Source organism: Melopsittacus undulatus, chromosome 4 (assembly GCF_012275295.1).
Source record: "Melopsittacus undulatus isolate bMelUnd1 chromosome 4, bMelUnd1.mat.Z, whole genome shotgun sequence".
NCBI classification, from domain to species: Eukaryota; Metazoa; Chordata; class Aves; order Psittaciformes; family Psittaculidae; genus Melopsittacus; species Melopsittacus undulatus.
Genome location: NC_047530.1, coordinates 68695427 through 68839605, shown reverse-complemented (window position 1 = coordinate 68839605; position 144179 = coordinate 68695427). Strand labels below are relative to the sequence as shown.

Here is a 144179-nt window from a genome sequence, read left to right as displayed (position 1 = left end):
TTGCATCTTTTTTCTTTTCTTTTTTTCCTCACTTTAGCTTCTTAAGGCCAAACTGCATCCAAGATTAGAGGACTGAATTCATTTTCGTTATCGCCTTATAAGAGAAGTGGTGACATAATGCCATTTTACTTTTAGCAAATTATCTTCTAAAAATCCACTTAACTGTCATGCTGCTTTAGCTTCTGTTACTTAAAAGTACTGTTTGCTCCAGGTTGTTGTGGATGCTGTTTACAGGATTTAAGATGAAGCAGCCAAGCTGAGTAGAAGAGATATCAACAACTATTACAAAATACAGAGAAGCTTCTTTAGACTTTACTCAAGAGTCAGAAAGCTCAAAATGGTTGGACATATGGGGAAGGTATGGGAGAGAGGAGAGAGGAGGGAAAGCATTTTTAGACTTTTTCTTACCCTCTTCCTGAGGTGTTCAGCTCTGATCACTGTAAGAGAAAGGATCTTATGACTTGATCTGGTCCTACTTAGTTGTCCCACATTGTGTTATCTATCATGGAGGTATCACATGTTTGGGAGAGTGAGGTGAAATCTGTTTCCATCTAGGCAATTGTTAATTAAGCCCCAGCTGCAGCTGTTTCTTTGGATTGTACACAGAACAGAAAAAGAGCAACAAAGTAGGAAATTAAAGTTCAGTCACATTTTCAGATAATTATATACATGTATCTTGCTTAATTGAGGAAGTGACTTGCTTATACTCTTGCTATAGAGAGCAGTGTTGCAAAGGTAGGTCTCTGGTCAAATAGGTGAACAGAAACTCTTTCTCTTGAAATTCCTCTGCCAAAAATATCTCACATAAGCTGTGCTGATGTACATACTATATACTGATGCATACTGGAACTGCATAGGTTAGATGTGCAAGTCTCACTACTGCAACGTGGCCAGACAACTTCACAAAAGAGACCTATACAAGCTACACAGCACTGAGACACGAACACACTGCCACTCCAGACCACCCTTGACTAACTTGTGTATTTGACATTCATTTATTATCTTTTGCTCCTGACTGCCTCTGAAAGAATATATTATATATACTAATGAAGATAAGCATGAGATTTCTCCTTTGATTCTAAGCACCCATGAAAAGTAAACGTCTCTCAAATCCCTGCCCATCAGCCTTGTCACAACCCTGCTAATGAAACCTCAACTCTTTGGAAGAGTGAAACGAGGAAGATTCTGCAGCACACTTGCAAGGAAGGAGCTGCAGGCTACTAAAACCTTTGCTGAGATGGTGTGCACTCAATTCTGAAGAATCTGACAGTAAGATATTTAAAGATAATATTGATTTTTTAACATATACAATATTTACAGATGTTAGTAATATAGAAAGGTCAACACCTACACTACTTGTAATGTGTGCCATGAGACATACAGAGAAAACAGCTAGAAATCTGATAGCCAAAATCAGTGACCAGAATCATATCCAGACACATTAGGATGGGCACTAGTGCCTGCCAAAACTACATTCATAATTTTGTGAACTATAGAGCATGCACAGGTACAAGAGGAAGCCAACAGGAAAGATTTACATGTATCTTGATGTATAAACCTCAGTTCTAGAGAGACCATTGCAGAACCAGGATAAACTCATCTTAGGCTCAGGCAGAAACTGAACTGCCTCAGATAAATCCCATTACTCTTCAAAAATCAGTCTTCTCTGAATCTTGCAACTGCAAATCCAGAGAGTGGTTTGGTCAATTTGGTTTTATTAATGTGGCAAGAGCACTTGCCCAGGAGCTGCTTACATTCTTTTCACTCTCTTTCTTTCCTTCAAGTGCATCAATATGAAGCATAAATACAAACTTTAGGAAGTATTTGGGGAAAAAGCACATTAAAAGGGTAAAATACCACCACCATGGACCTTCCGCAGTGCCAGTATTTGTCACACTGCCTAAATAAAAAATGGGAAACAGAAAATGGTTGATAATTTTGCACCTAGTTTCAGATCTCTGAATAGGCAATAAATAAGCTGAAAGAAAATTCAGCCTCTGAAATGAAGAAAATAAACCACAGGCTATAAATTAGGGGAGAAGAGGAGGGAGGAGCATGAGACATGATTTATGCTCATCTATAATAAATGTGCATTTATTATTATAATATGTATTATATATATTATATGCAAAATAATGTATGCACAATTATAATTAAAAAAGCACATTTACAAGCAGGAAGAATGGAGGGTAAGTAATCTTTCCCAAACTCCTATTCATATCTAGCACTTCAAAATGTTTTACGCATGTAAATTGAGACTAAAAGACTACTATTGAATCCAGTGTTTATTGTTTGTTTCTAACACATTGCAATGATCTGTTAAGAAAACTCATATTTCCCAGGAAAATCTCATTAAAGTTACTCCATCTACCCCATTTATTTGCAAGATAAATCAAGTAACATCAGGGATAGTTTTTAAGTGGACAAGGTTGATACGCTGTTAGCACCAAGGATATGCAGATTTGTTTGGGTATAAAAATGCTGACTTAAATACAAAAAAAGGAAGTTTGTATTTATGTTGTGCTTGATAGGCACCAAACTGATAGTAGGTATGTACTGGATATGCTAGGGTTTTTTAAGTGACAACAATTTGATCCTCCGTGCTCTAGCTCAGCTATGCAGAGCAGCTGGGAATGGTGGAAAGCCACTGACACTTCCAAGGGTTGTTTTCTGTGATCCATCCAATCACATTAAAATAATGACTAAGCTAAAAAATCTCATTTTTATACAGGCCTCCAAGCAGCCATCAGATAGTTACAAGATGCATTCAAGCACTAATGACCTCACATCATAAAAATTTCAGTTGCAATTCCAACAAGCAAGTTACTGCAGTCAGAAATTGCTCATTCCCTGGTGCTCTGAACTTGACAAGTCATTCCGCTGAGAAAGGATATTCAGAGCCAGGAGGAAAAAAAAAACACAACAGAATAAACACCACACCAAGCAAAGATTCCTAGAAGGAAATGTAGTTTTTTTAGAAAATAATACCTGGAATTTCAAATGCCTCTAAAGACAGAAGCTGGCTAAATATTTAGTTTCAGAAAATTCTTACTAAGTGTATATTTTATATATATTCCCAAAGACAACACATATAAAGTAAAATGCAAGTCAGTTTTCACAAACACACACTTTGGGCTATCAAATTTACTTTTAATTAGTATTTTGTTTTCTTCTACCTGTAGTAACTGGAAAAAAAGTTTCCTTTCATTTCCAATTATCAACTATTTAAATTATGCATGAAAGATCAGAAGACCATAATTACTGTTAACTAATACTGTATGTCTAATCAAGTTCATGTCCTACCTGCTGCTGTATGTAGGGTTATTACAGATTCTGTGACTTTTCAGCTCATGTCCCAGTGGCTCTAGAACAAATAAGATTTGATGAATGCAATAAAATCTTTCACCTTCCACATATGGCTAAAACTGTTTTCAGTAGTACTGTAGCAGGAAGGCAGCTGAGCCCCAGGACTGACACACAAGTACATAGAGCAAAAATTCCCAACATAACTAATAGCTGTTGGAAGAGAAGACACAAAAGGATAAACACATTTTCAACCAACTGGAAAATACTATGAAGACCTAGAAATTTCACCAAGGAATACTGTTCAATAGCAATATGCTCCATGGGGCTGCTCATTGAATATAACTGCCCTGCCTCTTTTGAATACTTTAAAAGAGCCTGAAAAATTCCACCATTCCCAAAATGCAAGCTTGTGACTCCAGAAAGGTTTGAGAATTAAGACCAGTAAGAGTATTTGTAAGTTGGCAGTATTTGTAAGTTGGCAGGAAAATAAAGCCACAGATTCTTAGGATAAAATAAGGCAGTTATATTGTGTCAGTCTTCAAGGGCACTTTTTGAGATGACTATATGCATGTTCCTATAATGACAGGGACAACATACTTTGAATTGAAACTGGAAAGCTCCTAGACCTCTGTTATTTGCCGTATCATTGTTTTTTTCAGACACTAACTTCCTGGTAAGTAGTAACATCATCAGGTATTAGGTGGCAGGTTTTTCCAAGTAAGCTCATTTTTCCTGAATCCTGTGTCTCTATAAGGTGTTATCAAGTAGAGGCAACAATTGCATACTCAAAACATGAACTGATATGCATCTTATGGTTACACACTTTTTCTTTTTTCACCACACTTCAACATGAATAAAGATCATCAGGATTTAACTACACAAGGTGTTTCATTAATGGCTTCTCAAAGAATAACACAGAGGTTTTCTTCAGTGCAGAAAGTCAGCAATAAACTTTCAACACTGTGACAACTTTAACTGCTGGTTTATACAGTTTATGCCAGGTCCTTATCATACAAAGCCAGACGCAATCAGGCCAAAAAATTAAAATTGCACAACTTAAAAGGCTTAACATTCTGCGTTGGAGAGCTTCTAAGGAGCCACGGGTTTTGGAGTAGCTCATTTGGCATTATTGGCATATTAATTGCAATAAGGCAGGGATGGTTCTGAGACATTTGTCTGTAGGAATCATTTCAAAAGCCACTTGTTCTAGAGTAGACCCAAAAGGGATTTTTTTAATAAGCAGCATGACTGATTAATAGCCACAAAACCAAAGAATGATATTCAAACCTACTACCATCTGTTTACTTTGTGTTCCCTCAATTTCTAGCATTGTCATGGTAAAAAGAAGAAAAGAAAAAGAATTAAACAAGGTTTAAATCTTCAGCCATTGCCTGCTTCTGCACTGGTTAAAATCCACAGCATCCATACTCAGATCAGCCACACACATATAAACAAGATTAATAACGGATGCTTTCAGATGGTTTCAATACTGTCCTGGGTGGGTAGAGGGTTTCATTTGCATAATATTTTCTTTTTTAGCCCTGGAACAATGAATGCAACCACAAACAAAGTGGTGATTTACATGAAAATGAATTCAAAGCTTTTGCCATGTAATCAAAGATAATAAAGGTCTAATTACAATTTAACAGGCTTTGTGACAATCAAGATACGTCACGTTTTAGCTACAGTACTTGCAGAGAAGAGTCATTAAAATGCACTACCAGTTGCACTTTCCATTTAGGATTCTAAAAATAAATCAGGGATGCCATAATAAGGAAAAAATTTAGTGTGTTTTCATTAAATCTAAAAGGCATTTGAAATTACATTTGGTCTCAACACATGCATGCAATTTTATTATTTATTCATAATTACTTAGTGGATCCTGAAAGATCTCATCAGATTCATATTTCTAGGGTTTAGTTTTTTTTGTTATTTATTTTTAAGACTTGTTCCTTATGTAACAGGTTTGACATGCATGTGCTCCCCAGTTGAACTGAAGATTTATTGCTGATATACCAAGTCCCTGCCCTCAGGAGATTTAGAGACTTGCACCTTGGCTCAAGATAGTCTGCTTCTAAGCAGTTATATGCTGTAGATTACACATTATACTTAAATACAATGTTTTCCCCACTGAAGTTAATGAAAGCAAGTCATGCTTTTTTTGTTGATTTCATTCAAGTTTTAAATTGATTCTAATAGCTTTTATGATAGTAAAGAATAATATACAAAAAAAGCCAAAAGAAAGAAGCCAGTCAGAGCACCCAGATACCACACAATATTCTATCCCCAAAGTACACTTTGCAGTGGCTATGTAACTCCAGTGCTGTCAAATAATCACCATAGTTACTTTTTAATATCTGCAGAGCACACCCCTTCACATAAGCTTCCAGAAGGCTGGTCTTGGGAAACCACAGGATTTTCACCTCTATAAATGTAAGCCTGCAGTGGATGCTCTCAACCACATATAACTACTTCACCACACAGACCTGCAATCCTATGCAGCAGTTTCAACACAAAAATCCAGAGAGTTTGGGAGAAGATACTCATTCACTACACAGAACATATTAAACAAGCCATGGAGACTATACAAGGATTTAGGTGGCATGTTTTGCTTCAGCAAAGCTTCTTATTTATTCTATATCCATCTGAACTAAACCATTCAGCCTTGAGCTTCTTTACATAGCCGAGAACATATTTATTCTTACATAGTGGATAGAGTTATTAATCTGTTCACTGTGTGAACTCTTACTTATGCCAGGAGGAAATAACAGCATCCAAGCATTACAAGTCATTTTAGCTAGCAGTTTAATTATTTCACACATTGCAGTAATAATTTCAGAAATTAGTTACTAAAATCTGTGGCTGCCACACCCCCAGAAGAATATGGTAGTTTACCTGGCATGAACATGAGGGTAAAACAAAAGATATTATTTCCCTAGAAGTGCAATAATTAAGGAAAGAAACCAAATTATAATATTGAAGCGCATTAAGCTTATACCTTTCAAGTTATCTCCTTAACCTTCTTGCTTCTGTTAAAAGGGCCCTCCCTTCTTCACCTCTTTTCCAACAAGCTAAAGGGAAAGGCATGAAAATAAGCAGCTACATGGCTTCTTCCTCCTGTTTGAAGTCAGCCAGATCATTACTGTGAAGACAGGGAAATCCTGGCTGCATGGAGATCAGGACAGCTGCATAATCTCCATGCAGACAGGATTTCCCCGTCTTCACAGTAGTGATTTACCCCATCTCCTGTAAACACAGGGGATAGGTAGTTTCATATTAGCAAAAGCAAAAATACAGTTAAAATAAAACAGGCATGAGAATTCAGTGTTACAGTTAACTTTTCAGGATACACACTTCAATCGGAGATTAAAGTCTTCCACATATTAAACACCACTCATATCTCAACAATTTAATATTAAGGCTTCCTCTCTCTTAACATACTAAATAAAGCTGTTTCAATGAAGTGGAAAGATCATTAAAAAACAAACACAATGTATTTTCATCTTCCAAAAATTAATAAACTCTTTATCAACAGTTTACTGATGTTAAACTTTACTGATGTTAAAACAAGTTCAATGACTAATATGCAGGAATATGAACCTGAGATTAATCTTTTCAGTTACATTCATTAACTCAGTCTCCTGATTCTGTCTTCTTGTCAGCTTAGCAAGAACGTGAACTTCTCGAAGTAAAGTCCTAATAAATCTAATTTTGACAATGCATATAATTGCTTCATCTTTCATTTCTGTTCACTTTTAACCTCACAATTCCCAGATTTATAACACTGATGAAATTCTGCCTGTTGCAGCAGGACTCATACAAGCAGGGCTTTGAGGTCTGGTCTGCCATCTCCCAGCACCTTTACTCCACAAACCCTTTTGGGCTTACTTCCCAGTCCCATTTGTCCAACCAGCCAGTATCTGCCCCTGTGGGCTCCTGAGCTGCATGTAATTTTCAACAGCTGGCTAATTCTCCTAGAGAAGTGAGGTTGGACTGTTCTGAGGGTTTTTTTTTTCTACAGAAGAAGCCAGTAGCCAAGAACACGGTCAGGGCTGCAGCCTAGGCTTAAAAATGCGTCTCCACATCATTAGAACAATCCGACTGCCAAAAACAGCAGTTATGTAGAAGAATTTGAAGCCTGAAAGTCATGACCAGTAACAAAAAAAATGCTGTAAACAGTTCTCACAGTTTCATCAGTCTTAATGCTGATCTTAAGGACTCATCACCATTTTCTCCTGAGCATGTGATCGAAGATTCCATTCATATTTTCCCTCTTCCAGAGGCAGGGAACAATGACTCCACCCTGGTTTGACATAAGGTGAAAAATAGCTAAAAGGGAACAGGATTTTCCTACACAATGAAAGAATTTAAAGTTATAAGGAAGAAGTTTCCAAATGTATCACACAAATTAGCTCAGCACAATCCCCACTATGATCTGCAGCTTCTCCACAAAGAGCAAGGCAAGTGTCAGGAGACCTGCCCAAAGAAGGTGCATGGGAGGAAACACTGTCTGTTTCCAGTGTGAGAAAACTGACACTGCCATACTTGTATCACTGCAAAGATCCAGAAATCTCAGACACTTTACCATTATCAGGAAGCCATTGAGGTGGAAGAGGGGCTCATAGCTTAAATGGAGGGAAAACATTCACACGATGCAGCAAATATCAAGTCTGCTGAAGAGGTTGAAGTGTATTTACTTCTTCAGCAGGCTGAATAAAACTTACTGGTGTTGACTGAGTGGTTCTGGGCAGAGGGGTGGGGGAAAGAAGTTTGAACAAAACCATGCGTGGTGTTTAATATGAAGGTGCAATTTTAGTTGGAAAGAACAACGTTGGAACTGCAGCTTCAAGTACCATGCTGCTACAGCCCAGCATTACTTCAACCTCTAGAAGATATTTAATTAGAACAGATTCAGGAGTGAAATCAGTCTTGATGGCAAAGTACTGAGAGAAGACTGCAAATGAAGGTAGAAGAGTGAGAGCTAAGCAAGCAGAGACAGGACAGCCATGGCATGTCATATCCCCATGAAGAAGCCTGCACAGTTAAAGTAGCTTGTAAAGACTGAGACAAGTTGCTTGGAAATATATAAAATGGGAGAGAACACCAAGAGAAAAGTGCAATAGGCTGGAAAAATAAGGACCAACCCAGCTGCTTTTGCAGGTGCAATCCACTCCTGGAATCCCCCAAAGCTTTGAGGGACACAGGTAATTTTCACCCTGAGGACCAGAGGCAAACTGCTGGGAGAGGTGGCAGTACACTAGTATAAAAAACGTGTCAATTACATACATGAAAATATAGAATCGTAGAATAGTTAGGATTGGAAAGGACCTTAAGATAACCAAGTTCCAAACTGCCTGCCATGGGCAGGGACACCTCACACTAAACCATGTTACACAAGGCTCTGTCCAACCCAGTCTTGAACACTGCCAGGGATAGAGCATTCCAGTGCATCACCACCCACATAGTAAAAAAAAACTTCTTTCTTATACTCAATCTGAACTTCCCCTGCTTAAGTTTTAACCTGTTACCCCTTCTCCTATCACTGCAGTCACTGATGACTAGTCCCTCTCCAGCAGCCCTATAGGCCCCCTTCAGATACTGGAAGGCTGCTATGAGGTCTCCACGCAGCCTTCTCTTCTCCAGGATGAACAGCCCCAACTTTCTCAGCCTGTCTTCATACGGGAGGTGCTCCAGTCCCCTGATCATCCTTGTGGCCTCCTCTGGACTTATTCTAACAGTTCCATGTCCTTTTTATGTTGAGGACACCAGAACTGCACACAATACTCCAAGTGAGGTCTCACAAGAGCAGAGTAGAGGGGCAGGATCACCTCCTTTGACCTGCTGGTCACGCTCCTTTTGATGCAGCCCAGGATACGGTTGGCTTTCTGAGCTGTGAGCACACACTGCAGCTGGCTCATGTTCATTTTCTCATTGACCAACACCCCCAAGTCCTTCTCCACAGGGCTGCTCTGAATCTCTTCTCTGCTCAACCTGTAGCTGTGCCTGAGATTGCTCCAACCCAGCTGTAGGACCTTGCACTTGTCATAGTTAAGCTTCATAAAGTTGGCATCAGCCCACCTCACAAGCGTGTCAAGGTCCCTCTGGATGGCATTCCTTCCTTCCAGCATATCAACCAAACATCCGTTTTCCCCTTCTTAAAAATGGGGGTTATATTATCCTTTTTCCAGTCATCAAATATGAGAACCATGCCTTGAAAAATCAGTAAGGACTGAATTCTGCTCCTCTTCTGGATTTTCCATGTGCAAACACCAAGACAAAGAAACTTGAAAAGGTAGTAACAAAGGCACATTCTGTAAAATTATTTTACTTAAAAAAAAAAAAACCCACAAAAAACAACAAGAAGCATAGACTCATGAAGAAGTAATCCTGCCAGATAATATTTTACTTAATAGAGTTATAAAACTAAAGGCTGAGTGGAAAGAAGTTACTATCTAATTTAGCTACATTGGGTAGTCTTGAGAACTCATACTTGATAATTAGTTGAAGTTGATGGGAGTGAAACACAAGCATTATAGTCTAAAAGCTACACGAAAAACTACAAGTAACATGCTATAATACATTAAAAGTGCAGGGAAAAGGAAATATTAAAGCTAAAGAGTTTTACAGTCCTCCTTAATTGCCCAAAAGAGAAGTAACGGGACTTGATGCAAAACTGCTAAGCACAACTAACTGCAAGTTCAGATAAGGAATGGAGAAAGAGACCTAACAATAGAAACATTGCTCAAATAAATCCATCATTGGAAAGATGCAGAAATACTGTTTCTGAAATCAACATAAATTTTGCCAGAATCAGGACTATGTAAGTACAGAGTAGATAATAATCTATTGTGACTTTGCCGTGTTGCTTACTTTAGAGATGAAATTAAGCTAATCAAATTCAGGCTGCATCTGCACAGGCACTAAGGAACACTGAAAAGAGATACTAGACTGTCACAGTGCCTTGATAAAGGCAAACCAAGTCTATCTTTAATTCTGAGCACTATTTCCAGAATAACAAGAGCAGAATACAGAGAGCTGCAACATAACCAATACAGCAGAGCTTATGGTAGGAAACATTTCAGAGAGCTCACTTCAGTTTGACACTGTTCTGCAAGGCAATGATTGTGCAGCAGAGGCTATAGCATCTACTAAAGCTTGACAGATTTTGTTGCTTCTTGGCGTACTAATATCATCTTAGGGGCCATCAAATGAAGACAACACAAGAAACGTTTTGGACTCCAGGGAAAGCGTTGTGATTGTATCATTTATCAGGCACCAGGAAAGTCTCATGAGAAAAAGCTGTTGAAATCCCAATGCTTACATTTTCTGTCCCGATCATTTCAAATGCTGCAAGAAAGGCCAATATATTCTCATTTTTCTTCGAGGCTTGTTGGCCTAAGTATACTCCAGTGCCCTTCTACATCTTTAATTTGCACAATTCTTCAAGAAGAGGCAGAGTGAGATGCAGGGAGAAGACAGCTGGGAGACACCACAGGAAGGAAGAGCACGGGGGAGCAAGGATAGGGAAGAACCAACGAAATTCAGGGAAAAAAGAAAAAAAAAAAAAGAAAGAAAATTGAAAGACTTGTTCAAAGCCAGATCTCCATCTATCCTACACCAACAGCACTGCAATTCTCAGCACAACTGAATTAAGCCTTGCTTAATATCTACAGACTTTTTCTGCACAACTATACTTTTGAGATATTTTCAAGAGCTCCCTTGAGAATTTGTTATGCAGTCAACAGTCCAAATCTGTGGGGTGAAAGTTAGGGGACAGAAATGGGTCTTACCCCAGTGTTACAAAACAGATCTGCTTTTCTGGAGAATAAACAGTTTCCAGTTTAAAGTGCCATTTTCAGATTTGCAGATAAGACCTTACAGAAACAAACAGATAAATGCTGAAACTGCAGTGTTTTTCATGACTGCAGTGATGACAACTGATTTCTTTTTTCACTGTCTTGAGCACCTCAGAATAAAAGAACTTGCATAGAAGTATGCAGGTAAATTTCACAGCAATTTATAAAACCTAATTTTACTAATTTTAATATACAGATATTCTACCTTAAAGTGGAAAGATCATTAAATGTTCTTTACCATTAATTATTTCATTGCTAGAGTCCCCTTAAAGCCTGTACAACTGGAAAGCCACTCAGCTCATAAGAAAAGTGTGCAGGACAACATCTACCTCCAGATTTTTGTGCTGGAGAATGCATTGATGAGTAGAATGAATGCACCTTACTATCTAGATATGCCTCTCCCAAGGCAAAATTCCAAGCTCCTATCAAACGTAATATACACTTCTTGGCTGAGAGACCTATCCCATTGAGCTTCCCAGTCTAACAAATATCTTTAAATTATGAAGCTGAAAGGAAACATCATGATATTTCTATCTGACATGCTGCACACTGGATTTCCCAGAGTTAAATCCTGTTCACATTATGATCATACCTCGTCGAAAAAACAGGACAATTGCCTCCTAAACTAACCAGTGCCAAAAAATCCTCTACAGTGAAAAACAAGTTGCTCCAAATCTTAATTATTCACCCAGTAGGAAAAAAGCCAAGTCTTATCTGCTGAGTGGTCTAATATCTGTTCCCTTAAGAGGCAGCTGTAGACTATCATCAAGTCACCCTTTAAATTCTTCTTTATTAAACCAAGATTGAGCTGCTTGAGGTTTTTAAGGTAGTTAATGCCAGTTTTCCAAGCAACTTTTGTGACTCTGCTCAGAGCTCTCTCCAATTTCCAGCTTCCCTCCCAAGTCAGCAGAGTGCAGGGCAGGCTTACAAGCACTGTGCTGGGTGACACGCAGGTCAGCAACGCCTTCCCATGGCCCATCAATGGATTGCAGCTGTTCATCTTTTCCTCATTTTACATTTAATTCTATTAGAAGGCATATTATACCAAATTTACCAACCAAACAACCCAGATTACACTGAACCAAAGATCTCACCTTCTCAGATGTATCACTCCAATGTCCCCAGATAAGCTCAATAAGATAGTGGTTATTTGTGCCATCTGAAAAATTTTGTTGCTAGTGATCCTACCAGGATTTTATTTCCTCCTCAAATCACTAATTTAACAACAAAATAAGCATGGAGACAAGGCACAAATTGTGTGAGGAAAACCACTCCAAATCTACACGTGGATGGTGATTGTATTTAATCATGACCTCTACAGTCCCACCTGTTAGATGGCTTTTGGCTTAGCTGGCATTTTCTATTGGATGGTTAGTTTCTTAATCAAAATATCATGAGAGCCGAACTTGAAACTCCCAGAAAACATTATTAGTTTTATCCTCTGTGATATTAACAGTTTTACAAGACATATTTTCCACACCTTTGTTCTGTATGAGTTCAATTACTTTCTGATCTTGTATTCAGTCATTCAAAACCTCTATCAGTATTTCACAGCCATAAACAAGATCAGGATAAACACCATCAGCAACTTAAATCACCTTCTCTCTCTGTTCAGCTATATTCACAACAGGAACATTCAGCCTTTTACATTTCTCCCACATTTCAATAAACAAGCAGAATTAAAGTCAATTCAAGCCAAAAGTGCCTTCACCCACTCTCATATAATGGAGGTCACCAGTTTATAAATGATTACATTACTTAGAGTCCTTCTGGTATCTAGCTATACAATGAAAGACAGAGGTAAGCTACTGCGTGAAGTTCAGGTAATCAGCTAATCAGCTCAAACACCTCAACCCCTCCTGATCTATGTGAGGTGATTTACTTGAAACAAAACACTAGCCAAATACAGAAAATCAGCAGTGGCTCATGTCATCCACCCTCACCTGAGGTCAGCTCCCAGTAATTCATCGATGAGCCCATAATACTGGAATACCCCCAGACTGGAAAGGGGTTAATAACCACCTTTACTTGACATGACCACATCACCTAGCAGTTTCCCAAATACAGTTCAGAAGTGTTAATTAAGCACACATTTCTGCATATAACTGCCAAAAGTAGTCATTGCTACCTAATAATACAACAAGCAGATTTGTTGGTTATATTTTTCTCTAAATTTACACTTAAATATTTATTATATTCAGTGCTGACAACTATAGTTCCCTCTTGTATCCTTTTTCTTTCTTGACCAGTGTCTGCTCTTAGTATCTAATAGAGACCTCTCACTACCTATTTCCCCTTGCTGCCTTGAATATTTGGGATTTTATTATCAGAGTGTGCTTTATATTAGATTCAGATGTAGCAATAAATTTGCTTTACAAGTAGATCCTTTTCCTCTTAACTATGGCCTTCAGGGTATACATTGAGATACTCCTGGCAGTTCTAAAATGCCATTTATTTTTTCCATTTAGAGATCATCTTCCTACCTGCTTGGCTAATAATCTTTGGAGATTTTAGAATGGGCATTTTAAAGCACTAAAATGTAACTGGTTAGAATTTATTCTATGCACATCATACATACAGTCAAATTATGATCACTGTATCTAACCTAGCCTCAATTTTCAATTCCATGTTTCATTTTCAACCTACCAAAGCAAGGTCTAATGTAGGTTTTGCCCTTGTAAGGCACAGGAGAACACTTTACAGCTCAAAATATAATGTAAGGTTTTTATTTTAAAAAGGCTGCTGCCTTGCACAGGGAAAGCCATCACCAAAGACTTCATGAGAGCTGGACACCAAAGCCCCTGTCCTCCCACCCAGGGATCAGTTCCCCAAAGCAGTTCAGCCTCTTCCTCACCAAATAGTCTCCTAACTTCTTCTGGGGTCTTGCCATAAGGGGAAAGGAAAAGAGTCTAAAGCACACTTGTGAAATGATGCTGGGTGCTCTGTAGTTACACAAACCAACAGCTTACTTTTGAACAGAGCTTCAGATGCAGCGTTGCTTTTCCTGACAGTGCCACTCATATTCCCCTATCTCATTCAGACTTTGCAAAACAGGCCAGGCCCAGTTCTGGTATAACCATGTAAAATATGCCATCAGGTTTCAGCAATGCAGTGAAGTCACAACTATGCTCAGAAATAAACTGTTCTAGGCCCTCCTACCTATTTTTCCAGGTTCATAGTACTGACATGGAGATAATTGCAAATTTTCTTCTCTATATATCATTTTGTCTCATCTAATTTTGTTCATAACATCTTAACTTTACACTAAAATACTCATTTGTTCTCTTATTCACCCTTTCTCTCTATGCAAGTTTAACACTCCCTTGTCCCTTTTCTTCCTTAACTGCTAAAATTTGCTTTCTGACAGAAGCCAGAGGCCAAACTCACCATCCTCTTCCCTGGTGATTCCCTTTATGCTTGTGATCACAGAACAAAAATCCCTCTGAAGAGTAACCTGCTCCTTGTCATGATGCATTTCCAGATGTGTTTTACCTGAACTGCTGATACATCTCCAATGTTTAAATATCTTCCACAACATTCAGAGCAGCTCCTCAGTAACTGTCCTCAAGAACAAAAGTGAAACCATGAGCTTCACTAGTTTATGTAGCTTTTGAGCTGCATAAAAGACTTTTCACGTATTTATACCCACAAGAGCCCAGACACAAGTTTGCCAGTATTAGATTCAACATTCGACATTTTTTTCTTATTCAGTGCAAACTAAGGAAAAATTGAGCATTTGCCCAGAGCCATCTTCCCTTAGATGAAACCCTTCCAGACTCTATGAAAGTAACCCCTGCACTGAGCACATTGATTCATCATCTACTTGAGACCAGATGATTTTCTTTTGAAGTTACGACTGATCTTCCATAAAAGTAACATTTGTGTGAACTGTCAATCCAAGTTTCAAAACAGATATGATCTTTTCTAAATATAGAAAAATTTTAGATATAGAAAACTGAAAACTGTTTTGTAATTTGCTATGAAAGAATCCAAAATAGTTGAGGAGTCCTCTATGAGGCTGCATTCTCATTAGCATTTAACTTTCAGATCTGCAACATTAAGCCACAATACAGCTAGGGAAAGGTCACTGAAGTGTTTCTGCAAAGCACACTTTCTAAGTGTTCTTATGTAGATGAGCCTTATTCCTAAACTACATTGCTTAGAAAAGCAAAAACTTAACTTTGATGATGAATGTTGAATTAGAAGATGAAAACAGTAAAGGCAGCCAGCATTTTGCCACAGGATCTGTCCCAGGGCGAGACATGGGGTGGCCATGCCTCTGCACTATTATTCCTGTGCTAATCGCTTTGAGTCAAAAGCCACAGATCTCATAAACATACCTGGGGGTTCCAATTTCACATGTGTCTTAATAGACAGTGGGGAAATTTGACAAGAAAAACACAGAATTTGATCTAAGCAATTGATGGACAAATGTCTCAATGGGCCCTGGGGTAATGGTGCAGCTTTCATGAAGCCCAAAGGAAGAATAGGGACCCCCAGCACCTGTCTCCCCTTCTATCAGACAAGGGCTATAAATACCCCATGCTGCTAGAAGCTTTCCAGCTCTGTTCAAAGAGATATATTGTCCAACAGAGCCTTAATGCAAACTGAAAAACTGGAAAATGATGATTTCGTCATCAAAGTTTGATTTAACTTACTTCCAGGAGAAAACCTGTCCAAGCCATTCATATCTTAACATAGAAATAAAGGACTGGGGCTACCCCAGTATCACAGTGATGGGGAGGGAATAATAAAAATACAGCAAGCATCCTGGCTAAGTATAAGCTGTAAATCTTGACAATGAACCTTTGATGTCTAAATAGACCTACATTCACATTCTGCATTTATATTTAGACTAAAAATTTACCAGGGTATTCAGGTGACCTTGTTTGTCTTCAACATATAGATATGGGAGAATAAAAAGCTAATGAAGCCTTCAGAGAGATAACCCACAAGCAGTAACAGTATGGAAATAAACAGCAATCTTGTCTCAGAACTGAACATATATAGGCTGAAAATAAGTTAAAGGGCTCTGGTAAATGTGGCAGCCTATAGTTGAGTAAAAATAAAACAGGGATGGAAAGAAAGAAAACAGGATTTACAACATATAAAGAACTATACTGTTATTTCTTTACCACAATATACCGAAGGAGGAAGATGAACTACATATGAAGACACACAGGCATATTTCTGATGTTACTGAGAGTGCAATAGAAGATGAATAGTCTCAGCAAAGATGACAGCAACAACAAAAAAAAAATAGTAACACAAAAAAAACCAACCAAAAGCTGTCTTTAGGCATTGATAGCAGCTGCCACTGCATAAAACATATAGGAACATGCAGATGAAAAAATTAAACCAACTGCTGAAGTTTAGTCCCCCTCCTTCCATGCTCCAATACACTCTGAGCCACCAGAGACTGGCAGACTCCCCCATCTCCTGGAATTAAAGGCAGGTTTCATGAAAAGCCTGAGCATTGTTAGTAGCTGCCACCGAGACTGATTACTTCTTGGGTTGCTGAACTTAAAACAGGAGCAGCTGGAGATGCTGGTCTTGCTGAGCTGCCTCTCACAAGCTGCTATGTTTTATGCAGAGTAGGAGGACAAAGCCAGTCTTGCTCACTGAGGTATCCCACTATGCTAATTAGAAAGCACAATGAAAATTAAATTGCTTGTACGTAACACCACTATGCAAGCCTGGGAAGGAGATCTTTCATTTGAGAAAAGGAGGGAAGAGGGAAAATTAAGTTATTTTTTTCTTTATTTGTGTTTAAACATTCTACCAGTATGAATTAATAATGCATATGTAAATCAGGCTTCATGATTTCTTATTGCATTAAGCTGCCAGTGTGTTGCTGGTAATAGATTCAGAGCATTGATTTGTTTTGCACTGAACTTCATTACTGGCATTGTAAGGGAATATCCATTTTTATCAGGAAGAAAGCTAGCATATTGTTCAGCAGAAGAGCAAAATTTATTTTAATCTCTTTGCATGAGAAATATTGGAACAGGCTGAATTTATTTCTTGGAGTATATAAAAATCCCATATGGATTTCAGATCCTATTTACAGCAGCACAGATTTAGGGCCCAATCCCTGCAAAGCTTTACTCCACATGGACCAACCATCTTCTGAATCTCAATTGCAAGATGAAGATCCGGTAACACCCAAACAGTTTTGACAGCACAAAATACTTCCAAGGAAAAAAAAATAGCTTTTGAAAAACTTTAGCAGTAATGTTTCAGGTGACTGTTAACCCCTACCACTTCTGTTGTCTACAGCAACATTTTGAAACCTTTCTAAGCCTAAGAGTCATCTAAAAGTTTTGACACTGGTATTACAATACTTCCTTGCAGCTTCATGATCTGCCTTTCCTGTGGATACTGCATGACTCATCAAGCTGAAGAGCAATTTAGATCACTGCATTAAACTGGGCATCCCTTCGTAATTTCAGTTAATTAGGATTTACTGAGCAATGAATCCTCACTTTTGCTGAGCAGTTTTCAGAAGTTTACATTACCCTTGAGATGATAGATAGAAGCTTCAAACCTTTTCCAGCCTAAACTTGATGGAAGTTTTAGTTTCTTTTAAAAAAATAAATTAAAAATAAATAAATATGGGTCAGAAAGCATAGGCTGGACAGAAAACTTTTAAGATGCTCCCGATCCTGGGGAAAAACCAAGCAGACAAAGGCCAAATACCAGGAACATCCTAAAACTCTATGAACGGTTATTCAGGACAATTCCCTACTCACAGTGGCTGAATGAAGTGCACCTCACATTACCATTTATATGATTTCCAGACAGATAACAGTTCAAACAAGGCCCCAAAGTGCCACAAACTTACAGATGTGCTCAACTTTATTGCCATGGGTAAAATATGAAATTAAACTTTATTTCTAAAAATTATTCCAAGTATTCACTTCACAATCCAGGGTCTTAACTGAAGTCAGCCCAAAAGTAGAAGGTGGGGACTTCCCACCTCCAGGTGATGACTGCTGATTTCCTTAGACTTAATTTAGTATATAGTGGATGCACTACTAAGATTCTTGAGGCCTACTTTAGACACTCATTAATTTGCTACCATGACACACAGCACTAACTTTCCAGCATTTCATTAAGTGTGCCATTTCATACACTGGGTTTTCCTCAGAATAAAGGAAAAAGGGCTATTACACTTTATGAATTATTTTTAAGTCTTTTTTGTGTTCTTAAACTGGCTGTTGGCTAGTCATTCACATTGTATACCAGCTTCTTTCACAGGTGGTACAAAGCAACACTCCAGCTCCTCTCCCTACACAGTATTTGTTCAGCTGTGCCTAGAGGATATGAGCTGAACCGTCTCTCAGGAACAGGAAATGTCCATCTTGATCTCCCTTGCTTGTAGAAAAAATTAAATAGACCCAGTGTATAACTCAAGTTGTGGTTTTGTTTTTTTTTAATCAGTTTCACAGCAATTAAAACTGACAGTTGCACTAAATCCATCCTTTCCCACTTCACTTAACACATTGCTGTCTGAAGTGACCTACCTCTGTACCCCAATTAATACCTGAGAAAGTCCATGACAATAAACCTCTTCAAAGCATTTATGCTATCTCTTTATTGCACAAAAAACAGATTTTTTTTCTTTTTAAACCACTGCTCTTCTCTACACCTTCCTTGGAAATAAATTAAAGATTTGGCTAAAAGCAGAGAAACCAATAGGGCAGCAGCAAAAGAGAAGGTGAGAGGCAAGTTCTTGCTGACAAAGGAATAAATACTCCTTCTGACTGGTTGGAGGAGAGAGGAGGGAAGAAGGGAGAAGGGTTCAGTTGATTGCTGACTTGATTGCCGTGTTTAAGTTTTAGCAGGGGGGTCTTTTCAGGGTCTAAGCATTAGGAAGAGGCAAAGGCTTTTTAGCTGACTGCATGACAGAAGCTTTGCTTTTAATCACTGCCAGATGACAGTCAACTGCCAAGCGTCATCACAAACCCAAGCTCAGCTAAAAGCTTTAAAAGCCCAAGGAACTGACCAACAAACATAGTGAGATTGGAAGACTACACTGGAGCCTTTAAATGATTGTTTGGGGGATTTACTCTTGGTCCTGGTACAAAACAGAAAATTAACTTTGAAGACACAGTGGAGGTCACTCAAAGAAGGGTAGAGGTAAAAAACAGCAATTCATGTTTTCAAACAGGTTTGTATTGCTTTCAAATGAATACTTCAGATTAATACCTGAAGAGCAGAGAGAAAGAGAAGCAGACAGAGTGCACCCTGGGGTGCCTGGAAAGTCAGAAGTGCAATGCAATTTCAAAACTTATCAAATACTAAAGGCAGTGAAAATCAGATAAAAAAGATGGGAATGGACAAAGTGCAGGAGGGTAAGACTGTAAGGAAAGGCAAAGTTACTGCTTATAAGGTGCTCATGGGTTAGTAGCAGTGGCATCTGTAGGCAGACACTGCCTAATCCTGTAGAGCCCCAGGATGGCACACAGGGAAGGCAAGGGCTAGTAAAATAGCTTATAGCTTCTCCACAACCTCCAAGTTGTAGTTTCTACTGCCAAGGTGTCTTTCAACAATGAAATTACATACGTTAAAGTTGGCACTAAAATACACAAGAAATGTTTTTCTAAATAAAACAGAAGGACCTTGTTCCTATTATACATGATTTCTAAGTATTAAGCCAGTCTTTCCATCACATTTTTTTTTCAAGACTGCATATGGACATGAAAACCAAAGTCCTACACCCTTTACAGATATCTCCAAGCATCTGCCAAGCCTCCATCAGCAATTTGGATACATGCAAGTTTGTCTGTCATCTTTCTTATTTCAAGGCATCAATTACAGGGCTCACATTTTTCAATCTAGCAATGAGTTCTATTTCACAGCTTCACTTCCAGCAAAGTATGCATGTTTTGTTTGCTACAACAAATTGGTTTGCATAGCAAGATCAATGACTGACAATATACAAGTAACACTGTTCCAACATCACTTCAAATGCCAACCAGAACCTTTGTTTTACTGTTTAACATCATATACAATACTTGGAGAAAATTAATACTTCCAAGCAATTGTTAGCTACCATGAGGCTAAGTAGAAATACAAAATAAATACAAGCATCATTCAAAATGGCAACTACTAGCTGGGGTTTTTTTTAAAGACTGCTTGATACTTGGTAGCTGCTTTTTTCTTACTTTTTTCAAAACAGGTATTTGCAGGGTTTCACGTACCATGAGTCAAATTACTGCCCACAATTTCATTGCAACTTGGACACCATCATTAAAACACAATAAAAATGTAAAATACTTTCACTTAAGAATTTAATTTCAGGTTAAAATTTCCAGCCACTGCAGATATGAGGAGTCTGGGTCACTGCCCTGCAACGCTTGGGCACACGTCTGGGCCACTTTACCTCAGACATACAAATCTGGGACCTGATTTCAGTTACCTGCTGAGAAAGCTTCCCATACCAGAGGATGATGACAGAAAAATTTGTTCTCCATAATGCAGTGCAGATGTCAGAGGACATGAAAACCCACTTTAATGCAGGAAATTTCAAAAACAAGTAGCCAAAGGTATGCGCATATCCCTAAATATTTGCAGTGGTACCCAGACTTCTTGCTAACACTCTCCAGATAGATGCTGCCTCACACAAGATTTTCCTTTATTCACCCTTACTATGATACTTAAAGATACCAAAAATGGAGCAGTATTCTGAAATTCCTTTCTAATCCACTATAGGTATCACAGAAACATTATCACAAACACAGAAAGGAAATTGCTGTAAGGACAGAACTTGCATTTCAACAAATAGCCAAAAGAACTAGCAAAGAAACTCAATAAAATCACACATTAACACCTGTTTCTGGCTGGCTACTCAGACTGTACTCCTGATACTGTGCTACTAGACAACCTAATACAGAATTGGCTGATCGCAATTAATACTATACATTTATCAAAACACACAAACTCTTGTGTTGATGAGCACTACAGACTACATTTAATATCCAGGTTGAACTTCTGTGAGCATCCTACAGAGCCAGTTGCACAGGGGGAGTTTGGATCCCTGTTTATGTTAACTCTTTGCTTAAAATCCTATATTGCATTGACACAGCTTAAGTAACAACTTCAATTCTGCAGATACTTCCATGATCACATAGGGAATACATACGCATGCCTTAGCAACAATAAGGCCTTCACCTTCTGGTGGACAAGTCAATAAGGAAAGAAGGAGAAATTTTGTACAGCCCTGAAAAAGTTCTTTTGCCTTTCTGTTCAAGAATCTCCAATGGACCAAGCTTCCTCTTTCTTTTCCCCTGGAAATCCCACTGAAATCTTTAAAAGGCTGAGCTGGCTTGTGGATTAAAGGAGAACACAAAACCTCAATTTTTGTTACTCCTATGATGCATGGTAGTATAATGGCACAGTATTTCCTATAACTGATATAACACAACAATGAATTTGGGCTCAACTACAGAGTATGTTAATAGATATTAGTTCTGCTAATCAAAAATTACAACATGAATCTCTAGAAACTCTCATGTTTTCTCATTAGTTCCTCACCTAACAAGCTGATCAATTGACCAAAATAAATAAATAAATAAAAAGGACTACACATCACTTCAAAACACCTGCTTGCTCTAACTGCAAGGACCTCTTCTGAATACTACTAAAAAATACTAAGTCTAGTATGACTTATCTTAGTATCTTTAACCTTGAATTACAAAGGCCCTCAAAACATTCTAGAGAATGTTTTATTACTGCAGGACAAATTATTACTACACAATATCCCAGTCACGGTTATAAATGAATAAAGTCTCATTACTTTTGAATGTTAACCTTTCTAAATGTATTTATAAGCAGCATTGGAATAGAGTGAAAATGAAGACACTGATAATAATGGTTTTGAAAAATGAGGTAGAAAAAAGCCTAAACTTATGGGGTTCCGCTTACTTCAAGTCATTTGAATAAAGCCATATCATGAAACTGCAAGAAACAATTCCATTTATGAAGGTAGAGTGAAATATTTCGTTATCAAAAAACTATCAAAGCCAGCATGAACCTAATTATGGATTATTCATGGAAGCAGCACTGGGAAACAGTCATGTGTGCAGCCACAGTCACAGGCGGTAGGAAGAGTAGGAGCTCCTCCGTGACACAGGGATGGAGGACTAAAGGCAGTGGAGACAAAGAACTATAAAATCATCTCCTTAAACACTTTCCCTGCATGTATTTGAGTTGTTTCTCTAACTGCAGTTCAAGCATTTTTTCCCCCCCTCGAAACCCTTAATCCAAACTACTCTAAAATTCATGGTGAGTTCCTACTCCTGCAGCAAAACAAGACAAAAATACTCTTTGGAATAACATTGCCCCTGTAACACCTGGGAGGTTTTGGGGTTGTTTTAATAGGCTAGTTTTTTAAAAAGCAATTTGTAATGCAGGATTAAGCAAGTATTGCAGAAGTGGCTAATGATTGTCCCAGTTTTTTGGGCTACCTGATGGATAAGTGGATCTAATAACATCACCTAAGTCATAAGTTTCCATAATGGATTTTCCAAGTATCTCCTGCCCTTGAAGCTTCAAATCACATTCCAATTTGATGCTAAATAAAAACACCTACAAAGATGCTGAAGACGAATCTTCACTGCAAGTATAATTGACAAAATGCCACTATGTGGAGATCAGTTTATAGAGGTAAGTTTTTTTTAAATAAGCTATACATAAAATATTATTCAAACTATTTTAACTGAAATGTACTTTTTCCCTTTGGAGGTGTTTAAAAGATCGCATAGGAGTAGACATTGAATAATTTGGCATTGCTTAGCCCCAAGAAAAGAAGATGAAAGGAACAAAAGGACAGAATACAAAAAGGGCTGTTGCAGAAAGACAAGGAATAATCTGTTCCCTGTCCTTGTGGACAGAGATAACCCACTTCAACTGGGGCAAAGAAAGTCTAAGTCAGATAAGAAATGAAACTTTTATAAAGCAAGGACAGGGTAGTACAAGGTGAGGCTTCCTGAGCAGGCATTGAAATGTGTGCCATGGGAGGTGCTGAGGAAGCAGCAGGGCAAACATTAATCATTGAGGGACGCAAGTGCAGCTGGATCCTGGAAATGACACAAAAGTGTGGGGTTTGGGTTTTGGTGGTGTTTTTGCCTTTTTTTCCTCTTCTTTTTTTTTCCTGCTATGGATTTCCACAGCTGTCTTCATAACCAGCCATGCCAGCAGCATGAAGCAGCAGTCCCTCACCATCCATCACCCGAGTATAAGTTCCCAGCACACAATACAAATGAAACAATGCCTGGGAGAAAATCATCTATTTAAAGCTTTCTAGAAAAGTAGCAGCTACTAAAGAGACACATGACAAGAGTTTCTACACCTTAACCAGTCTACAAAAGCGCTGCAGGAGGGGTTTGACAGTGAAATTCAGAGGTGTGATTAACAGCACCAGCAAATCACACAGTTTTGCTTGAGAGTGAGAAGTAGAGAAACATGAGTTTTAGTGCATGCACAGGCTGAAAATCCAAGTACTCTCTGACTCGATAGCAAAAGCCCCCACTAACAGCAATCCCCAGGCTGGACAAATGAGCATCAGCTCAAAAACATCCTCTTCAACAGTTGTAACAAACCCAAACATTCATGGGGAATTAGAAAGTGACAAGTAAAACCAACAAGGCATGCAGACTCACCAGGCAAAGCAGGAGAAACGTCATCCTACACAGGTGATTGTTAAATGAAGAAAATAAAAAGCAGGGGGAGGGGAAGGAGAGGGCAGGAGATTTCTCCTAGAGTCCTACAGAGGAGGAAACTGCAAAAAGCAACCAATGGCAGAGGGTTTCCACACTTACTATTACCCAAGTAGGCTGAGAAAACCAGACAGCATGTCAATGCACATCAAGCTCTCACTATAGGATGGACTCCCTTCACCAACTGCCACTTACACCCAGCAATTATGACATTTTGCCCCCAATATATATTTTTAATAGCAGAAGGAGCAAAAGTTCTCCAGCAATTGCATCCCAGAGACACCTAACTTAAGGGACAGTCTCACTTCTGGAGGGTGCAGAACACATCATTTGCCTTTTGCTATCCAATTTTCCATTTGAGATTTTAATAATGTCACAGAGAAAGCTCTAGATGTGATTTCTTTTTACCATATCTATTATGACTCCTTTGTCAGTGGAACAATTCATATTTGTATCCTGGACTTAAAATGCAGGGGTGGACAAGAGCTGGCAAGAGCCAATCCAATATTCTTTGTTTCTTCCAAAATGGTTCTGCTCAGGTTTAAGAGCATAGTATCATACCACTTGTAGCTTACAGAGTTTAATTTTTTCACCTGATTCAAAAGCCTACCTTTCATAGTCAGTGCTTTAGAACTTGTTTTCTTAGAAAAAAGACACTGAAAGTCAGATTCATTTCCAGATTGGAATTTAAAGAAACTGAAACTTCAAATCTCTAAAGTCTAAATTTAATGGTCTGAGAAATAAAATTTCTATTCCTCCTCTCTTCTGCTTCCACTGACTTCAGTAAGTCCAAAACACTAAATCACATCTTCAATGTGATTGGATGTCCAATCACATGGACAAATTTTTTCTCCTCAATGCAAGTAAAAGGCTTCAACTGCATCATGACTTGTAATCTTAAGCCATAAATATTCTTGATTTACCAAATTTGACCTAGGTACCACACAGAAAATTCAAGTCTAATGAATATACCCAGGAAATTGCTTCAATTTTTATTCTTGAATGCAGGGTTTGTGCTCCTTCTAAATGTCTCAAAAAAAAAGTGAATGTTAAAATCACTGTAATAAAAGTGTAAAATGGGCTGTCTAAAATATACTGTCCCTGTAAGCTCCTGCTACAACTTACATTTGTTATCCTTGCTAATGAAAAATAACAGTGAAAAAAAATAACCTCTTGTCTTTCTAATGCAGACTACAGAGTGATTCTGACTATAACCTTGTTGAGTTTTTCTGTCAGAAAACTCACTTTTGTGTATTTGATTTATAGGAGAAAGCTGAACTCTGAAGAAATAAAGGACATTTTTTGAAATAGGAAGCAAGACAGAAGAGAATGTTATCTTCCATCAAAAATTTTATTAAACACATTATCTGACATTGAACTTGAAGGCAGTCACAATGCTTCTAAGGATAAAAATCAGACATTTATGTTGCATCTGTAATTTCAGGATTCATATTTAGCAGTGCTGAAGCAGACTATGTAATTTAACTTGAATAACATTATGTTATATAACAAAAGAATCTGAGCCACATAAGAAAGAGGTTGTGTCCCTGTCACTGCCTCCAAACTTGGAGGCACAGTAACTCCATCTAAAACTGGTGGCTAATACATGAGGGTTAAGGAACAGCCTGAAGGTGACAACTGGTGAAAATCAGCAGGGCTAAAACTAAACATAACCAAACTAACCAAAGCAGCTGCAGGCCCCAACCTGGCAAATTCGCAGGCAGTAATTTCAACATACCTATGAAAAGCCCCATTATCTTCAAGTCTCTGTGAGAGGCTGCAACTTAATGACCATCTACCTTCAAATTCTGCTTACCAAAGGCAAATCTTACCCCCTCTGTACTTAAGGTCAACACATCTAACCTCAGATGAGAGCCCAGAGTACAGTGGCCCAGACAGAAAACATCCAGGTGAGATTTTCCCAAATCAGAGTTGCAAAGTGTATCATCACTATTTTAGTTTAAAAAAATAAATGAAAATATATATAGATATAAAATATGTAGCTAATAAAATGCAATGTTGTATCAAATAACACAAACAGCAGCTGCTTTATTTAACATATCCAACCCCAAAAGTATGCAAAAACCTTTTCCTGACTGTGTTTCTAACAAAGAATATTCTGTCTAAGACCCTTTCAGAGGAAATGCAACTAGACAAGGCACAAATGCTCATCTGTTAACCTTTGTCTATGTATGGAGAAACTGAATTTAACTGTTGTGCATTCAAGCCTACTCCCTTGACTGTGTGCACACCTATTTAATCTGTGCACCAAATGTCTGGATTTGCACACATGTTCCTTTCTGCCAGATCCACTAACGGTACAGACGGATGAAATCCGGACTCGGATATGCGCATGTTACATCTTTCTGTTACAGTAACATTTTTCTTCCACAATTCACTGTCCTCTATTTTTCCCCTCACTGTACCTCTCCACAATTTTATTTTCCAAGCTGCTTTTAACAGTATTGCCTTCACACTTGAAGCAGGAAGAATTTCCATCTAAACTGTAACTATAGGCCCAACCAACATGTTCTAAAATTATGCTGGACTCATATTGCACATGCCAAACAACAGCAGTGTCTTCTGGTACCGTGCCATCATTCTCTCCTTCACTGAACTACAACAGGCCTCATAGAAAATTTAATGCACACAAATTGCTGGTGTTGCTATTTCTGCACTAATGTCACTTATTATATTTATCACCACCAGCTAATGATTCTCTGGCACCATTTACATGTTTATTTCTCTTTCAACAGACCTTCACTGAAGCCACAAAGGTTCCTCTTTTGTCTAGTAACAGAAATAATTGTCTCTTCTTTTCCATTACTCACAAAATTAATGAAATTTATTGCTAATAACTCACCATTATGCTAGAGTAAAATCAGAAAAAGAGTCTCTTATCTTTTTCCTTGTTCACAGAACAATGGGTACTTCTACTCTATTATGTTTTCCTTTTATTTGAGGCCACTGTTGCCCCTAGGGTACCTTCACAAATCAACCTCTTCTCTCCATTTGTAATAATTCTCCCTCTGAGCAACTTGTTTTGCACCATCTCTTGAAGTAGGTCATTACTTCAGTAGGCTACAGAGAGATTAACTGGGATCACAACTTACTCTTTTCCTCGCCATCTAGAAGGGCCTTCCCTGGCCCAGGCAGCCCTCCTGATGAGGGGTGCAGAAGAACAGGGATGCTTCTGTGGAGTGTTTTGATACTTATAAAAATGCTTCTTATGGAGAGCAATCTTGAAGGTCACAGCACAAACACACCAAACTCCATAGCAACATGAGACAAGAAAACCCCAACCAGAGCAGGGGCTTCCAGCACCCTGCACTTAAAAGGGGAGTGAAGGGACAGCAAGTTGGTTTAGTGCCATTAAAATAAACCCAAACATGCACATACTTTTTTTCTCCTTTTCATTTTCAAAGGGTATATGGGAAACAGAGAGAGAGAAAAGCAAGACACAGAAAGCCTGCTCACTATCAGCTTGCAGGGCACCATCTGCTCTTCAGGAGATATGATATATACACAGTAAATTGAGATTTACATTTCTGCCACAGTTAAAAGGAAAACAATGTCAACAGACACCTCTTTAGAGCACCTCTGGCACCAGCTTTCTAAACACTGGATTTCTTGGACCCAAAGAAGTTTTAAATCTGCCATAAATTTATATCAAAAAGGTTTCAAAACCAGACTTCCTAAAGCCTTTTATTTACTGTGCCACAACAAGAAGATAACAGCAGTAGCATCATTTGCTGTAATACAATCCATCTTTTGCTGATTAACAGCTTTGAGCAGCAGAGACACCGAGAGCCACACAGCAAGTCATTAATGTAAACTCACTATTAAGAGCCAACTGCAATGATGTGGTATGTGTGCTGGCCATGCTTTGGGAGTGACAGATCACACTGGAAATACACCCATCAGGGAGCAGCTGCCTGCTCCCTTTTCCCCCATTGCATTTAGAAGGAAAAATCAAAAACACTTGATACCTGCAATGAACAGTGGAAGCTGAGAGATGAGGACCACTGGCAAACACTCCAAAGCCATGTGTTATGTGCAATTAATATCAGAAATGGCAAGCTGGTCTTACTTCCTGACAGTCACTTCATGGCTGTATAATTATAGGCCACTAGCAGACAGCAATGCAGAAAAAGTTGCACAGACATGTGTAGGTTTTTCTTCACCCTTATTAAATGGTTCAGAACCGTACTAATTATACAAGGGGAGCTTTCCGAGGTGTAAAATCCCTAGTAAAGGCAGGATGCTGCATTTTTGGCCCATTTCCTCCTCTTCTGATGTCAGAAGGGGCTTCTCTGCATTACCTGACCCTGCTACCTTGGCCAACAGGAAAACAGACACCCCGTTTCCAGATTTATTATCACATGGGGTGAAGAATGCCTTCTTTTTACTAAGTTTGCTTTAAAATCACCTAAAGCTTGATCATCTTGTTGAGTTAGAGCTATACATTAAGAGAAACCTTTTTTTCAAAAACACCCAAACCAGACCACCTCCTTATAACTGTTTGTAGAAGATAGATCTGCTAAATAAAAGAAATAAGCCTGACTAAGGCTCAGACACTTTTCCCTCCCACATTATTTTCCCAGACAAGCTTTCTGCAAGCTTTTCCTGAGAGCACATTCATATCTCAAGTCTCCTTTCATACCTTGTGTTTCAGGCTGAAGCTCTTAACACTTCATTTTGGAACTAAAACCCCCAGACCTAGAGAGTCTGGACAGTTCTAATGACATGCATTTTATTACCTCTTATCCAGAAGAGCACCCAGCTTTCTTTGGAGACATACAGCTTCATCACCATTAAAACAGGGGCCACTCCAGTGCTTGTCTGCCTGACAGCAAGGGCAGTGCTCTGCCTTCATTTCAAGCCAAAATATCTTTGCTAAAGTTTTATGCTCTGTGTCTGCTTGTGCATTTGCAAGCACACTACACATCAGTAGCTGAGCACTACTGATGTGTTTGGCACATTACTGGTGTCAACATAAGGTCAGACACTGTGGTATTTAACCACTTCACAGTGGCAATGCTTTTAGGGTCGGGTGAACTCCCTTTCCCTCTCTCTTCTAAATAAAATCCTAATCACAAACTATTTAAGTGCTTAAAATGATCTCATAGGCTATTGTGTATATATTATTAACCACCTCCTATCATTTAAACAAGGACAAGAGGTAGGCTCCAATTTCAGTCCTTTTTTTCCTTCTTTTTGCACATTAGTATCCAAAAAACAGGTCAAGTTTAGTAGGTGCAATGAAGATTATATTAGATCACTCTTCATAGCACTGCAGAAAGACACTATCTTTAAAATATTAGAAGAGCACCTTTATTTTTATTCCATTTCAATATGTTATGTAAGACAAAGAAGCAGCACCTGGAACATTACCACAAGTTAAATGCCTTTGTCTTGCACAGATTGATACTGTGATATAATTTTGCAGTTTCATATACTCACACAATATGCCTGAACCTAGAGGCAGAACAGCTCCTGAGTAGGGGGATCCTCCTCCTTATAACCACAATACCACTAGCTGGTGCGACACTGAATCAGAGTCCTTTCATCCACTGCTTTCCATGCGAGTTTGAGGCACAGAGGTTAAATAGCCTATTGAACTGAAATGCTAGAGGCAATTTAGTTTACTTGCCCATTAACAAGAATTTAAGCACTTAGTTCATACTTTTTTCCAATTAAATTCCTAGTGACAGAAAGGATTAAATATCAAGTCTGCTTCCTTATGAAGAACTGCTGTAAAACATGCCATATTGTCCATCACTCACCTGTAAATTTGCTGTTAAAGATCTACAGGTTGCACATTATAGATTAACAATAATAGCAGTAAGAAGCTTTAAAGTAGTCCCTGTGCTTGTTCAGCAGTTTCTTTAAAAATTGTATACCTGCACTATTTAATATGAAGACTACAGCAAACACCTAAAAAAAAGCTGTGAATATCTATTATGCCATTCATCTGATTTAAACAGCTTTTTGCTTCCTGCATTCTCCACAATCAAACTGCAATCCTATAATGCAGAGATTTGAAAAGCAGCATGCATAACCTGAAGTGAACTATTTGCTGTGCAAAGCTTTACCGGTCCTAAAAAACTCCAACAAGAATCTAATTATTTCTATGAGCAAAACTGCAAGTATACAGTGATGATTTCACTGGAGGTTATAGTCACAATTCAGGTCACCTGAAGTGATAATGTACTTTGAGCAAGAGAGTTTTAACCTAATATTTACTGATAATTCAAGTAAAAAGTTTAGTTCAAAGATAAATCTAAATACCAAAGCTTTGCATAACTCACTTAGTCTTAAGGGCTATATTTAACCTCCTGTAGGGTTTGGACTGCATTTGGTAAAATAACTGTTTTCTAATAAGTCTGTTCCAGCCATTAAAACATCATTATAGCAGCAGTTTACACCATTAATTCTTCTCTTAAATGTAGAATTAATTTTACTACATAACCATTGAAACAAGTATCCCTGACACTGCTATTTGAGCTGTAAATGATTCATTATCATGCTCTTTTCAGAAACGATTTTCCAGTCATTTCTTCTGTTGGTTTTGGGGGGTATTCTTGGGTTTTTTTCCTATCTATGTGAAAGATAACAAACACTTTGTACTGTCCAGAGGTGGCAGAAATAATCACCACTGGTGCACTAATTAATTCACTTGGAATATTCAGGAGCTCTCCTTCCCTGAGGGTGGGAGAAGCTGGATTGCACACAATATCAAGATGACAAATGTTTAAAGAATTTCATCAATAATTGTGTAACAAGACACCAGACTAAATCCATCTTTAAACACAGCAAGATATTTGATCTGATGCTATTCACTGAGACAGATGAGCAAAATATTTTGATCAAATCCTACTGAAGCACTCATTTCAACTGAAATTATTCACAGAACAATTTTATTCTTTTACATTTAATTGAATTGTTTGGGAAAAGATCACGTGAGGTTTAAAGCTTGAAAATTAAAGAGTTCTTCCATCTCTAAAAATATTCAGTATCTGTGTTTGTTGAAACAAAAAGCTTACATTTCAAATCACTTCTCACCTCCAAATTCAAAATGCTAGTGCTTTTAAAGTAAAGTGGTTTTTATGCTTTTTCATTTAATTTTTACCTCAGCCTACAGTTTGTTCCCTTCCATTTTGCCAAACTCAACATATCACTTTATTCACAGCATCCTACTGAGACATCGCCCTTGCAACACTGCCTGGAGAGATTTCCATCCATGCCCTACAGCCACTTCTACTCTTTCCTGCATCCCCAGTGGAGATGCCAACCTCCATCACCCATCTTCAGAGGCCTGATCTTATCCCAGCTCATTTCAATAATGAACTTTCCACTTCAGCCTTCTGTAAGACATTTGATACTCTGTCTGCCCTCTCACCTCCCCGATTTCTTTCATTATCGGTGTCAGCAGTTTCCTGACCTTGGAATTTCTTAATCTTCTTCACTTACCAATACCTTTTTTTTTCCTATTATTTGCCACATGAGAGGCATCACAAGCAGCTGGTGCATGAAACAGTGCTGAGGGAAAGCCTGAAGTTTCAAACAAGAAACTCGATTTTTCATTATGCATTAAATTAGAACTTTTATATCTCCTCTGAAGATATCGCATCAAAGTCTCCAATGAGAATGGTTTCTTATTAGCCTCTAAGTAAAATTTTTATCCTGTATTATCACAGCAAGTGGCTGAAACCAAAGGAATTTAATAAGCACCTCCAAACTGTGGGTCAGGTCCCTCACTGAGCCCTTAATTGGAATGTAGCAGATCCCACAGATGAATAGGCTCTATACACCAAGGACACAAGCATTTTGTCACTTTTGCCATAACAGGGGTGAAACACATCAAACTATTTTCACTAAGTTTCAAATTTATTTGTTCCTGAATATCTGGAAGGCTTTTTCCAAAAACCAATACCTCGTTTCCACCCCAATTCATTTAAAACATCTCTCCACCTTGTTTAGGCCAATCTAGTGGAACTTACACAGGTGAAAGCAAATATATAGCAATGCCGTAAACACTTACGTCGGAACTTGTGCTGTGAATTCTCAACTATAGCCATCCACAAATTGCAGCATAATTAGCTTTCTGAAATACAAACTTGACACCAGGCTGTGTTGGAAACCAGCTGGCTGAGGAGGGATCAGCAACACAGCGGGCAATGAATGATTTTGTTCTGTCAGTCTTTTCCCCTTCAGGAGGGAGAAAGGCTTTTCCAGCTGCTGTAACACAGGAAAAGGCTCCAGGGACAGCCTTTCATGAAACAGCGTGGGGAGCAAAGAGCTTCTGACATTGCAGGGTTTTTTACATGCTTGAGTCATCCCTTGGAGGATCAAAATGTTTTTTAATAAATTTAGATAGTCAAAAATAGCAGTTCTGCTGTCCCACATTAAAAAAGAAAAAAATAAAAAACACCACACTTACTAAAACATGAAAGGCGGGGGGGGGGGGGGGGGGGGGGGGGAACATAATACAACTCAGCCATAACTCAACTCTGGCACTCAACCACCTAATCCAAAATCTTGTCAAAGAAATAAATAAATAAGCTAATATTGCAATGGTCTTTTCTAAATAGAAAAAGTCACAGAGAAAACATAAGCAATCCTAATTCTCCTTCAGATTCTCCTTCAGGGGAATTTTACAAGACCACAAGGAGACAGAGCAGAGACAGAGGAGCTCAGATGATGTGTTAGGTATTGGACTCCTCAAGTTTGGGTTTGTGGAGCCACAGTTAAAGGGGAAACCATGTTACCCATGCAAGGACAGGAGGAGCAAAGACCCCAGCTCCAGCCCAGGGAAGCCTGCGTCAGCAGTAGCCATGCCCACAGGTCCCGCTTTGGGCTCACATCTTATGTATTACCTGAACGCCCTGCAAGCAAGCATCAGGTGGGTTTTCCCCCACTGTGTAGAAAATAACTTGTACACCAACAGCATACACAGCACATTTTGATGACTAAACTTAAAGCTTAAAATCCTTTATCTGAAATACACCCCTAAGGAGACCATATGGCATCCTCTTCTCGAGTGTTCCCTCAAGTACTTCTCTGGAAAAAGTGCCTATAGCTTAGGATTGAAAAGAAAATATTGACAAAGTGTCTTTTCTGCATAGAATTAATAGCCAGGAAAAAAGAAAACAAATCACCTCCTGCAGGTTTGTAAGACTAGATTTGAATAATAGTGACTCTTCCCCTTTTATCACACATGCACATTATGAAAAGACAGATATGCTGCTGTCCTCATTTCACCCTGCACAACCAACTCAGAATAGCATGATGTCGGATTGTTGCAAGCAGCTTTGGGTATGCTGCAGTGGAGGAGCCTGAAGCACTCTTCTCACTCCACAGCCCCCTCTTCTCCTCCAATACCATTGCCAAAACCCTGCTTCCAGTGCAAGTGGACATTTGGGGATGCCCTTTTTTGCACTCTGGCCCCTCACAACAGTAACCTGTTATCTGTTTTGTTATCTTTTAAACCACATCCATCTGTAATTTGCCCTTTCAAAATAATTAGTAGCAAATGTACTAATATAGTACATTCTCTCTAGGTTGCCTTGCCAAGGGGGTGCTGTATTCAGTACTTATTTCTGTTGGCCCCATTCCTGCAGTATCTGGGCTTCATGCACCTAGCAATTTCTCACCTCATTTGGAGCACATGCAGATGTTCCTTATTATGGGATCTGGCCTGCTGAATTATTTCCAATGCATATAGCCCGAGTTTATTTTCCAAAGTCTGACAGCATGCAATGTTGGTTATTTGCTCTTTGCTCATGTGGCTGACTCACTTTTCATGCAGTGTCATACACTAAGTTTTTAATCCTCAGTTTTAAGGCCACAACAGGTAAGCAGCATAGAAGTCTGAATAAAGCCCACATAAGCACAGGGCTATGACTAGCTCAACTTTATGCAGCTTCTGAACCAAGCTCTTGCTTCAGTACTTAGCAACTCTTTCATCTTTATATCAGGCAGCAGCTCCAAGGCTTTACTTCTCAGACCTGGATTAGCTAGTCATTAGCATGGCAAAGTCCAAGTCGATCAGCACAAAGAAGTTCTTTTTATTTCATGTGTCAAACTGAGAAGAAATGACTTCTTACATTGAGGAGGTTCTTTTAAAACAGCAGCACTGAATAACCATTAAACCACAGCTAATAGAGGCTTTATAGAAAACATTTTTGTACATGAATACAACACTGAAGGGTAATGGACCTCCGCTGAGCTAGCAAATTCTGCTCAAGTAAGAGAGATGTTTTTCCAAGACACAAGAGCTGCCAGAACATTATTTTGAAAACAAAAACAACAGAAATAACCTCAGTAACACAGCACAGAGACTACACCATTGCAGGGATCCTTGATGTGAGCGAGAATAAAAAGGCAGATCCAGCTTCACAGTGCTGTTCCATTTGTGACACAACACAGGGGACATTCAGTCCCTGACGTGGTTTTCTTAAAGAGCTACATCACCAAGCGCCAACCTTGTCCCACTGATTGCCAGCTCCTCATGAAGACTGTAAAAGGCACCCAGTGATCTCTGCACAGCCACCAGACAGATAACTTTAACACTTTTGTATCAGTGAAGGCAATCAAGTTTTCCTCCCATACTTCTAGCCAAGCAGAGCTTTGCTGGCCCAAATGCTCCATGAAGGGATAACTCTTTGTAGTCAATAGACAGGCGGAAGAGGAAACTCCCACAGTCATGCTGTTAATGTCTGATGTTAATTATAGAGACAGTTTCAATAACATAGTATTTAACAGCATGAAACGAGCCATGCAAAATGGCTTTAAGTATTGAGGAGTCCAGAAAATACTACTTCTATGCATTCATCCTGATGCAATTTAGTAAGACGTTATTTTCAATTGCTGTTTCTGATTTTTACTACTCTGAATTTTATTATTCTAGGTAAAAATCACAATCTATCCAGTTTCTATTTAAGTATTTCAGAGAAATAACACAAAAAGAAGGGGTCGCATGAATGCTCTTAATGACTCAGTATTACAGGCTGAATAATACTTCATTTTTGGTTAAAAAAAATAGAAAAAAATAATCCATTAGTGGTCAACTTGGGTTTTTTTTCATTGTGCTCCCTCAGAAAAATGAGTTTTCACTTCCAAGGGTATGTCTTCAAAATAGCTTAAGTTTTACTCCTATGCCTGCCTTACCTTATTAACTCACTTCTGTGACCTTTCAGTGAGGAGGTGGCTTAACTTACCAATTTCCTCTGAGTACTCTTACTATCACTCGATGTTTTTTTCACTTTCTACAGATCATAATCTTTAGTATATTTTTTATTTGCAGTGGTTTAGTACATTTGCAGCTTTGTTACATTTTCTCCTTTATGATGCATCCTTCTCCTCAGCACCTGTCTCAACAAAAAAAAGAGATCTAAAGCTGGAGGGAAAAAAATATGTTGCAAAGGGTCCAAAGTGACTGAGGCTGCCTTGGAGGAAATTAAATCATTCTCTCTGCAACAATCAAAAATATTACGCTATTGATAGTTGCCCAATACAAGACAATTGGATTTTCCCTGCTGAGCAGCTGCTACTGCATTTGCTTTACTGCAGCCTTTGGTAGCTAGTACCTCTATGTGAGGAGCTGCACAAGAATTCATTACTGGCAGCATAAGGAGGGAGCACATGCTTAAGGAGAGCTACAAACCACTGTTTTTCATCTGATTTCAGCAGTACTGCACAGGGCATTAGCTACATCAAGCCCATGTAATACCATTAGATGAGTCTAGAAACTGGAACTTCACAGAAAGCTGCTGAAATTCCCCACAGAAACAAAGTGTTCACTACAAGAGTGAAGACAGTATCAATCAGCCATAAAAGCAGTAAGGATCATCCCCAGGCATCAAAAACATCAGCTATTTTCTCCATTGTAAGGTTGTTCTGTCAGTTTACTTTTCCAAATCTCCCGTAAAGATTCAGTCACACTGTGCTAACTGCTGTACAGAAACTGTATGGAAAACACAGTCCCTCTTCCAAAAAAGTCATAATATGGACTAAATACCATAAAAAATATTAGAGGAGTTAGCAACAAAAAGATTAGCATGTAGTGAGACTCAGTGGTTACCTGCACTACTTGCTCATGAGGTTGGATGGTTCCATACATACATATTAGTTAACACTAAAATATATAAAGTGTTGCCATAATTTTTATGAAACAAACAGCCTCAGGAAGTGAGAAGTCTTAGAATGACCCTGCAATTTTCTGGCTGTAAGTTGTTACCTGATGTCTGAGTTTTCAAGGATAAAATTATCATTCTACTACAGGCAGAAGACCAAGGAAAGGGGGAAAGACAAAACAAAACAAAACAAAAACCCAAAACCCAAAAACTCATAAAAAAATAGTAGGGAAAGTGAAATAATTTCCTATTCAAAATTCTTTTGCCTTTAGCAGTAAATTATGTTTTGCAGATATCTTCCTTCTTTTATGGAGCAAGTGACAGACCCACTCAATAATCTTTAAGACAATAAGAGACAGCAGCTGTCTCTTCTTTTAAAGCAGGCAAAACTGCAGTTGAGATGGACTGAATCTGCTGTTCTGACAGCACACACCTGCTTCTTGGAAGAAAGACACTACATACATTAAAAAAAAATCAAAAAAGCAAAAGCAAAAGGAAATGGAGTTTCTGCTTGAGGCAAGCTGCTTTCTTACATGCGGCCTCCTTTCCAGAGGACAGCAGGTACACTGCCTGGGCTTAAACCTTCTCTGAGATCTGAACAACTTGTACCAAACACGAGCATTTGGGGCACTGTTTTGAGCTGCTTTGTGGTCACAAGCTTATAGGAGCATTAAAGAAGGTGCCTGAAGGTTTTTGCAAGAAATCAAAGAGATGGACCAAAGGGAAAAAAGTAAGTTGAAGGATGAGGAGATAGACAGGAGTCACAGGATGAAGGGCAGCAGGTCTTAAGCAAAGTTCCCTGCTGCTGAGTAACCTTACAGAAACACAACCTTTCCAGCCTCATGGGGGGGAGAAGCTGGGGCAGATTACAAACGGTTTAAAGAAAGAGGAACAGGATTAAGGAACAGTTTATGTATCTACAGAGGACAAGAGGGAAGAACACAAGTGACCCGTGGCTTGCCAGCCTGATGGCAGGTAAGATGTGCCAGAGAATAAGAGGGGGGGTTCAGTCTTACCCATGTTAAACTTCATCTGACAGAGAAACATACAAGGAGAAGTGTCAGAGGCAGAAATGGATGAACTGGTGAAAGACAACAGAAAAGAAGTAGAGAGAAGCACAAAAAAAAACTTTCCCCAGAGGTCAGCTGACGCTGAACTGTATCTGTTCCACAATCCTTATCCTCAAAAATCTATTGCCAATACCTACCCTTATGGCTCTGTCCATAGCTCAAACCCATCACTTTTTTTTTTTTCCTCTTTTAAAGCTAGTGCCTATGCTTTATCCCCATGCTCCTCTCCTCCCACATACTTAGGAGGGGCTAGTCAGATCGGCACTCCAACTCCAGCTTTGCACTGACACATATGTATAAATTTTGTTTCAAAACTCCATGAAGAGTTTACAGTTGCTATACACAACAAGGCTAACACAGTCCTACAAACATCAGAACTCCTCTGTCACCATACAAATGTGGCCTTACTCCAATGTCAATTTCTCAGCAAGATGCTTTTTATTTTAAATGATAGCATAGTCTGTCTAGTTATATGAAATCACAGTTAATATACAGATTTGCACTGAAACCGTTATCCTATAATAGTGATTTTGCATTGTAATAACTTCATTAGCACAGCCTCCAAAGAATCACTCAAATACTTCCATATAATTTCAAGCTGTAATGATACTGGAATATGCTGTCCATATATTTGCATTGAAATTGGTTTGACATAATAGTCACCATTCATCAAGCCATTTACACTAAGTCTCTACAGACTTACACAGAAAATTTTGTCATTGAGCTCCAGCACCATACAGCTTTATAGCAATATTTTTCCTTCTGGACTCCTTTTTAAACCTATATTTATACCCTCACCATAATCCAGATGGAAATCTGGACAAGATTGCTCGAGACAGAAGTTATGGTTCCAGTTGCAAGGAAATACATATTGTAAAGTAATCATAACAAAGTTAGCATGTTTCTCACCTGCTCATTATCATTTCAGATTGTACATGGTATTCAATACCACTGAGTTCCTTCTTCAACCTATTGCACTTCTCAAGAAGTCTTCAACATTTCTTAGGTCACTTTTTATCAAACTGCTAAAGAAAAAGACTAGATCTATGAACATATTATGATATGGTTAGTTTAGTGAACTGTACAGTCCATTTATTGATAAAATGCTACATAAGCAAAGAAATTCTAAGCCACAGCAGCTGCAAAGTCCTGACCACTGCATTGCAAATATGCAACCTGCAGCTTTTCATAATAATGTACTAAGAGCAAGTGCATTAGTCTCCAAAATGTCTCTAGCAGATGGGAAGAGTCTTAAGGGCAGCAATTTAAGCAAAAAATTACTAAACAACTCTGTCGCCAGAAATTAGCTTCTGGAAAAATTAAGCTCATTTGTTTGAGGAATTTCCAGTTATGCAGCTACAGCTGAGGCTTGGTGGGTCCCAAACCATGTCACAGGACTTAGATGGCTGCAAGGCAGTGGGCTTGGATGTCGCCATATTTCAAAGCAGACAGCAGAAATAACCACCTTGAGATACCACTGCAGAACAGCAGCAAAGTTTGCTTCATCTCCTAATGACTTCAGTCAACTGCACTTACGAGACTGTTTAAATGCACCATTAGCCCCAAGCCAGAGAATATTATTTGGTTAGCATCACACATGCACAAGCTTACAGTTGCTGCTTCAAAATATGTAGTCTATATTAAAATTGGCTGCTAATTCAGTTTTCACTTTGGGGAATGTTATATTCCTTGTGCCCAATGCAGTCACTGACATAGAGAACAAGAATAAAGGTCCAGTCTCCACTGCACAGAGATAGATGGTAACCATTTTCCTTCCCACAGTTTGCTTTGCAATAGCATTTGCAAATCAACCCCTGCATTTTATTCCACAAAAAGCAAACTACAAGTACTTAAAAATATCAGTGTTGCCAAACCAGCTTTCCCCACATGATTCCCAAACTATGTGTTATTTTTCCAGTGGCATTAATTTGCTACCTGCCACCAGCTGCTTTTCCAGAGATTGGCATCCTTATTCTTCTGACAGATCAGAATGGAAATACCTTCACAGCAGAAGAAGCAGCTTGGGCATCTTCAGAGACCACAGAAGGTGGCACAGCCAAACACTGAGGGAGCCAAGGAGCAACTAAAAATCCTACACTGCCTCTCACACTCCACTCTGTGTTAATATGTGGTGGGTAACAACCTTCATTAATTAATCTAGTACTGTTACTAGCTGAGCCAGGTATCAGCCACCTACTTGGCAAGAGGGCTGTAATTGCAGATCATCCATGGCAGGAATCACAGCAATACCCAAAAGGTAAGAGGAGATTAGGGAAAGAAGCTCTAGCAAATAACTTGAGCTTTTTTCCATCCCAATCAGACAAGGAAAGGAAAAGTGATAGGAAGAGAAATTTGCTGTTTCAGAGAAAGGGAATGTAAGTTCCTGTCAGCAGGTGCTGCCATCTGCAAGCAGACTCCCTAAGACTCTGTGAATCACAGTAATTAAACTGGTGTCTATACCACTATATCCAGCTACTGCCTTCTACACTAAGAAACATGTGACATTCACATATTCAAACCTAGGTTAACACCTTTATTATCTAGATATTATTTAGAAATTATTTTCCTTAAACTTTAGTTTTAGCCTTCTGGTTCCAATTTTATTTACAAAACCTGCAGCCAAATGAATCCTTATCTAACAGACTAAAGAGGGAACTGCAAGCCAGCACTCCAGCACTCCTAGCCCTGTCACTGTGTCACTACATGACTTCCAGCAGTCAATAAATCTAACTGTTGTAATTTAATAATCTATAGAGTGGCTGTATTGCTCACTTAGCTTCACTGTCACCCAGTGAAATCAGTTAATATCAAAAAAAGTACTTTAAGATTCACAGATAATAGGATATACTTTGAGTGGTCTCACTTAAGTATTTAAACTGGAGTGCTACTAATATTTTCCAGAGTAACAAACTCTATCCTACCTGACCATGACTAAATCTGATGTAGATTAAAAAGCCTTAACCAATGCCAAAGGAATTAGCAAGAGTGACACAAGCACACACTGACACCCATACAGATACAAAGCATCACCTAGTGCCACACCGGACCCCCTCTGTCTCCCATTCCTGTGCCAATCCATAGCAGTATTACCATTCTCCTTTATTTGTATCATGGCAACAGCCAGAGAAGGAATAGGAAACCTTGCCATTTTGGATACTTCACCAACATGTAACTAATGTCTTCTTTGAACATAACTCAGTGATTAAAAATCTCTTCAAGGATAAATCTGCTAGATCTTGCACTGAATTATGGGTTTGACTCAAAATAGACAATAGTTACAGATTTCAAAGGAAGTTTTTTCTTGTTCTTCCTACATATACATGCACCACAAACACCAAAAAAGAAAACATAAAATGGTAGGGAAAAATTCTAGTGAAAGCTTCTACTACAACAGCACACCAGGGTAGCACGTTAGAAGTGAGGCACTAATACACCTTCAGCAGCTGCTGGAGGCCGTGTTGAAGAGCCAACACACCACATCCTGAAGGGACACCTCTGTCCAAAAGAGACGGTGGCAACTACAGCTTCTTCCCACAGCAGGAAAAATTAGTGCCCAGCCTGTCTGCACCAGGCACAATGTTTGTAACACATTGTTTCTGTGGTGATGTATTTACACCCATCCTTCGTAGAGGAAGGACAGATGCCCATCTCAACCTGATCCACACAAGCTAAGAGCAACAAGGGAAGGTTCCCTCCATCTTCCTCCAACTCCCTAAGAGAGTAACAGAGCGACACAAAAAAAAAAAATAAAAAAAAAAGATTAAAAAAAATCAAAGAAGGAAAATCTCAAGAAAGCGACTCAACAGCTGTTACAGATGTCTCACAGATGAGGTACCTGAAAAGTTTCAGCTGTCAGAAAAGGTTGTAAATTAGCAAGAAACAAGTAACCAGATTACAACACATACATACTTTTACAAGGTACTGTTTACTAGAGGAAACTTCAATCTAACAGAGAAAGGTTAAGAACCAGGACACAGATCTTGAAGTCACATTTAAAGTAAGGAAAATGCTTTTAAACAACTTTTTCTAAAATTTAACCAGCAAAGGGTAAAAAACAAAAACAAAAAAATACTCAAATACCCCACTGTCCCTGGGACATGTATATTCTCCATTTGTGTTTTCAAATTAAATCTAATTCTTTATAATATGCTTTCATCAAACTTCCACCCCTGAGGCTCAGTGCACAGAGTATGAGAGGTAAATACAGGAACTTGTCTCCTGGTAACATGCCTCATAAGTCTGCAGCCCAGAAACACTCTTGAAGCACACACTTTTCAGCCCTGGTGGCACTTGTGTTGAGCTAACAGCTCAGCATTGGAGGAAACAAGCTGAAACAGCAAGCTTCATGTCTTGAAAGAAAAATAGTTATATCTTGCTCAGTTGAAGCACAGTGCTAAACTCAGCATGTTGAATCTTAAAAGGATTTTCAATTGACATTTTGTATTATTTAATATGTTTGCATTGGTTCTTTCACACTGATCACAAAAATGTTAGTGTTCAGGATGAATCTTTACTTCCAGGAAGATCATACTTTCTCTTAATGGTTTTCACAAGAGGTTTTCATAAGAGGTAGCAAAATGAGAATAAGCATTATCAAAGGTCTGTCAACCCAACATCTCTGGCAGCCTTCTTGCACTAAGACAGATGCATGGAGCCCATTGGATGCAATTCAAATCTTTCAGCAAAGAGACTCTCAATTTATCATATTTGAGGCATCAAAATGGCTGTCCCTATCACTACAACCCCTTCATAGACTGCTTAATTTTTCTGCACATCATCACCTCAGTTAGGGGACACGGCTGCATGTCCCTGGGTATATGGAGCTCCACAGAGTCCTGAGCAGAACCTACAAAAGACAATCACAGAAAGCCAGAGCTCCAACAACATGCCCGACTTGACTACAGGCAATAAAATGAACCACCACACAAAAAAAATGCAGCACTGTTTTTCTGAGATTTGGGTCCATGAGTACTTCTTCAGCAGAGCTTTACATGCATGCAGGAGCATGTGTGCACACATCCACATGCAACATGCATCAGCATGACAAGAATGGACTTTTAGGGCTCATCCACCAAAAGAGTGTCAGGAAAGTGAGAAGCCTGCAAAAGGCAGTTTTCATTACGGAGCAGAAAGGCCTTCAGGTGCTGTAACCAAGACAACTAAATCCCATTACAACAGCTTTTTTTTCATCAGAACTGTTTGGTTAATTCAGCCATCATATGCAAATACCAGGATAGACAGTGGAGATAGAAGTATTAAAGGAAGTGGCATTTTCAATAGCCTGCATGCTTATGAAACGTTGTGCAAGTGGAAACATGGAGAATCAAGTAAGAGAGGGGCTGAGAATTCTCGTGCACATATGTATAGAGCTGTGAAAGCCCAGATGAGGATGAATCCACAGCACTTCGCATATGAGACCCTTTCTTCTACAGTTACCACAAGAAGGAGGTAGGAGTAGGACTCTGACATTTCCACCTGCAAAGCCATAATCACACAAATACACGCTTAAATAACCTTAATGAATGTACAGTCACTGAAAATAAAAATCCAGCAATTTGTGATGCATAACAGTGCTTCAGCCCCAAATTTTATAGTTTGTCACTTCAGCAGGCGAAATAGCTTCTAACACCAGGTCTGTTGTAAGCACAGGATCCTAAATTTAAGACATAATCTCCAGCAGGACTTGCTGACAACTGGTCATCCTACAAATGAAATCCCTCAGTCCTGCTTCTTCAACATCACATGAATATTTATTCCTCAATGTTAGATTATACATCAATAACAGAGAAAATAGTTAATGATTCCTGCTCCAGCCTCTATAAAACATTTGGCTCTTTGATCCCTTTTCTTTTTTTAACCCATCAAATGAATTATTGAATTTATGAGAGTTAGACTAAGCAAAAGCTAATGATCAGTGAAATGAAGTGCAACTGGGTATAGGCATGGCACTGCAGAGAAATCTAACAAAAGGCAGTATTGCTCAAAGGTTATAAAAGTCTGCTGTGACATTACCAAATGACATGCACTTGAATGCACCAAGTGCAGGGGTACAGCTATTTTGGGGGGGGGGGGAATAGATTTCTACAATACAGATTCTATGAAACAGGGCAAACTGGCACACAAAAAATATGGGTTTGTCAGGAACTTTAGGGCCTTTTTTAAAGCCTCATCCATGGAGTCATCTCTGCTTTAAAGACCTGATCTGAGAGACACTTCTGCCATTTTATTTTGTTACAATAAATGTTGCCAAGTACAGACAGCTGGTTTAATATTACAGTTTCACATAGATCACATACATACAGCACTGTAGGAATATGAAATCTGGACCCAGCTAGCTCAATACTGATTGGTATTTATATATTCACTACCTGTGTGGTAGGAAGGATGATTTTACTTGTTTTAAGGCAGATAAGCAGGAGCTAGTGTTTCAATAGATTGATAACTAGGCTGTGCATATTTCAGGCAAGGTGTGATGAAGACATAAGTGTGCATGGCACGTACATCAGTATCTTCCAAGCCACATGAAGCAAAGGCAAACCTTTGGCTCAGTAACAGCCTTTCCAGGGTGTTTTTCTAATATACAAACATGCAGAACACTCCATCAGCTGCCTGTATCAAACTACTGCACTGGAGAAGGGCACACATGCTACCCTGACAAAAACAATAGCATGCATCAGGGAGGATGCACCTCGAATGCATTCAGAAGCACCAAAGCCCACAAACATGAGACTTCAGGAGTGCCAAAGCCCTACTGCAGCAAGCAGAAGTACTCAAACCCCTTCTTCTAATAGCTATGCATGCATTTCAATCCTTATGCTACCTTAAAACAGCAAATTGTGACATGTAGGGGCTTCATTCCAAAGGCCACAACTTCTGGACTATCTGGTTTAGCTCACAGAAAAGCCTACTTGGTACTTACCAAGCAGCTCCCCTACTTGCATGAGCTTTAACTAATCCTTCCAATGTAATTTCACTTTTGGCCAATTTTAAAGCAGGTCTGAGTCTTCAGTGGGCATGCAGCTGCAGAGGACACACACTCCCTATTTTCAGAAGGCGAAGCAAGCCAACATAGCTACTCAAAAAGTGAAGAGCAAAAATGAACTTCAGAAAGCAAGAAGAAAAAGCCCACAGTTACTAGCCTTGCAACCTTAGGAAATCAGATGCTTTTTATTGCAGCCTGGAACAGACAAGAAATGTTGAAGGATTTTCAGTACTCCAGAAACACAAATCTTGGGTGTTAGCACAACCATAATATAAGAAGAAAATTCTGCCCTCCCAGAAAAGTACCTATAATAACATGGTAAAGTTTCTAAGGCATGCACAGAAGCTACACTGTATCAGTTTTCCACCTATAGTTTGCATGTGGAGCATTTTGATCTTCTCACATTAAAATAGAGTACTTGAGCATAGTAATACACCCAATACATTCTACCAGCACAATAACTGGGTAAAATCTTGCCATTACAGGGCAATGTTCTTTTAAACTTTAGTCTTTGGCACAAACACCAAGTGTCAGCCACAATCCCACCAGAATATCTGAAAATGTGATTGTGTCAAAAGTAAAAGTCTGCACTTCCAGCAAGCTCATACTGGGTCCCCCCTTGCACTGGTAACAGGCAAGTCACAAACTGCTTCAAAACACACTTTATCACCATGATTTGTTGCACTGTGACATTGGATTTACAGTTTCCAGTGATTTTTGAGTGTAGACACACAACAAAGCAAAAATAACCAATGCTCTATCCTAAAAGTGTGTGTTAGCAAAAAGCTAGCAAAATTATATGGAAACATGAGTAATGATACCCCAGAACTCAAGTTATTTGAGGAACAATAATACTGAGCCACCTGCTAAGAACTTTTCTGTCCACCTGGCTAAGGGATTAAAGATCTTCCCTGAAAGATGATGTGAAAAGCGTTTTCTTTGAGGTCTCTTCCATAGGCAGATGCATCACAAGATCCTTGCCAACTCTGAGCTCTAAGCTACTCCTTCAGAGCCACTGTGGTGGCTTGCCCAGCTGCAAAGCACAGCTGTGAATAAAAGCCTCTCCCCTTTGCAGGGAGGCTGCTGTAGCTCCTATTTAGAGAGATGAAAGTAATTTCTCAGGAGGTAATGTGGCAGGAGCATGTTGGCTATCAACTCCTTCAACCTCAGTCCTCAGTTGACAAAACACGGAGCTGGCAGACGGCTCTTAAAAGTGCACACTGTGCTATAGCATCATCCAGTGAAAGGTTAATGAAGATCCTTTCATTTCCCTTCGAATTTCCACAGGGAAGCAAAGCTTAATTGACAGATGAGTAATTAAGATAGATACCTCTTGAAGTGATATCAGCATGGATATCAGTATCTCCAAGTAACTAATTTGGACTTGTACCTTTCAAAGTGGTTTGGGGTTTTTTGCTTGTGTCACTTTACCAAAAGATAAAAACAAAATTCTCTTTCCATCTTAATAGCACTGCCTGCTCATTATTACAGGGCAGAGGAAAAAAAGGGGAACAAACATATGGTTTTGTCTCCAAAGTCCTACCATTGACATATAATTGATTTCCTAAAAAAATAAAAACCTCAGTGGGCAGTCTGGAGGGATGGCCATTTACAGTAGTGCACTTCAAGCACTTCACTTACCCTGGCATGGCCCAGCTTCCTAGCAACAGAAAAAGTTAAAACACTCATAGCAGAATAGGTCTTTAACAGCCCTGTTTTTTCTAACCACTTAGATTTCTTCGTGGTTCTTTGTGAGGCAAAGAACAATTCAAGGCAGATTCTGCTGACAGAAGTGATCCTGAGGTTACCTCCATCATCTACACAGAACCATAGATCTTTCCATTCCTATGAAAAAGATGCCTTCTGGTATGAAGTGTATCCTGCACTGCAAGCACCTACTCACAGGCTCAACATATTGGAGGGAGACTCCCCAGCCTCCACCCAAACTCAATGAGACTTTAGGACATGTATAAATAATGAAATACTAATGTAAAAAAAAAAAAAAAAAAAAGGGTGAAAACTGCTCAAATATAACCATGGTATGAAGAATAAAATCCACTCAAGCTCTCAATAAGAGGAGATGCATCTGTTGCTTATGGAATGCATTTATAAATCCTACCATCAGAAACTGAACTTTCAGAAAAATGTCCCTATATCATTGACATTCTGATAGCTTTTTTTTTTTTTTTAATCCATGTAGTTCTAGCAACTCCCTCCCAGGTTATGAGAGGATCTGTGCTCAAGATTATCTTATTCAAGATATTACAGCCACATTTTTCTTTACAAGGTTATCTGGTTTCTCATATCTAACCAAACACTGGACTGATTCCTAACTTCAAATACTTCACTATAGTTATTCTTCTTTCAGCAAGAAGTTCTGTGAGAGCAGCAAATACAGTTTCTCTGACTTCAATTTTTCTTTAGCTAACACGTGGGATGTACTAAGATACGGTCAACACTAGCACATATACCCAGAAGAAATACACTCCAGAAGCAGCTATATTGTGTATCCAAGTTTTAAGGAACAATATAAGATTGTCTGCAAGGTACCAACTTGTAATCCCTTTTCTCACAACAAGCAGTATTCCTTTAACACCTAAAGCCACAACAGCCATAAAAACTGCCACTTCACATCTGTTACTGCCCATGTTAAGAGCCAAATGACATCAAAGATCAGACCCACACTGCTGCACTCCAAGGATACTAAACCTTCAAAGCCAACAAGTCCCCAGAGACAGGCAAAGGCTGAGCACACCAGGTTGTAGACACTGCTTTTTCCTCAGCATAAGGGGAAACTTGGAGCTGTTATTCACAGGATCACAGTAACTCAGGGGGCTGAAGCACCCAAAGATGACCTATGCCCCAGAAAGTGGTCAGATTAAGTGCACTCATGCATAGTATAGAAGTGGCTGAGAAGCAGTTAATCTGGGCTGCGGTATCCAGAGAAGGAAAACTGATCTGTAACATCCTCCCTTCTCATATAAGGGCATAAGGTGAATCTGCCACCTAGTCATCCTTTCTACCTAGTAAGGGTTAGTAGATGATGCAGCCCTGAGGTGCTGTTCTGAAACACATATTCACCATCCCTTTTGCATTCCAACAGTGTTTTCCACACTTATTTTTGCTGGGGCAGTCTGTGGAAGAGATGTTCCAATATTTTCTACATCCAGCAGCTATAAATCACTGAAAAATCACAAGGATTTACCTGTGGAGTTTGGGGATTTTTTGTACCTAAACAGTTCCTAGGGCAATAAAATCTTGGTAAAACACAAAAGCATCTGAAGTATACGTGCACCTTCAGAGAAAACAGCCTCAGTCAGCTACCTCCACATATACAAAAAATAGCTTTAACTCACCACAGAAAAAAACCCAATTCTGACCGCAATCATCTTCACTGGCAGGCACAGACCCGTGTCAAAGGGAAGACTATTTTGCTCATAGTTTTGGAAGCAGATAGAGATTCATTCAGGCAATCACACAAACTGAATAACTATCCCAGGGTTGGGACTCAGATGTAATATAACATCTTCCATCAAGACACACAGCTAACACAATGCTGCTCGGGAAGTGCTTGGAGTACTTTGCTACTGCTGTTGAGAGACTCAGATTTATAATAAACTGGTTAGAGTGAACACCAATTTTGCTTCTCTCTAAAGGGCCACTCCATAATTTTGGAGTGAATCACCTCTCTGTGCTTTATGTACAAACAGGATCCAACATTAATACAGAGAACAACAGTCAATATGTGTGATGTCTCACTTGGAAAGAGTCAGAACACCAATTTAACTGGCTTTGATAACCAAGGAACTACATCTCTAGTTTACCAGCATGTCAGGTTGTTAAAAACTTTACCAAAATAAGACAGGAGCTTCTGATAAACATATTTTAGACTGTCACAGTCTGATTAATACCTTTCAGTTTGTACTTCACTAGATAACTCTGTGAAGCGATCTGCTGAATGCTTGGTGCAAATACGCCCTGACATCACCGTTTCTGAGCAGTCACCAAGTTGTACCTCTGAAATCTCTTTATCCTTCCACAATATCCTGTGTCTAACACATGCCAGTCCAGGATTTCATATTCTTTGGAACAAAATATCTTCCAGGGAGCCCTTCAAGGCTTAAGTTATTTTTTTCCCCTCCAAAGACAAAATGCTTACTTGTTATCATTAAAATGGTGAAAGATATTATTTCCTGTTAGCAGTGTTGCAATAAATGGATATGGGGTAGAGCTATAGCGGATATTACAAGGCCACACTCTCCTGTGCCAGCCAAAGACATCTCCAGGGACACTTGGCTTTGGCTGCAGATCCTTAACCTTGCAGGGTCTGTCAGTGACAACTTTTGCTTAAGAGCAGTCACACATGAAAACAGCCAGCACTCAAAAAAGAGTATACTTAACCCAGCTAATCCCAAACAATTCCTCCTGCAGAGAGGGACGCAGAGGATTATCAGAATAGGCTCAAGAGCAGACTTTTTTTTTTTGTTTTGCAGTAAGTAAAGGAAAGCACCTCTCCTATCCTGTTGCTGCTGCAAAACAGTTCCACCGAATTTGAAGCAGATGATGGCAATGGCTCACCCATCAAGTCAATAGGATTGGCAAAGGCAGCAGGAGCTGCAGAGACACATAAGAATTCAATGAACAAAAAGCAATGATCAATGGCACAGTACACCTACCAGGATGTAGGGCCAACAACTTGCTTTTGGGGACAATTCCAAGGACAAAAGTGACTGCTGTTGTTAAACCCTTTGCATTTATTCCTCTCTAAAAGGGACTCACTTTCTCAGGGTCTGTAGAACTTGCCATCTCCAGGGATCTGTAGAAAGGTAACAGTAACTTCCATCCTTGAAATAATGGCTTAAAAACCCTAGCACCTACCACTAAAATGAAAACCAGTTTGATTGAGGCAGTGAAGACATAATATTGATGAGAAGCTCAAGACACAAATCTTAAAATAGTTTCATTGCTTCAGGTTATAGTTTACTTACAGATTGCTGCCTACATTCACCTGTGGATTAAAAAAGACATACGGACAACAGGAAAAAAGCAAGACCACAAAAGGACATTGTGCATGGCCTTTCCTTAACATGCTCTGCCACACAGAGAGACTCAAAGCCTGCAAGGGCAAACAGAGCTGCACTTTTCTACTAATCAACCCCAGGTGCCCTAACAGCTCCAGCACAGTCCTTTCACAACTGTCAGACCCACTCATGGAAAGGTGGAAATGAGAAAAATCTGCATAGGAAGCAATTGCAAAAGTGATAGGGAAAAAAGCTTGTCTTCTGCTCACAGAGCTTCAAACATCCCTTCTCAACCCATCCTCTCAGGCAGGGTTACACTTCCACCCACTGCCATCCCCTGCACACCCTCTGTCAGGGTCTTCACAGTGGGATTTCCTTACTGCCATCCTCAGCAACTTCACTGCTGACACTCATTTCTCAGCTGTTCCTCACTTTCCAGCCTGACCACTTCCCAGCTTGAAAACCGGAGGCAGCTCCACCCCCTCTTCACTACTTCTCTGCTCCACTTTACCAGTTTTAGCTTTTTTTCAGTCTTCTCAGGTTCTCCCTGCTGACCTTTCTTACCCTTCTCTTACTCAACAGCACACATTTCAAGGCACAAAATCTGCCTAATGAACATGAGCAGAATTAAGAGCCAAAAATAGTATCTTTATTCTGGAAATAACAGTTACAAAAAAACTCCCAGAGTACTCCTACCCTCAGGCTATATTTCCTAGTGATGTTTCCTACAGTAGCTGTCAGAAAGGCTGCTCTATGCTTTATGGAGATCCTGTTCTGCTGTACAGAAAGACCCTAGCAGTAAAATTACTTTTAAATCTCAGGCTTCCAAAGCAGGAAAGGGCTGATAACAGCTAGCTGCTGGGTGAGCATCTTCTGTCATAGGACAAGAAGTTGCATTAGTTTTTCCAGACCCATTTTCTCTCCTTCAAGCTGGAGGGCAGGACAATACCACTTGCATCTTGGTATAATACGAATTTCAGAGGCTGGGGAATCACTGACATGCCCAAGTCACACAGCCCCTGCTAAAGCCACATCCTCTGCAAGTGCTGGTCCCAGGTAGAAGCTCCATTTGGACCCATTCACAACCACGACAAAAACATATGTCTGCCTGCAGGAAATGGCAGCACTAGGCTAGTCCTGTTCTCCCCTGTTCTTTTTCCAAAAAACAAAAAAAAAACATTCTTTTCAAGTTAATGTCTCTTTCAAAATCTCTGATTTTTCTTTTCTCAACAGCACATAAGCTTGCTTGGTTCCTTACCCACAGGTATCTTCTGCTTTTAAGTTCCAACAAGCCACCTTCTAAAACTTCTTTTCAAAAACCACTTCTGATGAGGTAGCTAGTTTTATCTATAACACAAAAGTCTCCAGGTTTAGTTATGTCAGTACATCACTATGGAGAGGTAGACTCTAATTTAACAGACACTCACATCTTCACTCATATCTGGCAATTAGAAGATATAAAACTGTTAAAACCAGCATCTTTTGTGATGCTTTTCTATAACTGCATTCATAGGCAGGATTCGGCAGCACAGCTGAGTTTAGTAACTATTAAACTCCCCTATTATCTGAGCCCCATAGCTCTGCTGGCTAATACCTGATTAGCCCTGGCTATAGGAACACTCAGACTGGTTAGCAATATTTTGCTAGATACCACACAATCAAGTGTCTTCCAAACCCCTGCTACTGCTGCTGCCCTCGATTCCCCTGCTGCATAGCAGGATAGCAGGCTGCTTTGCAAAAACACAAAACAAGAAAGAAAAATTCTTTATATGCAGGACACTGCTGCCAGCTTATCAAAAATGGCACCAAAGAGTGTCACCTCCATCTTACTCTCTACAGCTGCCCTGTGCATTCTAAAGACTATTTATTTCTATGACAAAAGTGTCCGCAGCCCCTGGCCAAGGTCTTGCATGAATGCACACTTTTCAGCAGGCTGGCCACAATACAAAGAAACACAGTCTAAATATACAAGGCAGAGGATGAAAGGAGCAAGAAATACAGAGGTACAAGGTCAACAGCAAAAGCAGGGACAAAGCCATCTCTCTCGAGTCATGCATAAGTGCCCTTATCAGCACAGCACTCCTTTGCCTTGTGAATCAAAAGCCCCCCTGGACTGCGCGTGTCCTACTGAGGGAATTTACTTATTTGTTTCTACAGTCTATTCTTCCACAATTTGTATATCACTAACTTCTTCTTACCCTTCACTTCAAAACAAGCACAGCTCTCACAGTACAAAAAAATCTCCTCCTCCCCAATCCACCCCATTTCTTCCTGCAAGGACAGTGACCTCTTGTCTCTGCCACTACTGCTAGATCATCCTCCTTCAGGAAGACTTGCATCTACTTAGCTTCTATTCCAGCAATTTTACTTTAATACTGCAGTTTATTAAATTCCATATTGAATATTGGAATACTTCATGGCCAAGTTAATAAAATGAATATTCACAATAAAATTTGTAAATACTATCTGAAGGCTAATGGAAGGTTTCAGATACTTTATTAATTTCTATGGATTTGAGAACCAGTATTTGCAAACAGTCTTACCCAAGACCAGTAACAGGAAAAGGAGCCTGAAACTCTTAGCCTCTTACCCCTAAAGCTCCTCCCACTTCAGGAAGAAGCACACGCTATGGTTTGTGCTGATACCATGCTTAGTCTTTCAGCAGCTCTAAATCTGACCAGACAACTATTTACCTCTTGGTGTGAAACTACCTCCTGCCTTTTGGAGTTCACTAGAGCCTTCTGGAGCAGGTTATGTATGCAAAAGGGTTATTTCTAGGACACCATTGGAAACACATCTCTGAAAATGCATACAGGAGATCACTGAAAAACCCACCACCTCCTGATGTCATGGTGAATTCCACCACTGGAAAAATCACCACCACAGTCTAATGAAAGATGCAAGCAGAAGAGATGATGGAGTTTTTTTATGGCCCTTCTTGAAAACTGTCCCAAGCAGAGGTAGCTGAAGGTCATATTACTTGAGCACCTGCTCTTATTTTTGGTGTGATTATAGGAAAGCCCACCAGAAACTGCACAAGGAGAGGACAAGCTGATATATAACACATCAGGAGGAATACGGTACAGGCAAGGGAGCTGTGACCAGAAATGCCAGGGGGCCCTAGGAATGACCCTGAAAAATCACTGCCTGCAGTGCCAGAACATACTTAAACACACCCAGGTAATATTTAACTTCACCAGCCCAGTCTTCTAAATCATACATAAATCTGGATCCAGGCTCATTTGTGATTCCAGAACAAACACAAGGGTTTCTTAACAAGCTTTCTTCTATTTCATTCTTGACCATCATTCATCACCACAACACATCTCATTACACCAATATGACAAAAAAACCCAAAAACAAACCACAAATTAGCAGTGGTAAATAATCCACCATGCTACCAGGTGAGATGGGATCTCAACACATGCCAACATCAGCAAGACCTCGGTCCTACTGACTGCACCTCTCTAGAATATGAGTTCACAGTGTCCAGACCTGCACATCGCAGGGTTAAACTTTACCATCATAGATCTGAAAAGGTTCTTGTATTAGCTACTTTTCTGACAAACACAAGTTGAGAAAAAACAAACTAGAATTAATCACAATTCATTAAGAGGTTTGAAATGAGAGCATTTAATCCTTTAGGATTCATAATCCTATTTTGGAGAACAGGATGAAGCTCAGCTTTCAGGGAAAAATTTAAGAAATTGTACAGCATCTTCACCTTAATTTTGTTTCAAAAATTCAGCTGTCCAGCTGTTTCAACTCAGGTCTGCTATTAACATATGGGGATACATTGAGAATAAAGTGAGAAGAATAAATTAATAATTTTACTGAAATCACTTTTAACTACATTAAATCCTTACTTACATAACTACACTTATAGAATCTACTTTGTTAGCATCAAGCAACCAGATACTCATGCCAGCTAACAGTATCTTACTGCAAGATATAATTTTGCATTACTAATTACAAAGGTGTTTGTACAGATAAGTATATGATAATTCCCTCATACCTGCAGTGCTTATCTGTCTTCACAAGCTTTTAACACCAATATCACCCACATTATCATTTCACAACACTTTCTACTGTTCTTAACTAGAAGTGCTACTATTAATTCTTGGGAGAGAATAGAGCCAGTCACCTTTGTCTATCTTCATTTCCATAGAAGAAAAGCAAAGCTGGGAAGCCTTTGCTTAACAGCAACACCGGACCCAGTTCCTAGTACTGGAAATAATCACAAAGGAAAAGCAAATTATACTTGTTTTCAAGAAAGTCTGTGTACACAGACTATCTACAGAGTTTGCACAGTTCTTTAAAGATTTATTTCCCTGGCCTTTAGCTGCAAAACTCAGTTCAGTTGATGCCACCCACCAAACAGAGCCACAGACCACACACAAGTTTTCATGAGGGAACCTTACAAAGCAATGCCAGTTTATACTGAAAACAGTGAGATACTCAAGAGGACACTCCTTTGCACAGATTCACATTTATACAGGCTTTTCTAACCTTTTCCTTTAGTTTTGGTTTGTCTCTGACAGTAGTTTGTAGGGCTGGACAGCAATGTTCCCTGTCAGGTAGACAGTAAGATCGCACAAGTGTTCCCATCAATTAAATACAGCAGTCTTTCAAAGTGACAACACATTTCTCCTCATGTAGTGATTAAGAGTGCCCACCTCTGCGGCTGGGCAGTAACAGAATACATCACTCCAGCTATTGCTTCCCTGGTAAACCTGAACTTTTGTCAGACTGATGACCACAGCTGTTCTCAGATTGAGTGACTGGGTAACAGCTGTCCCTCCTACCTACACCTATATAAATTGCAACAGATTGTGCATACAACACATAGAAACATACATATGCATTCTGTCACATGCATCTGTGTCACACAGACCTATCTAATGGGCAATAGGCCTCATATTTCACCTACTGTAATTTTGTTACTAGTTTGTTCCAGCTACCTTACACAATTTATACTTACTAGTTTGTTTGTCAGCTCTTCTCCACTACAAAAAAAAAAAATACTCCTCATATTGTTTGCATGATTAGTATGTCTACGTATAGACTCCTATAAGCCCAAGAAGTGTCCAGGTTCATAAGAACTGCATCCAACAACATCACAGGTTGCCTTGCTTGCCTCAAGAGAAACAGACTGACTTTTCATCACGGTTCAGCATGGAGAATGAAGCTAAAAGGGTCATATTCTAGATCACAGTTTGCTGGTCTTAAAAGCAACAGCAGGTACAAACAGCCCACTCAGCTGTCATTTCCAAGAGACACAAACCTGGGCCTGTGACTTAGACCGGACAAAGTCAGAGTCCCCCTTTTGGACTGACTGGTGTAAAGCACAGCAGAGCTGCTGTACAACTTCAGTGCAAGCAGCAGCAGCAGCAGCAAGATTTTGATGGTTTACAATATAATTTTGTGTAAGGCCTTGTAAGTCCCCCAACAGTGACACTCTGACGGGAATGAGATGGGACAGTCTAAGAAGCCACCACTCCACCACTCAGAGATACCAGCCAAAAAGGAGGGGGATAGTATACTCCCAAGTGCACACCTATCACAGTCTTTCACTCCTCTGCTCAACAGAGAGGGCAGGAATATTTTTTAAAGCCTGTCCTCTCTACCCTGTTAATTTCCTTTGGATTTTTCCTACCACATAACACAGCCTTTGCCAAGCTTCCCTAGGAAAGAAGTGTTCTTGTAGTTTCTCTGCCTGTCACCTTTACTTTCTAGACACACATCTGCATTCTTAATCTTTGCTTTAGTTCTCTGAGAGTTGCCTGCAAAGCAGAGGGAAGTCCCATGCTTGCAAAATTCAGTGTAAACCCATCTCCTGCAAAACAATACCAGATGAACACATTTTTATAACATTACTTGATGCAGCCACACTCATGAACCAATAGCCTAAAAGTAAATAATTAAGTAATTTCTGTTAGATTTTACTTATTTTGACTTGGAGCAATCAGAACTTCTGAATTTTGTCCACAGAAACTGTCACATACCCTAGTGACCAAGAAACAATAAAATATTTTATGGTCTGAAGTTGCTGAAAAAGTTAATCTGTTGCTAAGGGGCTTCTGCAGACATCTTACATCATGTTCACATGAATTATTTCTGTTCTTAAAGAAGTATTTCCCATGGACGCCTTAAGCTGCTTCATGAAGCAGAAACACCCATCCCTGGATGAATTACTCTTTAACCTGAGACTGCAGTGGAGAACACTATGCTCTCCTATAATACCACAAACATCCTAGTGGTTTTCCACAGGTCTTACCCTGCACAGAATATAACAGTGCCAACCCAAAATTAGCACAAAGAAATTAGCCTGCAAAGTCAGAAGACCAAAGCAAGCCTACTACACAGAAACACCATTTTAAAAAGAAATCTCAGAAACAGAATGGATTAAAAGGTCGTATTTTGATCACACATATTTCACAGAAGGAAACTTACTCTCTAGGCTTGCTGGGTTGGTGTGACAGCTGTACCTGATCATAAAAACACAGCTCCCAAAAGGAAGGCACAGGGATGCCACAAAAGCAAATATTACAACTCTTGTCTTCTATCTTTAAACTGATAGCGTAAGGAGTGTAGACAAGATGTGCATACCTACACTGCACAGCTGGGGAATATACAGTGATAACACTTCTTTAAAATGCAACATTCCCTTACATAGAACTGATTTTCTTCTTGATTTACGAATACTGTTAAAAATAGGAAGTTCCTCACGCAGGACAGCTTTCCCTGGAACTGTGTCCAAGGCTGCTGTTAAACAATACCAGACCCAATATTGACCCTTGGGGCACCACTAGTTACAGGTTTCCAACTAGACTGCACCACTGACCACAACCCTCTGAGACCTGCCATTCAGCCTGTTCTCATCCCATCTCACCATCATCCACTCATCCAGCCCACACTGCCTGAGCTTCCTGACGAGGATGTTATATGAGACAGTGCCGAAAGTCTTGCTGAAATCCACATAAACAATATTCAATGCCTCATCTATCCAGTCAGTCATCCCATTGTAGAAGGCAATCAGGTTGGTTAAGTAAGCATGACTTCCCTTTGGTGAACCTATGCTGACTATTCCTGATCACCTTCTTGCCTTCCACATGCTTAGAGATGGCCAGCAGGGTGAGTTGTTTCACCTTTCCAGGAGGGTCTGAGATAAGGCTCTCTGCCCTGTAGTTCCCAGGGTCCTCGTTATTGCCCTTTTTGAAGACTCAGGTGATATTTGCTTTATTCCAGTGCTCAGACACCTCTCCTGATTGCCATGACCTTTCAAAGATGATCGAGAGTGGTCTAGCAGTGATGTCCATCAGCTCCACCAGCACTTATGAGTGCATCAGTCAGGTCCCATGGACTTGTGGAAGTCAGGTTTGTCTAAATTATCTCTAACTCTTCCTCCTCAACCAAAGACTTCCTTTCTCCAGACTTTCTCCCTTGTCTCTTGGGTCAGGGATTACTGAGGACTGGCCTTGGCATTGAAGACTGAAGCGAAGAAAGCATTCAGTATCTCTGCTTTCTCTGTGTCCTCTATCACTGGGGTCCCTGCTCCATTCAGTAGTGGGCCCACATTTTCCATAGTTTTCCTCTTATTATTGATGTATCTGAAGAAGTCCTTGTCCTTGAAATCCACGGCCAGGTATCATTCCAAATGGGCCTTGGCTTTTCCTCATTACATTTCTGCATACTCTGACAACATCCTTATATTCATTCAAGCAGCCTTTCCTTGATTCCACTGCTGTACATCTTCTGCTTGTGTCTGGCTTTTGACAGGAATTCCCTGTTCATCCATGCCGGTCTCCCTCCCCCTTTGATTGATTTCTTACCCATGGGTATGCAGTGTTCTTGAGCTTGAAAAAAGTGATCCCTGAATATTAACCAACTGTCTTGGACCTCTCTTCTTTCTAGGGCCTGTTCCCATGGGATTCTTCCAAGGAGGCCCCTGAAGTGGCCAAAGTTAGCTTTCCTGAAGTCCGGGGTTGACATCTTATTTGTTCCCCTGCTTCATCCTTGGATGATGCTGAACTCCACTATTTCATGGTCACTGTAGCCCAGGCTGCCTCTTATCTTCACATCCCCAACCAGTCCTTCCTTGTTTGTTAGTATAAGGTCCAGCAGCACATCTGGCTTTGTTGGCTCCTCCATCATCCATGTCAGAAAGTTAACACCAATCTTTCCCAGAAACCTCCTGGATTGCTTGCTCCTTGCTGTGCTGTTCCTCCAGCAGATGTCAGAGTGGATTAATTCCCCCCTGACTTCTGCTGGAGGAACAACATAATAATATTTGCCAAGTTACAAACCCAGATGCAACTTTTATAGATTGACCACTAAGATCAAAAAAGCCTATGTATGACCTACTGAAATGTCAGAAAACATGTCCTTTTTGTGAGTTGGTGACCTAAGATGGTTATTCACCAAGGACAGCAAAGAGAAAAATGTATTTTTGAAGGACAGCGTATTTGTATGTGTTTATTCTGGAAAACATGGAACAAGGGGAGGGCATAATGTGCCAAAAGCCAGCAGCAAATAAAGCCTGTAAGGTCTGACACAGAAACTGGTGTAGCACTAGTGACATCTAGTGCTACACCACTGTTTATTATCATTAAACTGACAGGCTGCAGAAGCACCAACTTCTTTCTAAGTGAAAAAGAAAAAACTCAAAACTACATTTGAGATGACACTAAAATAAAGACTTAAGATTTTTAAGAAAAAAGGATCAGGGCTTTTCTTGTCCCATCTCGGTACAGACCTGAAGCACCATTTCATAGTCATTGCAGTACCCACCAGTATTTGGGAATCTTTGCTTCTGCAAGATGCTGTCTCACCTGATACTGTTTCAGAATGAAAGGCCATGAGGGCAGTAGCTCGCTCACAGTCCGAACCCTAATTTTACCTGTGCTTGACCTTCCCTAGTCTTCAGTGACAGATGATAGCCAGGAAGGAGCTGACAAAGTATGTGCCTGTACTTTGCCTGCAGACCAACACGAGGAACTGAGCCCTCACCTTACTGTCTACAGGATCATTCCCACTGCTGTCAGCCCCTGCCCGGGGCAGGGGCTGTGAGGCCGATACTGGCCACCGGGTGGCGCCCGCGGCCGGGTGGGCGGTGGCAGGACAAGGACCGGGACCCGATCGCTGTGCCCTGGTTTGGAAACAAAACCCGACCCCACAGTCTGCGTTTGGTTTAGTGGCAAACACAGCGCTACAGAGCCTCGAGCCGGTCGTTCAGCCGGGGCGGGGGGAGCCTGGGGCACAGCAAGAGGTCGGTAGTGCCCGTCAGCCGCTCGCTGGCTTCGCCGCTTCTCCAGCTGCAAACACCTTCCTCAAACGGGGATTCTGCTTCAGAATAAAGCTTCACCAGAATAAATAACACGTTTCTAACCACGAGGCACTCCTCACCTGCACCGGGACTCCTAAGCACAGTCCAGTGCATCACACAGGCTCAAGCGTGAGGAGCTACCTAAATTATTCCCTCACTCATGAGCAAATAAAAGCTTTACCGAACGGACAGAGCACCTTGGAAGAAACAGAGCCCCCAAAACCAACACAAAACAGGAGCTGCTGATCAGGCTGTTCTCACACTACACCTGAAATACCAACGGAGAGCATGGCTCAGCAGCTCCCACAGGTGAGGAAAACCACACAAACTCCAGGTCAGCCTCTGATAAGGCTTTTCTTTTAATGATTCCAACCCTACGTTTGAGGCTGGACAGCTTTGCTTCTCAGCAGTCTTTTGCCAGCAAAAAGGGTCCTGCCCATAGTTTATACTGCACAGCTAAGTGCTCTCTTTTGTCAGTTTTGGCTTTAAACACACATACATTTCAGGGTTTTATGTCTCAGTTTACCCATCCCCCTCTGTAACCACCATCTCAAAAAAGAGCAACACTCGAAAGCCATGAAAATTATCTGATTGGTTTGGTTTTTTTTAAACCCACACCTGCTGTCTATATATTGTAGTTTTATCCACGTTTTATCCACCTGTTTCTCTGTTGCAGAGCAAGTGGATGTCTAACACAGAACCCAGAACCTCACAACACTGATGAAAACTGCTCAAATTTGACCAGCAAAGGCACAGGTGAATAATGCTTGCAAACACTTAAGTAACTACAGTTGCAGCTTATGGAAACAGAGGTAACCAAACCAATTTCCTTTTGTATCACTCAAAAATAAATCCACATTCAAATGTCCAACACCAACACCACCTCTTTAAAACTCAGTTTTGGCTAAAAGGGAGGAGGGAGAGGAGCTGTGCTAACACACTGCACTAGAGCTCCCTCCAGTTGGAAACCCTGCTGCAAGCACTGGCAGAGCTGAAGCAGCTCCCTCAACTTTTCACCAGGAAACACGAGCTTTTCCCAGCAATTCCCAGCCCTACTGTTCGCTTACTCACTTTAGTCACAAATTGAATTCTTAAGGCGACAGCAGCCCCTTCAACTTCCCTCCTACAAGAAGCAGAGCAAGGACAAGCATTTCCTACACAAGGACCGACATCAGCTTTTCTCCAGTGCACCATCCAATTTTCTCAGACTTCCTCTGTATGGATTTTAAAGAGAAATCCCCCCTCTAACTACTTACATAAAAGTAATAAAATATAAAAACAAACCCAAAGCTCACCACCTTGTATGAATTAACCAGCCTGATGTTTCCATCTAGAAAAGCCAACAGGAAGTTGTATTTGTCACAAGATGAAAAATAAATAGCATGAAATAGTAAAGGAGTTATTTTGCTTTCTAGCTTCTCTTTTGTGTTTGACTGTTTTGCAACAAAAAAAAAAAAAAAACACAAGGAAGACTTTGATGAAGCAGATGGAGTTTGAAAGGGAGATGAACCGGATATGTGAAGATCTTACCTTTGCCAGACAGCACACATCCCTGATAGGGCACTTTCTTATTTGAGTACTGCAATTTGTGCCTCACGAAGCTGCTTTCCTGATAAACACTGAACTACATGCCCTCTACATAAGACTTGGTCAGAGAGGATGGCTGACCAGCAGAAGGGCATGCTCAGGCCCTGGTAAACCAATGTAAGGCACAAAAGGGAAAAAAAAAAGAAGTTACTCAATTCTTTTTAAAGAACAAACTTCCAGCAACTTCTACCCAAGAGACTAATAACTACTGAAGAGCCAAACTACCATACCTGCCTAGCTGTGGGCTCTGGGGCTTTTAAAGGAGGGGCATTGCTCCTGCTTACTGGATAGGCCATATGAGCTGGACCTGAAGCAGCTGTAGCCAATATTTCTGCCAAAATCAGCTGAATCACATTAATGCAGTTCACTCAGCCCAAAAGGAGCTGTCTCATAATCCTAGGTGGGAGAGCAGCTGGCATTGCATGCTCAATGAAGGCAGTTATGTCCTAACAGGTTATTCAGCTGCTTCCGGAATAATCCCATACATCAATGTATTTGCACACATAGAGCAGGAAAAGGCTCTCCTGTCATCAGGACCATGTTTCATGGCACCGACACAGTAGAATGCTCTGGAGTGTCTTTGACTTTCCTCTATTGAATAAAAGAGAGGTGTATATATATATTGAATAAAAAAGAGGCTATTTCAAGAGCAATCAGGAAGGAGTGGTGGGAGGGAAAATAAGAGAAGATCAGAAAAGGAAAGAAAGTCAGAATAACTTTGAACAGTCTTTTTTTTCTCACAAACGGTTGTTTTACTTTGCACCTTTCTTAATGATCCTTTGTCCTGTGAAACAGCCAGAAGGCCTGCAATTTCATTACTATTTTTCTTCCTTTTACAGCCTTTTGGATCTCCTTAAAATATAAGCCACTTTCCTTCCACAGTCAGGTGTTTCAGCAGCCTTGTGCCAATGTGAGGAGACATGAGCTAGAGATGAGCAGCCACAGAAAACTTCCTGGCACTTGCTTGGTGGTGAGAGCAGGAAGTTTTGTATCCGGAGTCTGAACTCATCTGAAGAGATCAAAAGAAACCCCGAGCAGCTTTATTTTAAGCTCTATGTACCTGCAGGTGAACTGGCTCAAAGCTCAGAGTGCCCAGCACAGAGGAGATGAGGATGGGCTCTTCTGGCCACCTTACCTCTGCTTGTACAGCACTTTGTTGCTGTGATTAATCACTTGTAGACCTTGGGGAGAAAAATGCCTTTGCCCCAAGTGGTGGTAGGGGTGGGAAGCTCCCTGTGAGCCCATCAGTTGCAGGGGATAGAGAGTGGGTCTCCAGTAAATGGGAAAAAGGCAGAAAGCCCCCCTATCCTCACTCTGTCTTTCAACCTTTGTCATTTCTCAGGAGCTCTCTTGTAGCCATACTTGGCCTTTGGTGATGCAAACCTACAGCATATTGCATTCTCCAAGATGGCCAGGCAAGAGCTGCATGCTGGAGCCCTTTAACATACATACACAGACGTTGCACTGGCTTTAGGGCAGCATCTTCAACTGAGAACGTGCAAAGAGCTACAAAAGTAATTATTTTGTGAAAGATGCTTTTCCTAACACAGAATGCAAACCATCTGCCAGGGGGTAAAATCCAGAGCAACTCCCTGAATGAGCTGTCATGAACAAGAAGTAAAATTATTCCAAAAGTGCTTCCAGAAGTGGCCATAACCCAGACCAGGCTGTTGTAAGGAAAGAAAATAATCAGTCCTGTTATTTCAACTCCAGTGTGACTATTACACTACTAAATAAATAGGGGCTTGGTGGGGGGAGGAAAGCACACCACACACACACCCCTCGCCCCCCCCCCCCCCCCCCCCCCCCCTCCAGCATTTTCCTCCTTTTTCCATAATTTAGCAGGTTAACTTGATGGTCTCAAGGCACTCCAGAAAGGTTTCTCATTGAAGTCACTCTGCATGGCCAGGCTGCCATGCTCACTGCTGGCAAAGATCATTGCCACTGTCCTTGAGGGCAAGAGAGACCATTGCAGAGAGCAGCTGGTGCCCCATCTCTTTTGAGCCTGTCAGAGCTGCTGGTTATAAGCTCATTTCTAACCTATTTTGGAGGGCAAATTTGTTGAGAAAACTGTGATTAAGGAAGTTTAACTACAGGGGTGAGGGGATGAAGGCTCAACCAGAGGTAAAAATTAGGACCTCCCATATCCTAGCTGCCAATCTTGTCCCCCTCTCTCACCATTATCCCTTCATTGCCTGACATCTCATGGGGTTGCACAGAAGAGTTTAGGGGTTCATTCCCGTCCATTTTTCCTTCAAAACCAGCAGCCTTTCTTCCCGTAGGAACTGGTATTTCCTGTATGAACACCTTTATCTTCCAGAGGGTCTCTTTTTTAGTTATGTCATTTTGCAGGGTAGCATAACCCTCACAAATTTTCATTTAAAAATATACACCTGTTACAACCATGCAGCTGAGGGAATCATCGACTGATGGCCTTAAACCCACGTTTTTCAAGAAAACACATCAACATTTGTCAGTAAGACATTGCAATAAGCATGTGTTACAGCTTCCCTTGGGAAAGTGCTCCCAATTATTATCAGTAATTAATAATTAGTTCTAAGACTATTTACCATAACTCCAGTGATAAAAGGGCTCTGTTACTTCTCCGTGTCTTGTGAAATAATCCTATTAATGTATAAAATGGCTTCTCTAATATACATTTATAAAGCCAAGAGATATGCAGCAGTAAAACTGCCTTGGTAGGGTTTAATGCACTGTCTCTAGCATTTTATTGGGGCAGAGCTGCTCACTTTATTGTCGGCAGTATCTCAGCTGCTACTGCCAAAGAAAATAGTTGTAGATCTCCAAGCAGGGGAGAGAAATTTAGGGGGGTTTTCAGCACATCCCCTCCCCCATCCTGACCTGCCTCTGGCACAAGACACAGACCATCTCTAGGGTCGGGGGAGCTCTGATCCTCTCACAACCGATAGCCCCAAATTTTGCATTATTTAACCAAATCTCCACTTTAACCCAAATGCCATGCACAGAAATGACAGGTGTTGTCACTCCCTTCCCAGGTAATTGGAACACTGATTTGGGGATGCCTCACTTGGCAATTAAAGATACTGCACAGCTGAAACACGAATACATAGCGTTTTCTGAAGGCTTTTAAAGTGTGCAGAGCCCAACTCATGCTGTCTACATCAGCAAAAAATAACAGAAAGCAATCATCACCAACAGATGATCCCAGTGTGGGACAAAAATCAAGTTTTATCAGCCTTTGATGATGAACAATGCCTTAAAATTATTATTAATTAAAATAATTGCAGGTCAAAAGCTGAAAGTCCCATGGGGAGTAGCCATCTCTGCCATGAATTTTGCAGGTCTCCATCCAGAACCATCCCAGGGTTTATCTTCCCATTCTGGTGTGATACCAATACCTCAAGTAAGAACAGAGTCACAGAACTGCCAGAAAGTACAAGGGGACCTGGGAGGCTCCAGGGCATCCCACTGTGACAGAGATCTGCAGCTAGGGAAAATGCAGCAGATGATACGTGCCAAAACCCACCGTCATTCTCCATGTGTGAGAAAGCTGCATGGGATGTTTGTTCTGCTTAGGATAGATGGTGGTGCACAGACCAGAATTACTGTCACATGCTCTGGAAAAAGAAGTGCCAATGTTGGAATTGAGCACTGTCTGTTAATAGTGGTTTTCAGCTTCTGCTAAAGGAAAGGCAGGCAAAAACTAAAAAACCCTGAAGCAAAGAGTTTCGTGAGGGTCACTAGGAACTCTGGAACCAGTTGAGCTGAGGGTCACGGTATCAAAATAGGACCAGGATTCAGGATACTCTCCACAAAGAGGATAGTCGTCAAGACACGCTGAAGAAATTTAACTAAAAGGACCAGCTCAGACAGGAACATTTCATGCAAAAGCCTACTGTGGCCTATGGAGGGCATCAGTGGCACTTGAGAAGATACCACCAGAACTAGGAGTGGGAACCCAGACGCGACTGCCAGTACAGGGTGCAGCAGTTCACTAACCTGCATTCTCTGTTCGCTCCCACCGTGATCACCCAGGGTCCCCATGCGGGAAACCCAAAGGGTCATTTCCCCTGGTCTGACACACTGCAACATTCTAATGGGAGGAAGGAGGAAGGCAGAGACTAAGTCAGCAGCATGTCCTCATGCCAAATGCCACTGTCCCTCCTGGGTACATCCCTAGGCAGCACCTAGCATCACCCAGAGAAACAGCTGTTGTAGAAGGGTGCTGCAGACCATTGTATCTACCTACAAACTCTCAGGATATTTAGCAGCACTCTGTAATCAGAGGGCAGTGTGCAACTGGAAATGGCACTGAACTCTATCAAAGGAGCCAAAGGGTCTTTTCTAAACATATTCCAAGAGGAAAGCTCCCACTGATGTCTCAGAGAAAAGCAGACCCAAACAGTCTTTGGACCCAAACAAAATGCAACAGCTTAGTATTTTCTGTACCAGATGATAGAGCTACTTAAAAGCAGAAATCTAACTCAGTTTTCAATTTTATCAAGAGTAACATAGCATACAGGCAGTAGCCCCCATAGGGAGAGACATCACTGAGATTTAAGGATAACATCAATGAGGTTAAAGGAGCCTTTCTGCAATTCTCAGTCTCTGTTTTAGTGTGAATAAATCAATGATTTCTATTACTAGCCCACTACACTGGTATGCTTTATGACAGCAAACTCACTTCTTTTTTTTTAACTTCTTTTATTTCAATGCACTTTTCTTGAGGGAAAAACTCCCAGTTCCCTGCAAATGCATTCCTCCTCTTCAGCCTGGTTCTCTCCCCCACTCCCTTCTTTAATTGGCTGTCTATTCTGTTTTATTTCTATACCCTGGGAGCTACTTTCATTTAGACAAAGCTAACATAATTGAGGACTAAAAGTGGCACCTTCCTTTCCTGCTGGCAAAAAAGTTTTGCATTATAAAGACCTTCTGATTCACTTCTCAGACTTCCCACTACAGCTGTCCCGCTGACTGCTCCTGGCTGTCGTGCTGACAGCTTCAACAAGCAGCACGGCTGCTTTTGTTTTGTCAAGTACCAGGTGAGATAGAAGCTTTGAAAATGAAAAAAAGGGTCAATAAAGAAGCATAAATCAAGGGAGTACTCAGGACTTCCATATCTGCTATTTTCCTAGAGGCACACCAGCTTTTGCGGATCAAGCAGTTCTCCATTTGCTTCTCCAGACAGAGGTTTAATAGTGTTAAAATACTAGTGCTCCTAGTCTCGTTCAAGCGGATGTGAAAACTGAGCTGTGACAGAGCATAGCTGGGTATCAGCATCCTCCCCAAGGCACCACCATGGTGAGGGAGAGACCTGGAGCTATCCATTGCTCCAGAAGCTGGGGTACCAATGTTGAAAATGAACCTGGAAAGCCACCAAGCAGGGTAAGTTGTCAATTCAAGCTGATTAAGGGCCAACATGTGGTTACAGTCAGTGGGCTGAATTCTGTAAAAGCTCTGACCAAGGAGGGATGCAGGGGAAGCACAGCACTGGAAACATGCTGCATTCTTCCACTCTTCTCCTTTTTTACAATCACCATTCCCTTGTACTGTTAATTTGAAAAAAGCCACTGACCCAAAAGTTGCCAGCCATGGAAAGGAGCATATTTTACATTCCCCGAGGGTACCTCTCCTTCGGTGGCTGTGTGAAGGTCTAACGAAAACAAGGGCTTACATTACTCTCAGCTGTGAGTAAGTAAATGTTAAACTTAGGTCAGACTCAGAAACTGCAATTAGCACTATAATTATTGATGTCAGATCCAGTCTTTCAGAGAGAGCTCAATGTAGGCTGCTGAAAACCTCCAGGTTGTTTCAGAAGCACCTCCTGCAAACCTGTGTGAGCTACTGGGCTTTAATTAGACCAAAAAATCCGGTTACATGCATTTTGATTAGCTTTAAGGATAACTGTAATTTCATGATAAGGATATGTCTTGGGCCATGATTTTAGTTTATTTTGTTAACAACACAAAGGAAAGAGAAGCACTTGTGCAAACCACCCTGCTCTCAACTCTCTTTATAATGCAGTACATTTTTCTGACTTGCAATGATGATTACAGACTCATAAACATACATCTGTTGACCCTGACAGATTGGAACTATTGCTTTGATGCTCAGATTGCTCTTTTTCCATTTTATTGCTTCTATTTTCCTCATACAGACCACAAGAACAGTTTAACTGATACAAGCAATTATGATATATCTCTTAGTTAATTTTAAAACTATGGATTTAATACTCAAGTTTAGTATATTTAATAGAGAAGAAGGGAGACAGGCTGAAGCCATGCTGTCTATTCACAAGAACATTCTCTTTCTTTACAAACAAGTTTGCACACCACAGGAGTAATAATTATTAGCTAGGACTATGGCAATGACTGTAGCTTAATGGGTTACTCTGGACTTTTACTACATACTAAGGGGACTAATGTACTGCTGGAAGAGGGCTCTGAGAACCACCACAGCTGCCTACGACCCAGAGCATCACATAGGTTAAAAATCACTTTTTTCTTCTCTTTTCCCCAGATGGATTTTAGCAGAAACCAAAAGAAACAGTGAAGAACTTGGAATGAAGCCTGGAAAGAAGATAGGGAGTCCCCAAATTTGGCAAAGGAGAAAGGAGGAAAATACTCTGACTGCTGGAGCAGAGACTGGGCCTGGGTGACCTGAGCATCATCCCAAGCTAAATGAGACCACAGTGACTTTAAATACAACCTAACAAAGGCCAGGTGATTCTGCACATAGCGCAGTTTTCCATCAATATTTTGAAAACCAGACAGTTTTCAAGCTATACATGTATATTTCAAGTAATACGTGTACTATTGCCTTTATGGACTTACACAGTAGCATAACACTGGTTTTTGTTTGGATCGAACAGAGATCCAATACAAAGTCCAATGGTTTTCGATTGCTACTGGACATGATGTTTTTCAGGAATTACCCCTCCTACCCACAAATTTACACAACCAGGTATTGGAGAAGCCTGAGGGCATATCCTAGAAAGGACATTACTCCAGTTCCAGACCCATTGTACTTAAGAATAAAAGGTTGATGTTGACCCAAGTGTACAAAGTCAGTATTTTCTTCGTAGTTTGTTCCTGGTTTGTTTCTGGCTTTTCTTTTAAAAAGTAATTTTGCAAAATTGGTACTTGGGCACAGTATCTGTTTGATAGCTTCCCATCTGCTTGCCCAATTTATATCCACTGAATTTGCTAACAAAATCAAGTTTTTATTGCTAGCCACATTGCAAAGCTTATATAGCTGTGGGAAAATGGGCTGCACTCAATTTCTCCTTATGCTCCATCAACCGAAGTTTGTGCTGACGCCAATCATTTACCGCCAGCAGTGGGCGCATGCAGCGCAGCACACTATGGGTTCCCTTTAGATGTGCTGCACAATACGTAGGTAGATTTCTTTGCACTGCTGAGGGTCAAAGGAAGCATAGAGATGACCAGAGGAAAACGTAGACTGGCTGCAGATATCTTACAATTCGTAATCTAGATAACATTTATCCACAAATCTTATGGTGACTTAATCCACAAACTACAGTAAGTTACACTTAGTGGAAATCTGTGTTTTGGGATGGCAAGAAAGATGAAAAATAAAAGCAAAGATAGCAGAGTAGCAACAGGAGATGAAGAGAAATGCCTGATATTAAAGATATACTTCCTTAATGGCACTCTAGTAATCCCATTCCGCTTCCACAGCCAGAATCTTTCACCACTTCCACTATGCCCAGAAGAGGCATATTTTTTTTCCCCAAATGAGCCAAATCAAGGAAGTCAGGACAGCAGAAAATTAGTAATTTATATGTCAGATTGGTTTCCAGTGAAACCCACTCACTGCAGAAAGCCTTGGCTGAGCTGGAGAGGGCACAGGAACAGATTGCCTAGGGCGAGACGAGAGCAAGACCGTACATGTCAGCCATTAGTCACGCTTTGCACAACAGAGAGAGAAGGGAAATAAACCCAATAGCTGTCCTAGGAAAGACTCCAGAGGTCTTTAGGGCACGTGGATTTAGTCTTCACACAGGGCTGTACCCCAACACATCCATCCTGGATGGCATTTCCAGGGGTGGGGATTTCCATGCAGCTCCCCTCTGCACCACCCTAAATGTAATTTTCTTTGTCCAAGTCAGTTTTCAGCCATGTCAGCTCCCTGACATGTTCCACTGCACAGCCCTTCCACCACTCAGGTGGGCCCAAGAAAGGAGACAGCAGAGAGACAGAGTAATCCCATATGGGCACTACACTACTGACAAGTAGGTTAAGGAGGAAACGAAGGAGCATGGTTCTCCCTTGACTTCATAACAAGAAGGAAATGGGGTTTTCTTTAGGGGATTCTCCCATGCATAGCTACTGTTCTGATATTTTTTTAATTTAAAAGCCAACAAAACCTAGATCCTCACAAACCTATGCTTCTTGCCACAGCTATAGTATTACCCCCCTTTCAGTGATTTCCTCAGTTCTGGAGCAGGAAGGCTGCGCAGACCCCCAGGACAATACTAAGACTACCGGACACATTTACAAAGCTTTTAGTGTACAAGACAACACATTTTCAAAACAAAACACACACACACACACCCTCCCCAAAACCAAACAGATCTACTGTGAAACTGGAGGGCTGTGTTTGCAGGCTTCCAGATTAGGGAACTGATTGCAAATGCAAAAGGCCTTGTAATCGACAACAGACACAGACTCCCATGGACCTTTTAAAGTGCTTTCCAGAATGATTTTAAAGGATTGTGGAAATTACAGATACAGATGTCCTGCATAAATGATTTAATTCATTTAGTTGAAGGTAGGGTGTAAAACAAGATCGCTATGCTCTATATTCCAAAATAACTGCAGGGACTGTCCCTTAGCTGAAAGCTTCTATTAATTGGTACCAACTGCTCCAGTATAATTACAACCATGATGCCCACCAGTTGATTAATTTAATTTAGTTTGCACATCTGCAAAGCAGTAACTTACTTAACACAGGCAGTAAACTCTTTCATACACAGCCCAGGGTATGTCCTGAGAACACCTCACAGTAGCCCACTTTACATCCCAGAGCACCAAAGCAATGTGTAGCTTTTCCACACTTTCATCTCTGCCTTCCTTTTACTATCCAACTACTCACCCTTTTCTGAAACAGCAAGGAGAAAAATCGAGTCAGTTTTGAGCCCCTTAAGCTGTGACTTTCATAGCTTTCAATCAAATACTAAAGGTAACCTTGAGGTTCAACATTTCTGAAGTAGCCATTTCCTAGTTGCTCATTAAGGCCTGAACTGTCCTGAAGTTAAGAAAAATCTTTATTGTTGTTGTGTCTCGATTGCAGGGATGACTTTGTCTTCTCCAATCCTTTTCCGATTCAGAGAAGCACTTCCTAGTAGGTAAAGTTTACAGAAAAAGATGGGTGCACTGCTATGGAAATCAAATGCAATGCTGTCCAGCTGTTCACATGAATGCAGCGAATCAAGGACTTTTGATAAAAAAACAATGTCTTTGTTTTTAAACAAAGAATGTTTGGCAATTTTTTGTATTTAAATAAAGAATGCTTGGTATGCTGATGTTTGGTATTTTTATTGTGTGTGGATTTGGATTATTCCCCCCCCCCCCATTTTATAGAGGTGACTCTTGTATACCAAGGCAGGCATTCCCAACAAACAATGGCAATGGATGCCCTGACAAAAAGTAAAGCAGAACTGGTAAATCTTATGTAAATACCCATTTTAGAGAGCACAGAAAAGAGCAGAAAGGATTCATTGGTACAGGTACAGCCAAGAAAACACTTTCTCAACAATCATCCTGTATTAAAAAGAAACCAACTATACTTGCAAGTCACTTGCAGAAAATTTTAATAATTTGCCAAATATACAGCTATTAGAATTACCCTAAATATCACTTATAATTAAGTTACAAAAGTTGGTAGATAGCATAGTACAATGGTCTATAAAATAAACACATGTAAAATTAACAATACCCCCTGCAGTCCAGTAACGGCAAAGAACAGCAAATGAAACCACAAACACATCCAAATCACAGGAGATTGAGCGACAGCTTTAGACACTGGAATCAAAGAGCTGAGACCAGACTAGACACAATCACCCATCAAACATCATTAACGTCAAATTCTTGAAAACAATTAAGACCACCACATCAGCTGCAATTTCACATGCTTTCTTTACCTTCCAGTATAGTTCCCAGAGTATTAAAGTGCCTTCGTGCACTCTAGTTCCATTTATAGTCGGGTGCAACACACATCACATTTGGATGCTACTTCATAGGTCACTTTTTAAAAAAATAACTATTTGAACCAATGTATGTGATTCAAACTCGGGTGGTTTTAAAGTACCTTTGTTCTGACTATTTGCTGTTGAACGTCATGTAACAAACTGCAAATACATGGGGCCCATCTTCACAAAACAGGAGCACAGCAACTGTTGTTTCTGAAGTGTGTTTTCTGCTGTACAGCCCTTAGCTTTCTCATTTCTTCCCCTTTCAGACACTGCTCAAATAGTTCTATGTGTCCTTCAGATGACAGTCTCCTCTGCAGGTTTCATTTAGATTGCTATGATGATAGAAAAGGGGTAGTATTGGCCTGTGGCTATGGAGGTGAATCTGCTCCCAGCTAACACCCTGCCATAATCTGTTGTACCTCAATGATCATGCTCAGTGTATTCTCCGTCAGATACTGTTAAGACTTGCAGCCTTTGGGTCTGATCTGTGGCTGTTAGCCACGCCGCAGACCTGACCAGCTGTCCTACTCAGGGCTCTGTATGAACTTTCACCACTTCCCACTATGTTACCTGCTTAAACACAACCCTCACTATTAATTGCAGAAAGACAAGGAAAACTTCACACAGTTTGGCTGTCACTCACCTTGCCCCCAAAATGCTCTCTTCAAAACACAAAGAAGTTTCATAAAGCCTACAACCCAGACTCCCATCCAAGCACGCTCTCCACTATCATTCTATTCCAACTCTTTCATGGGAGAGAGCACAAAAGGGAAGCTGCATTTCCCACAGTATTGGAAGCATTTTGATGGTGTTTTTCAATACCTTAAGAGCAGTTATGGGGCATGAGATTTTAGGAAATAAAAATTTTACTTTTACGCCATTCCACACATAAGGTTACTAGTGGCAAGGGATGACAAAGGCACTCAGGAGGACGGCTTACTTGGAGGGAAAAAAGGGAGGATGGACAACTGATCATAACTTTAAATAGCAGACGTGGATGTTTCTATCCTTCCGGTACTTGACAGTAAAATGATTTTAAGCTCAGCCTGTGAACACTCCCACCTGACATGGCCAGCACAGGCGATGCCTTCTTCCCTTCGTTGCTTTTACCTGTGAAAAGGCCCTTTTAAAATACTGTATGATCCAGACTGAGCTTGGCAGGAGCTCTCTGCAGGTGAGGAAATTTTACTGGGTCTCTAGGTTTATTACTATCTCTAGGTGTAGCAGTAACATTACTTTAAGTATCATGTACACCAAAGTATTTCAGGAATATATGCACTCTGTTAAACAAACTGAAGGGGATTAATGATTTCCTGATCTACAGAGTGCTTTTAAAATTCTCCATTGAACTGTATGGTTATGAAAAAGAGTGGTCTGACTATGCATTACAGCCGAGAAAAATAGAAAAACAGTACAAGTTTCATGTGAATCACATACAAATAAAGTCTCCAGTTCATAAAATTACTTGATTAAAATACTTTAAATGTTTCATAAGGGTACAATAATCTCCAATGTAACCTATGCAATAAATTCCACCCATATCCAAAAATACCATATATGTAAATGCTTTTTTATAAAACTTTAGATAATTCAAGCTTTCATTAGGTAAGCCTATACACAGTTCTCACAATCATCTAGGTAGAAAGTCTTCAGAGAAATATACTCTCAGAGAGTACATGAATAACAATACTTCCATGAATCTTCCCTTTTGACAACTGATTCTGCTAAATCAAAAACTCTTATTGCTTAAAATCAGACAGGCTTCATCAACAACATCAGCACTCAAATATACCACACCCAGGCTGGGGAAGGGACCTGCTTTCAGCTTTATGGGACAGAAATACCTGTAAGTCTTGTTACCATGTCTATAAAGATTTCCACTACAATGTCACCTGTCCTGTACACTCCACGCAGAGGACAAAAGAGGCATCACTGGAGGGAGACTGATGACAATGCATACGTTTAGTGCCTCCCTCTTCATCTTCTTACTAATTCTCTAATCTGTTTAATAATTTCTATGAATACATCTCCAACTATAACTGAAGACAATCTGCTCAAATACACTAGAAACACCAAGTCTAAAATGTGCAAGCATAATGTGAATATACCACCTTTGCAGGCTTAAATTCACAGCTGGCACTATGCCAAAACACCTCTAGGGCAAGCTTTATTTACACAATTTCCAATTAAAAATACTGTTATCTCTCAAACTACATTTTAAATTAACAGAAATACATCCATAATAACTACTGGTAAAAAAAAAAAAGATAAAATTATTTTGTTTTTTTTTATTCAAAATATTCTGACAGTTTAACAATATTCCAGGTGCATTACAAACACTGCCAAAGTCAACACAACAATCAATACTTAAAGAGCATTCAAACACTGAAGACATATCTTAAAGCAGAGACAGGAGAATGCGCTTATATTAAGAGCATACAGATCATTTTCCAATGACTGAATTAATTGAGGCAGATGTCTGGTTTCTCCGGCACAAAATGGATTAAAATCCAGAAGAGATGAATTACAGAGGACAAAGATTCAGATGTATAAATGTTTTCCCCTGTATTTTCTATAAAACATTGTAACTTTACCACACAAGGCCACTACCAGCTTAGACTATTCTAGTGTTGACCATTTACAGGATAGAACAACAAAATCTTAACAGAGAAACCAGCATCAAAGCAAACAAAACCACAAACTCTTTCCAGAATATGGCTTAAATTAGTTCATGGAGAGTAGGGAATATATTATAACTATGTGGCGCAATGAAAATGCCAGGTAGAAAAAACATACTTTCTCTTACTGGTATTTTCTCCTCAGCCTTGATTTGCATAAAGCTTTCAACAAAATGACACTGCCCCTCCTGCAACCATCTTTTCTCATGCTTCAAAAACATTATGTTCCTGACAAGACTGGTTTCATTCTTGAATGTATTGGCCGATATTAGCTCCAAAGTTTAAACCACGTAGTTATACACATAACACACCACTGCTTCCAACCAATCCAAGTTCTCAAATAGAGCTAAAATTTCAACTTTATTTAAAACAGTGTACTTGCTTGAAAAAGTACTTATCTCTTCTGATATAGAAAACAGATGTCAAATCAAGAACTTGCAAAGGCGAGTACACAAATGTGTGCACAGTGCAGAACATCATTAAGAGAGAGCAGCAAGGCCACAGTGTCACCTTAAGTCCACACATGAAAGATGTAAATTTCCAATGATAAAGTCCATTCTAAGAAGTTTCACTTCTGGGACTTGCTTAAAGCATTACAGTCGTGTTCTATGGATGGCAAGACTCCTTCATCCCAACTTTTTGTATAGCTGACTATACACACCTCGTAGCCACATACACAGCATACAGAAGAGACACCAAAAAAGCTTTGGATACATCATCCTGATCTCAAACATTCTGTATGAAAGCTTGATTTTTTTCCGGTGGAAAAGCAAGAAGTGGGACAGTTTTCAAATTACACAGCTTACCTGTGTGTCATTAAAAAATAATAATAAATAAATAAAAGAGCTGGCTTCCTTAGCCCAGGGTAAGAGAGCCACAACTCCACTGCAAACACAGAGGTACATCTGCTTGCTCCAGGGCTGAACTGGATCTTTGCAGTAAACAGTCCTTCACCTGTATTGCTCCTCATTTCCAGTCAGGGCTCTCCAGCAATGGAAATGTGAAACACTTGTTGCAAAAAATGCAAGCAGCAAAGGGCTAGAGGAAATCTCCATATGCTTACTCAAAACACTTTTGTTTCCCCTTTCAATTAGTTTGCTTTTAAAACTAATGTTTTCAGAGAAGGGCCATCTGAACAAAAGAGTGAGGCATTTTTTCTTAGTTGCAACATAAGAGATTGACTTAACCTCCTAAACCAAATTAATTCCTAGAACATTCCCCATTCACATTCTTTTACTCTTTCTTAGGAACAAACAGTTTCTCTAGCAGTTGTGCAGTTTAAGCCTGTTAGGATATTTTACTCCAGCATTTTCTTAGCACCTCAACACAAATTATGTTGTAGCTTGTCTGTGGTGAACGTCCATTACAGACAACCAAGAGGGGAACTGCCCACAGCAATACTGTCCAGTGACATTGAAAAGCACTTCTTGATACACTGGCTTCCAGGTTAGACTACTGACTCAATGGGATTGCTCTCAAAGCGGGGTTAACTCCAGTTACTCGAACACAGTAAACACAAGAGAGCAGTATTGAGGACATCAATCCTGCACATTAGTTTTCAGTCCATTTTCTAAAAACCTGTTAATGGAGGTACGGCTCAGTGTCAATGCTAAGTGGGCAAATGTTATCTATGCTAATGTCGTAAAAACTATCATAACCCTTGCTTATTGTACAGCTGTACTCCTTGGATTTAAGCCAACCATACACATTTCATTCTAATTTACCTATCCTGCTTAATCTTAAGTATCTTCATCCCTTCACACTCCCTAATTAACTATCAATTATTTTCCTGAGTGAGATTATAAAAAGTTAAACCCTTCTACCAAAAGTACAAAGACAAATAAAATATAGAACAATAGAAACCCAGTTATACAGCATTACAAGTGCAGAAATTCTTCATGTTGTTACTCTTCTTTATCATTGGCCCCCAGTAAAAAACATAGCAAAGAATTTAGTTATCCAAAATATTTTGAAGTACTGTGATTAAATTCTTCAGACCATAAATGTAGCCCTCATCCTTTGTGTTGCTAGGGAACACATGAGCAAAATCTATCATTCGGACTTCTACGTTTGCACTTTCCTTGATGTCGGCTGGCATGTGACAAAAAACTTTTTCCAGTTGGGGTATAACATTTCCGTTCAGGTGCTCCTGTGTAATGCACGTGCTGCTTTTCCACACGTTGTCTTGCTCCAAGTTTTCAACTTTTAGTGAGAGTTGACTGTGATGCCTCTTTGAGTATGCCTTTTTGTGAAGTGCATAAAATTTGGACAAGCCTTTACCTACAGAGGCCTCAATTTTTCCATTCTCTGTAGAATTTATTACGTGAATATTATTATTATACTCCAGTACATCTCCACTTGATAACAGTCCTTTGGGCACTCCTCCCTTCTCTGCCAAGGTGACATCACCCAAACGCATGGTTGGTGGCTGACAAAAACCTTCATAAACAAACAGCAATGAGCTTGCATAAAAGTTAAGTTGCTTCTGGCCTTCAAACCACTCCAGGATCTTTTCAACCTTCTGAATGCTGGCAGCAATCACATCTTTTCTCAAGCAGTACCCACTGTGGAAAAACTTTGAAATGCCTGCAAAAAAACAGACACATTTTGGGATTATTTTTACCTCTGAAAACAGACTTTATTTCTTTTGGGATGAGAATAGGTCTTGATGAGACAGCACTCACATAATAACTGACTGAAAAGAAACTACATCAGAAGTGAACCGCAGAACTCTGATATCTTCAGTTGCCACATCTGTGTAAGGCTTGCTGTGTAATACTACAGATTGGGTTTGGATCGTAAGTAAAGTAACTTATCAATGTATAAATCAGTCGACAAACGTGGTTCCTGCTCCCCAAGTCATTTCAGCAAATATCTGGACTGGGCAAGTTTTGGGCTGGGATCCACTGAACACTTCAGGGACAAACAAGCTCAAGCAGCTCTTTGTCATGAAAGACAGCTGACAAGATAGTGCCAGCTTTGTAGAGGGGTGTGTCCTTTCGTCCCTTAGTGGGGGACAGATTAATAGATATCAGTCAATACTTTGAAATCATTACCACCAAACAGCTATAATGGCAGCATTTTTGTTTATTGTTACTTTAGAGCAACACCTGGATTGACTTCAATCAAGAAGGTCCCTTAAAAAAAAGATGCCTTTATAGTAGCTTTCTAATTTAAAAGACAGGACATCTTCACAGAAGACAACTAGAGATAAAAATATACATCTTATAAAAACATTAAATACTACTAAAGGATTTCTACTTCATTATACTTCAAGGCTGCAAAGAAATTTATTTCTACCACTATCACCCCCTTAGTAGTAGTAAAAGACTGTACTAACGTAGAAGTACTAAAGTAGTACTACTTCAAAAAGTAGTACTACTTTAGTAGACTGCTACTAAAGAGTAGTAGTGATGAGGACATTCTGATAGTTTACACCACTGTGACAGCCAATTAGAAACTTAATTAGGATCAACAGGTAGTTCACATGATAAAGGAAATAGCCAAAGACCCACCTGGCAAGAGGAAGGAAAAAAAAAGATTTTTAAAATGGCAACACACAGACTACTTTTACCATACAGTTCTATAAATAAGCAAATAAATGAAAATTATCCAAGAGCACTAAATTCTGACACACAAACTCCCTTACCATCCTTTACTGTTTCCTTTGTCAAACTCCTTCCATAGTGCTGGTTTTGTGTCTCATAGCTGTCAGAAGAGACATGGTAAACCTGCAAGAAAGAAGGGGGGAACTCTGTACTTATTTGGAACCACCAATATTCCTGCAGAGCTAAGAGACACCTTGCAGACAAGCTACAAAACCCCTGGCACCGTTTAGCGCCCGCGTACTTTTACTTGCAAAGGTCAGCACTGCCCTCTAGTGCTCTGATCTGCAAAACCTCCCCCTGACACCTTGGGGTCTAAGCTACATCTTTCCTTCATTCGAAAGACACCACGTTGGCAAAAAACAACATACCCATTTCGTAAAACATTGTGTATAGCACCTGCTTTGCAAACCAATGCTACGACTTGAAACTATCATACTCCTACCCACGTCACTATGAATATTAAATCAGTAAGACATAAGACGATAAAAACCACAATGCAATTAGTCTGCAGTTCTTAGGACTGTAAAAATAATTAGTACAACAGCAAAACTGTAAGAAATAGTATGATGTGGCCAGGAAGACCCAGCTCCATGAGATCCATCAGAAACTATAACTGTTAACACAAATGAAGTTATATGAAATAAACGCCAGCAGCCGAGTGAAAAGCTTGTTTCCAGCCTCGATAGCAGAACATCAGTTCTCGCCTGAAAAGGAGGCAACTCATTCGGGTACAGTTTTTTCCATATCAGGAATTGTACAAGCTTAACAACTAAATTAAAAAATGTTTTACAGAGAGACACATTTTCTCTCTAACTGAAATAATTTCCATAGTAGAATCATGACAGCCAGCCAGGCCCAAGTATAATTTGTTTATGAGAGTGTAGACAATTCTTATTTGCAGAAATAATGGTGTTACCAAGCAGGCAGTTGTCTCTGGCAGAAATTTTTGTGCTTGGCACTTGTTCAGACCACCCAACCCTGCAGCACCCATGTGGGCTGCAATGCTCTGCCCCTCCTTCACCTGCCATAAAAAGAGAGGATTCCACAGGAAGCAAGTCAGGGCACACCAGTGAGGCGCCTGCCCCCCATGCTCTCCTTTGGGGGCTTTGTCTTGTAGCCTACAGAAAATCCAGGACAATGAAACATCGGTGCATAAAAGGAGTGGTATGTAAGCAATAACCACAAATAAAACTACTCCCTGTTTTCACTGTAGCCCCCCAAAATCTCTCTTCCCTATCCAAACCACCACAAGCACAGTATGAAAACACAAGCCTGTAACTTCTGCTTTGCAAAGTAGCTGGGAAGAGAAGTCTCAAACAGCTCTTATTTTGACAAAAAAACCTAAAAGTAATCAAATTCAGGGTCCCCAAGAAAGTTAGACCATAATGGGCAGAAACTGACTTAAGTCATGTATCATGAGCTGAAGGGACAGTAAATAATTCTGGTTATTCTAAAGCAATAATAGTTGTAAGCCTGAATGTTTAAACTCACTTGATAACAGAGACACTTCCCACTGTTAACATTCCTATTTCCACTGTTATGATACTTAGAGAAACTGAGGCCCTGACGTCTACAAATTACAGAAATGCATGGCAGAGCTAAGTTCTAAACCAGCATCTGACAAGGGTGAGTTTGGTGTCACAAAAGCAACCATTTTTCACCACTTTTTTTTTTTTTCCTCTCTCAAAGCCCATAAGAGAGGTACAGCACAGAACGTATGAACCCAAAGATTATTTATGTAAATACTCCAGGCACCAAAATTATTTTCAAAAACACACAAAAAGTTTCAAGAACTTTTTAAATTTAAAAGCACCACAAGCCAAAGAAAATTAAATAAAGCAAAAATAAAATAAAAACAAATAGGAGAGGATCAGGACTCTGACGACTACACCTAGGCTTTCACTGTGTCATCACTTAAATAATATTGAACGTTCTCATTTAGTTGGTCTAGGGGCAGCTTCCACCACACACCAGCACCGCAGCACACTCCCAAACGAATAATCTTGTTTCCCAGAACCTTATCTCTTCCCCATAGGGGCTAGCATTTTGTGTGACATGGGCACTTGCTCAAAAATGCTGATTAAGATCTGCAAGCTCATTCTGTTTTCCAGAGAAACGCTGGAGCAGCATATCAGACCCTGTGCTTCTGAGCTAGGTTTGCTGTGAAGCCACCCTACTTCTAGTAATTTGTGCAAAACCATTCCCCCAAAGGGCTTTTTCATATAGGTTAAAAATACCCAAGCAGATGTGCATAATCTGCGTTAGCAGTGAGGTTTTAACTATACAAAATGGTCAATGCCAAACTAAGTCCCACACACATACCAGAAGGGTAACAGATATATATTTAACTATCTTGTGAACAAGCAAAGACTCGAAACTCCCTTTGTTAGCCAATGGCCTTGGCTGCAGACAGTAGCATTGAAGGACAATATACACAGGTAATGATGAAAGTGCTCTCCATGTTAGCCAGAGAATTGTCTCATAATACCACTTCAAGCCTTCTCTCAACTGCAAGAAAGTGACTACTTCAACGATTCCTGGAAAACCTCAACCAAATACAAACAAACTAAGACCCATTCTGAAAACAGAAGAACAGAAACCCAAGCTCTAACAGAACTTAGCTTTCACAAGTTCTTGCTTCACCCTCACCTACCCACCCCCTCCAAGACCACAGGGATGGCTGAGCTGAACAGCAGAAGACTAAAATTAACTTCCCAGTCTACAGACCACGCTTTTGTTCATGCCATCACTGCTACTTATCTGCTGCTAACTCTTCCCAAAAGCATATTTGCCTTTGAAACAACCTTCTTCTGTATCCCTCTTGTTGTAGCTGTCTGTACTAGCCCACTTCTGTCAAAGCAATGACAGGATGAAGAAGCCAGACCTGTAACCTTAACAACAGTCAAGAAATTATTAGAGGAAAAAATGTTATTTCTTGCCCACCTGCCACAGCTTGTTTTATGTTTGCTTTGTATTCACGAGTTTCACTGTATAGCGCAAGACAAAACTTCTTACATGACCTGTAAAACATTGCCTTCAAGACAACTCCTGCTTCATCTGCGATTTTTATACATTCTTACTACACAAGATCTGAGCTGTTTTGGTTGACAACGTGGAGGCTCCTCTTTGTGCCCTACAAGCAGCTCTCATTCCTCAGGTTTCTGCATACACAGAACTGCAATCTAGCACACTAACAGATTTGGGTTTTTAATTAGCACTAGTAGGGACTCTGTATGGACAGCACATCAAAAATCCAGATAATGAACTGTCAAGGGAAATTATCTCTTCAGACTTTCTCAATCTGCACTTGGACTTTTTCCCCCCAAGGTGTTAAATTCTTGTGGCTTGCATACCCACATGTATTTTTATACCCTTTTTTCAACTACAGTTAGTTCACCCAACATTTTTCAATTGAAGGAAACCTTGAGCTAGAACAAAAAGCGGTTCAAAGCAGTACCCTTGCAAGATCTCAACTGAGTACACCATGGCAGGTGTACTTGGCAGGGGAGACACCATCATCAAGCCAGTGGCTTTCCCAGGGCAGGGCTCATCCCTTGGACTCCAGGTGTGCTGCTTTTTTTCTTTTTTTGGCACAAGCAGCGCAGGAGGTTTCTCGGCTGTGTGGAAGACAACTTCCTTCTGCAAGTAACAGAGGAGCCGACGAGGAGATGTGCCCTGCTTGACCTCGTGCTCACCAACAGGGAAGGGCTCGTTGGAAATTTGACTCGCCAGGGCAGCCTTGGCTGCAGCAATCACGAGATGGTCAAATTCCTCAGGACAGTGAGAAGAGTGTGCAGCAAGCTCACTGCCCTGGACTTCAAGAGAGCAGACTTTGGCCTCTTCAGAAACCTGCTTAGTAAGGTTCCATGGGATATAGCCCTAGAGGGCAGAGGGGCCCAAGACTCTTGGTTGGTAGGATCACCTGCTACAAGCTCAGGAGTGTTGCATCCCAACTAGAAGGAAGTGCAGCAGGCGGGCCAGGAGACCTCCTTGGATGGATAAGGAGCAGCTGAGAAAAATGCACAGGAAAAAAAAAGGCTTATAAAGGGTGGAAGCAAGGACAGGTGGCCTGGGAAGAATACAGGAATGTTGTCCAGGAAGCTAGGGACCAGGTTAGGAAAGCTAAGGCCCAGTTAGACCTAAACTTGGCTAGGGTTGTTAAGGATAACAGGAAGGGATTCTATAGGTATGTAGCAACTATAAAAACAGAGTAGGGACAATGTAGGCCCCCTCCAGAAGCTATCAGGAGAACTGGCTACCCTGGATTTGGAGAAGGCTGAGGTTCTGAATGACTTCTTTGCCTTGGTCGTCACTGGCAAATGCTCTGGTCACACCACCCGAATCTTGGAAGGCGGACGCAGGGACTGTGAGAATGAAGACCTGAATGATATCCATGAGAGGATCTGGTTCAAGACAATCTTGAAAACCTGAACGTACACAAGTCCATGGGACCTGATGAAATCCATCCGCGGGTCCTGAAGGAGCTGGCAAATGAAGTTGCTAAGCCACTGTCCACCATATTTGAAAAATCATGGCAGTCAGGTGAAGTTCCTGATGACTGGAAAAAGGGAAATATAACCCCCATTTTCAAGAAGGGGAAAATGGATGACCCGGGGAATTACAGACCAGTCAGTCTAACCTCTGTGCCTGGCAAAATCTGGGAGCAGATTCTCCTGGAAGGCATGCTAAGGCACATGAAAAACAACAAGGTGCTTGGTGACAGCCAGCATGGCTTCACTAAGGGGAAATCCTGCCTGACCAATTTGGTGGCCTTCTATGATGGAGCTATGGAACTGATGGACAGGGGTAGAGCAGTTGATGTCATCTACCTGGACTTGTGCAAAGCGTTTGACACTGTCCCACACAACATCCTTGTCTCTAAATTGGAGAGACATCAATTTGATAGGTGGACCACTCAGTGGATAAAGAACTGGATGGATGGGCTCATGCAGAGTTGTGGTCAACGGTTCAATGTCCAGCTGGAGATCAGTAACAAGTGGTGTTGCTCAGAGATCAGTGTTGAGACCAGTCCTGTTCAACATCTTTGTCAGTGACATGGACAGTGGGATTGAGTGCGCTCTCAGCAAGTTTGCCAATGACACCAAGCTGAGTGGTTCTGTTGATACACTGCAGGGAAGGAATGCCATCGAGAGGGACCTTGACACGCTTGTGAGGTGGGCTGATGCCAACCTCATGAAGTTTAACTATGACAAGTGTAAGGTCCTACACCTGGGTCGGAGCAATCCCAGGCACAGCTACAGGTTGCAAAGAGAAGAAATTCAGAGTAGTCCTGCGGAGAAGGACTGGGGGGTGTTGGTCAATGAGAAAATGAACATGAGCTGGCTTCAGTGTGCACTCACAGCCCAGAAAGCCAACCATATCCTGGGCTGCATCAAGAGGAACATGACCAGCAGGATGAAGGAGGTGATCCTGCCCCTCTACTCTGCTCTTGGGAGACCTCACTTGGAGTATTGTCTGCAGTTCTGGTGTCCTCAACATAAAAAGGACATGGAACTGTTAGAACAAGTCCAGAGAAGGGCCACAAGGATGATCAGGGGACTGGAGCACCTCCCATATGAAGATAGGCTGAGAAAATTGGGGCTGTTCAGCCTGGAGAAGAGAAGGCTGCATGGAGACCTCATAGCAGCCTTCCAGTATCTGAAGCGGGCCTACAGGGATGCTGGGGAGGGACTCTTCATTAGGGACTGTAATGATAGGACAAGGGGTAATGGGCTCAAACTTAAAACAGGGGAAGTTTAGACTGGATATAAGGAAGAAATTCTTTACTGTTGGGGTGGTGAGGCACTGGAATGGGTTGCCCAAGGAAGCTGTGAATGCTCCATCCCTGGGGGTGTTCAAGGTCAGGTTGGAAAGAGCCTTGGGTGACATGGTTTAGTGTGAGGTGTCCCTGCCCATGGCAGGGGGGTTGGAACTAGATGATCTTAAGGTCCTTTCTAACCCTAACTATTCTAGGATTCTATGATTTGGAAACCCTTAACATAAAGCTGAAGACTGGACCATGGAAAAGCAGTATCAAATGTTATGTAATGTTATTTTCAGTAATTCAGTACAAACTTCCATGGTGAGGCAGAAAACAACACACGCTGTTCAGAGGCTTATCTGTGGCAACTGCCTAACTTACAGAAAGCACAATTTAAATACATATTAATTAAGACTAGCCTGTTTGGTAGAAATACTGCTAGCACAAATAAATATCTCTAAGTAACTTGCAAAGATCTTTCACATCTGCAAAACAAGTTAACTAATCCACATCACTGAAACCGGGCAGGAGGCATGTATCTTGAGCATGCACACAGAGCATACTACAGAGGGGTACCTGCAGAGCCAAGGTTACCTTGATTGCATGCATGATATGGACTCATGTGCCACTAACATTCCCACGCTTGCTGGTGCCTGGGTAGCAGTTTCCCATGGAACTCTTAGTGCCCAATCCAGCACTCCCGCATGCCCTGCGTGTGCAGCCTGGGCCCTGCTCTTCTATGAAAGCACAGGGAGATCAGAGATACATGCTCTGATGCTGATGCATCCAGACTTGAAAAGGCAAAGGGCTGATCTGTCCAGCCTTTGTATTTTTTCCATAAATACACTTATCTCCCCTATCTTACATTCACACAAGTAAGACCGAGCAAGTGTTTAAATATTACACAGTTTTCTGTGTACAGCAAGGCACCTCTGCACTCATAACTGGCATCTGAAGGTCAGCACCCCGCCTGCTACCCAAACTGGAGCCACACAGAAAGTGGGAAGTAAGCAGGCAGCACCCCAGCTAACTTGAGGACATCCAACTTCAGCAGCAGCTCACTATCTTTGCAGGGGTCATCTCTAGCGCCAGCCCAAGACTCACATCCACAACTGGGTACCTTTTGCCTGGACCTCATGATTGTCCATATGTAAATATAGGAGCATGTGAGAAGAACCCAGGTTTTTCTGCAGCCCTGTAATCTCTCAGGGATTGATCCTACCACAGTGGGAGACTTGAACACTGAGTTTTAACAAGCCTTGTTTTTTAATTTTTCCAAAAGAAAGTAAAAAAAAGATTTCAGAAAAAAAGTAACAGACGGAGAAAAAAATTTAAATACATTCTCTTATTTGATACTACTGCTTTGTTGTTATGCTGTAACTATTACTCTGCTGAGAGCAGGCCCCTTTATCTAAATCCATCTATCAAAACACACATACTCCCTTTGTTTCTTTTTCCTTTTTTAAAACTTAGCTGTTGCTAGACCACAAGTGAGGAGATTACACACATCCCTGCTTGTTTCTGCCATGAAAATTCAGCACAGGCAGGATGCATCCCTGCTCCCCAATTTCTAAAACTATACATATATATTATTCTCTCTGGTTTGTTTCTTTGTTCTTCTGATATTCAACAGAGTGCTTTATATGATTAAGTACACCACCAAATGCTGTGACAATCTATATAAAGTTTTAGTGAGGTCCTTACATAAATTGTAGAATGAAATTATGTTGAAATTAATTCAGTGAAAAAGCAGACTAATAATCTCCTAAATACAAGAAGAAACAACACTGCAGTTAAATCATGTATCATTTTAAAGGTACCTTAATATACAATTTTGGACTCCTAGAACTACCAAAGAGCACCTCATCAGAATAACTGTCTTTTATGCCTCCTTCTTCATATAATAGGGAGGAAAAAGAGGCAATCTCTCATCTCATCCATCATCAGCATTTGTCTAACATAGAGGAAACCTATCAGCCATAAGGACACAAGTAGAGCAGCTGTCATATACATGATGAATCTTTCAACTAAGGAAAAATGCTGGAAATAACATGTCAGGGTACCCATCTGCTAGAATTTGCCCAAGAGGATGACAGATGAATCTCCCAGATTCCACAAATGAAGTACTTCTGAAACACACCCTTCAATCTACTCAGATACCAGACTCTGAGGAACTGCTGCTTTCAGTTCCACAGCAAGGATTCAGAACCCTCAGGTGAGAAACAGGTGAGACAAACTCAACTGCAAGAACTGGGGAGTGAAAGTGAAATGATAAAAGCAGAGGAGACAGCAGTGCACAGAGGTAACAATGCCAGCACAGAGAAACCAAACAGTGCCACGGGTCACTGCTCAGTTCAACCACCGCAGACATATATTTCCAGACTTGGGGGGGAGGCTTGCTTGTTTGGAGGTTTGTTGTTTTTTTTTTCCAGGGTTTTTGGTTGGTTTCTTTGGTTTGCTGTGGGTTAGGTTACTTTGGTTTGCTGTACTTTGGGGGCAGGGCTGTAGGGTTTTGGGTTTTTTTCTTGTTTTCTTAAACCTCATTAAATTAGAGTTACAGCTGTAAAACACCCAGTTCTAGTCATTTTTTACTGTGGAAGAACATGAACACTAGGTGCAGGATTTAATAGCTTTATTATTCCTCCTTTCCTAAATCTTGTTATTAAGACATCAGAACTTATGAAAAATTCCACAATACTAGAAAGGGTTCATAAAGAACTCATAAAATAGACTTAGCTACAGACAGTTTTAATACATCTTGCAGGAACATTTGCTGTAGATAAGGAAACTCACTTTTAAAAACAGCTTTGATGAGATATCTGCATGCAATAGTTCGTAGGCACAAACAATGAAAGGAAATGATGGATTATACTGGTAAAGTTACATAATCACCAGTTTGTGCTTTAAAAACATGCTTCAGAAATATTACAGATTACATGATTGCAATCAAGATGTTCTGGAAGAAAAAGAAAACCTGCAGAAATCAGGAATTGTCAATTCTAACTGGATTGCAAATCCAAACTTTCACTTTCTGCTTGTATTTACCAACATATAAAATACTCAATTCTTATTACTGCACACTCTGTGAACATACTTCTTATGTATTTACATGTCTACTACTGAAACCATATTGCAACTCGAATTTTTGCTATTGCAACCATACCTTAGTCTCCAACTTCTATTTTAACTTTCACTACTTCCATAACAGATTTGTCCTCATCTGTTTAGGAAAGGATCCTCTCCACTAAACATGAAATTAGGATATTAACCAATGTTATTGAAATGACTGTATTGTCTAAATGTGTTTCTATGCTTTTATTCTGTCTATTCAGTGCATTAAGATGAATACAGTTTAGCACATGCCAAATGCCATAACTATGTACACAAATCAAAGCTCTGTCAGATAGAAGACTCACTTCCTTTAAGGAAAAACCATACATATTTTATACAGAAACAGATGTCTGCTTATTTATCAGTGTATAACACAAAGCTGTAAGGGTAAGAAAACACCAGTAATATATTTTTGCATGTATCTCTTCATGACACCTTATATGACGTGCGCTTTAAAAAAAGCCATAGATAGCTACATTCTCTGTTATTCCTGATCCTCTTTTCTCTTGCTCTTCTGAAATAGAAACTTGCTAAGCAAGCCCACTTCCCTGTTAAAAATAAAACTGAATGAAGAGATTAAAACCAAACCTCTCTAACTTACTGAATCATGCTACACCATGTTTTGTCCAGCAAAGATTAGCAACCTTCACCTAGTATGTTAGCTGTTAAGAGGCAGTAAATGCCTGTACAGGAGAGTAATTTACATTATGACCAGAACCTTGCAAAAATAAATCAAACAGACAGGCAGAAAATACCCCATAATCAAGAGGCAGTAAGCTGAGCAGAAAAATTGCCTTGTGAATTTAGACTTTGCTATGTGTTGCATGAGAGGAGGACGTACCTTTTGAATTCTTCTGGGGAAATAACTTCCAACATGCAATTTGTTGCCAAAGGCACAAAACAAATCTCATCTACTTAAATATTGGACGGGAAACTGCATTGCTTAGGAGAACCATTATATACACAGTTTAAATTAGGGAACTCAATCTGTGTAACAGGGTAAAGATACCAATAAATGACAATGTTAGAAACAATAGGCACAAGCAAAAATAGTGTGGAAGTCAGTGTTTGTTCCTTTTGCACTGTCATGAAACAAAGGATGTTAAGTACATTGTTTTACATATGAGATAAGAAAGGTTATGTAATGACATAAGCCAAATCCAAAGCTATAATCTCCAGCCTTCCTTCTCGATCTAAACTGTTTGACTGGCTTTTTGACTCAACTCCCACGTTCTTTCTCATAGGCTTACATAATTACTACTCATGACCACTATAATTTATAGCTGTAGAAGCTTATCTCAAGACAGAGTTAAGGCTGAGAGCCTAGGCAATTAAGTACAAAACATTACAGAGATATTAGAATTATTTCAAACAATGGTGTAATCTGTGTGCTGCTGCTATCTAACAGCAAAGGGGAAGCTTATCAATCTTCAGCCATTCATGCTTGTTGATGCAGAGCTTGAGAAGCCCTGGCTTTGTGTATGCAAGAAGGAAAACAAAAATCTTGCATCAAAAAGAAAGTTATTCCTGTGCCAATCATAGCAAAAAAAAGTACTTCAAATGCATTACATCAGGAATTCATTACTGACATCAACACATTTATGTTACAGATCCAAAAATGTTCTGTACAGTTTTGCTTTACATTCAAGTCTTTGAGTGATGAATATTGAATCTTTCTTGTCGCCCAAGATAAGGAAATGTAGTAGCGCTAGCATGGACATCTGCAGGGCCTTACCCATCTCAAACTAACCCTCACCTGACAGTTGTTTCGCAAGCATGTATAGGTTCTTCTTCTGGTGGAAAGCTTTTTTAAATGCAGAATATGAACAGCTACTTACAAGTACACGCATCATCTCTGAGAGCTAACTTGCTCTTCCTTAAATAGGAAAATTACATTAAAATTATTTTTACTTTAAAAATAGAGATTAGTTTTTTAAAAGATATAGCTCATGATTAAACTATTACAAAGACTGGTTCAGTATGTAAATCTCAGAAAAGGCTAAAAGTCAAAAAAAAACCAAACAAACCACTTCGATAATTTGAAATATCTGCTATGAGAGAAGTGACTGTAGCTACATTCAGTTTTAAATAACCGTAGTCTGTTCCAACTCCTTTGTTGTATACACGTACAGAACCCAAGTTGCAAATAGATCCCCAGAAGGCGCACAGCCAGGTTAAACACTTGTTGTGAACAAGAGCAGTGTTTTGGAACATACTTCACACAACAGCTGATACCAGTACTACCAACATATTCACTTAACACTTCATTTACGTAAAACTCAAGAGGGTAATCATTTGCTAGAAAAACTAGATGCTGTACCTGGTGTGGAACAAGAGGCCACAGCATAAGCTGAATCTGAAAACAAAACAAGTTCTTACCCTCATGCCAAGTACCAAAAAGCCAATCTCTTCCATCAGCGGGTACTTGCTGACCTGCTGTTGTATCTTCTCAGCTGAAGCATACGGATCATAACTTTTCTGACCTATTTTTACATCCATTATGCAAGGCTTTTTAAACTTACGGGTCACATCTTCCAGTTTTAGATACGTATCTGTTAAAAAGACAAGACTTGCGTAAACAGTGGGTCAAAGCAAATAATTACACAGTTTCTGCTGAGCTTCTGTGGGAAAAGAAGAATATTTTAAGGCTTAAGATCACATGAGTTAAGAGTCAAATTTGTCTCTGAACACAGACTAAATCAGTCATTGACGCCCACAAATTCTGTTGGCATTAAATTCTAAATGCCTTATTGTTTAGAAAATTGTATACAATTAAAGTGTGCTAACCTAGTACTCAAATTCAAATTATTGCCCAGATGAAATTCATGAGTAGCTTTTATTAAGCCATTAACATACCTCAAATAGCATTAATAAGCACATACAAATGCAGGTTATTACATGGCTGGTTTTGCAATGGAGATGGTGTTTTCTTTGTGTTTAAAAGGGCTAGAATTAAAATGGCATTTTTCTTTGTGTCATTTTAAAAATTAAATGAACATTTCAGAGTCCTACCCTACAGAGGCCAAAATGCGTCTCATTTTTCTTCTTTTTATTCCACTCCCATCTGCAATCATTTCTCATGGCACACTTCTGGGAAAACACTCCTCAAATCCTAGGGCTGCCTTTCACCCATTTCCAAAAGCCCCTTTGGGAGGGCAGGTGGATCAAAAAAACCCAAGCCCTTGTAGAGCCTGGGATTAAAGTAGTATCTCAGACCTGGTCAAACTGGTTTATGCTCTTTCTCTAGTGCAGGTAAGAGACTATTACCAACATGATCTACAGAACCAACTGTCAGAACACAACAAAAAAACCAGACTTCCAGTAACTGTTTGATTTGCAGACAACCCTTGCACAGATCTCTGGCCATTCCCTGACCATGACATATGCCATGACAACACAAAGTATTAACACAAGTCTGACTTTTCATAGCAACTTCTGCAAATCTACCTGTTATCAGTCACAAACTTCACATTAAAGTTTATTTTTCTTTCAAGTACAGTCTATTCCATGTGTGTATTTGTCTTTAATGTAATCTGAATAGGCAAAACCATCTTATTATTCCCTGTTTCTGCAGCATAATCTAAAATGGGATTGCCAAAGAAAGCAAAAAGAGTTAAAGCTTAAAAAGAGAAGAGGGATCAAGTGCCTTGTTTTGATAACTGTACAAACAGGTGACAAAACCAGTTAGAGCTAAGACAAAGGGAACAAGCAGTGTTGTATTTCCACTTAATAAGTGGAAATACTTCCTTCATTATAAGAAATGAAAAGGACTTTTGTTACTTAAGTAAGTCCTACCTAGAGCCTCAGGTCACCATCATGATCGAAAGTCCCAATTCCCCAGTACACCAATTTGAAATTAACGAACACTGCAGAGATACATCCAAGTTAAAGTCACTCTTGCTTAACTCTGAGAAGCCAAAGGCAGCAAACATACTTGACATTAGCTCACTAGATATCCCCTAAGGAAAAGCAGGACAAATACAGAATACAATTCCTGGTAGGGAGAGTATCACCTGAAGTGTGGGTGCCACTTTTTCTGTTCAAAGATTTTGCACAATGGTCTAATTCAGTCAGACACCAGCAGTTTTGCAGGGCTCTGGAGAACCACTACTGAATCCCAGGGAGTCCATGTAACCTGATAGTTATCTATTATTAAAACAAAAACTGTACAAGTCTAAGCATCACCCTTCACACCTACTCTTTTTGCATGTTATGGAAATCACTGTAATCAATAGATATGTGTCATCACTCTAAAGCAATCCAGAAAACAACAACTAAATGAACCTAAAGGGTTTTAGTACTTAGCTCTGAAAAGCACTGAGCCAGAGGTATGCCTTGGGAGGCAGGGAAAGAAAATAAATACAGAAACATCTCAGAAAATGGTTGCAACCCTTCACCACCAAATCCAAAATGCTCTGGAATATACAGCAAGCACCTCTGGACCCAAAGTGCTACAAATACAAAATAATACACAGACTGCAAGTTACTGAAATTACATAAATTGTTTAGATGCAATGTTTTTATCAACCCTAAAATATAACTGTACAGAAAGTAGTGTAAAACATCTATTTCCACAATGCAACAAAAAGTGAACCCATCAAAACTTTAAAAAGCAGAACTTAAATCTCCCTAAACCTAGCATACTTCCTTTCGGAAAACATGCAAGCAAGATAGGCACGCTCTTCCCACCGAAGGCAATTGTAGAGCACCCATGCTTATCCACTGTCCTTCACTAGTACAAATCCCTCTTTTTAAGCATATGGCACCAACATTCAGCACCTCCAATATATTTAGAAGTTTTAAATATCTGTTCATTTTTAGTTCCCCATCCATTTAATATCTGTTAAGCTACAATATCTCCCTTACTGACCTCCTAAAAATGTAACAATTACTATTTTTAAAAGCATTAAAATAACTTAGGAGCTAATACTAGCCCTGGGAAATACTAATTACTTGGCAAAGCCTGCGAATCATCTAGAAATGACTCATCTCTCTCACACTTCTTTTTGGAATTACTAAGTATTCATCACTGGCTAACTGCTAGCTCAGAATTAAGACTATGTTACATCTGTTCAGTGCACAACCCCTACTCTCAAAAAGCTTTTTGTCCTTGTGGGGAGAGCAATGCCACCACAGACATAGCGTTATATCAAGTTAATTACAGCTTCAGAAAAATCCATTGAAGTGTTTATGCTTCATTTTTCCTGGCACTGTTCAGTTCTTACCTGCACTGTGTTCAAGATCTACAGTCTTCTGAAACAGACCCCAATCACAATATCAGAACATATTACACCTTTCAACACTTATTCCTACAATATCTCAAACCATTGAGACTAAAGCAAACAAAGTAAGCTTCAGATTCAGACATCAGAAGGTATCGCTACGCTGCGATGTCCTTCCATGTGTCCTTCTCAAAGTCATCAACAAGTGCAGCTGAGCCTAGAAAACCAGAGCACTCTCCTTCCTCTCCTGTTAAAAAAAACTGTAGATTTTTCAAGTAGTTCAGATTTATAAATTATTATTCAGATTAATAAATTATTATGCAGTACACTGCTAAGCCAAGATGCTTCTGAAAATCATGCATTTGCCATCTAAGGCCAGGTTAAATTAAAATCTCCTTGAGAAAAAAGAATTTGTAATGATTTTTGTATTTTAGCTTTGGTAGGTAATCCTGACTATACATTACAAGGATTTAAAGAAATCATTCCTCCTCCCCCTTCTTGTATTTTTCAGTGGCAGGGAAGGAGGCACGAAGATGTGCTCTGACATACTATTTACATATTTTATTACAATCCCAAATGAGATAAGCACATACATGTTGATGCATTCAGTCCTAACTGGAATCAGAAGTGACAAACTGTCTGAATTTTTCTCATAACGTACAAGATGTGTCTCAAAACATATGAATAAGCAGGGAAAAGTCTCAGTTGCTCCCAGCAACAAAAAAAAAAGGAAAAGGGGAAAGAAAGGGGGGGAAAGAAAGGGGGAGAAAGACAGGGGGGGAAAGAAAGGGGGGGGAAAGAAAGGGGGGGGAAAGAAAGGCTCCCACATTTCTATAACAACTTTTCCAGTTCTTTATTATTCAACTCCAAATACTAATGATGCCAGTGAATGCAAAGTTTAAATCAATTTGTCTCACTCCAATTTTAGATTATTTTAGGGTGATGGAGTGTCACCCACCTCCAACTCCTGTGCAGCAGCACTAGGTAATTTCAGCATACAAGAACAGTATTTTACAGATTTTATTGACACTGTATCAGTCCATCTTTCTTGTCACACTTCCTATAATATCACTTACATAAACGCATTTCAACCCTTTTAGCTAGCTATTTCATCCACTCATCTACATTTTCAGCATAGACTGATGCTTTTCCCTACATACTTCCCTAAGAAAATAAACTTGTGTTCCTCCACCTTACCCATCACACTTGCTGCTACCTTGTCACATAGAATCATAGAATAGTTGGGTTGGAAAGGACACGAAGATCATCGAGTTCCAACCCCCCTACCATGGGCAGGGACACTTCACACTAAACCATGTCACCCAAGGCTCTGTCCAACCTGGCCTTGAACACCCCCAGGGATGGAGCATTCACAGCTTCTTTGGGCAACCCATTGCAGTGCCTCACCACCCTGACAGTAAAGAATTTCTTCTTTATATCCAGTCTAAACTTCCCCTGCTTAAGTTTGAACCTGTTACCCCTTGTCCTATCACTACAGTCCCTAATGAAGAGTCCATTCTCAGCATCCCTAAATCCCCCCTTCAGATACTGGAAGGCTGCTATGAGGTCTCCACGCAGCCTTCTCTTCCACCCGCTGAGCAGCCCCAACTTTCTCAGCCTGTCTTCATATGGGAGGTGCTCCAGTCCCTGATCATCCTCGTGGCCTCCTCTGGACTTGTTCCAACAGTTCCATGGTTTTTTTTGTGTTGAGGACACCAGAACTGCACACAATGCTCCAGGTGAGGTCTCGCGAGAGCAGAGTAGAGGGGCAGGATCACCTCCTTCGACCTGCTGGTCACGCTTCTTTTGATGCAGCCCAGAATACGGTTGGCTTTCTGGGCTGTGAGCACACACTGAAGCCTGCTCATGTTCATTTTCTCATTGACCAACACCCCCAAGTCCTTCTCTGCAGGGCTGCCCTGAATTTCCTTTTTGCCCAACCTGTAGCTGTGCCTGGGATTGCTCTGACCCAGGTGTAGGACCTTGCACTTGTCATAGTTAAACTTCATGAGGTTGGCATCAGCCCACCTCACAAGCGTGTCAAGGTCCCTTTGGATGGCATTCCTTCCCTCCAGGATATCAACCGAGCCACACAGCTTGGTGTCATTGGCAAAAATGATGCTACACATATGAGACACCATTCACCAAAGATTCCTCCCTCTTTCTTGCTTATCTCATAAATAAAAGAAACTTTATGGGAAACAAGAATACCAATGGCATCCTCTCTCTGCCCTGGCAAACCAGGCAAGCCATTGTTCCTCCACACAAATACTCTTTAAAAATACATATAGTTCAGGTCTTGCAGCAAGCAATTTGGTAACTGACAGACTGTTTAATTTTATTTTTGGTTTTTAGAAGTCACCTATGCCCAACTAAGAAATGATAAGGAATTACTGGGTTCACTAATCAGGTTGTACGGAGCTGTGTCCCCAGAGTCTGTAGAACACCAAATGCCAAAGAAAAGGTCGTGCTTCCAAATGTCAGGACTGCAAAAGCCTACATACATCCTCAATCTACATTTAAGAACTAGGTATCTTTTGAGCAGCTAGATTCCCTCATCTGATGTCACTGGGACATGCCACAGCACATAAGCGTATTGTTCAATCTTTTGAACCACAGCTTAATTCATGGCTAATTTGGGGGATAGGTAATAAACCCATGCCCACCTTTCCCAGAAGTGTCCCCTCTCCATGTCCCTCCTCTGTGTGATTACTTCCCCTCTTCCTATTTTTCTGAACTTTCTTCCGTACTTTTTATGCAGTCCAAATGCAACACTGCTGATTGTTTGCACCTCTGGTGCCAAGCACCAATGCACACACAGAGATGAATCACAGGTTTTCCTTCACACTCGGCATAAGCAAAACCGCATTTGCAAATACCTACTAAACAACAAATGACTCCCAACATTAATGGCAATCTCCTTAGCTTTGGATGCATCCAGCACGCATGCATTCTGTTAAGCTCCACCATCTCCAATGTATTTGATGTCTATCAAGACTACACAAAACTGATTAATAATACAGATAACAGCGTTGGGCAATGAAATGTTTTGTTTGAACCTCAGCCACAGCTTTCTATAAAGAGGGCTCCTGATAGTGCACTATTTCCAAGAAGCAAAACAAGCAAAATCAAAGTTAAGTCTTCCTTAAAATAGTTATTCCTACTAGCTATGTCTGGACTACTAGTAAAGACCTGCCAAAATTCAGCCCCACGGTGCACACTACTAGTCAACTCCCAAAGTAAACTAGACATGTTGTTGAATTACTGTATCTTGGCTAAACCATGTATTTTTATAACTTAAGATCATATTGTGAATAGAAAAAAATTATTTGCAAATTGGAGGGGACATTAAGTGAGCTCCATGACACACATAAAATTATGAGGGAAGGAAAAAGCTCCAGTAGAGCTATTTGAGTTAGTGCCAAATGCAAAAGCATGAAGGGATATCTGAGCCAAGAAAGTACTGGGTACTACCACAGTTCTTGCATTTATTTTTGCTGAGTTTATACCGTGTCTTTGGACACTGTCTTACTACTCTCTTGGGAAAATAAGTCTATCAAGTGACAACATGAGCAAAAGAAGAAAGTTATATTAAAGGAGCCCAGCATTTAGTTTTGGTGGCCATGCATTTAAATAGACTTAATGGCATCCTTTTGTTTTATTGTGTTCCAGAACTCCATTTCCCCAATGTGAATAACAGAAGTCCCCAGAAGAAAACTAGTTTCTGTTTTAAATACATCAGTAATATCTATTTTCTTTTGAAGAGACAATTTCCAAAAATACCATTTTCTTCCTGACTCTTAACATGTTTTACAAACATGAAGCTAAGATATCACAGCTTTGTTCCATTCAAACAGAGGATGACAAGCAGAGGTCCCCAGAACGGGGAAATAACTGCTTCATATGATATGGCATGGTGATGTTTTCCAGCCTCTGCAGATCCAGCAGCAGAGTCCAGTTTGAACACACCTGTCTACTTTTTCTTCCTTACACACCCACACACTGCCTGACTCTTGCTCTGATGGCCTGACCAGACATCAACATGCAACTAGCCCACTCCTCTGACATGACCCAGACTAGAGCAGCACCTCAAGGCAATATGCATCAGGTCCGGCTACTCAGGAAATGTTTGCCAGACAAACACGCATGAGACACGTCCCTGGGAGGAAGACCCCAAGGACCTAATCCAGCCAGACAAATGGAAACTGGAACCAGTTGTTAAAGGGAACATTAGTGGGTTAGAAAGCAAAACCAAAAAACCCTGTGGAGCTCACAACTACCAAAAATCAGTCTCCAGAAGATCTCTCCAGGAGGTTTGGATTAACAGATAAAATTAGAACAGTACCATTTGGTGCAGTAGGTGGTGACCAGACACCAAAGTATTTTGGCAGATATTCTCGCAGCTCCAGAAGAACGCTGTCGCAACAGTCAGAGTCATAAACCTGAAATAAATTAGGGAGGGGTAGAGAGATCAGTTTAAGGCATTCATTTTATACTTCCAATTGTCCCATAATTACAATTTCTTAGTCTTTGTTTTCATATGTTTAAGATTTCTACTTTGCATTTAAAAAACATACAAGATGAAGATGATAATTATCACAATCCAACATAAATGAATGGTATATCTTCTTTCAAATTTAAAAGTGGAAAAAAATGTATCAACTCTAAGACTAATTTATGGCTTCACTTCTGTAAAAATTCTAAACTGTAACTGTTAGCACCAAAGCATATTTAGCAAAAAGGGCATTTTCCCATCCTGGATCCAAGACTGTATAGGGTTACTACATAGTATCATATATCTGAAGCTTTTTCAAGTTATGTCAAGTAAAGCTTATAAGCTCAGCCTAGATAGTATTCCCTCATTTCCTCCAAACTAACTCATCCTGTAACTCCATCACACAGAAAATGCACAATTCAGATATTTTTCTTTTCATTTGCTTTAACGCTTCCAAAAATTTTTGCAGCTTCTGTAAGAAAACCAGATCTGGGTATATTCCTGAAAGAGTAAAATTTCAGAGAATTAAAACAAATCCTTGGATACTATCTTCTACAGAATTCCATGACTGTCACCAGCTTGCAGTGTTAAGAGGGTTTCAAAACCATTCTCTTGACCAGATTCACCCCACCCCACCTCACCTGAAGATCTAGTTACAGACATAGCAGATAGCCTACAGCACAGTTCAACATGCTTGGCAAACTAAAAGATCTATATCCACACAAGTACAGGTTACAATGATTCTTACTGCATTTAGGAACCATCCCATCCTAATCCCCTTGCAGCAATCCCAGTCCTGATGCTATCAGACTGCACAGCAACTGCACAGCAATACCCACAGACTCTGCACACCAGTGACCAGGGCAAGCCAACAATTCTGCTTTCATCTCAGCACACAATGCACAGGAGTCCAGTCAGAACCAGCTGCAAATCCAGAAGCAATGCAAAACAATATTAAGGTGTTAACTGAACTCTGCAAAGTTGGCTCAGCTAGTTGTTTTGAGATCCACATTTAACTATGGTTGGGGAATATCTAGTGATGGAAATGACAAAGGGTAGGTATTGCAAAAAACATGCCTTAAGCATTGTAGTATTAACACATCTAGGGAGGAAAAAACAAAAAGCCAGACCTGAAGTCCAATTACTATTTTAGAGCACCAAGGCAAGCCTCGGCTATGATCACTGATGCAATGTAACTCTAGACAGAGCCTTATGCAGCAGCAGAATGTTAAAATTAGTCAGTGCGAGTTTGTGCTATATTTAGGTTTCACCACAGAAACCTCAAACTGGGCGAACTCAAATCACCAGTGTGCTTCAAACGCAGAGTGTTGTTCTATAGCCCTTTAGGCACTATTTAATAGGGAGCTCTCCTGGGTTTGTAACAGCCACTACTCTGACACCTTTATGCTAGCACTGTTACACAAGGTAGTGACCAGGAAGGAAGTGATACAACCAAACCCACACTGACTTTTCATTACAGCATTTCAGTTGAGCCATTCATTTGACTAACTCATAGTATAAAACCCCTTTTAAACACCCTAAAGAAAGGGCTGAATCCTCAAGGCTCAAATCACACAAGTACGTGCACAGCATGATATAACACACTGACATACACCTACTGCCACACCCTCTACCACTATGGTCTCTATTTTAAGCATACAGAAGTTGCTGGGTGTGTACCTTACAAGTCACAGTGTCACATCACAGGGCAGTGACCTCTCTTCACAAGTCCTAGTTGTGGCAAGCTGGCACAACCTCCGAGATCTACAGGTAATTGTACATCTAGGCCTACTTTTCCTTTGTGTTAACTCAAGATGGTATGGTGATACTCTTGTGCTCCAAGACAAAAGAACTTGCCTGTCCCCTCGGATCAGTGGCTGCTGTTTATTTTTATTTATGCAACATTTATTTGCTGAGCCTAAGGTGTTGCCAGCAGAAGACAGTGCTTTCCCCAGAAGCCTCCAGTGTAACAAAAAGTTAAGGGTGGGAAAGAAGAGAGAGAAAAAGATTAGCACCACTCAGATGCTGAAGCAGAGACTCATCCGCTGCTATCTTTTGGAAGAGAGTTCACTGTTCTTCACTTTATAGAGGACTGTTTCTGGGCCAGGAGTCCAGCACTGACTGGTGGAATTACTTCGCACTCTGGGTATTTTCACACAAGTAGTACAAAGCCAATTTTCACTTACTGTGGTAGTTTATTATCATAGCACCTCATAGCAAAGACACGGAACTGCACTGCACCCAGCACACTCTTTTCCCAGGTGAATTTAAGCAGATCTATGAGGCACTAAACTATCACACAGTATCAAAGTCTTTACATGGAAGCAAGTATATATATTTAGGACAGGTCAAAGAGGAGAGAGATGGAAGTAACAAGTGCAGCAGGTGAGGAGAAACACTGAATGTAACTGGGAAAAAAAAAACAAAACAACACAACAGGCAAACTAATAAGAATTCATTTGTTTAACCTATTGGTAAAAAAGTCCTGAGAAAGTGACATGTCAGGAGACCACTTCCAATTTTTAAGAGACAGTACTCTTGCTTTGACTCACTGTCTAATCACCAACCTAAGACAATTAAACCTAGCAACTTAGCAAGTAGCCAGGAGTATGCTCCTGTGCATTTCAAATAGTAGGATACAATAAAGATGTTCAGATAATTTATTATGGGGTGTAATAGCCCAAAGTCAACACCAAACGGGGAAAAGAGTGGCTCTTCCAAGTAGTCTAGCCTTTAACACACTGGTAGCAAGACATTTTAAACAGAAACAAAACTCACAGTAATGCATTGTTCAGTATCCTTAATTCAACATAACTAAGTGCATTATTTCTGTCTTTCAAGAAGTTATCTTGTTCCCAGAAACAGTAATGAATTTCCCTCATCAGTTTGACGTAACATATAAAAAGCACTTATTTGACCTTAATATAGACTTCCATTTCTCCCTGTAATGTATTTGCATGTCAAACAAGAATAAGCATTCAGTTAATAAAGATCAGAGGAAGTCATTTGGTGAGGGCAAAGCAACAAAACCAGACATTTCAGGAATTGTACTCCTTCATATGCAGGAGAACCATTTCTGCTCATTAGAGTGGGACCTTATAAACAGCACCTACACCATAGGCATTTCTTGCCATTTCATATAACCTGCAACCTACACATCTAGATGTCATTCAGAATGCCAAATATAAATGTATACATCACAAAACCATCCCTAAAATTACACAGGATATTAACTGTGCAGCTCACGCCCTGAAAAGTATCACTACCAATGCTGCTGAGAAACTCATGGAAAAGACAGGTTGTCATTTACCCCAGGACAACCTTTAGAAATAAACCATTCTATTTTTACTTATATCAGCAATATTCCAAGTTCATTTCAAGAAGCTGCACTTTCTTTTAATGTAAAAACCTGCCCATTTTTCCAGCATACACTTACAAATGTAAGTTATTTCTGCTTTACCGGTAACTGTACCAGTTCTGAGCTATCAGATTCATGTCCCGTCTTGCAAACCAGCAGCAGCTGTACCAGCATCTTCATCCAACAAATCAAGAACTGCAAAACAATTCAATGTCAGCTCAGCCAGAGGAGATATCCCTTCTACGTATCACAGGCTACATTATTCCAACAGTACAAACTGGAGACACAAAATGTAATAGCTCTTGGGCTTAAAAGCAAATAAACAGGATGCTGACATCTGGAAGGCTCACAACACAACCATTACAAATCACAACTAACTCATAGGAAGAATATGCCCCAGATATGTCCTGAGGCAGCTCAGATAGTCTAATTGATACTATGAAGTCATAATTTCCAGTTACTCAGGACTTTTTAATTCTGAGGCAAATTTACCATCCCTTAGTTTTTAATCCAAAGTACACTCTGTTTTGGTAAGTCTGATCCAAACAGATTCATCTGGTTTTAATGCAAACAGGAGCTGCTTGGGAGAACAGGAATGTTCTTTTCCTTATTTAAGGCAGCACAACATTTAGGTTTTTTTGTTTTCTAAAGACCAGCTAATCCTGTAAATCACAAAGCGAGAATAAAACAAACGTTTAAATTTCATCAGGAAACTAGTTCTGGCAGTACAGACCTGTCTTCAATTGTCTTGATGAAAAAATACCGTATTGACAAAAACGTAGTTTAAAGAGAATCTTCTAAAGTACACAAAAGAGTTGATTTAAAAGAATATATATTTTATATTTGCATTATTTTAAAGCTATTTAAGTAGAAAACTTTAAATGCCAGAGTAGGCATGTCAGTCTGAAACATCACCTTTTCTTATTGATGGCTATTGCAAAGTGTCCCCTAAAAGTAGCAGCACTATAGCTTGCAGAGTCTCAGCGTACACAACCAGCTGCCAACATCAGGCAGAGAGTTCAGCTTCCAATATGTTTTTGGGAATGGGTCTTGAGGGGTGGGAAGCAGTTAATAACCCTTGTGCTCAAATTAGCAAATGCAAGATTTACAGATGATAGTGCAACCTTAATTCTGTCTCCCAATGTGTACGCATTATATTACAGACTTTAATTACCTGAGCATACACTGCATTTCCCTGCAGACTGCTACATCACCCAGTTACACCAGGCAAATACAAGGGCCAAAAAAAATGAGGTTGAAACAGCAGCTGTGATTTCAGCAACTCGTAACTGCTTGGCTTTACAACTTGGATAGCTACTTTTTTCATAGTATCACCATCATGGTCTGACTTGCGAGTGCCCACAGTATTTGTTTCAACAAATATGACTGGAATGGAGCCAGCTTTGCTTATATTCAAACTATCTGATACTGGAGTAACTCCAAAAGTTAAATATTTGTGAATGCTGTTCTACTAAATGCTATTATACCGAATTGCATATTTTACTAATACATCGATAATACTATACATGAGATTATAATCATTATTCTCACACCTACAGAAAAAAAATATCTTAAAACAAATCAGAATATATTCCCACAATCTGATCACATAAATGGATTTTCAAGTAAGAATAGTGCACACTTGTGATAATCATATCGCTCTTCCAAGTGTCAGGGGAAAAAAAAATTACAGCAGAGCTAGCTATCTCACCTTCCAAAAAAAATGAAGGCTGTGAAAATAACTTCCAAAATCTCCCAAAGAGATACTTATTTGGTCATGTTTATCAACCAGTCATTCTCTAACAATGCCAAAAAAATAGTAGGTCTTATTTCATCCATTTCCACATGCTTTAGGTAGTCAAATTTAGGCTGACTCTACCAAGATTTGCAGCCCCAGGCTTGGAATCATCTTTACAAGAGGCAAAGCAAACCCTGACCCATTTCTGAGGATGTGGCAGAACTTCAAAACTTCAGCAGACAGAAGAAAAAAAATGAAAAGGCACCAGTCAAGCACAGCCTTTACAGCAATGCTGAACAAGTAACACACTGGAGCTACATGTGAAGAGCTGCAGGAGCCACAGACACCATACACAACAAGTCACTCTGAAACAGTCAGAGGTAAGTTTGATAGAGACAGACGGATGCAGCCCCTCTTTTTTTCCAATAACCACTTACTGCAGAGGCAAAGCATTTAAGTATTCTGAAAGACATAAACAGGCACCTGACGTTGCCCCATCACAAGCAAAAAGGGTTGTTTCCCTCTTCACAGGACAGCAAGCTCCCTTCTGATCTTTCATCCCACAAGATTTCTGGGCAACTAAAGATTAACAACAAAGCAAGTTTAAACTATTTCCTTTACTCACATCCCCCTCCACAACTAAACAAGACACCCAGCTGAGGACTGAGCAGGGCAGTGGGCATCAGGACATTCTTGGTCAAAACTGGAAAATTATGAGATCACGTTTCTTCAAGAATCTCCTGCCACAGAACTAAGCTTCCTCTTGCCTTCAGTCTCTCCTAGGTTCACAACTCAGCAGCACAATCAGATGTTACATTCAGCTTCAACTGTGCAGGAGCTGGAGTCTTCCATCAACTTCAAAGCTCTTTGAAGTCAAAGATAATTCTCCTTTCAGGACGTGCAACAAAGCCAGATCCCTCAAGCACCACTATCATCTGTTAAGCAGTCTCCTAAGTAGGTCATGAGACTCTTTGGTGAATACAGTCCAAAAATACACGGCAAACTGCACATCAAGGTCTCTACTCCAGAATGTATGTTCCCTTGGTTCAGTTATGTTACTGTGCATTAAGACAGACTGGAACAGAGTTCACATTAGGCACTCTCCATTAGAGACCAAAATAAAGAGAACCCAGCCTAAAAAAAACAAAACAAAACAAAAAAAAACCAGCCTAAAAAAAGGCATATTACTGTTGGTCATCTGACAAGGAAGTTTCAAGTTTAACACAGTAAATACTTCTACCATTCTTACTTGCTTTTCTTTCTTACTTTGACAACATTTACCATTCACCCAGTAGAACTGTAGTGATGCTGTCCTTAAGTTACCCACTGCAAAAACTCAAATCTACCAGCAGCCAGAGATCCAGCAGATTTCAAAACAAGTCAAGTCGCTTTGCCAGTTCATACCTCCTTTGAAGAAGCATGGTATTACCAATTCTCATCTATCTTTACAACTTCTGTGCCAAGGACGGCTCTGTTACTGCAATGCATTAAGTGGTGCAACAGGAATGCTGCTTTGCATTTTAAGGAAAGACACAGACCTGGTCAGAAACCACCAGCTTGACACATCCAAATCCTCACTGATGCAAAAACAAGTTGAACAAAGACAGCAGCCAGTGTTTTCATACAACTTCCTGCTCCAAGACAACGGTGTTTTTTTTAAAGCAACTCCAACTATTCAAGAGCTATCAAAAGCTCCTCTATCAGCAACAGATTCTACTTTACGATGAGAACACTTGACATGACAGGGGCAACTAGTAGTAATCCTTCTGATAAAACAAATGGACAAAGAAGAATAGCATCTACTATAAGTAATTTTAGTTGATGGCTTGTGATTCTAGGAAAGTATGCAACAGCTCCTTCCACAAGGACTAAAAATAACACCCCAAAAGCTATTCTCATATTTTCTACTGAAACAGGGGTTTTCAGTTGTTCAATAAGACACACTAACATCAAAATAGAAGCAATTTTTGTTTGCTTTGAATAATTAACTCTTTGGAGTCCCACCTACATTTTTGTTTGTGCAAAACTGGAAGTTACATAATCAGCTGTGAGCCTACATGTTTCTTCACCAGTCTGATGGACAAGCATACTGGCTCCAAACCTGCTTCCCAAACCTGCAAACAACCTTCCTGCTTACCACTGGCAAGGAAGGAAAGAAGCGAGGCTAAACTGTGTTAGAACACGGGGGCAGGAGAAACCGAAAAAGAACAGATACCACTAAGAAACCTTAGAAAGACTTTGATCAGTGTCTGCTCCTATAAGGCAGAGAAAAAGTTTGGGTAACTGGATTCTGTAACACTCAGGCACAGTAAGCAAAGTAATTTGTTTTGCTTTGTCAGTTAAGATGTACTTACACACGTACATGTACATATATTTATATAGTACACACACACACTCAGAAAAATAAATATCAAAAGACTGAAAAATCATTGCTACCAAATTGCTCCCAAAGTATTGAATATTACAGGAGTTTTAACAAGCATGTTATAAGCAGTGGGACATTCAACACAATCATAGAATCAACTCGGTTGGAAAAGACCTTTAAGATCATCAAGTCCAACTGTTACCCCAAGACTGCCAAGTCTACCACTAAACCATGTCACCAGGGGCCTTATCTACATGGTTTTTGAAGACTTCCAGCAATGGTGACTCCAGCACTTCCCTGGGCAGCCTGCTCCAATGCCTGACCACCTTTTAGGTGAAGAAATATTTCCTAAAATATCCAATCTAAACTCTCCCTGGTGCAGCCTCCTCATTTTCTCTTGTTCTATCACTTGTTACTTGGGAAAAGAGACCAGCCACCTCCTCACTCTGACCTCCTTTCAGATGATTATAGAGAGCAATAAGGTCCCCCAGGAGCCTTTTCTTCTCCAGACTAAACAACCCCAGTTCCTTGAAACACTCCTCATAAGGCTTATTCTCCAGACCCTTCACCAGCTTTGCTGCTCTTCTTTAGACCCCACTCCAGCACCTCAATGTCTCTCTTGTAGTGAGGGGCCCAGAACTGAACACAGTATTAAAGGCGCAGCCTCACCAGTGCTGAGCACAGGGGGATGATCACTGTCCTGGCCCTGCTGGCCGCACTATTGCTGATACAGGCCAGGGCATACCATTGGCCTTCTTGGCTGCCGGGGCACAAGCTGACTCATGTTCAGCGGCTGTCAATCAGCACTCCCAGGTCCCTTTCTACTGAGCATCTTTCCAGCCACTCTACCCCAAGTCTGTAGCATCCCATGGGGTTGTTGTGACCCAGCACTTTGCCTTCTTGAACCTCATACCATTGGCCACAGCCCATCAATCCAACCTGTCCAGATCCCTCTGCACAGCCTTCCTACCCTCCAGCAGATCAATGCTCCTGCCCAACCAGATGTCTGCAAATTTACTGAGGCTGCACTCGATCCCCTCATCAAGACTGTCAGTAAAGACATTAAACAACACTGGCCCCAATACCAAGCCCTTAAGGACACCACTACTGACCAGTTGCCAAATACATGCAACACCGTTCACCACTACTCTTTGGGCTCAGCCATCCAGCTAGTTTTCAATCCAGTGAAAAGTATACATAACCAGGCCATGAGCAGCCAGTTTTTCCAGGAGACTGGCATGGAAGACTGTGTCAAATGCTCCAGTGAAGTCCAAACAGACAATGTCTACAGCCTTATCAATCAGATGGGTCACATTGTCATAGAGGCAGATCAAGTTGGTCAAGCAGCACCTGCCCTTCATGAATCCATGCTGACTGGGCCTAATCCTCCAGTTATCCTGCATGTGCTGTGATCTCTCAAGATGACCTGCTCCATGACCTTCCTTGGCACTGAGGTCAGGCTGACAGGACTGTAGTTTCCAGGGTCCTCCTTCCTGCCCTTTTTGTAAAGAGATGTGATGCTGGCCAGCCTCCAATCCTCTGAGACCTGCTCACTAGACCAGGGTTGCTGATAAATGATGAACAGCGGCTTGAACTCATCTGCAAGCTCTCTTGGGTGGAACCCAACTGGCCCTATAGACTTGTGTACATCTAAGTGAAGCAGGAGGTTACTAGTAATTTCTTCCTGGATTATGGGGACTTGATTCAGCTCCCATCTTTGCCATCCAACTCAGGAGACTGAGTATCCTAAGGATGGCTTGTGTGATTATTAAAGACTGAAGCAAAGGCAGCATTAAATACCTCAGCCTTTCTATCAACCTTGATCACTAGGTTTCCCCTAGTATCTAGTAAAAGATGGGAGGTTGTCCGTGGCCCTCCTTTTATTGCCAATATATTTGTAAAAATACTTTTTATCATCCATTATAGCAGTGGCCAGATTTAGTTCCAACTGTGCCTTCACCTTTTTTTCTCCCTGCATTACCTAACAATGTTTTTGTACTCCTCATGGGGTGACAGTCCCTTCTTCCATAGGTGATAGATCCTCTTACTTTTTCCCGAGTTCAAGCAGTATCTCCTGATTCAGACAGGCTGGTCTCTTCCCCACCAGTTTGATTTTCAGCACATGGGGACTGCCTGCTCCTGCACCTTGAAAATTTCATTCTTCCTGCCTTCCTGGACCCCTTTCTCCTTCAGTAAGGATTCACAAGGGATTCTCTCAACCAGCATCCTAAATAGGCCAAAGTCAGCCCTCCAGAAACCTAAGGTAGCAGTTTTGCTGACCTTCTTCCTGACTGCTCCAACCATCAAAAATTCTATTATTTAATTTTGCCTCAGACAGCCTCCAACCAGCACATCACCCACCAGTCCTCTGGGAACAGCAAATCCAGCCAGGCATCTCCCCTGCTTGCCTCACTCACCAGCTGGGTCAGGAGCTTATCTTCTACACGCTCCAAGAACCTCCTGGACTGTTAGCTCTCTGCTGTGTTTTATTTCCAGCAGACATCTGCTAGGTTCAAGTCCCTCATGAGAACAAGGGCTAGCAACTGTGAAACTTCTCCCAATTGGAGAATGCTTCATGCAGAGCTTCATCCTGGTTAGGTGGTCTGTAACAGATTCCTACTAGAATATCTGCTTCACTGGCCTTCCCCCTGATCTTCACGCACAAACATTCAACCTTTTCGCTTATAACATTAAGCTCCAGGCAGCCAATGCATGCCCTGACATACAGTGCAAACCCATCACTTCTCCTTTCTTACCTATTCCTTCTGTAGCTGTCCACTGCAGCACTCCAATCATGCAAACATTCCTGTTGTGACAACTACATCATGGTTTTCCTGCTGAACAATGGCTTCCAGCTCCTCCTGTCTGTTGCCCACACTGTGGGAATCAACATATATTCATTTAAGTTGCCCTGTGTATCTGGCCTCCAACAGTGGCATGGCATCCCCTGGCTCATTTCTAGCAAGCCTAGTTTTACCCCCTTCTCCCTTCAAACCTAGTTTAGAGCCCTCTCTGTGAGCCCTGCTAACTCCTGAGCTAGGATACTTTTCCTTCTTTGGGACAGGCATATCCCATCTGCTGCCAGCAGGCCTGGAGCGTGTAAATTAACCCATGGTCAAAAATCCCAAGATTCTGACACTAACACCAGTGCTGGAGCCAGGAATTAATTTTCATGATTTTTCTGATGCTTCCACTGTTATTGCTTGTGACTGGCAGGAGAGTTGCGAAAGTTACTTGGGCTCCTGAACGAGTCACCCCACGGCCCTGAAGTCCTTCTTAAGACCCTTCAGCCTTCTTGTTGAAGAGACTTCCTCACTGCCCACCTGAAAGACTAGTAAAGGATAGTAACAATTAATATTTAATAGAATTTTTAATTTACTAATGGTTAATCTGGTACCTGGATGACCAAGAACATCATATTCCTTCATATGCACTAGTGATTCACATCTCTTTGCATACATAACACAGTCTTTATGCAACATTCTCATATTACAAGCCTCTTTTTTTTAATCTGGAAACTGGAATTCTTGTTTTCAGAGACTGAATAGATTTTCCTTTTCTTTCAAGGAGGCAACCTACACCTTCCTTAATCCCATACTGGCAGCCCACCAGCCAGATCTTATTTTTAAATAAGTATATTATGCACAAAGTACTGTATTTTCTGTGTAACATCAACATACCTTTAATTAGTTGATCCATATTCTGAAATATTCGTAACTGAAGTTTAAACAAGATTTGATCCAGCACTTGCATGACCCTCTAGCACATCAGGAGCACTGTACTGTAACTTAATCCAATTTAACATACTGTGGATATACACATTAAAACTATGCATTATTGCTTTATTTTCAGCTAATCTACTCTCAGGGAAGAATCTTCCTCAGAATCAAGTTGGTAGGAGAACCAGATTTTTTTTTCATGTTTTCTTACATATCATGGACTGTAGCCTACTAAGTAGTAGTACTCTACCCAGTAGCTCCCCCATAGCATCAAATTGCAATAATGGCCTTTTACTGTCTCCTTTTATTAGGTTTTCTTAGATTTATTAAAGCAAGTTATAGTTTATTCTGTGGTATACAATACACAAAGAGCACAGAGGAGATGCTCACCAGACCCTTCTAAGTTACCCTTCTACCACACGGCGTGTCCCTTCCAAACTGATTTTGCTACAGCGTACAAGAATCACAAACTGTCATACTTTTTAAATCTTACTGTCCTGGTACAGTAGGCTTTCAGCCATTTAATAGTGGTCTGAAGTACAAAAAAAAAATAAGTGTTTATAGGACAGTAGTAGGAACTCATCAGATTCTTAGACCTATGCTTCCTATCTCTTAGACAACTCCTAATGAAAAACAGATTCGGATACAAGCTGCCAGTATTTCAAGGTTGGTCAAAAAGCCATTTTCTTCTCATTAGCTGAAGAGTACTGCATGATCTTTCTTTCATAACAGTGTTTCTGTCCAGGCTTGTGGTTTAAAGAACAGAGTATGAGGCAATATCACACACTGGTTTGGGAACTTAAATTTGCTTCTTTTCCCCAGCAAGACAGATCTCTCCCAGACAGATTCTCAGCAGGAGGAATGATGCCACAATCAGAAATGGGCTGTATCAGAATATGCTCACTGCGTTTGCAAACAGGTAATTTGTACACTTCAGTACAGGTGCCTCTTCTGGACACGCAGCAGGATCTGGATGTACCAGAATGAGACATAGCCAAAGATAACCATTCAAGACATTGAACTACAGCTCCAAATGCCATATTAACAAAAAGTTTGGGCACAGCATTGCATCCCTAAAATAAGAGGTTAAGAGAACTGTGCATCATATTTTTTCCAAGCTTTGTCCTTACAAGACTGAAAAACAGAACCTTAGCTGAAGACTTGATCACAGGATAAGGATATTTTAGTACACAATAGCAGCATGACAGCCATCAGCCATTCCTTTTTCAGTAAAGGATAATCATCTAAATCAAGACTATAAAACCAGTTAACTGAGTTTACAAAATAGAGTAATTCATCCTGAAGCAAGACACTTCCAATCGCTCTCCTTTTCCGTCGCCAGCAGAGAACAGTTGACAGAACACAGGCTGCCTTATCATGATTTGTGCTATATAGGCTAAAAGAGGGCTGAGTTTTATGAGTCAGTTCTTGCAACTCCATGCAAAAGCATCCAGGCCAAAACACATCGTTCAGGCTGCTGGCTTGATTTTATGCCATGGAGGGGGAGGGAAGTCACCAGAAGTCTTCTGCACTGCCTGAAGCTGCTTGAATACTAATTAAAATTAGACAACACAAAAAAGAAGAAAGAATCAAGCAGTAGTGAAAAGCCACAGCATAGGAGTAGTGGCAGGTTATTGACAATCAAGTAAATAACATAGTAAGGAGAAAATTATTGATAATGGTCCACACGGGCACACTCTCTGCACATTTCTTCTCTGTAACCACAGAAGCACAAGGAATTATGTCTTCAGCATATTAACGTAATTGGGTCTTCACAAACATGCTATCCTCTAGTCACAAACTCAAAGACTGTCACAAGACAGACGGCAGAAGTTGAATAAACAAGATTAATTTTGCCTTACATCAGATTGTAAAAGAAGTTAGTAAATTCTTTAGGGGAAACAAAACAGGTCATTACCCTATTGCAACCTGCATTATAATGCAGCCAACAAAAGTTCAGAACAACAATTGTACAGGCTACCATGAAACCATTGCTTCCTAACCTTCAAGTGCTTGACTCTCACCTAACTAACTTAAATCTCTTTTACATGCTGAAGCTATTTGTGTCTCTTACATCCTGGCTTTGTTTTCAGAACATGCAACAAGAGTGAAAAACAATTTCTATTATCTACAGTGGTAACAGCTTCCTTGCATTCATATTATATGTCCACATGGCTTGAACCCTGAACTTTCAGACTACTGCTATGGCAGTTAACAGAGCCATCATTAATTGTCAATGGGTGGAAGATCTGTTATCCAGAAGGGCCAGGTGATTAGGACAATTATCTTTTCCCAATGCTACGTGGGGTAAATCAGCTCCCTTGGTTCCCAAGCACTGGGACAGAGATAGAAGGCTGCCAGAGCTGAACTGGAACTGGGAGAACCCCATCTACCTTGTCATTCCAACCCTCCTTAATCACCCTTGCACTCTGGGACAAAAGTATCTGAGAATTTGGGCAAGACGTGCAATAAACATTCTCAGAAACCTTACAGTACTGCAGGTATGTTATTTGGAGCCATAACTTGACTCCAAGCCACGACCTGCAGCCACTAGCAATCGGGGTAGAGGGGAAAGAGGTTAAGTGATGGAAGTTGTCCATGCTGCCAGAGCTTTCTCAGGACAGTTTTCAGCAAGCAGGATGAGGCAGAAGGTATACTTATACCCCAAGCACCCCACAGTCACCATAGGAAAGCAGAAGGGCAATTCAAATAAAAGTTTACAGGAACACTGATTGATCTGTGAAGCATAAAAACCCAGTTTATTACCTACTGCATTAGTAGGTTTCGAAACTTCAGTATGCCATGCTCAGAACAGGTACACACAGTAACAAAGGTTTATAGCCCCACCGAGAGAATGCCAGAGTGAAAGAGCTGCCATTTCAAAACAGTTCAGCATCCTTCTCTTGTTCTGTTGAACATAACAAACACTCAATCTCTTAGTGCTAAACACACAGCTTGTAGGAAACAGTAGTCATGAAGGCAACATTAACAACTGTAAATTCTCTCTTCCTCAGTTTTAAATAATTGCAGCTCAAGCTCTATGATTTTGTGCTTGCAAAAGCAGCTTGCCCTATTTAAAGCTTGACATTCCAGCTTCCTCTCCCTCTTCAGGGCACCAAACCAGTAGTTTCTGCAATGCTACATTCTTGATGTGATAAATTAAAAACCTGTTCTGAAGAGGACAGTTCTGAAACAGGAAGACAGAGTTATGCTAGCACATAGTGCTCTTGGGTACAGCCTGGCCTGTTTGAGACAAGAGCTCTGTATGCAGCTAAGCAGGGGGTTTCACCTCATACGGTGACTGCACTAACCTTCTCAAAGGATGCTTTTCTCACAGTTCCCAACTCATCTGCCAGAGGAGATCACCGTAGGAGGGTTGATAGGTTTCTTCCCTTCCCTCTCCCAACACTGCCGAATTAAGTCAGACTGCTCCACATGTATAAATGCACCCTGGCATAAAGCCGGTTGAAGCCAAATACTAGAATACATCTAAGTAGTAGCCTGGTTCTGTGGATTTCTTAGCATGCAGGTGTAGGCAGCATACCATAAACACATACTTCCTTTTACAATTTATATGCTTTAATGGAAATGGGTCACTCCTACATAATATGTATGTGACAGTGACAGAGCACTGGAACAGGTTGCCCAGGGGGGTTGTGGAGTCTCCCACATTGGAGATATTCAAGGCCCGCCTGGACAAGTTCCTGTGTGATGTACTCTAGGTTACCCTGCTCTTGCAGGGGGGCTGGACAAGATGATCTTGCGAGGTCCCTTCCAAGCGCTGGGATTCTGTGATTCTGTGATTATAGTACATTTTTAAACACTATTTTCCTATTTCTACATCTCTGTATACTGCTCCCTCCTGAAACTCCTTTAAAAAGTCCTTTAAAATGCCTCCACCTACAGGCTCTGAGTATTTCCATTACATGGAAACAACAGACCATCAGTGTAAATAGCCCTTAAAAAAACACAACCTTTCTACTTCAGTTTTTTCCCTCACTCTCTTGCTGCTTGTGCCTACTGAAAATGGAGTATTTTTTAGATACTTAAGGTGAAAATACTCAAAAAAATTTTTACCCAGGTAAGGGTACCAGAAAACCTGGTGAAACACTCCATAGTTATGCAGCCTCTGTTCGTAAAAAGTTCATGCCCTCAGGCACAAGAATGGAGTTTGCAGGAACAAAATTAAAATGTTAATTTTTTGAATTGATAATTACTGGTATTTACAGAACTCAACAGAAAGTGGACATTACCACTAGGAAGTCACACTCCAGTGATAAGTTAAGCAATACATAGTAAGTTATTAACAGCAACTACAAACAGCTCATTGTTCTGCTACATTTTATCATAGAAGGTATTCACAATGATCTTGTCATACTATTCTCCCCCAACACAGAATCATGGCAAGCCATTTCCCCATCAGTAGAAAATAACACATATTGCTGTACTAGAGGCAAAAGTTTGGTTTACTTGGTGAAATAATCTCTTAAGAAAGACCGCATGTATTTAGAGGGTTGGGTGTTTTGTTTGTTGGGTTTTTTTTAATTGCTAATCTGAAAACACACTATAAAGGAAACAGAAAGGTAGCCTGATGGCAGTCTGAGCAGGAATCACTTGAGAGATTTCACAGTTTTCACTTTGACAGAGACCTGTGAAATTCTTCAAAATTTCCAGCTGTCTGTCACTTCTGAGCAAGTTTCAGATAACTATTAGTATTTTGTATTACAGTGTCTCGCTCAAGTTTCCATTCCAAAACGGAAGCCCATTTTGTTTGGGCTCTACCAGTCAGCACTCAGCTTGGTGCTCAACACAAAACAAGTCATCAGTAACCATGGGAAAAAATTTCTGGTGTTTTGCTGACACAGACTATGGCCCTCTGTCATGTTCACACAGTCCAGCTGAAAGCAAATCCAGCAGTTTCAGAAGAGAAGATTCTCTTGTCTAGACAGAATCATAGAATGGTTAGGGTTCAAAAGGACCGTAAGATCACCCAATTCCAATCCTGCCAAGCCATGGGCAGGGATGCCTCACACTAGACCATATTGCCCAAGGCTTTGTCCAAACTGTCCTTGAACACTGTCAGGGATGATGCACTTAGACTTCTTTGGACAACCCATTCCAGTGCCTCACCACAGTTACAGTAAAGAATTTCTTCCTTATATCTAACCTGAACTTCCCCTGTTTAAGTTTGAACCCATTATCTCTTGTCCTACAGCTACAGTCCCTGATGAAAAGTCCCTCTCCCACATTCCTGTAGTCCCCCCTCAGATACTGGAAGGCTGCTAGAAGATAACATCTACTTGGTATCAGGTTAAATGTATCAGTTATAGTCAAACTTGTCTGTCAATGCCCCGTTAACTCTATTATGACACATTTCCTGCAGCCTTCAGCTCACAAGCACTCAGACTGTATGCTGAAACAAGGCTTCCTGGTCACTGGCAGTTACCAGAAAACACTTCTGCCTCAGACCTGCAATAGCTGCTCTTGAGCTGTGAGGCAGGCTCATCTTCTTGCTACCATAAACTACAAAGGTTCTCAGTTACTTCAGCCAAGGAGTTTCGCTTCACCCACAAGTAAAATACACCACTTGTTTCTGGCCCAGATACTGGGGTACTAATTTTAATTCAAGGCCAGGGTAAGGTAGCATGCAAAGGAAACAATAACTTACCTATCACTAGAAACAAAACAGTTATAAACATATATGAAAAAATAGACACGGAAATAAAGAAACAAATGACAATTAATTCACATATACTAACTGTCAGCTTTCTGGTGTGATCTTCTCAATGGACTTGCTGTCTAGTCCTGACAAAGTGACAGCCTGGGATTCATCAGTTTTGTTTCACTTCTTTCGTTTCTGCCCTGTTTCTCACTATCTCCTGCCTTGTAAATAACCCCTTGTGGTAAAACTCTCCTTCCCCCAGTCTCTGGAAGCTCATTAACTTCTCCAAGGTGATAATGTTTCTTCTGATTGTGAACCAAAAGATGCCTTGAGCTCAGTCACCGAAACAGGGCAGTCCTGCTGTTGTTTCCACTGTTCATCAGACAGCAAGCGACAAGACAACCAACACAAATAAGTTTTGCAGTCTTTTAAAGAAGTCAAATCAGTTCATCTATGTTCAAAAAGCACCAGCATAGCAGAAGGTTAATGGCAAGAATAGGAAGAAAGGCCTTTCTCTCTTAGCTGCAATGAGCTACTCTATCAGCTCAAGCTCTAGGTGTAACTATACCTTACACTGAACCTCACAATCTACAGTAATCCTCATCTTGTAACAACCATGTATAGTGCTTAGGTGCCTATACGCTGCATCACAAGGTTGCTGCCTAAGAGCAAACATGATAATAGTTAATCATTGAGAAGTGACAAATCCCCAAGACCTTTCTCCTGAACTTTCACCTATGTAATGTACATGCATTTGCTCACCTTCCCTTCTCCCCCAGAAAGGCATTCCAGTCCACACACAACTAGTTGTGTACGCATCATTCTCTTTCTCCATTATTTTCGAAGAATTACCCAACCCTTTTCCCAAATGCCTGATAACCAAAAAAATTCTGCATCAGAAGTAACCCAGGAAGGCCCTGGAAGACATAATGAAGCTAACTTTGCAACTAACTAGCGTTGAAACCTGACTTCTTCCCCTATGACATGGCATAGTAACAAGAGGACTTTTTCCTCAAAGATTTTGCTCAAGGTCTTGCTCAAAGCTTGTCACACTAGTTTAAGCAACAGGCAAAACGATAAAGCCTGTGCTGTAAATGCCTAACAAGCAACGCTCAAGCTTACCCCTCTTACCCACTGGCTTTAGACAGTGATAGCACACTACTGTCCATATCTCAGGATTTCACGAATGAGTAAGCAGCAGCCTGGCAGTCAAAGGAGTATGCTCAAGCTTTCTCCTCCTACTGAAGAATTACTGCTCAGGCTGAATTGCAGCTTTCCAACCTCATCTAAATGACAGTCACTAAGAAACCTCAGAAAAATATTTACATTTAGATTTAACTGGCTCCTGCTGAGCTCCTACTAAGTCAGGAACTGCTGTTTTGTCTAGCAGTCCCATCATGAGAATTATCAAGTAATGTTAGCATGAAAATACAATATTCTTTAAGAGCACATCGCTTAGTCTGTGTTAATGTGAGACACTTCCACTACATATGCAAGGTGTTTTGGAAACTTAACACCCTTAGAGGGTGGGGGGAGAAATAAATCAAACAGCATAATACAAAAAATATATATTATATATATATTTATAATTTTTATATATATATATACATATATATATATATATATAAAAAGTCTCAAGACTCCTCTCTCATCCTGCATGATAAAGTTTTCTATAGCTCTTTTTACCTAGTGAGTCATGGAAGGGGATGATATATCAAGCTGATGCAGAAAAAATGTATGATGGACTATCACAGGCAGGTAGGTTGGCAAGGAAAAGGGGCTCTAAGAGCAACAGCTTTCCTGGTCTGTGTTATTGAAGTTATTGATAAAGCAAACTGAAGATAAATAATAGGAAAAATACATCAAACTAAAGTTAAAACAACTGGAGAGTTTAACTTTAATTGACTTTTTAAAGGAGCTGAGTTTTAATACAGTGAAGAGACCAACACTTCCAGCAAGAAACCAGACTAGACAGAACTGCGAGACATGCTAAATTTAGATGCAACAAATTCTGAGACAATCTGCAACATGAGAGAGTTGGGATCCTTTAATCATCCTACCATCCTTTAATCATAAATGGAGATCACACAAGGCTTTTCACAGAATCACAGAATCCCAAGGGTTGGAAGGGACCTCGAAAGATCATCTAGTCCAACCCCCCTGCAAGAGCAGGGTAACTTTTCAATAAAATCTTAGATCCTGTGAAAAACCCAGCGTCCCATGAGCAAGTGAGCAAGCTTAAATACTGTGAGTGAAGTAGACCTGTCATGGAGACAGACATCCACAGAGGAGAAAGTTCTAGGCAACACACAGATACCAAGACAGGGCTGTTGCTGACCTACTGTTCAGATATTTAGGTTTTACTCTCCCACCACAACAGGTAGGGAACTATAACTTCTACAGGAAGCACACCCACCATTTCACTCGCAGCCAAACAGCTCCCTCCATGCTACAGGACCCTCACCTTGTTGTAGAACTCCTGCTCCCTGGGACCACGTGGTGGTGGCTGCAACTGCTTCAGGACAGTCCCATCTGGATGCTGAAGTATACCTACAAGAGAAGCATCTCCTTCAGGGCATGGTTTTATAGGTTGCTTCCCCCACCCCAAACAGCAGATACACAATCAGGGACAGCCTATTTGCAAAGTTGTACTGCTTTCAGTATACACACAGTAGAGCCAAAATTGACAGCTCCTACACAAAACCCTTAGCGGAGGGTTGCTTGCACTTTTCTCCATCTTTTTAGACATTAGATGATTTCCTGGGTCTAATTCTGCTCAAGGCCAACACCATACTGGAATTTGACACTGAAAGTTCCACCCACAAAAAATACATTAACTATGGAAGATTACATAGACACTCCCTTTTTAAATAACTGATAAGGTTTTTTTTACAGCAATGACAATAAGTTAAAAGGGTATCAAGTTTAATGCATTATTCATTAGCTAAAATATAAAAATGTGTTCTACGTATTTCTATACTAATGGCATAGACAGAGAGCACTTCTATATTACTAGAAGTATCAGCCCCATAGCACCTAATTAGCATGGAGTGGTATTATTTGTATCACCCATTATTACAATACAGAATTTCATCTCAGACAGGCAATCACCTTCATCATGCACCAAAAAAAGACCTCAAAATACCCTCACAAAATAGCCCTAATGACTCTCCAGACAGCAAGACTGCTGAGTAGCTACATAAGAAATACAACTGAATATCTGAAGGTACTCAAGAAATGGATATGGACAAGAATGGAGAACAGTAACTGCATCCCCCTGAAGGTTTCTGCATCCCTCTAGGTTTCAAGATCATTAGCTGCAAGGGAAAAAGAAAAACCAACTTCTGGAAAATAAATTTTCCCCTAGAATTTATTCATAGTTTTTCAGCTAGTAATTTATTTTGTTTACAAGGGAAGGAGAAACATAAACACTATCAACAGTAGGCTCCATCTTCAGCTTACCACTTGAGGAAACACAGTACAATGAGCCAGGAGCTTTGTGTCCCAAAAAGAGTTTGCAGTTGTAACAGCAATTGTGTTTTGCCTTTTAGAAAGAATTATCTCTGAATGGGCTCTGTTGTGCAGCCTTGGAAACTAAACAAAATCTTCAGAGTCTAAGATATTTACTTTAAAACAACCACCAGACTTAGAAAATTTGTTTCATTAGTTGGCTGCGCCAATGAAGAGTGATTTTAGAAACATGCGTAAAAGCTCTCAAGTTACATTGTTTGCTGAAAGCTGGATTTTGTATACTTTCCAGAACTACAAAAACATTGCCACACAATGCCCAAACTACCACATCTTCAAGACACAACACCTTATCATGCCCTCCGTGGACCCTTTTGCCTGTGCTGGAAAGCACTAGCAAAGTATCAGAATGGCACGTGTTTGGAATGTGAACTGCTAACAATCACAGCATTACAAGAAAGTTTTATAATACATACTCCTCAAAATCTGCATGCTTGCTTTAATGATAGGTAGACAATCTACAAGGTAGAAAAGCCAGGCAAATATTCCTGGAAGTAGAACCCATACACTATTGGGTTGATACATATTACTTGAAGAATTTATTATAACCTGGCATTATCTAAAGTTCCCTCATCATCTTAATTTCTTGACAAACTAGAGCACCTACTCTGTAACTGTGACTGAGGCAGGCCTGGAAACCAAAGACTAGTGCTTCAACATCCACCATGAAGATGAGAACTCGGTAACTTTCCCTTTGATCTACAACCAACCACCTGAAATACCATCATCTGCAGGTCATACTAACATATGAGCATTGGATATGGTTTTGTTCTAGGGCTCCTTAGGTTTTCCAGCACAGACAGGAAGTATTTGTATATTAAAACACTACTAAGTAATTCAATATTTCTGAAGAAGCAACAGAAATATACCAAATTAAACTTCTGAAGCCTCTTACAAACATTTATCTATGGCTCTGCAAGCAAAGCTTACTAGCATTCTGAAACCCAAATCTACTGCAAAAATAATCATCACAGATGTATGCACTCTTCTAAATAAGCATCACATCCAATCCACACACTTCACTGAACTATAGGCAAAACCTGTTATGCACAGACAAGCCAAGCATTTACTTTAGGAAGATCCTACATCTTCCTGAGGATATCTAATAAGGATTGACCAGTATGCATGTGCCATCTTAACCTTTTTTGGCAGGAAACAGCAGCCAGAGACAGAAGTTTAGTGACTTGCATTACCAAGCAAGTCACACTGAAAAAGAATGGCACCTTTAGCTACAGAATCCCACTAACAACTTGGGAACCTCCAGCATTTTACAGGTACAGGCACCAGACCACAGCCAAGTGCGGGAGGCTCTATAAGGTGACATATCCCACCAGCTCCTGTCTCTCTCCTCATGCCTACGGAAGCAAGCCACAACCTTACTTACTCTATGTGATTTACTCTGTTCCAGGGGAAGCAATACTGAACACAGCATTCAACAGAAGGTCAGTCATTACGCCCAGAAGCCAAGGGTCTACGTTTGCATGCAGAGAGAACGCTACAAGGCTTTCTTTGCAAAGCAGTAAGTCACAAGGAGCAAAGAGAAAACTGAAAGATTATTCAGGAGGGAGGGAACCACATGGCAATGAAATTTTAAGGTCTACTTTATTTTTTAAAAAATAAAATATTTTTAAAATACTTTGGATATCCACAAGTCCTCTGTATCTTTCTACGCAGGGGCAGAAGGGAAGTTGGGTGAGAGGACAGCAGTGACATAAAGGAAGCAGCTGAGCAGAACAAGGAAGGCTCTGAGTTTGAATGAGTAAACAGCTCAGATACTAATGCCAGCCAGGTACAACCTTCAAGGTACCTTTGCTATGTTGTATGCATAAGCAATAGAGGTATCCTGACAAAAAGGTATGCTGGATTTATAGCTTTAGGTTTTTAAAATACTAAAGGTTCAATGGTGTAGAAAAGGGCAGAACAGAAAATAACAGGAAGGGCGACTACTGCAGGAAAAGGCAGAAAAAGACAGTGGGAGAAGGTAGAAGACACAGGATCTCCTCACATACACTTTAAATTCTCACAGATTCTGGCATACAGATTGTTATATTCCTTACCAGTGCTATTAGCAACTACATCTATTCAAACATCTGTCCACTAGCTTCACAACAAAGATACCAACGGGAACAGCACAGCAGAATTATACATGACCCTGTATAATGATCTTTCGCATCTCGACTGCCTGCACTCCTACATACATCTGTAAAGAAATAAAATAAGAATATTCAGTTACAAAAATTAGAGTGCTGTGAGCGCCAGAGCAGCTCTGGTCTTCACCTAAATGTAAAACTGTTTCTAAGATGAAATCATCAACTGTGGTGATACCCCTGCACGAAAATCTTGGTCTTGCTCATCAGATAATAGTGGAGCTAGCTTTATCTAATCCATTTGAGCTGCACCCACAATGATAGAGCATCACCCATGTTGTCTCAATCCAACTGATAAAATTGATGTGGCAAAGGTGAGGGTTTCCCTGAACAAGCCTTTTTTAACTGATCCCACCCCATGTTATGATACACCTCTACAGCTCCAAAGATCCAACACACCTCCCTCTACATCTTATTGCACTGACTGCAGCAGGGGCAAGGGACAAGAACTACTTTGCTGTGGAGATTATCAGCAGCAAGACATGCCACAGACGCAGGCTGTAGATAAGACAAACTCACAGTGCCATTAGTACTGCAGTTTTCACTCAGCGATAGCTGAAGGGGTTCTGATGAACTATCCCTGGCCTATTCAGCTATGCCAGTTCCTACCATTAGCGTTCAAAGGCAATATGACAGCTGCTCTCAGAGCACACTGATAGTTGAATGTATACCTTGCATTTGGCTCAGAGGCAAGATTTGTACCAAATGTGTTGTTCTGGAAGGGGAGAAATGCCATTTGGCAATGCTAACTTGGCTGCTTGCTCTGGCAGTGACCGCTGCCCATGTTAAATGGCACCTTTCATGAGAAGGGCCAACACCTGACTCCTAAACCTGGAATTAAAATAGAAATTTAAAGGTAGTGGAGGCACACACCAAAAATGCTGCATCGTCGTATTTGTATTATTAGACCGCTTACTAGCCATTGCTTTGGGCTCACTCTTACCATCTAAGTGACAACCAACTAGTAAGTTACCCCTGGTTGGTAAATCACTCATTAATACTTCACCCATGTTTCTGGTGGCCATAGGTTTGGGGGCTACCTTCAGATAAAGTACAGTTTCAACTTATGTTCTGAGGGTACGAGGACACCGTTATCAAAAGTCCCACTTTTTTAAAAGGTGCCTGATAAAATGAAGCTAACTGCATAAACTTAAAGGTGCTGTTAACAATCCTGTCCTGGCGGGACACTACCATTTATGCAAACCATCAGAACACAGACGTTTGGCAGTGCTGAAACCACTCTGTCCACAACCTGCGAACACCGGGTGAGCTCTGGCAGTTCCTCCACCCTTCCACAGGAGGAAGCAGACCCTGGCCGGACAGACCTGGCCCTCAGCTGTGAGGTGTCCACCAAACACCAGCACCGACACAGCCCTTGGGGCAAACAGGGGCTCGCAGCTCAGCCCGAGAACCGGGACCTCAGCCACCAAAGCGGCAAGCCGTGACACCGCTCCGGAGGTGCCGGGCATGCGTCCCCAGCCGCCGGTGAGCGGCTCCCTCCTGTCACCAACACTACCTCCGGCCAACAGCACAGCTACCGGCCGCCGCCAGCGGGACGTGAGGAGAATTGAAGCGAGACCCGCCCCACCACAACCAGCTCCACAAGAATTACGATAAACGGGAGACCGGGTATGTGGGGGACCTCCCTCACGGGTGGCCCGGGTCGCAGCTCCCTCCGCCGCCCCTCTCCCCGCGCCCCGCCGCCGCTCACCGCCTTTATCCTTGCCGTACATGTGTCCGGCCACCTGGTGCGACAGCGGCACGCAGCCGTTCAGCCCCCGCCGCCGGCCCCCTGCCGCCGCCGCCGCGGGGCCCGGGGAAGCGCCGAGCACCGGCTGGGCCGCGGCCTCCTCCGCCTCGCCGCGCCCGCCGCCCGTGCAGCGCCCGCGCCCGCCTTCGGGGCGCCCCGCCGAGGGCGGCGCCGGTCGCAGGGGCTCCGTGGCCATTTCCCGGGTGGGGGGGGAGGGCGGTGGGAGCTGAGGGGCTGCCGCGCTGCGGCGGCGGCGGGCGGGCCTCAGCGGGCGCTGCGTGCCGGAGCGCGGGCAACGAGGGCCCGCGGCTCCATCACCCCGCACAGCTCCACACCACGCCGCACCGCCCACCCCGCCGTCGAGGTAGCGACTGGCCGCGGCTCCGCCCCGCCCCGGACATGGCTCCGCCTCCGCCGCCAGGCCCGGCCCGGCCCGCGGTGGGGTGGGAGTCGTCGCCGCCCCGATCGTGCCGGTAGCACCGAGCGGTGAGCGGCGCTGAGGATAGGCCGAGCATGGGCCCCGGCCCCTCGGTGCGGCCCGAACGGACAGCGCCTGGGGGAAGCGGCCGCCTGCGGAGCCACCAGGGCCTAACGACCCAGGCGCCGGCGAAACTGGTCGCGATCCGTGTCGGGGCCGGTGACATCCATCCCCGTGGGCATCTTTATGTCGTCTTGGCCGTCGGCAGCCCCCGGCCAGGGTTCACTGCCTCGGCTTTCTCGGGAGTGCTGTTCCCCTGGTTCTCAGTAACCAGAAATACTGCCTAAATCCCCTTCAAGTTTATATCAATTCAGTGTCATCCCGAGGTTTGTTTATTTTCTTCTCAGAAAATAAGAGCAAAATGAAGCATGTAAATAGTATCAGACCTTTAAAGTGGGTAAAGACTTTAAATGGTCTCAAATGGAGCCTTGTCAAGCTCTGTAGGTGCTGCTCTTGGATTTGAGGTGGGTGCACATCACCTGACACCAGATCAAAATTGGATCAGGAATTAATCTCTAATCTGCATTTTAACCCCCAATGGGTAGATGAAGGTATGCACAAGCCCTGCATTCACCCACAAGTCCCCAAAGACTGCTGCCTGGCCAGAAGACATTTCTTTTCACTAGGGCATATATCAGCTCTATTTGTCAGCCTGTAATTACTGCCTTCTTTTCCATTGTTTCTTTCCTTTATAAAATTAGCTGAACTGTATTTGAGGATCAAGTTGTGTTTAGCATTAGTTGGACTCAGGAACAGGAAAACAAGGCCAGAGATAGGCAAATGAGTTTTAGCAGATATATGATGTTCCCCCAGGTTTTAAAAAAATTAGGTTGCTGTATATCCAGAATCAGCATTGACATCAGAGGAACAACAATGCGGTGAGCTCAGCTACTACTTGTCTCCTCTTCCCTGTCCCATATTTGGGAGATGTTGCAGGTGGTTGGGAGAACTCGATGGCAATTTGAGAGATTTACTGGGGAAATTAAAGTATCAAAGGAAGGGGAAGGTCACAGGGAAAATGAGAGTATTGAAGGGTGAGACAAAGGAGCATAGCATATAAATCTATCAAAACTGAGTTTCATTAGTGCATTGTTCATGGAACAACTTGTTTCAATCTCTTACTTGGGTGAGATGGGGAAGATGGTGGTAACAACTCAGCAACATCCTTTCTGAAGTAACAAGGCTAGTCAGAAAACTTACGTTTCTCTCTCCCGAATTCCCCCTTCTCATCAGTCAATCCTGTCGAGCCCTAAAGATCAAGAGTCAAGATGGCTGCAAGCATAAGCTCCTGTCTTCAGTTTCCCAATGCTAAATTTTCTGGGAGGGTTCTGATGCAGGAGAGAAATGACACAGATTGGTCAACACTTGCACAAAAAAATTACTGAGGAGTTCACTGGGGGAAAAAAAGCACAAGTGGGACATGTCTGGCAGAGAGAAGGCTCCTGGCCTCTCGAATGCTAACCTGAGCCTCACGAAAAGATACTTCCTCCTGTGCGATCTGAGACACTTTGGTCAATCTGGGTCTAAACATACAGAGAAAAACAGATGGCATTTCAGACTTACATCAGTGCCCACCTTACATTGAGATCTACCAGAACTTGAAATCTTAATGGAAAAAAAGAATGGAATTAAAAGAAAAAAAAAAAAGAAAGAGAGAAAGAAAGGAAATCAAAGACTATTCAAACACCTAGTCCTGAACAAATAGCTTCTAGATATCCTTAAAGCTAACAGAAGTGGGGCTGGAGGGGATTAAAAGAAATATGAAAGCATGAGTAATTGGAATAAGTAAACACTGACTATTTCCTTTTCCCTGATACTTGCTTTAGTCAGATTTATGCATATGGAAATCAAGTGATGCAAGACTGTATCCTCTGCTCACTCATTCCACCCTCATGCTTCAGCACATGGAATTCACTTGTCTGGGAACTTCTTCTAAAATAAAAGAAGTGAAACTGAGAGAATACCAGAATAACAAATAATTAATTTCCCCACAGAGTGTGATACTGTAAGAGTTTGCGCTGAAAGCTGAACCTACCAGCAGGATTCCCAAGGAAACCTCTTGTCTAAAGGCTGTGCAGTTGCACTTGAAGAGAAAGCTAAAGAGGCTGCAAACAGCTCCTAAAAAAGGGGCAAGTGGCTGGGAATCCCCCTTCCCCCCTAACAAAATGCATTTGGCAAAACTATACTTAATTCTGGATTACTCTTTCTGTCTGTTGCTGGAAATCAATCCTCACTCAATCTGATAAAAATGTAAGGACTAACAACACCTAGGAAATGTTACACATGCATTTATTTTACACAAACTCTTTTGTGCTGCAAGAGGATGTCTCACCCGCACAGTGCAAAGCTCCCCCGAACTGAGCGGGGATTACAGAAGAATCACTTTCTGCTGAAGTAACTCACTTTTTCAAACACAACAACTAGTTAATAACTAACCACAAGATGCACAGTAGTTAGTACAGGAAATAAGCTCATACTTCAGTGGAAGTGCAGGGGGACATTAGGTAAACAGATTAGTGGGGCTGGGTCTTGACCAAAATATTGGTACTCTACAGGTATGCTGACAACAAGTGCTGCTGGAATTTTCACTGTCCTTTCGCATGGTTCACAGCCACTTCTCCCCATCTTGCCAAAATAACCACTGCTCTGCTGGAGATGTGTTTTCTGCGTGAGGTCTGTGCAAGAGATGCAGATCCTGCTGCCCACAGAGCTACTTCCTGCAGCAGATGGCTGTGCTTGTGAAGCTTCTGCTGGCCAAAAAGATTGCAACAGACCTGGATCATACATGTGGTCCTCATAAGAAATGTTGATCAGCAAAACCAGTACTTTGCTGGACAGCTGAGAGCATCTGCGGTGGTGCTTCTGTGTACAGGAGAGCCTGTCCTGATTATCTGATCATTCAGCATACTGCAGACTTCATTACAGCAATAAAAGTTGTAATCATTTTGCAGTTCTTTTTTCTTGCTGTCTCACAGCAGAAGTATTGCTGTATCATGCCCTGTTAAAGTAGCTCGGAGCTTTTAATCCTTTGTTAAACTCACAGAAGTTCTGTGCTTTTTATTTTGTTCTTGTTAAGTAAAGGAAAATCTGAACTACACTTGTCAGTTGGAGGTATAAAACTCAGTGGTGCTCTCTCACTTTCTTTCCTCACTACTGACTTGTTGCTTAGGCATCAGGTCCCACAATGATTAATATTTTTCTTGGCTCTGACTGATGCAAACTCTTCGACACTACTCTCCTCCCTAGCAACCAGGTACATCTGGGGTTTTCCAGGATGAAAACAAAGGGACAGTGTCAAAACCAACCTACACTCTGGAGATAATTCCGTATGTTTAGAAAATGACTGTGAGGTTAATTCATGGCAGTTGTGTGTGGTTTGTATCACCTTTTCTACAAACAGAGCCACAGCTGTAAATTTTGGGAGGTCTGTTTTGTATTAGAAAGCCACTAGGAATATAAAAGTGAGAAAACCATTTCACTAGCTCCTTTCTTTCTCAGTCCTTGGATATTTTGGTGGTGGTGATCATTGAAGAAACTAAGCACAGAATTTGAAGGAAACATATATTTTTCAACAGAGAGGAGGCTAAGAGGTTTTCATGGTGGAGAGGAGGCAGCAGTCGGCATTTGCTGAGAATGACTTTATTCAACATCTTCATTCACAACCTGGAGAAGGGAGTGTGCATAAAGTCTCCATGTCTGTAGATGCTCCTGACCTCCTTAGTGCATTCAGATGCAATGCTGATGTCAAAGAAGTCCTGCAAGATCTCACAAAACTGAACATAAGGCACAATGTTGGCAGGGGAGCTTCAGTGTGGATAAATGCAAGGTAATGCATGTAGAGGAAAATAAACCAAAGCTCTTTGATCCTAGAGCCAGCTGTCATGGCCCACAAAAGAGATCCTGAAGTCACTGTTGACACTTGTCTGAAATCATCAGCCAGGTATGTGTCTGCAGCTAAAAAAAGCCAACAAAATGCTAGGCAACATCACAAGAGCTTTGAGAAAAAGACAAAAGGCATCACTTTGCTGCTATGTGTAGCCTTAGTGTGCCACGTACCAAGGCCAGCTTCCTTCCCTGTCTGGTTCTCATGGGAGAATAAGAACATACCATTAATTATTCAGTGCACAAGATGGAATAAAACCATGATTTATGAAGAGTCTGAAGAGATGAAACATGTGTTGCTGCCTCCAGCCTTAGAAAACAGCAATGAAAAGACCTTTTTGAATGAAAGACCTACTTTGATATCCTTGAGCAAGAGGTTGTGCTTCTTTCTGAAACAGAGGCATTAGATCAAAGTCTTTAGTAGCATCTCCTGATGTCATGGCTTATAGGTAGATAAAGATTACTCCCTTTGTCTTTCTAACAAAAATTTTCCAAGTACAGTGTTGTGTCTCTATAAGGAGGTTGCTCAGGGTTTACAAATGCATGATGGCATTTTAGCAGTCACATCCTAATGCTTTAGGATAACCCCAGTACTTGATTCAAGATGATTAACATGCCAAGAGGTTTATTTAAAATGCCTCTTTGTCTTTCCCTAGAGGCTGCTTACATTGCTTCCACCTGCAATAAAATTAAATACCTATTTATTGACTAAACCCACTGCCAACTAGCATTAAAAAAGGTCTCTTCCATTAAATGGTATTCTGCCAAAACTTATCTGCAAAGCAACAGAATTCAACCCTTAAAAAGTAATTTAACCCGTGCAGAGCCAAGAATGAGTTGAAAGAGGAAGAGCCCACTGTTTGAAAGGAACAACAAATTTAATAATTGCTGAAGTGAAAGTCTGTTCTGGCCGTTGCTTTGAACAAGAGTCCCGGCAGTGAACAGACAGTGCGACTTGACCACATCTCATCCATGTATGGTGATATTTGCCAGCTGCAGAAAACTATTTGAGAGAAGTTACAGTCAGTGACCTTCTCATCCATTTTGCTGCCTTTCTGTTGCCAGCTGACTTGACTGAACAACAAATGTTGCAGCTACTGAGCAGATCCTTGCAGTATGCTGAATTTTGAATGCTTCACACATTAAAGCTTTAATTTCTGGCATGCTCAGGAAGCTCCTCTTTTTTTTAACAGGCTTCTCCTGGAAAGCAGAAGGCACTTGTTTTTGTATAAATGCCATGCATTTAAAAACGCCACAGGAAAACTGCAGTCTGCATGACAAAAAGGATGCAGAGCAGCACGGATTAAGGGCAGCACAATGTCAAATCAGAGAGGAGGGATGGTTCAGTCTTCAGCTAGAAAAAAAAAAAACAAGACAAATAATCTCTCTATGCTTAAGTGAGACACATGCAACTTCTGTGTATCAGACAGGAGTTGCTTGAGAACCCCAATAAAACCTTTCTTACCAGTCCAAACTGCACATGAGAAACGTAGACTGCTTTGTTACAGTCACATAAATCTATTGTGATTCTACTTCAGGGAGCGCACCAGTAAATACTCCTTCTGTTTATTATGATTGCACATCTAATTAAGCAGTTTACAAAAGCAGGCATGGAGGAACATTAGATTGCTAACACGGGACCCATGGCATGAGTGTACATTGCTTTCTGTCCAGACTGTGGGATCACACAAACAGTTCAGGAAGAAAAAACACGTCTGCTTGAGGCACATAACCTCTTCAGCTCTAAGAAGTTTTTGGCTAATAGAACTGCTTAGTCCCAGAAGCGAATGAGCAGCCACTTTGTACATCTTATGCTTCACTCTATTAAGAAGTATAATAAAATGCCATTTTCTGTAATTTGATTTACCCCTTTTTGTTACCACCTAGCAATGTTACATAGTGTTAAAACTTCTCTTCCAGCTTATGCTCACCTCCCATCTGCCACTTTCTTTTTTTCATGCCTGGTTTCTCTCTACACATGTATGTACGTTGTGCTTAATTCAGCTCCTCTCTGCATTAGCCCCAGCATTACGCAGCCACAAAATGATCCTGCCCAAGAAACTCACTATACACAGCTACAGTAGAAAACAAGAAGCAGAGAGCTTCAAGCAGCAGCCCCTGGTACCCATCCTACATTAACGATGTCTGTAGAAAATGATTGTTCTGCCAGTGCAGAGAAGACACTTAATCAGTGCAGGAAAGCCAGGGCAAAACAAGCCTGAGTGCAGAAAGCAACTGCAGGAATGGGTAGCTGACACTGCTGGGCTTAACATGTACCAGTGACAATGGAAAAGGCATTTGGTCTTCTCAGCCAGTCCATGTGGAACATTCTGACCAGGCTGAAACAGAGATGCTGAGCACTAATAAACTCATCCTAGTGGCAGTGGCATAGGGGCATGGCCTCTGTGCTCCACACGCTATGGGGAGATCGTACATTTCTGCTTAATCCAACCAGGGCTCAGGGTTGGTTTTGTCAGCCTCAAAGCTTCAGGAATTAAAACTAAAGCCAAATTTAGTATGAGACTTCCATGTCCAGGATGGTTAAAGAGAAGCCAGTTGACATGGTTTCTTTGCAACACCAATGTTTAGTTTCACGCCTACATTCTTATCCTTCCTGCTATTATAAAATGCTCTTCCGTTATTGAACAACTGTGATACAGCAGTGACTCACATTTCCATGTCTTTGTCTAGCTGTATCACACTGAAATGAAAACCCCAGTCCAACTTCTGTGTAACTCTGCAGAATCCATTCTACAGTCCCAGAACAAGATCCAAACTGCAGCAATATGGTGAAAATTTTAGTAGGGCCTGTGGTCAGCTCTGCAGCTGGGGAACTGGTGACACAACTCCTAAGTGCACAAGCCTCTGTGCATGAAAAGCTGCTTAGTCCCAAATATGTTTATGCAACACTTCTAGATGCCCGGGCTCAGACAGACAGCAATGCTGCTGGAAAAAAAAGAGCGACACAAACATATGCATGTATTAAAAAGAACCTTAAAATCAGCACTGCCCACATCAAGGAGTGTCCATTGCATAGCGTTTGTTTCCTCCTAGTGGACAAGTATGTGATTGCAATGGTGGCCTCCACCATTTGCTAGGGAGGGACTCTTCATTAGGGGCTGTAGTGATTGGACAAGGGGAAGGGGTTAAAACGTAAACAGCGGAAGTTTAGATTGGATATAAGGAGGAAGTTCTTTACTGTAAGGCTGGTGAGGTACTGGAATGGGTCGCCCAGGAAGGCTGTGAATGCTTCATCCATGGCAGTGTTCAAGGCCAGGTTGGACAGAGCCTTGGGTGATATGGTTTAGTGTGAGGTGTCCCTGCCCATGGCAGGGGGGTTGCAACTTGAGGATCGTAAGGTCCTTTCCAACCCTAACTATTCTATTCTATGATTTGAAACTGTCCCTTAGATAGAGTGCTTGAATTCCATATGCAGAGAATACCTGTAATTTACAGCTGTCTCCTCTTCAAGAATGTTGATTCCAGAAGCACTTGAGTATTTCACATTCAGACTATTTTGATGAGTCACACACTTACTGCAGAATCAGTACTTTAATTTGTTCACCTTCCTAATGAACACTTACATGTTGAAAAATAACCATGTCGAACAAAGATACAATTTTACTCTGGGACAGGAATCTTCCACTGCTTTAACATGCAGGATGTGTACCAGATTTTCATGTGGAAGTTTCAATGTGAGGTTGCACATCTGCAGAACTCTGTAATGTTTAAAACTGGGTAAAATAACCAATCCACTTCATATTGTAGAGACTATTTGAGGAAAGCACTAAGGAACAGAGATTTCAGAAAACACAAGAGCAAGCAAGCACATGGACCTATTATGTCAATAGGTACATGATAACCTATTGTACTAAGCAAAAAAAAAATATTAAATGTTCTCTGTAATGCTCATTTTCATGTTCAAACAACTCACATACATGAGCCACAGGAACATTTAGGTACTGTACAGAAAACTGTACATACATCAAAATAAGATTTCACCACTCTTGTGTCAACATTCAGAAATGTGACACTTCTTCAAAACAAACCAAATTTTAAATCAACAAAGACTCTGCTTCTGCATCTTTGCTTCCCAGGAACAAAAACTTACAGAACCCCCTTCCCTGATGCCCAGACTCCAGGAAATGTTTTATTGACAAACTCCAGGAAATAGTTTTATGACTCAGGAGACTCATCTGAAACTTGAGAACTTTATCTCTCAGAACATCAATGCAGCTTTCAGTGAACTGTTAATTCCTTCAAGAGCAGCCAGACTTTGCTGTTAATAGGAAAAAAGAAGTCTCAGAAGGAAAACCCAACTAAGACACAGTTTTATGATTACAGTAGTATTGGTGTACAGCACTACTCCCAATGCAACTCCCGCTTGAAAGAAACAGCACACCCATGGTAACAGAGACATTACAACCTCAAGAATTAAGATGAGCCCAAATGTGTATTTGACAAAAATACAGAAATATCCAGTGTCATATTCTAATAATACAGAAGTAACTTTGTTTTGGATAAAAGCAAAATATTTGATAGTTTAAGGTTAAAACAACCTTCCATATGCATCAGTACTCAGCCAAATTTAAAAAATATCAAGTAACTTTACAGTCAAAACAGGAACAATAGAAACTAAATGTATTTGACTGCAACTTCTTACAAGTAGAGGTCTCTCACAGACAGTAGCTGCCCCTACTATAGCAGTCTCCTGCAAACCTTCTTTCTCTACCTCTGTGCCACGTTCTCCATTTTTATGCTTTGTGACAAAGTTCAGACCAGTCAGCTAAGACCTTAGCCTCTGAAAGTCCTACATCAAAAATACAGTTTTCTTCAATCTTAACCAGTTGTACCAAACACACCCTTAAAAACAACCAACCAACCAACAAACCTCTACTGCCCCTATCATCTGGAAGAATCCTTAAGAGGCTAGGATAAAATGTCAGCTTCTTGAAAAGGCCTTTCTTCTAGCTCTGAGGTAGTCTCTCTTGTCTCAGGACACTGAGAGCTCACTCTTACATAGGCTGCAATTATGCTAATGGACCAGGTTTAATACAAAACTGCCCTCAGCCACCCCACTCTTTGGGTTTTGCTTTGTAGTCATTCACATGTTAATAAATCAAAGCTATTTAATTTAAGGAAACCAACATGACAGCTGTTAATGCAACCGTGTCAAGCAAGACAGGCAAGTGCCCTACAAATGAGGAATAAGAGCAATCCTTGTCTCATCCCTCCTTTCCTCCTTGTTTCTAACTGTTGCCAAAGCATTCCCTGGCCATGTCAGTTCTTTTGGTAAAATTAGCTGAACCACATCGGCAGTTAGCCCAGGGAGGCAGGAGTTATTTAAGACACATAGAGCCTAAGGCCACTTAGTAAGAAAGGTGTGCCTCCTCCTGCAGCAGGAAGAGTCCTCCGGAACCAGCCAGAGCAATGATGAAGCAGACAATAATGATGGGTGGGGTTTTAGTTATTTTTAGCTTCTGGAATAAATTGGCATAGCCTCCCCCACAGAAGTGTCCTGTGGTCTGGGGAAGTCAGCTTCACTGCTAGAGTCTGCAAATGAAACTAAGGCTTTCTAGCAGCAAAGACAACCCTGTCACCCCCTGCCCATCACTCTGAGTACTTCATTCCACTTGTTTTCTTCAGAAAGCTCTCACAGAGATCATCCTCCTAATGCTACTCTAAATACAGGTCTGCAGTTCCACTAGTATGTTCCTGATACCATATGGTAGTAAGGTCAAGTTTTAACACTGCTATAAAATCAAAGGTAAACTTGCCTTTTAGCCCCATCTTGCTTCGAGACTGTTATGCTGTCTGTACATAGTTAGCAACTTTGTTCTTTCACAGAAGCCACACAGAACAGTAGTGTAACAGGCCAAACATGACACCTGCAGAAAATACAGCATAATCAGAGTCTAAGCTACATTTTGCGCCACAATTTCTTTCCTGCCACTACCTTTTACATAGAAATGTATCTAGACCTGTGACTTGACAACCCCTCCAGGATTTTAGGATCTACCTTTCAAACACACATTCTACTGAATAGCCTCAGAGTTGTACACTGTATTTGAAAATAAAATTTAACACCTATTTTCTGATGAAGTACATTCTGTGCGTCATTTTAGTTTTGTACTCGGTGAGAGGGTACACACGCTTTACAGGACAAAAATTTAAACCATGACTATTTAGAAAATTATGTATTGTAGTGATTAAAACAAGACAAGCACCAGAGAAAATACACATGCTGAAGCCTGATGTACATATTACACTGGAAAGTCTTCAGTGACATGACAAAGAATTTGTGGTTTTTCCCCCAATTACAAGTGAACAGAGGAATTGTCAGACATTCATTTTGTAGCTTCTACTGTCCACTCTATGCCTCCTTCCTTTTGATGATCAGAGGCCCAACGTTGTCACCAGTTTCCTCGTTGTGCTTTGTGTGAGAGCCATCACACAGCGGGAACTGAAAAAAGAAAGAATAAATACATCTAAAGTACATCCACAGTCAGAATTAAGAACCTAGGTTGACAGTTCATTACCACATCTCATTAAATCCCACTGTGACCACAGGTCACAACTTTTCTGTTGAGATCACAGGTCTCCCTGAGTTCTGGCTGAACACTAGCTTTGTCCATGTGAGCACAGGGTGGATGAGAGGCTTGTTACGAAAAAGCAGCAGCTCCACTCTATTTGATGTTCCTGCCTCAGGCCATCATGAGGAAAATGCAGCCCAAGCCGCAACAGTAACCTACCTGGAGTATCTTGCTCTCAACCTTACCCCATATTCCATTTTCCTGGAGAGCACTCAGAGCTGAGTGAAGTTACAGAAGATAAGTGGGGTGAGTAATAGAAACAGGAGGAGATCCTAGCCGATTATCTCCCCCTCGTTTTCTGTAGCACATAATGAAAAAAAGGACAGCTTCCCTAGCTCACCTCTTATTTAAGAGACACACCTACATATTAGTCCTACCTCTAGACAGCTGTAGTGGCAAGCCAGATTTGCTTCATCCTGACACAGGTAGATTATTTCATTGACACAAAGGATTCTTCCCACAAGCTGGCCTCCACATTAGGATTTTGACCTGCTAATGTAAACAAACTGCACTTCCAAGTGACATGGCTATTCAACAAAGGCTCTTATGGGTAGCACTGAGGAGGTAATTTGAAAAAATGTCTGTTTCATAAAAAAAAGAAAACTAGAACTGCCTGGTCAGAGCAAGACCCACAGAGACTCTTTTAAGCAGCTGTAAAAAGAATGCCCATATAACAATCCTGTTGTGCCTGATCAGCTCTTCACATGCAAGAGCCAAAGGACATCCTGTGAAGAAGCAAGAGTGAAGTTAGATCCCATCACTTAAGGGCTATGCCTCCTGTGCACAAGAAACTCTGGAGATGATCACAGCAATCACACACCAGTATTCTGCATTACTACTTGATTCCCACTACTTCTAAGCAAGCAAAAGTTGGACATTACTCAGCTTTTGTCTTTGCAACAGCAATATTCACAGTACAGTCACAAAGTCTTCAACACTCCACTGATCCCAATACTCATAACTCAGTCATAGCCTTGGGAAAAAAAATAACATCCTATTGCCCATGCTTAGTTAGAATAAGAGTTTAAAATACTGCACAAAATCAATATAATGAAGACAATATAATTGCAAAAAAAATATTCAAAGAGCTCTAAAAATAAAGTAACATGTCTCCTAGGTTAGTGCTGCAATATGGGGAAGAGGGGGGAGAGACTAGGTGGAGTTTTGTTTTTCACAATTACAAAATGTCAAAATCCACAGTCTAAATGGCACGTGATGTTGCGAATAAAGAAACCCTGAATTAGAATACTCATTGTCATGGTTTGAGCATGTTTTGAGGGTGTTTTTGTTCGAGGCCGGAAGGAAGGAGAGACAGGACACCTGACCCAGGCTAGCCAATGAGGTATTCCATACCATAGCACGTGATGCCCAGGATGCATACCGGGAGAGCTGGAGGGGTGGGGCTCTAGAGGAAAAATGGAGGAGGGAGCACAAGGTGCTCAGCCGGGCAGGGTGGAGTGAGTTATGGGTCGGTGGCTGGTGGGGTGTTGTATTCTTTTCGCTTGTTATTGGCTGTATTATTATCACTGTGTTATGCCTTAGCTATTAAACCATTCTTATCTCAATCCGCGGGGGCTACATTCCTTGGATTTTCCTTCCTAACTCTCCAGGAGTTGGGGGACTTGGTTTAAACCACGACACTCATGTATGCTGATTCATGCAGGAACTTTATCATCATATCAGTCATTTGTGACTGAATGAGTAGGTACTGACAGATACTTGGAAGAATCTGAGAAAACAAGAATGTATGTTCACGGAACACTGACCAGCTTCCAACTCAGATGTTCCCAAGTCAATTATTTTTCCATGCAACACCACTGTCCACTGGTCTTCACAGAAGCATCGATCCAGCTTCCATCAGACATTTACATCTCATATGCCCCAAGGAGGCAAGCCAAGGTCCAGCTACAGCAACAAGAATCATAGAATCAAACAATACCATGTTGGAAGAGACTTCAAGAATCACCTGGTCCAGCCTTTTCTTGCAAAGCATGACCTACACTAGATGTCCCAGTACCATGTTCAGCTGAATCCAGAGTGTCCAACACTGGGGAGTCCACCACTTCCCTGGGGAGATTATTCCGATGGCTGATAGTTCTCATTGTGATCAATTTCCCTTGTATTTAATCAGAATCTCTCCAGGAGTAATTTGTACCTATTACCTCTAGCCTTTTCCACGTGACTCCTTACAGAATCATGGAATACCAGTCACCATCACTGCAAGTTTTTAAGTGTCAAAAATGGCAGGATTCACAAGCTACAGATTGCATTGAGACATCTTAAAACTATTAACTGACTGCTCTGAATTCTTTCTCTGCATTGGCTGTCTTAGAACAGCTGGCTCCCAGAGGCTGGGACGCTAGGCATGAGCTTCTCAGAAAAAAAAAATCACCACTTTTCCACAGCACCCACCTGGTCACCCTGAAGACCAGATGGATCCTGGGCCTGACACAACACATACATCCTTGGTTAAAATAAAGCAGGCTATCAGTAGTGGCAAAAGATGAAGAAACTATGAAGTGATCTGAACAGACCACCTTATTTCTCTTGACATTGCAAAGGTTTAGATTCTCTACCACTATTTCTTCTGCTATTCTGTATCAGAATTCCTTGTCCTGCAGCCTAGGGACCAATGCTTCTCTGAAGACAGAGACGTTGCAGGTCACTGCAAATGCAAGTAAATTACCACTCACTCCCTGGCTCCCACAGTTTAAAACGCAGAAGAGTAAGAAAACAAATGTTTTAACTTTAGACTAATTACAGTTTGGGTTCATGACAAAACTCTTGCCTCTACACTGTAAATATGAACACTGGGTTTTTCCACAAAACATGACAATATTATGAAGTGCCTGCAGAACACAGCACTGCATAGGAAAGGACCACTTATAGATCTACCTATTATATAACTGCCTATTATGAAGTGCCTGCAGAACACAGCACTGCATAGGAAAGGACCACTTATAGAACTACCTATTAACTAACATTAACATGTAGTTTCATCCAAAGACAGACTTACCTGAAGATGTCACCTGTGGGTTTCTTAAACACATGCACCCCAGAGACTGGCCAGCACAAAAAAAAAGCCTTTTAAGTATACTAGGTAAGAAAAAACCCAACTGAACAGAATCCTGCTTTTTGAAGAGTTACCCCAAAAAAACCCTGATACAGTCAAACTGTTTTGTTATTCCTTGCACAGGAAGAACAGCAAATGAAGTCAGCTGTAGTGTATGCACACCATCAGTGCACACTGAAGTATCCCATGGTTCATAATGCTACTAGATCTGTTAACAGCCTCATGCCTCAGGTGAAGCTAAATCTGATGAGAAATGCTCACACAGTGATACAAGAAGACATTTCTTCCAACCTATACATGGAAGAGATCCCCATATGCCACTTGTTTAAACACAGCAGGTACTTAACTGCCTTTTTTTTTTCCTGCACTGGAAGCACACATATTCTACCATTCTGCCATCATAAACATGATCTTACAAATTTTAACAGGATCTTAGTTTGAGAACTGCAAGAAAGATAATGCTAGCTAGCTACTTCCAAGGATGACAAGCATGTGAGAGTGATGAAGAATGTCTCTGTATCTTATTACTTGGCATGAACTGAAGAAGCACACACACCATCTTAAAGATAAAGCCACCCACCGTGCAAGGTTAACCCACCAGGGCAAGAAGGCAGCACAAAACTGGAAACTGCAGTCTTTGAAGCACAGCATGCTGATTAAAATAATCATTATTAAGCGCCAGTAAAAGAAAACAAATGCCTTCAAATTTTTCCACTGACCTCCTTAATGCCTTTGCAAGGCCTTTCAGATCAGAGTTCTAAGAATGGACTCATTATAAGGTAGCCCCATCTACTTCCTTTTGGTGTGTGATTACAGAGCCCTAACTCAGTAGGACAGTATGTTCCTAAACTGACAACGCCCTTCAATATATGCTAAAACATACTTCTTAACATTTTTATTTCACACAGAGAAGACGGTGTCAAACAATAGCTAGAATATTTGCAGGAGCTGCAATGCAACCACTGAAGCCAGACACGATCTTCCATTTTTGTTTAGCAAATGGAGTGGGAAGTGGAATGTACAAACACCAAGGTTCCAGTTAGGATTTTTTTGTATTTTTCCAGAAGGCCTGAGGGAGGCACCTACACTATTTCAATCTGAGGTAAACCCGAATTCACATATTACAACAAAGTACAGATACTTGGAGCAGCCTTTCTCCTCCCCCTTTCTCTTTTCTGAAGCTGTAGCCCTCATGGTAGCTTCCACCACTACATTCTGGACATCAATTGAGACTTAACAGAAAGATTTAGCAGCAATATTAGTGTACGCATGCATGTACCTGCATGCTGTACAGCCATCAGCACTGCATGTAAATGTACACACTTCCCTGTTGTATAATCATACAATATGCACTTTAATCCATGGAGGACATTTTAGCCATGGTGGGGAGGCATATTTTGGTTTTCAGTTCAAACTCTGGACAAAGCAGGGAAGATGAGCCCATCTCCACAGGGTTATTTCAGAATCAAGTTGTGATGCTGTTTAACTCTCAGTAGTGTTTCAGTGTTAAACCAAATACAGCTACAAATATGTAACTTCCTGAGTTATTTTCACCCACAAGTTAATGAAGTCAGACCTGACAGCAGCAGAAGATACCGCACCTGTAACACTGCAGAGTGCGGCCCAATTAGACAACTGCCTAAGACTTGAGAAGTCTAGTGTTCAGTCCACTGATGGAGAGTGCTAGATTTCAAGGCTGCTGGCCTCAGTTACCTTATCTCTGAAGTTCTGCATTACTTCAGTTTCCACACATTAGCACCCTGACTTCTGAAAAAGCTTTTAAATGTTTGCCAGTGGTAAATGGACAGGACTGCTAACACTGTCCGCTTTCTCTCATTACAGATCACAGAACTACCACTACAGATAAATTATACAGAGCCCAGTTACATTAAATGTCATGCATCTCTATCTCAGATTTAAATCTGATCTTAGTGTTACTGAAAGGCTAGGTATCATGCTTAGCACTATTTTAAGGCAAACTGAGTCAACCCAACTTCATATGCAAGTGAGCTGGAGTGGTGTCTAAACCAGAATTTTAACTGCTCTAAAAGAGTGGCTTAAAATATGCCATCATGATCTCACTGGCTTTACTTTAGGATTACCCATATAACCATTTTGAGTTGCTAAGGCAGAAATGCAATAAGTCCATCAGTCTACATTCTTCAAAAGCTTTTAATCACAATGACTTCTTTTTAGATTACTTCCATCACCACTAGAAATAATTCACTGCTGCACTCATTTGTGTGGTAAAAGGTAGCTAACTGCAGCACACAGCAGTATTACAAGAAATTCAGGACAGAAAACTGGTAACACCATCTGTGCAAGTCAGGCTTTCCCCAAATAATTGCACAGTCACCCCGTCTACAAGATTTAATGATGGGCTCAGACACTGCAAGTTACAATTTGACACCAGCTCTAGTATATCAAGCTAATTAATCTGTATTATTAATACCATGAACTAGGGGCAAGGTACTTTCTAACTAACAGAGTAAACTTGTAACTTCCTCTAGTAAAAGGTGTTTAAGGTCCTCTCAGACTGTGGCTTCTGAGCTGCTACTGGCAACATGCCAGTAGTTTTGGATAAGCCTCAGTATTAGCACCAGCAGCATACAAAATAGTATCTGTCATTCACAACTGTGATTGCTCCATACAGTGGCTCTCCTTCAAGAGATTTGCTTCTTCAGGGCTAGAGAAACATTTTATTCACTATTGGCACCGATCTACAGGCTTTAGACTGAGTGAGAGGATAAATCTACATAGTTTTATGGATTAAAACAATGCTATATCCCACTGCAGTATAGTTTAGGTGAAAAAAGTTTCCTCTAAATAAAGCAGTTTAAAAATAAGTTTTGTTGAAAGATAGATACACATGAACAAAAATGGATCATTTATTATATTCTTACCTTCTTAGATCTCCAACAACGACAGTACACAGCCTTGTCTCCCAAATCTTCCATATCAAATGCATGGACTACCTTGGGATTATCTTTCTGGATATGGGGATTCACCATTGCTTTGGAGCATTTGTCTTTAGAGAGAAATCTGTAAGCTAGATAGCCAACCACAGCTGCTCCAGCAGTTAAGGAGATCGCAGCAATCCATTCAACTACAATAAGAGAGAAGAAAAAAAAAACCCTCAGGTTTTGACCACAGCATACATAAAACTACTCAGTAGCAAATGCCTTCATGCTTCTGGCAACATATTTACTTTCCAAGAGACCTTTTTGTTCTGTAGTAGTAATGCAGTACTTTAGAGGAGTATTTTCTTTTGACACTTGCCTAGTTAATCTACCCCTTTCTACTAATCAGAGTTCTCCTTCACTCCAGTCCTTTCCTGCACAAGGACAGAACACAGGGTTTTGAGGGTTTAACCTTTTATTTTAGAAATCTCAGGTATCAACATTGGTAGAATAGTCTTTCCAAGTCCAGCACATTAAACCATCTTTAAGTACACCCTGTAGCAGCAAAAGAAACCCACTATTGTTTGTTTCAGTTGCAGAAAAGTCATTAAAGAAGAACACTCAACATCAACTACCTAAACAGGAACACCCCCCCCCCCCCCAGGGTATGGGTACTAAATTGCTTTTAATATAATGCATCTTGTAACTAAAAAAAAGTTAACAGGTGTTTGGCAATGTGGAAATTATTTATTATACTACCACCAGCAACAAAAAACAGCTTAGATTAAATCCCCACTGTGGTGTACTGGAAAGAAAAAAGATCAAACCCCGTCATATTGAAGAATAATAGCATGAGTTTATTTTTACTGGATTAGGCCCTGACTCTCTAAAAGACAACTTCCATTAAAAAAAAATCCTCTTCACCATCGCTTTTCTCTTCATTCTCACTTTTCTTCCATCTAGTTACCCCTAAAATCTTTGCAGTCTTGCTCACATAGAATAATTTCCTTTTTAGCAAGGAGTTTTGCTGTTTCTCTGTGGATCTATTTATTTCTCTTCTGCCTCATGAAAACATTCTGGACTTTGGCTCAAAAGGTTTGGGCTGCAGCAACAGCCCCAGCTATTTCTCTCAGGGCAGCAAGTGGGTGCTCTTTCTTTGCTCTTTATCCACCAACTCTACTCACAAACGTACTCCTAACACGTACATACACTTTTTGTCTGACTCTACAGATAAAGAAATCAAGCAGGAATTTAAGTTTCAGCACAACTGCACAACTTAAACTAGGAGTCTCCAGTTGGGAATTTCTACCTTGTCCTTCCATGTCTGCACTGTATTTGAAAGATGCTAAGTCAGATGACATCTCTGGAGAAAGAGATATTACTACACCAAAAGCTAAGAAACAAAAAATCTTTATTAGCTCTTGCTACTTTCCACAGTCAATTGACTTGCTGTATTGCCACTGTAAGTCTGCACTTAAAGAAGTGCAGAAGGTTTTCCACCCCTGCCCAACAGCCTTTCCTGAAATCCTTATCAAGCCCTTTCCTCTGCTAAAATAGTGTGTCAGCTCACACACACCACACTGATCCACAAGGGTCTGGATATAGTAATAAGTGGAATTAAACAAATACTTGTATGATGTCTGTAGCCCTGTAAGAGCAGGGAAGGTAGGTGCTCCTTTAGAGTTTTACACAAGGAGTAAGAAATGCAGAAATCCTTGAGTTCATTTTCTTAGTACATGAAACAGAAGAGACCCACATATACTGAGACCCTCCCTGTAACAACAGGGTGATATTAAGACACAGAAGAAAACACATCTTTAACGTCAAAGAATTTAGGGCATGTTTCCCTGCTCCTAAATTCCTTAAAACAATAAACCCCCTGGAAAGCATAGCGTAAATCCAGTGGTTTACACCCATCCAGTGAGTTCTCAACTCTTTTATCTCCCCTTTATAAACTAGTCAGAATAATGCATTCATTTCAATAGGTTAGAAAAGCAAGGAGGTGAAATTGAAGAAGGGATTCTATGAAAATCTGTTTTACTTTAGCAAAACAGTCCAAACTAATCCAAAGAACAGCCACAGCTTAAATGACAGGCAGCAGGTTCTCCCAAGGAAAGTCACTGCAGAGAGTCTGCAGCACCCTTTCATCTTCTCACTTGAGTATGTTTCCTCAAGCAGAGTGGGACTGCAGCAAGAAGGTACCCAGACAGTTCAGGGACAAGGTGGGTCTGACAAGTTTGAGTTCTGATGAATGTTAAGTGCAACTACAACAGTGGCAGGCAAAACAAGGGATTACCCATACTAGATACTTCAGAAAAGCAGCAGTTCCAAAGATTGCCCAAGTTGCTAGCCAATGCATTGCCAATGGATCGAATCTTAACCTACATTTTTAAATAACATGAGGGGATGGTGACAGACTGTATCCATTCCACCTTAAGAAACTAAGGGGAAAGAGTGACTCTGAAGGATGACTCCTATAACTGAACCTCCCTTTAAGGTGCTGTACCTTAAGGAAGTTCATCGCCTACTGCACTTATGCAAAAGTCCAGGTCAGCTTAACAGACCAGCAGAGGAAAAGATTCTGATGATAAAATACTTCTATGACTCACAGTGCAAGCAGAAAAGTCTGCGCTAAAATTCAGTAGCTTTTGCAGCACATTCAGAAGAGCTGTTCTGCGCATCTGCAGCTAACCCAGATCCCTCTGACCTGAGGGATGCCTCCAGCCACCTATCACATAACTGTACATAGCTCATCCAGACCAACAAACTGAGATTATGAATTTAAAGTAATTGTCATTTCATATTTCAGCGACCCCCTACATCTCTTCCTGAAGGCCACATTAATTTGCTATACACACAAACATAAAGAGCTTAAGATATTTTTTCTTATAATAGATCATACTGTCTTTTTTACTGTATGTGCCAGTTTTGGCTGGAGTTGAGTTTTTTCCCTATTAGATAGCATGGGGCTACATTCTGGATTTGTGTTGGAAACAGTGCTGACAATTCAGGGATGTTTTAGCTACTGCTGAGCAGTACTTACACAGATTCAAGGCCTTTTCTGCTTCTCACCCAATCCCACCGGTGAGTAGGCTGGGGGTGCACAAGAAGTTGGGAAGGCACACAGCCAGGACAGCTGATCCCAACTGATCTAAGGGTATTCCATGCCATATGGCACCATGCTCAGCATATAATGCTGTGGCAAGAAGGAAGGGGAGGGACATCTGGAGTGGTGGCATTTGTCTTTCCAAGTAACCATTACACATGATGGATCCCTGCTTTCCTGGAGATGCCTGAACACCTGCCTGCCCACGGGAAGCAGTGAACAAACGCCTTGTTTTGCTATGCTTGCATGCACAGCTTGTGTTACATCTCAACATGTATTTTACTCTTCTGATTCTCTTGCCACCCCACTGGGGGTGGGAGGGTGGATGGTGAGCAAGTGGTTTTGTGGGGCTTTGTTGCCAGCTGGGGTTAAACCACAAGTCCTCTTTGGTGCCCAGTGTGGGGCTAGAAGGGTTCAAGACAATGACAGATTTGATTGGAATATGCTAGGTTGAATTTATAGCTGTTATGCTTTCCCCTGTGCTTGCCATGGGGCTCGCTTGCCTTACTGTATATTAGAGTCTAGTGCTCATTAGTGGCTGCTTTTTGCATTCACTGCTTGCCACAGTACTATACCGCCTATCCTACTCTGCTGTGCCTGCCAACATTTTGGTAACAGCAATGGCAATGCATCTGGGCTGGCTGATGGCCAAGAGCATCACTGCTGTTTCCGCAATCCTGGTAACTAGACAGGCTGGGACTCCAGTGTGAACTCACGTCAAAGGGACCATGACCTGTGGCTGAGTCCATGTGGGAGCAGGACATGCCAAAGCACCTGTGGCTGTGAATAAATCCATGGCAGGGCAGGCACATCTCAAGTCATCTGCGGCCATGATTATGCCTGTGCTGCAACAGGTGTACCTCTGAAGGGACAGCAGCCCAAGGATAAGTCCACGCTGGATAAGGTACATCTCAAAGCATCTGTGGCTGTGGGTAAGCCCATGCTGTTGCAGGTACACCCTGAAGCATCAGTGGCTGTGCATGAGGTCATGCCAGAGCTCCTCAAAGCATGTGGTCATAGTAAGCCCATAACAGAGCAGGTATACCCCTGGAGGAACTGCAGCCATGGATAAGACCATGTTGGAGTAGGGTCACACCTTAAAGGACTGTGGCTGTGGGTAAGCTCATGCTGGAGCAGGTGTATCTCTGAAGGCACTGGGGCCCACAGAGAAGGCCACACCAGAACAGGTGCACTGCAAACCAACTGTGGCTATGGAGAAGTCTATTTCACAGCAGGTATACCCATGGAAACACTGTGGCTCATAAGTAAACCTCCACTTGGAGCAGGTACACCCCTGAAGGACTGCAGTCTGTGGGTAAGTCAAAGCCAGAGCAGCAGCAAGGGGAGGAGCTCACTGAAACATTAAACACAATGGTCTGGTCCAAAAGGATGAGCAGCAGAAATCGCAACAAAAATACCTTTAAATTGTTGTAATCTAGGATTTGAATTGCGTGTTATAGTTATTTCTACAGCAGAAAACACCTGAAACAATGGAGGTCAAGTCTTACAAGAAGCAGTGCAGATACAGCAGCAACTCAACCTGCGCTGACATTGGTATCCAGTAACAGTAAAGTGATGGTGTTCATCTTCCCAAGTAACTGTTATGAGTGATGAAGCTCTACTGTCACAGAGATGTCTGAACACCTGCCTGCTGATGGGCAGCAGTGCATGAATGCCTTGTTTTGCTTTGTTTGCATGTACAGCTTTTGCATTAGTTAAGCTATCTTCACCTCAACCCACAATTTTTCTCACTTTTACGCTTCCCTTATCCTAATGCATGGAAAGGAAGAAAAACAGAAAGGAGGAAATAGGAGTTCAAAGAATGCAACCCCAGGAGAGCAGGCAGCTCACAGAAGTAAACAGAAAAGATGAAAATAGCAACAAGCTAATGATGGGAATTTATTTTCTTCTATATTCTTTGGACACATCCTAATGAACACGAAACTTGGATCACAAAGCTTCTCTTCTCTTAAGCAGCCAGAATATTACCCTGGATGTTTCTACATCTAGGCTATAGAGGTAGTTTTAGGATCTACCAGAGACCTCCAACAGATTTTATTTGCAGGAAGAACACGTATTTACTATCTGCACTGACAAGCACATGAAGAAAATAAGGTGGTCTTGGCTCCATCAGGAGTACATGACCCTTATTATGACACATTATTTACTTTCCATGAACTGGAAACAACACAGAGAATAGCTATACCCCCAGAAAGTCAGTCCAAGATGACCCTAAAAGACAACTTCCATGTTACCTCTGCTGTTCAGGTCTGTTCATGTTAAGTTCAAAATCAGCAGCAGAGTAGTAACTCCAGACATGAAAACCTGTATTTTGTGGTTTTCCCTTCAGTAGTGCTTATAACTTTCAAGTGTTGTTTACCCTTTGTTACCAATGAAGAGGCAATTATTACCCAAGAGTTGTTTATAACAGTCCAGTAGTGTAACCATGCACAACAAGAAGCCATCTTCCTGCAGGCCATGCTTGGAGAAACATGTGATGCTTGCTTACTGAGAAGTCATTCAGGATAACTGGCTGCACAGAAAGCCTAATAGGTAAAAGCCAACCAACCAAGTAAACAAAGATACTTCTAACACCTCACAGCATCCACAAGAAATGTGATTATGATCGATAAGCTTAATTTAACTGAAACTGTAAGGTAAAGAGGACACCCAAAGAAGAACAGCTGTTGGAACTGGCCAATAAGCAGCAAAAGGCAACTCACCATGATCATTAGATCTGCAGTCAATGTGGAGTCACACCTGCAAACAGGTGTGACTCCATCACTCTCAACAAAAAAAGCACTAGGTATGCCATTTACTGCCTTCCAACAAGTAACCTTCCAGCACATATGCACACCAATGTGCACAGAAGCAATTAACTCTCCAATTGCTACCAAGAATTTAATCCACAAAAATACGGTAAGTTTCTGGTGTCTAACTTTCAGCAAAGAATAAGGTATTAGTACAATTTCCAAAAGTCATTAGCCTGAGACACACGCAAGCTGAAAAAAGAGCTGTGACCTGCCAGTCACTCATCAAACTTAATCTTGACAGAAATCACATTAATGGTATGCCACTGCCTCCTTGTACACAAAGCTCCCTCCAAATTGCTCTAAATCAGCTGTTCCCCACTTTCCTGGGATAAGAAGGACTTTGATTAAGAGTATGTCTTTCTCCCTTCCCCACAAAGCTTGCTTTTCAATTCCTAGTGTATACTAACTGTTCTAATTTTTTGCAAGCTTATAAATTACAGTAAACTGCCCTTAGGAATGCAACCTTGCTGCAATCTATTCTCAAGTCATCCTCAGGGCTTGGTGCAATTACTTTAGCAAGCACAGCCTACATCACTATAACCCACTTTAAACTATACAAATGCCTTTACCAACACCCCCTCTGCCAGCAGTGTATCCCCCCCGACTCCCAAAATCGGTATGGATGGAGCTCCCTGACTTAAGGCCATAAGCCACAACGATCTTTGCAACTGGAAATCACAGCCATGCAGGTGAAGCTCGGGTTGTTTTGGGGTTGTTTTTTTTTTGAGGAAATCAAGTAACTCAGCTCTCCACTGTGCCTTCACAGAATCCCAAGGGTCGGAAGGGACCTTGAAAGATCATCTAGTCCAATCCCCCTGCAAGAGCAGGGTAACCTAGAGTACATCACACAGGAACTTGTCCAGGCGGGCCTTAGGGTCTCTAATGTAGGAGACTCCACAACCCCCCTGGGCAACCTGTTCCAGTGCTCTGTCACTCTCACAGTAAAGAAGTTCTTCCTGATGTTCACGTGAAACCTTCTATGTTCCATCCATTTCAACCCTTTCATCCTGTCCGGTTGCCCAACAGCATTTAAAACACACAACGCTGCTTCAGGCACTATTTGGGTGAATCATTACCAGCGAAAATATCACTGTTATCCCCATTACACAGTACCGAGCTTTGAGCATAAATCAGAATTCCAGAAATTCTCAAAATTTCGTGTAATTTATGCCCGGCAGCTTCACATAAAGTACGGGGCACAGAGAAAGGCAAAGTTCAACACGGAAGCAGCAGAGTGAAAGGCAGAAACGAAACAGCAGTGCCTGTAACAGGCCGTCCCCCGTCACCAATAAAACCCGGCAGGTAGCCAGAACCGGGTGCGAGAGCAGGAACACACGCAACGGCCTGCTGCGGAGCAAGACGAATTCCGGGCCCTCCTCAGGGCCGACCCTAGCTCTTCTCAGTCATCTACAATAGGGCCCTTTTACTAATGCGTGTATCCAAGCATCCACTCCACCCCGGGGGGACAGGACGACATCCGCGTCCCCACAGGGGCAGCCACGCCGCCATTTTGTCCCCGGTGGTCAGCCGAACGCGGGTCGAGAACACGCACACCTTTCCCTTCTGCCCCCCCTGCCCGTCGGTAGGCAGCTACCCCATCCCGCCCGACCATCCGTCCATCCTTGTGCGCTTCCCACCCTCCGCCTCAAGCACGTCCCTACCGCGCACGGAAGAGTTCTGCCCCAGCCCCATCGCTCCCGCTCCAAAGACGTAGAGGGCAGTCACAGCTCAAATCCGCGTCCCTCCACGCCTGCGCCAGCAAACGCCCACCCGCAAGATGGCGGCAAGGCCCCGCCTCTTAAAGGCCTGCCCGCGGTGAACAACGTGTTCCGAGGGTGGGTCAGTGGTGTCTGGCGTCCTGCTGGGTGGTGGTGAATGACACAGGGGAGAAGGGACGCTCGGGCGTGCAGATAAAGTAGGCGTTGAGGCCACTGTAAGTACAACATGGCAGGCAGGCATCACTGTTCACCCTGAGGAGACACCAGCTT

General features: G+C 41.0%; 2 protein-coding genes across 2 annotated transcripts; both read right to left on the bottom strand.

The window, feature by feature from the left end:
* Positions 1 to 72477: 72477 nt before the first annotated feature.
* Positions 72478 to 119542, bottom strand: IPMK (inositol polyphosphate multikinase). The gene is made up of 6 exons (XM_034062540.1): positions 119308 to 119542; positions 114386 to 114471; positions 94930 to 95026; positions 87742 to 87914; positions 76532 to 76613; positions 72478 to 75468 (listed from the first exon to the last, which is right to left on the bottom strand). The coding sequence occupies exons 1-6, from the start codon at positions 119540 to 119542 to the stop codon at positions 74834 to 74836; spliced, it is 1308 nt and encodes a 435-aa protein (XP_033918431.1). The 3' UTR covers positions 72478 to 74833.
* An 8287-nt stretch (positions 119543 to 127829) lies between these two features.
* CISD1 (CDGSH iron sulfur domain 1) lies at positions 127830 to 143967 on the bottom strand. The gene is made up of 3 exons (XM_005153710.3): positions 143853 to 143967; positions 136276 to 136478; positions 127830 to 130169 (listed from the first exon to the last, which is right to left on the bottom strand). The coding sequence occupies exons 1-3, from the start codon at positions 143881 to 143883 to the stop codon at positions 130080 to 130082; spliced, it is 324 nt and encodes a 107-aa protein (XP_005153767.1). The 5' UTR covers positions 143884 to 143967; the 3' UTR covers positions 127830 to 130079.
* Between the last annotated feature and the right edge of the window lie 212 nt (positions 143968 to 144179).

Coding starts and splice junctions, on each gene's coding strand:
- IPMK (XM_034062540.1), bottom strand. CDS start 119,542: ATGGCCACGGAGCCCCTGCGACCGGCGCCGCCCTCGGCGGGGCGCCCC. Junction 76,614..87,741: donor TTTTGGTACTTGGCATGAGG/GTAAGAACTTGT, acceptor TCTTTCTTGCAG/GTTTACCATGTCTCTTCTGA. Junction 75,469..76,531: donor AAAGGAAACAGTAAAGGATG/GTAAGGGAGTTT, acceptor GTTTTTTTGCAG/GCATTTCAAAGTTTTTCCAC.
- CISD1 (XM_005153710.3), bottom strand. CDS start 143,883: ATGGGGCTGGGGCAGAACTCTTCCGTGCGCG. Junction 136,479..143,852: donor GCAGAACTCTTCCGTGCGCG/GTAGGGACGTGC, acceptor CTCTTATTGTAG/TTGAATGGATTGCTGCGATC. Junction 130,170..136,275: donor GTTGTTGGAGATCTAAGAAG/GTAAGAATATAA, acceptor TTCTTTTTTCAG/TTCCCGCTGTGTGATGGCTC.